This window comes from Coenobita brevimanus, chromosome 111 (assembly GCF_032717465.1).
Source record: "Coenobita brevimanus isolate Jiangsu-jjx chromosome 111, ASM3271746v2, whole genome shotgun sequence".
NCBI lineage: Eukaryota > Metazoa > Arthropoda > Malacostraca > Decapoda > Coenobitidae > Coenobita > Coenobita brevimanus.
Genome location: NC_137064.1, coordinates 32,623,070 through 32,767,248, shown reverse-complemented (window position 1 = coordinate 32,767,248; position 144,179 = coordinate 32,623,070). Strand labels below are relative to the sequence as shown.

The 144,179-nt window shown below is 40.8% G+C and overlaps 5 protein-coding genes across 6 annotated transcripts in view; 2 read left to right on the top strand and 3 right to left on the bottom strand.

Moving 5' to 3' along the window:
• Nucleotides 1-603, bottom strand: part of LOC145417862 (acetylcholine receptor subunit beta-like 2) — a 359,174-nt gene extending 358,571 nt beyond the window's left edge. Inside the window, exon 1 of the mRNA XM_080286481.1 lies at nucleotides 502-603. Coding sequence (XP_080142607.1) covers nucleotides 502-568 — 67 coding nt within the window. The 5' untranslated portion in view covers nucleotides 569-603. The remainder of the gene's footprint in view (nucleotides 1-501) is intronic.
• A 25,684-nt stretch (nucleotides 604-26,287) lies between these two features.
• On the bottom strand, nucleotides 26,288-105,146 carry LOC145417810 (uncharacterized). 2 transcript variants are annotated; one of them, XM_080286432.1, is made up of 16 exons: nucleotides 105,019-105,146; nucleotides 92,220-92,355; nucleotides 88,973-89,242; nucleotides 88,113-88,218; nucleotides 84,043-84,645; nucleotides 73,471-73,721; nucleotides 67,626-67,858; nucleotides 63,487-64,853; nucleotides 63,076-63,331; nucleotides 57,480-57,683; nucleotides 53,734-55,468; nucleotides 53,472-53,607; nucleotides 49,050-51,647; nucleotides 33,487-33,680; nucleotides 29,969-30,293; nucleotides 26,288-27,939 (listed from the first exon to the last, which is right to left on the bottom strand). In XM_080286432.1, exons 2-16 carry the CDS (start codon nucleotides 92,298-92,300, stop codon nucleotides 27,818-27,820), a joined length of 8,481 nt encoding a protein of 2,826 aa, XP_080142558.1. In that variant the 5' UTR covers nucleotides 92,301-92,355; nucleotides 105,019-105,146; the 3' UTR covers nucleotides 26,288-27,817. The 2 variants fall into 2 exon arrangements, with proteins under 2 accessions (XP_080142558.1, XP_080142559.1); XM_080286433.1 differs by having other exon boundaries at nucleotides 27,819-27,931; nucleotides 29,960-30,293.
• Nucleotides 105,147-114,351: 9,205 nt separating this feature from the next.
• Tcs6 (Threonyl-carbamoyl synthesis 6) lies at nucleotides 114,352-124,796 on the top strand. Its single transcript, XM_080286322.1, has 3 exons — nucleotides 114,352-114,508; nucleotides 118,119-118,247; nucleotides 124,589-124,796. The coding sequence occupies exons 1-3, from the start codon at nucleotides 114,414-114,416 to the stop codon at nucleotides 124,722-124,724; spliced, it is 360 nt and encodes a 119-aa protein (XP_080142448.1). The 5' UTR covers nucleotides 114,352-114,413; the 3' UTR covers nucleotides 124,725-124,796.
• A 378-nt stretch (nucleotides 124,797-125,174) lies between these two features.
• Nucleotides 125,175-125,676, top strand: PIG-P (phosphatidylinositol glycan anchor biosynthesis class P). The gene has a single exon (XM_080286321.1). The coding sequence runs from the start codon at nucleotides 125,185-125,187 to the stop codon at nucleotides 125,566-125,568; it is 384 nt and encodes a 127-aa protein (XP_080142447.1). The 5' UTR covers nucleotides 125,175-125,184; the 3' UTR covers nucleotides 125,569-125,676.
• A 1,705-nt stretch (nucleotides 125,677-127,381) lies between these two features.
• On the bottom strand, nucleotides 127,382-139,633 carry LOC145417861 (uncharacterized). Its single transcript, XM_080286480.1, has 10 exons — nucleotides 139,549-139,633; nucleotides 138,940-139,207; nucleotides 138,030-138,141; nucleotides 136,415-136,681; nucleotides 136,072-136,079; nucleotides 135,218-135,350; nucleotides 134,323-134,475; nucleotides 133,410-133,601; nucleotides 131,886-132,082; nucleotides 127,382-128,152 (listed from the first exon to the last, which is right to left on the bottom strand). The coding sequence occupies exons 1-10, from the start codon at nucleotides 139,631-139,633 to the stop codon at nucleotides 128,014-128,016; spliced, it is 1,554 nt and encodes a 517-aa protein (XP_080142606.1). The 3' UTR covers nucleotides 127,382-128,013.
• Between the last annotated feature and the right edge of the window lie 4,546 nt (nucleotides 139,634-144,179).

Genomic DNA, 144,179 nt, shown 5'->3' with positions numbered 1-144,179 from the left:
GATGTGGGGGAGAACGTCATGTTTCTATAATTCTGTTTGAGATTCCACTCAGTATCTCCGTAAGTTCTTTATTAATTTCAAACAGCATTCTAAAACACTACTAACTACTCCATCGCTGGTAACATCCATATCGGCTGCTACATTACACTCAGACAACAACAGGATCACCTGCAACGCACACTATTGCACGTTAAGCTAAGTGACCCCGCAGCACTAAACGCTTCAACTGCAGTATTGCCTTAAAGCTGCCCAGGATAGTCCCGGGTTATTGAAAAACATTTTACCGTAAGCTGATGCGCTATCCTGTATTTAAATGTCCAGCGGCTCGTGTGTGAATGAGCTACGCAACGTGGGATTTAAATCGCTCCCAATGTAAACAAACACGCTGGGAAATATAAAAGTCCACTGAGATCATTGAAGTCCACGATCCCTTTAAATTTCACGTGTATTCAACTGACTTTTGATTAAAATTACAAGTGGGAAAAATAAATAATGCCTTACCTGCAACCAAGAGCCCCAGCACGAAGCATATCTGAAAAACCAGCCTCTTCAACAGCCTCAGCTTCATGGTTGGATGGGGGATTGTGTGTAATTTTCACTAAGTCACTTCTCACACAAGTTATCCCACTATATTTCCACTCGCTTATCACTGGCCTTTTTTTTTTTTTTTCTTTTTTTTAGCTCCTCCCCTCCACTCGTCCCAGCCTCTCTCACCACCGCAACGCGCCCCCACCACCCACCACCTTGACCATAGCCAGGGGAACAACCAGGACCTGCCGGAGCTCTGCGCAACACCCCACTCTCCGCCGTGTCGCTGCAAACACTGAAGTCTGCCTTGTCTAACCGTGCTCTGCTCTCACATCTCCCTCCCTTCGCTCCACTCCCGCCCCCTCTCCCTCCCTTCTTACTCTCTCGCTGGCTCTCTCCCTCCTCTCTCTTTCATCCCACTCTCTCACAGACTCGCCGCACTCTCTCTCTCTCTCTCTCTCTCTCTCTCTCTCTCTCTCTCTCTCTCTCAATTTAATCCCTTGCGTTCGCTCTCCATACTCTATCAATTCATACGGTTTTTCCCTGATGTTTTGCCCAAGCACACTTCCTTATTTTTTCCCCTTTCCTTCACCTTCCTCTGCTAACCTAATAAAAGTCAAGAATGTGATTTACGTGCATGAGAAAGAGAATGCAAATAAATCCTGAACGGTCTTGAATCACGCTTACATCATGAAATACTAGATGTGAGTTATTTTCATTAAGGAAGATCGCTTTAAATCAAATTATTAAGCTGACTGAGCACACACACACACACACACACACACACACACACACACACACACACACACACATTACATTAGTCTTACAGTCGCTTATTAAAGTCAAAATATTCTAACCCGCATTCTTACCAACAAAGGCTGCTTAACACATCTTCTTCAGCAGTTTATTTTGCATATTATTTTGCTTATTTCTTCAGCGATTTATTTTCCTTATTATTTTGCTTATTTCTTCTGCGATTTATTTTGCATATTATTCAGCTTATTTCTGCAGCTATTTATATTGCTTTTTATTCTCCTATACTATTGAAGAAACTTTACTATGAGGGAATTTTCAGAAGCAACTTTTCAACTAAGATAACTCAAATTCCAGTCTATTATATTTTTTCCCCTCATTTTTCTTTCGGTACAGATATTTCCCATCATTATTGTTTTACTGATTTTTTTTTTTCTACCTGCATAAAATTATCTTTTTTTTTTTTCGAGGGGGGGGACAATTTGCGGGCTTCTGGCCTTTGGTTCCTTCTTCCTTAGTGAATAATATAATCGTTCACCTAAAATCCACCCAAATCTAACCTCGGACAACCTAACCTCATCGAAGCCTAACAATAACATAATCAAACCCAATCTAGGTGCATCTTAGCTCGTTTGAACAACCTAATTAGACTTCCGGGATCGAATTTCAGTAGGTCTCACTGTCAAAAACTGTCAAGATGCGTAACGAGAGACTGGAAATGAATCAGGGAAATGACATCAAGAAGAAACAGATCTCCGTCAAAACGCGCAAGAGGAAACTGGAAATTAATCAGGGAAATAATATCAAGAAGCCAATCTCCGTCAAAAAGCGTAAGAAGAAACGAGAAGTGAATCAGGAAAATAATAGAGAAACACGTCTCCGTCAAAACGCATCTGGAGAATCTGGAAATTTAACAATAAAATATCAACAAGAATCAAATTTGTCATAATGCGTAAGAAGGAACTGGAATTAAATCAGGAAAATAATATAAAAGAAGAAACACATCTCCGTCAAAACGCGTAAAAAGAAATTAGAAATATATCGGGAAACTAATGTCAACAAGAAACTAATCTCCGTCAAAATGCGTAAGAAGAAACGGGAAATTTATCGGGAAAATAATATCAACAGGAAAACAGTCACTGAATCAAGAGGGGAAAAAAAACGCTATAGGAATCAGTCAGGAAATGATACTCATAAAAAGATCCTTCTGATAATGCCTCAACACAAAAACAAGAATAAATCAGGAAAAGAACAAAAACAAAAGCAAGAACAAGAACAAGAACAAAAGCAAAAACAAAAGCAAAAAACAAGAGCATGAATTAAAAAAAAAACAAGATCAAACACACGAACAAGAACGTGAAAAGAAAAGAAAAAAAGTACAAATAGTAGCACAGTTTGCTATGATATACACACGAAGTAGTGGATAAACTCAACAGACCTGACTCTCAATCATATATACAGACAGATACATACAGTACATACAGTATGTACGTGTACATGCATGCATACATACATATACGGATGGACAACCAGACAGATAAACAGACAAATAGACAGACACATATATTTTAATAACCACAATATAATATACAACTAATAAAACATTACCGTACTAACATTAACAAGTAGGCTTCACCAAAAACGCATCACAGGATATTTGGTCAACTAAAACAAGCAGAAACAATATGAACCTGACGAAAGCAACGGGAAAGAGAAATAACATAAAATTTGGGAATAACATAAAACGAAAATAAACATGAGATTTGGGAAGGAGAATGTCATGAATTTGCTGAGAATGACAAGACGATGACGTGAATTTAACGTGTGTGAAGTGCTTACAGGAGACAGGAAGAGAGTGAAAAGAGGAGGATGAAGAGAAACTGAATGCGTGGTAATGAATGTGCATGCATAATAATAAGTGATAAATGGTGGGAGGAAGGGAGAAACTGAAAATAAGGTGGGGAGATAAAGTGTAAAAGTGTTAAGAGAGGAGGAGGAGGAGGAGGAGGAGGACAAAGTGGAGAGGTGTAAGAGTATGTAAGGGTATACGGGTGTGTCGTGGGAAGAAGTGTCGTTACTGAGTAGGAACATAAACACCTGGACGTCCTTTTGCCGATGCCACCCCTCACAGGATGCTACATCAACCAACAGATAGACAGACAATGATGAATGACGCATGGACCTAGATTCTTTAGCCCCTTCAGTGCCATGTCGCCGGTACGATTTATTTTTCCAGGTCACAGTCTTCCCCAAGAGCACGACTCGCAGCAATCTACAGTGTTACATCTACATCCCTAGTTCTGCTGCTGGGTGAACACTGAACAAGGAGGAAAAGGGAAGCAAATTGTATCCACCATTTTTTTTTTCTTTATTTTTCCCAGTTTCAGCATCTATTATAAGGGCACTCTGTAATTCAATCGGTAGTATTAGTATAAATTTTTAACTGTAATAGTGAAGTTGTATTTTCTTTTCTTTTTTCTTTATTTTCATTTTTATTTATTTAATTTTTCGGACACTTGTGACCTTCAGTGACGACGGGCAAAACGTAAGGTGTAACGCGGCCATAGAAATGATTGTGCGAAGATCAGCATTACCGTGTTCGCTCGGGGAATCTCAAATAACACACTATCTAACTCCCACCTAGGCTACCCCCTCCCACCTACTCCCTCCCCTTATCATTCATCAAAGCTGCATGTTGTTTCTCTCCCTTCTAGTGGTCAATTAAAGCGTGATGAAATGTTGCATAATCCTTGTTCACTCCTGCAGCATATATCAAAAGGTAATAAACTGTTGCAAAACCCTTGTCAGCTCTGTTAGTAATATACAGATAGACACACAGATAGATAGATAGACAGATGGACAGATAGATACATTATTACTTTCTTCCCTGTTGCTGTTGGTGATCTCAAGGTAATGCTATATATTATCCAGTCCTTGTCATTCCTCATTTATTTTTGTTTTCTCTTTTTTGTTGTCATTTTCTGTAACCCTCTGACAGGCATTTTCCACTAACTGATGTCAAATCGTCTGAGGCTAATCTGAAATACCTAGACCTACCTGAGTCAAAGGCACCGAAAGGATTAATCAAGATAGTGTTTAATCCCCTACCTACGATGATCAAACTTCCCCTACCTACGATCAAACTTCCCCTACCTACGATGATCAAACTTCCCCCACCTACGATCAAACTTCCCCTACCTACGATGATCAAACTTCCCCCACCTACGATGATCAAACTTCCCCACCTTCGATGATCAAACTTCCCTACCTTCGATGATCAATCTTCCCCTACCTACGATCAAACTTTCCCTACCTATGATGATCAAACTTCCCCTACCTACGATCAAACTTCCCCTACCTATGATGATCAAACTTCCCCTACCTACGATGATCAAACTTCCCCCACCTACGATCAAACTTCCCCTACCTACGATCAAACTTCCATACCTACGATGATCAAACTTCCCATACCTACGATGATCAAACTTCAGCTGAATCCAATCTTCCATCTTTTATCCCGAACAAGAGCGGTAAGAGAGTGGTCAGGCTTGAAGGGTTTAGGCATCTCTGAAGTTACCCCATTAAGGCCTGAAGTTCCGGCATTCCCTCTTGTCCTGGCTCAAATTTCAGCACGAGGAATTTCAGGCTCTTCCACCAAGCCATTTCAACTCATTCCTTACAATGATGTATTTTTTCTCTTATGGCCCCCAGATGACTTTAAGAAGCACCTGACGTAACGGAGAGGTTGGGAGAGAGAGAGAGAGAGAGAGAGAGAGAGAGAGAAGGACAGTCCATGAACACTTCAAGTATAATGATTCCGATTAATTATTTACATTTTTTTAAATCTATTTGTGTATGCATTTACTTGTTTTTATTCCTATTCTTCTTGCCACTAATGAACCAAAGAAAAGACACTGACCAAGAATTCTAGCAAGTACAATTTACCTAAGAGTCATTCACTCACTACATCATATCCCGTGAAAGAACAAACACAAGAACAACAACAAGAACTGCCTGCTTAAACAACTGCATAAAACCAAATCAAATACTTTTGTTTGCTGTTACATTAGTCAGTAAATCAAAATAAAACATAAGTGTACAAAAACATTACTATCAGTCACGTAGCGGTACATTTAAGTAGTCTGGCTTCCGCAGACAACACACACACACACACACACACAAACAGGGAATAAAATAGAACCATGCCATACGTACTCCACACATTACAATTAAAAGGCAAACGCAGAGGAGTGATGAGTTTTGTAAGAAGACCACTAAGGACACTGGAAGGAGACTACAGAACGACGCATCACGCCTGCTGGGACGCCTGACTGTGCTATGAGATGCAGAACCACCACTATGTTAGCCTAGTCACTGAGCCAATACCCACAGGACTGGTGATGCCCCGTAGTCACCCCTCCAAAACAAAGGATACAGTGATGCGTCTCCCAGCCCCATCACCACCACCACCACCACAGGCCTCAGTGTTGATACAGTGACAGCCTCGTTGGGTTACACTGAACACGCACACAGAACACCACAAAGACTCAACTGAACACACACACAGAACACCACAAAGACTCAACTGGACACACACACAGAACACCGCAAAGACTCGACTGTGCAAGAGTGTACAGTGAAATTACCACTGCACCTTTTTTACAATGCACCGCGACACCATTGTTCTGAATTAACTGTAAGGGAACATCCTGGGGACGCATCTGAAATACGGTACCATAAATATCTGTATCTATCTATTTATTTATTTATCTATCTATCTATCTATCTACCAATCTATAACCAGCCGCCTTAATCCCGTAAGGGGTGCTCTGAAACAAATCGCTCCATGTCGCCCCATCCCCTGTCGTTTCGATGCCCTCCTCTCAACTTACACCCCGCTCTCTCATACACCGCTCTACTCCATCCCTCCGCCTCATCCTCGGTCTCCCTCTCCCTCTCCCTACCTTCTATCTACTTTCTCTATTTCTAAGCATAAACAGATTGAAAGATCGTTAACTTATATTTCCTGTCACCTTCGCTTCATGATACGGTGTTGGTGGAGGGAAGGCTTAACTTAAAACTTTTAGAGAGAGAGAGGGGGGGGTAACTGGGTACGTATGCTATTAATAAAGACAAAAGTTCTCATTAGGGCAAGTATGAAATGAATTTTAAAGAGGAAAAAATGATGAAAATGGAACGTTGTGCGACTGCCTGTTCAAAGCGACACACACACACACACACACACACACACACACACACACACACACACACACACACACACACACACACACACGCACGCACGCAACGAAAGCACAAAAAAGGACACGTGAGTTGCCTACACACACACACACACACACACACACACACACACACACACGACAAATGAGACCAATGTTACATGAACTATTTAACTCTCTCTCTCTCTCTCTCTCTCTCTCTCTCTCTCTCTCTCTCACACACACACACACGACAAACGAAACCGATGTTACATGAACTGTTTAACACTCTCTCTCTCTCTCTCTCTCTCTCTCTCTCTCTCTCTCTCTCTCTCTCTCTCTCTCTCTCTCTCTCTCACCGCCTGTCTTAAAGGTGTGGGTCTCGTGCTCTAAGGGGGGGAGTGACCTTAGCCGCACCCCCCTAACCTAGGTCGGGTACACGGTGGTTCCTAATTAATACGGAAATAAGTACGGGATTACGTACATTAATACGAACATAAATACGGGATTACGTAGATTAATACGGAAAAATGTGGGATTACGTGGATTAATACGGGGAAGAAATGCAGGATTACGTGGATTAATCCAGAATTAAATGCGGAATTACGTAGATTAATAAGGAAATAAATACGGGAATAAGTGGATAAATAAGAAAATAAATACGGGATTACGTGGATTAAAAAGGAATAAATAAGGGATTACGTGGATTAATATGGAAAGTAATACAAGACTTGGATTAATATGGAAAAATACAGGATTAATACCGGGAATAAATACGGATTAATGTGTATTAAAATTGGGATTAAGTATGGGAAGGTGTGGATTAATGTTGAGGATACATACTCTGAAGGATGTGGATTAATACCGGGATTAAATACGGCAAGACGTGGATTAATACGGGGATTAAATACGGTTAGCTGTGGATTAATGTGGGGATTAAAAACGGCAAGACGTGGATTAATGAAGTGTTGAATACGATTAGATATGGAGTAATATAGGATTAAATACGAATACGGATTAAATCGGTGATAAATTAGGCTAGATGTGGGTTAATGCGATGCTAAATAGGTTAGGATGTGGATTAATACGGAGAAAAGTACCGTAAGATGTGGATTAATACGGGATTTTAAGACGGTACGATATGAAGCAATACGGTGTTATGTAGTAAAGGATGTGAATTAATAGGGTGCTATATACTAAAGGATATGAATTAATACGGTGTTAAATACTAAAGGATGTGATTTAATACAATACTAAATACGGATTGACGTAGATTAATACGGGGATTAAATACGCTACGATGTGGGGAGAGGGTGAAGAGAGGAGAGGGAGGGGTCAACATGCGGCCCAAACTTGCACATATATATTAGATCATGATGCTTATACTCTGATAAACAAACAAAAACCAGGAAGTCAACATAACTCTTAAAATAATCCTTGGCTTTAGTGAGTTTTCTTTTCGCTGTCTTAGAAGAATTCGCAATGCCTCTTCCCTCGCGATTTATTTAATACGCCATGATGTCACAAAATTGCAAGCTATGTACATATAAACACGAGAGGCCTACAATAGCACAATATTATGGTGTAGCTAAGTGCAATAATAATAATAATAACAATAATAATGATAATAACAACAACAATAATCATCAGCACATACGTAGAAGTGCTACCAAGTTTGTTATGGCAAAGACAATTCGGTAGAGAGAATGCAAGTGCGTTCGTCAACTAACACAAAATACGCCTCGTTTTTACATGAATATTCCACTGCCCAAGATGCGGGAGGAAGAGGTTAGGCAAAAGAAGAATGAGAGGGAAGAATGAGGCGCGAAGTGGAGGAAAAGGGGAAGTGGACAACAAAGGATGGTGTGGGAGAGAAATGTGGAGCAGCGACGCCGAAATGAGCTGACAAAGTGAGATTGTATTTTTCTTGACTGGTTCCAGGCTGCCACACAGGGAACAACCACAGACTTACAGAGAACGGAGGAAGTGGAGGAGAAACCACTGCAGACTCAAGCGAATGCTGGAAATTAAGAGAAATGTGCGCAGAGTTAAAGGGACGTGATGAAGTATAAGATAAATAAACGAAGGCATGGGACAACGGGGAAACTATGATAAAACAAGCACAGGCTGAAAGAGAATGGGAGAACTGGAGGAGGAACAAACACAGACTAGACTGGGGAACTGCAATAAAACAAGCCCAAACTTATAGAGAATGTGATAACTTTAGAAAAACAAACACAGACTTACCGAAAACTGGGGAACTTTGGAAAAAAAAAAAACAATTAAAGACCCACTGCCTTTCGCAATATCGTTCCACACAGAAAGAAAACGAGGAACGGGAGAAAAAGAAGAAAAAAGGGAATACTTAGAGAAAACTAAGAACTAGAGGAGAAAAAGGGACATACTTAAATAAAACGGGGCATGCAGAGGGAAACAAGTGAGCTCCCTGCTGCCTAAAATTCGCATCTTCAAAATAAAAGAGGAAATTTCGGGCAAAGTGCGTCATTTAGAGGAGGGGCGGTATATCTGGAAAAAGGAGGGAGAGGGGAGAGAAGAGGAAAGGAAAGAGGAGGGAGGGGAGAGGGAAAAGGAAACTGAGAAATACAAGAGGGAAAGGGAATAGCAGGGAGGGAAAAGGCAATAGGAGAAATGAAGGATGAAGGAAGTGGAAAGGAAAAGGAGAGCGCAATTTGAGTGTAGGGAAGGAAGGCGGGGAAAGGGAATGAAAATCGTGGTGAAGAAGAGTGAGGAAAAGGAAAGAAATGGAGGAAATGAAGACAGAGCCAAGTTTAAGGATCTATAATTAGAAAAAGGAGAAAAATGGAAATGAGGCGAAGAGATATGAGAGGAAAAGCGAAAGGGGGAAAATAATGAGGGGAAAAATACTAAAGGTACTATTTTACTAGGAGAGAGAATCGAAACGGAAGAGAGGCAAAAAAGGGAATAGGGGAAAAAATGAAAGTCTGTCTTTTTACACCCTTTCACCCTTTTTCCGTCCAACCCTTTAAAGGCCAGAGTAAACCCTAGTATTCAATCTTTCATACGGTATACATGATTCTCTCTCTCTCTCTCTCTCTCTCTCTTGAATTGGCTTTCGTTTTGCTCTGTGTTCTTTGGAAGGGAGAAGTATCGCAGGGTCTCTGTCTTGGGTAATTTACACACACACACACACACACACACACACACACACACACACACACACACACACACACACACACACACAAGGAAAAACAGTAACACTTCAACGCAGGGGAACAAAATCACCTTAAAAGGAACATTAGCAGGATAGTCAGGATCGTTATTTAACCATCTAACCATTTGCAGGGTGAGGAAGTTACTTATGTTTGCTACTCATCAGTAACAATAACAACAACAACAACAACAACAACAACTACTACTACTACTACTAATAATAATAATAATAATAATAATACAACTACTACAAATATTATTATTTTTAATACTTTGAATTTGACTAATACTGATACTACTACTACTACTACTACTACTACTACTACTACCGTACTACAACTATACTACTACTACTACTACTGCTGCTGCTGCTGCTCCTGATACCGCTGCTGCTACCGTACTACAAGTTTTATTATTACTACTTCTGCCACTACTACTACTACTACTACAACGAATTTGGCCATATATTTTCAGCAACACAACCACTCCATTTCCCACGCCAATAAATAGGCTACAAGAATAACGCGTCCATTTATCCCTGTAATATCAACTGTAATATCTGTTCTGTAATATCCTTTTAATTTATTCCAATGCCCATGAACCCAAATTACCCGCATTAGCATACTCAATGTGGCTTCTGGTGCTATTTTGCTTTTTATTTTTTATTTTTTTATTCTGACGCTGGCCTAATTCTAATCAAATCTCAGAATTTTTTGGTCACCCCGCCACTGAGCTGAAATTCCTGTGTGTGTGTGTGTGTGTGTGTGTGTGTGTGTGTGTGTGTGAAGCTCAAGTATTTTTAGATTTGCCTTTATGTTCATTATCTACGGTACCGACTCTGGTACTGTGTTTTATAAAGCTGAGAGAGAGAGAGAGAGAGAGAGAGAGAGAAGCAACAGTAAAACAACGAGAATAAGGAAAAGGAGGAGGAAAGCAAGAGACAACTGAGGCAGAAAAAGAGGATAAAAGAAGAAGAGGAGGGAGATGAAAGAGGAAGACGGGACGTTGTGTAGAAGAGAATGCAAAAGAGGGGAAGGAAAGCAGAAGATAAGTCAGGTAAAGAAGAGGGTAAACGAAGAGTAGGAGGAGGAGGAGGAGGAGGAGGAGGAGGAGGAGGAGGAGAGTTACAAGAGGAATGAGGTACGTAATGTTACTTAATAATTCATGCTTTTCCTTCCTAACCCACACACTCACCTCTGAATGTGTGGGGGAGTGGGGAGAGATGGGTGGGGGGATGAGAGGGGGGAGTGAGGGAGTGGATGGGAGGTAAAAGAGATGAAGGTTGAGGGACTGGGGTGAGGGAATGAAGGTGAGGGTGAGGGGGGGGGAAGAGACTGAAGGGATGAAGAGGGAGAAGTGAGGAGATGAGGGGGTGAAGGGTGAGAGGAGGGAGGAGAGAGGAGAAATAAGGGGAGAAATGGATGAAGTAACAGTGCCGGGGGTGATGGAGTGAGGGGAATGAGGGGGAAGGGATGAAACAGAAGAAACAAATGTAGTGTGGGTGGGGGACAAGGGGAAGAGGGGGGGGAAGTTGTTGCTGTCTTATTTACACATCTCTTCATTTCGGTGCACAGCCCACGTACCGTACCCAAGTTAGTTTTTGTTTTACCTCTCTCTCTCTCTCTCTCTCTCTCTCTCTCTCTCTCTCTCTCTCTCTCACACACACACACACACACACACACACACACACACACACACACACACAAACCTCGGAGGATGATTTATTTATTTATTTTAATCGCAAGCTAAAAAATAAAAAAATCACCTATAATTTTTGCCAAGGTAAGTGTCTGCGAGCGTCACAAAATCACCTGAAATTTGTCGGAATAAGAAGTTCGTATATCGTGGTCAAAGGGTTAAGACTCTCAATCAAGGCGAAGAAAAAGAAGCTAGAAGATTTGATTACACCTGGATCTTTGGGGATACTTGTTCATTCTGTATTTCATTTGGAGTTCTCTCTTGCATCCATTCCAGCCGCTTCTTCCATCAACTTTTTTTTTTTGCTTCCATATCCAATCATACTTTTCCATTCTTCTTGCTAGACTTTTATTTTTCCCACCTCTCCCATAATTTTATCCCCCATTGCTCTTTCTGTGTCCATATTTCACCATGCTGTCCATTTCTCGCTTACCGACTCTCATCTGAACTCCTTTCTTGCAACCACCTCACCCACTGCTTCCGTTTGCCCTTTTTTAATGTCTCAACTTCCATATTTCACTATTTTCTCGATTTCTTTGCTACCCGACTCCCTTCCAACATTAAGTACATTTTTCACCATTCACAACCATATACACTTTCCGCATCCACTTCACAAACCTTCAGAACCCCAATTTTCCAGTTTCTCACCACTAATTCCTCTTTGGTTCGTGTGTTTCTCTTGTTACATTGGCTCGTATTCTTGCTCGTTAAAGAAACTCCCTGGCACCTCTTCCTTAGCTATTTATTTTTTAGATACGGCTGGTGGTGGTATTGGAATAATTTAAATGGCAAAAACGAGGATAGTAAGGATAGTAAGGAGTAATAAGTAAAATAAATCGCCTAGGAAGAGGTGTTAGGGAGCTGCTTTAACCAACGAGAATACGAACATTTGTCTCAAGAATAGTAACCCTTGCACTACGAGAGGTCTCCCCTAAGCTCAGTAAGAACGCCTGGCTGTGGTAAAAACGAGAAACATTTAAGCATTAAGAGAAGAGGAAGGAGATACAGATAGACAGAAAAACACCGGCAATGTTTCTTTCAGACAGGGAGGGAGGAAGGGGAGGAAGGAGGCAGGGAAGGAGGAAGGGAGGTAAGGAGGGAGGGAGGGAGGGAGGGAGGGAGGGAAGGAGGAAGAAAGGGAGGGTGATTCATTTAAGTCTTGAGCCCGGAGTCGCGTGTTTGCAGTTCACTCCACCCAGATGCCCGCCCGCCCCACCACCGCTTCTTCATTCCGCCAGGCCTTTCCGCACCAAAAAGTAGTCCATGGATGCTGCGTTTAAAGCCACTTCTCTCTTTGCTCAAAAAATAAATTCCAACTGCTAAAGAAACCCTCCTTAATCTTTTGAGTGTTATCTGTTAAAATGAAGTCGTTTGAAATTAAATCACGGCGAAATTCCGAAACATAACCTATCGATCTCTCTTCTCTAAGTCAATAAACATCATCTTCACCGACTCACTTATCAACTCAACATTAACCCATTTGTGTCCAGGGTCCTTTAATACAGACAAAATTGGACATTTTCAAAAGTCTGTAAAAAAAGGACCTTAATTTGGACCACCGAGCTTCGTGAATATGAGCGGAGGACAGTAAGCAAAATACCCTTTCAGCAAAATCCCACACGCAGCAACCCTAGGCAGTACTAATTAGGTCAATCAGTGCCAACTCAAGCTACAACATAATTAGAACTCCATCCTATGTATGTACCAGCGGTTCCACTTCATTATGGCTACCCTATGTAACAGAAGTGACGCAGTATCCGACGCACATTCAGTATCTACAGCAGAAACACGCATTTTTCACGTAGTTTATAACAGTAAAAAAAAAAAAAAAAAAAAATAGGAAGAAGAAAAGGAGAAATCTAGTGTTTAAAAAATTCCAACACTTTTCTTCTAACCCAAAACACGAGGATGTATCCTAAAAAACTTCTGTGGCTTTTCTTCTCACCGAAAAGCATGAGGGTTTAAGAGGTTCTATTGTTATTTATTTATTTATTTATTCATTTTAGTCTCACATCTCTCAGGCACAGGTGGCGGCCACAAGAAGGACGGAACTGACAGCGGGAGCAACAAAACAGCCGGGAATTCTTTTCACACTGCTGAGTTTCATTTCCAGAATAGCTTTACGATAAATCATAAGTTTCTCTCTCTCTCTCTCTCTCTCTCTCTTGCATTCGTTGTTTTTCACCATCATTTTCATCCCTCATTCTCTCTCTCTCTCTCTCTCTCTCTCTCTCTCTCTCTCTCTCTCCTCCATTCGCCGCATCCTGGGAGAACAGCAATTGCCTGAAGCCCCGTCAGCATACAAAACCATCCTCTTTTTTTTACCAAACGAAACAATGTCGGGTTTTCAGAAGTGGACGCATATTTGAACTCATCGCCTTGCTAACAGTTTCTCCTTTAAAATAATAACATCAAGCATTAACCACAATAAATCACCATAATTTTACCACTGCTGTGAAACGGTTATAGATTTTTTTTTTTAAGTTATGGTAATGTATACCACCTCCATGCAGAAAAAAGATCGTCTGCATAATGAGAATAAACTTGAAAACCGTCGTGGAAAGGCAGACTCAAAATATACCAATGTTTTACCGCCTGATATATGAAAGGCCGTAAAGGTTTAATAATCACAGGAGCAAACACCACGAAGGAAAGGAACTGCAGACGAGGAGTTGATAAAGCACTTCGTCATTCCCTTACCCTAGCATCGTCCCTGCCTCCCTCTTGGCTTCCCTTCCTCATTCCTTTAACACTTTTCCATTATTTCATCACTTCTTACTTCTTCATCACTACCAGCTGTTCCTGTCTGCCTCCTATTGGCTTCCATTGCTATTCATTACTTCATCACTTCCATTTTGTTGTTCTTCATTCCATCATCACTTTTCCACAATTCATCATTTTTACATCACTTCTTCATCACCCCATCTCAACTTTCCCCTCGTCTGCTACCTTCCTGCTGGCTTCCATTGTTGTTTTTCATTCCCTTATCACTTTTTCATCATCACTTTCCCCTTGCATCCTGCCCACCTGACTGTCTCCCTATCCTCCCTTCCTCATCTTCATATCGTGGTCACTTCTTTATCACTGCCTTCCCCACGTTCCTGTCTGCCTGTTTGCTTCCTTCCTTTGCTCATCTGAATTCCCTGATCACTTCATCGATTTTTCATAACTTTTTTCACTACCTTCTCGCCGCTTCCTGCATGCCTGCCTCTCCGCTGGCTTCATCTGTTCTTCGTTCATTCATTACTTCTCCATCGCATCTCATTTCAGTACCATCACTACATTCATCGCTTCATCATTACCTTCCCCTCACCTTCTGCCTGCTGCCTTCCTTTTCTCTTCATTTCTTGATCACTTCATCATCCCCCCACCCGACTTCCTACCTGTCCTCATCATATTTCTTCACCATTTCATCCCCATCATCATCACCAGCTCTCCCCCTCTTCTGCTTGTTGCCTTCCCTTTCTATTCTTCACTTCTCACATTTCACTTTATCACTGCCTTCCCCCCCTACCCCGACTTCCTACCAGTCTTCTTGCTCTTCTTCATTCCTTCATCACATCATCAACACTTCATCACTACCTTCCTCTCACCTCCTGCCTGCCTTCCTGCCTCCCCTGCCCTGCTCTTCTTCATGCCTTTCTTCCCTCTGCACCGCCATTCACTTCACACTTTCCGGCCTGCCCACAAATCATTTTCTTCAGGGGTAGGTGGGGGGGAGGGGGGCAGGTCCGTGACGCACCGGGATATTTCAAAAGGAGCCTGGTTTTCACGCCACCATCAGAGAACAGAACACCACAGCACACTACACCACAACACGGCACACTACACCACACCGCAGCACAATTCACCACACCACAGCACACTTCACCACACCACTGCACACTACACCACACCACACCACACTACACCACACCATTGCACATTACACACTATAGCACACTACACTACACTACTCGTACACTGCACTGCAGTACAACACACCATTTTAAACCACACACACCATACTACGCCACACCACACCACACCACACCACACCACATCACCACATTAACGTACCATACACTATTAAACCACACACCACACCCCTGTAATTTTTTCACCATCATTCGTCTGTCGGTCAAGGAAACTCCCTAGCACCTTTTCCTAAGCGATTTATTTTAATTATTACAGCTTACTCTCCTTTTCTGTGTAACATAAATCCTACAAGCATCGCCATAATCTGCCTAAATAACGTACAAAAGGATATGAACCAGACGTATCCAAAAAATAAATCGCTTAGGAAGAGGTTTCGGGAACTTCCTTAACCGACGAGTGGCCTTACACGTCAGCAAAGGAGAGAATATTCATTCAGAGTATGGCGATATTGCATGAATTTGTTACACAGAAGACGACAGCAAGTGTAATAAACAAATTAAATCGCTTAGGAAAAGGTGTTAGGGAGCTTCCTTAACCGACGAGAATACCATCCTATTTCTGCCGGACGATAGAAGTTATTTACGTCACAAAGCATTACTAGAACAAAGGGAGAACTCAACTTTCCACTGCCTCTGCCGGCCAGTTCTTTGTTCACTGTTCCAGCGAGTAAGAACGTTCTCTCAGCTTTTTTTTTTTTTTTTAGACCACATTTTTTTCCTTTTTTTTCCCTCCCTCACGCTCCATTATTTCCTCGCACAAGGCCAAAGCTCAAACGCTCTCTCTCTCTCTCTCTCTCTCTCTCTCTCTCTCTCTCTCTCTCTCTCTCTATCCTGCAAGCCTTATTTATCTAAGCCACCCACACATCACAACAATAAATTTCCCTCTTCTCTTCATTTCCCCGTCATCACCTCAGACTCAGTTTATTTCGACACTTCATACATCAATAACAACAGCTAATAATAATAATAATAATAATTCATTCATTCATTCATTGCCAGACGCCATGTATCCCAGACGGGGTGGCCAAGGGCTTAGAGTTAATTGTTTTACGGGGAGGGGCACTAATCCTCCACCAACCCCACTTGACACGTGGGGATGCCAACAGCATCTGGTGTTCCCAGGCGGTCACCCATCCAAGTACTAACCATAATAATAATAATAATAATAATTTGAGTTATTATTGATGTTTTCGTTGGGTTTAGGAGATTTCGTAGTCCTACTTTTTTTTTTCGCATCTTAAATTTTAATGTCCTACAACATTCACCGATTATTACAGCCATTTAAACACTTGTCAGTTATTTCATCTCTTCAATCTTTTTATTTCTTTACCTATATACTTAAGGTGTGTAAAGGATGGAGTATTCGGTCCTGATACTTAAGGCTAGCTAGAGTGACTGGTTTTCCTTCCCCGAGTGGTATTATGTGAGCAATAAACCCATCCTCCCCCTCATGGGTCACATCTAGTTAGAGAGGCTTAACCCATTAAATTACCCAGGCATCCATTTGTTAGTACACTTATCACCCAGACAGTGGATGGTGGGTGTCCTTACCTACTGCTTCTTTCTCATTTTTTTAATATAAATGGTAAAAAAAAAAAAAAATGGAGACTGACTGATGGATGTGTAGTGAATCCTTGAATGACAGGCCTAGGGATGTTAGGCTTGTGAAAGAAAAGTTGGGAGGAAGGGTGGGACTTGAATGTATTAGTGATGTGTGATGAGTAGACAAATGGTCTGGGCACGTGGAGAGGAGGATAAGAGATGTGAACGTCGAGGGTAGAACTGAGAGAGAGGCAGACCGAAATAAAACTTGGGACGAAGTCAGAGTGTGACATGGATAAGAGACACGGGACTGAACCGAGAGCTTGTTAGAAATCGACCAAGACCGACGCTGCAGGCATGTTGGACCCTTTTATAAATGAATGAATGAATAAATATAAACGTGACCAAAGTATTTCATCATAATCCCAGGTCTCTGCGTTAATCCGCCATTTGAACGCTCTGTCAAAGCTTTCAACGCTTCTAACCTTTGACGTTTCTCGGCCGCGGTGTTGTTGGATTTTTACGTTCATCGGTGCAAGGTCCACAGAATTTTTCGGTATTCTAGCAAGGCTTCTCCAACAGTTACAATACATCCACCGTTTCGTTACTATTAGTCCTTTCGAGTTATGGTGACGAGAGAGAGAGAGAGAGAGAGAGAGAGAGAGAGAGAGAGAGAGAGACCAAATGGAAGAAAAAACAATGAGGAAAGAACGTATGATAGCGGACAGCGAATACATTGAGTCAATAGCTAAGCAGGGGTGTGCACGGATAAGACATGAAAAGTCTAGAGATCCTACCCCCTTGCCCTGTTACTATAGTTATATGGGGCTCTATCACACTGCTCTCTCTCTCTCTTTCTCTCTCTCTCTCATTATCTGGCAAACGGTGTAGTACTGTTTTCCCCTGCCCTCTCTCCCAAATTTGTTTATACACACCAATGAGATCGAAGTGGTTTGTTTTGTTTCTTCCTGGAATGTTTACCCATTTTTTTTTTTTTTTTGTCTTCACTGCGACAGCTGTCACGATACTCTTTAAAGACAAAATATAATACTGAAAGCAATCCAAAATATGAGAAGAAAAAAATCAAACAAAACATTTACAGTACATCCTTCGAGAATCGGGGGTTGCACTTCGTAACAGTAAAGCTTCAATCCGATGACGTATAAAATTATTCATGTCATCTACAGAGTTCTACACAGCTTAAGAGATTTGTCGAACTGATATGGTTCGATGAAGCTTTCGTCAAGCTCTCAAACACGAGGGTCTTCCCAGAGTTAATAAAACTGTAAATAATAAATTGGAACAACGCGTCATCGGACTGAAGGAAGACCTATGGCCGCACCCGCCCGTCTCAACTGTGAATACGGTAAAATGTCGTCCTTTCACCGTTCATGACAGTAAGGACGGTTTGAGGTGAATTATAAATATTGGGGAAGGGGGGGGCGTAGTCCGGGGGGGGGGGGCCGAAGCGCCCGTTAGGCTTTTGCGCCACGGTAGTGGTCTATCGCGCATGCGTAGTGCCATGTCGGGGAGCTGCAGCTATATAATTAACGCGATTAATAAGAATAAACCTATAGTCTATGCCTCTCACCAGGTGTGTTTGTATAATGCACAATAACACTCACCTATTTACATGAAGGCTAATGTAGAATCGGCAATTATTACAGCGATATAAAGATGAATTATATTGAAACGCGCACTTCCATGTTACCTCGCGGAACTCTCAAACAAAACTGCCTGAACCGTGCGCAGTGACGCGGTTTACCAACTCTCATGGGTAAGCTATAATCTTCCAAAATGGTTTAATGATCATTTACGTGACATTTTTACTGTCAAATACAACGATGTCATTTGTAAAAAAAAAAAAATGCATGCCCTCACTTGTGGGTCCATGGTTCCTTGCTACTCAAGATACTGAGTCCATCGCATATATTGGAAAGTTTCATAATGCGAGATTCCCTCGGACAGTACTTAGGCTACTAGTACAAAACTACAATTCACTGCTTTAAATAACACTTAATATGTGTTGCAAATTGCTTATCACACACACCCAAATTAGTATATTTATTTACGTCTAAAAATAACGAGTTTATTTCTAGACGAGTTATCAAACTTGGAGTTTCACCTATTACAGTACGGGCTATGGAATGATACTGTAAAATTCAACCCCTCGAGTTCAAAAAGTCCCCTAAACGGAATAAAATTGTCTGGTAGCAGCTAGAATACACAGCTGTACAAAGTGATATCTTCGAAATGACGGGGTCAAACGGGGAGGAGGTATTGGGAAGTACCAGTAGCTCATTATGTCATAAATACAATACTGTAATTAGATGGTAATACCGGAGATCCCTGCACCAAAAAAAAAAAAATAATAATAATAATAATAAATAAATAAACACAAATACCACTGATTTCTGCAATGAAGAGTAATAAAACTGATCACTGTAACAACAATACAGTAATAACACTGATCTGCAACAAAAACAGTAACACCACTGATCTCTGCAACAAAAATGAAATACAGTACCAATGCTAATTGCTACAAAAATAAAATACAGAGCCAATGCGGATCTCTGCAACAGATTTTAATCACAACCAAACACCACTGATCTCTGCAACAAAAATTATAGTAACTACAATAATACTGCTGACTTCTGCAACAATAACTATGGTGACCTCTGCAACAAAAATACAGTACATACACTTAAATGCAGAGCTCTGCAAAATATGGAATATTGTACCGGTAATGCGTGTTCGTCAACCATGTACATCGTCTTTACCTAGTGCTGTCATGACCATCAGCCATCAAAAGTGCCTGCTGGCATAACCATCAACCTGCAAAACCATCAACAGAATGGCAGTCGGCAAACCACCTGCTGGCAAAACATTCACCTAGCGTAACCCTTGACTGGCAAAATCATCAGCTGGCATAACCCTCACAAGTGATATGGTTCATTATTTCCCTATGTGATATAATTACCAAACAAAGTAAAGTAGTCCAGCAATTGATTTAAGTAGCTAAACCCCTTCAGTACATTGTCTATCTGTTCTCAATATCACTATAATATTTTATGCAGCTTATGGTGGATCTCATGCAGTGAAGGAATTAGTAAAGATTACATGTACAGGTACATCTAACATCAATTCAACTCTCTCCTCAGCTAGAAAATAATAATAAGAATAAGAATAACAATAATAATAATAATAATAATAATAATAATAATAATAATCTGGTACTGTAGCAACAAAACTATAATACAAAAGAGGCCATATGATCCTTCACATCCATTCCATCCCAATCAGGACAAAGCTGATCCATTAATATAACTTCAGGTAGTTCTACAATATCAATATTCACATCCATTAATTGAATATAGGTTCATTCCAGCTACCTGCAGTTTAGGTAGGTGCAGTTAGGTTCATTTAAATCCATTCATGTCAGTTAAGAGCCATTCAGGCTTGCTGTATTGTCTGATCAGATCCATTTAAATTATATTAGGTCCTTCCCATACAATCCAGTCCAGCCATTTTAATTCAGCCCCATTTTCATTCATCAAGAACATTACCATCACCCTGATCTTTTTCCATAAGAAAGGTGTGAGGCACAGTCTGGAAAACACAGAAGATACCAACATGGGACAACTATCAATAGCATGCCTAGTGAACTGAACCAGACTTCATCATCATCATCATCATCCAGACCACCTTTCCCACCCTAGGGCAGGGTGAGGAGTAGCAATGTCCAGACAGCCCAAATTTTTCCAGTCCAATGGGCAATGCTTCCATTCACTCATCATTCAAGCCCCAGGAATTCCGTCAAAAACATTCACCACATTCTGTAGCTTCACACAAATGTATCCGATAAAGCCAATCCAGATGCTGCCAAGTTAAAAGGGGTGCCAAATCCCTGATCATGCACTTCTTCTCACAACATTCATCCAGCCAGCTTGATCTCTTGTCAGTTCCCTAGCCTCACCGACTTACATCAACAAATCATTTAAGCTTTTAATTGGTTTCACCTCACATGCCTAACCATCTCCACATATATTTTGATATTTTTCTTTACAGATACTTTTCACATACATTTGCCAGTAAGTCCATACAAAAAAAAAAAAAAAAGCACCAAACCCTTATAATGTTCCTATGTACAGAATTCATCAGCCCACTCCTGTCAACTTCCTAGTCTCACCAACTCTCAGGCTTTCTTACACACACTCATTATCTCTTTTCACCTTCTTCTCCTATCATGTCTTCTCCCACCTTCAAACTCACCCATATAAACCATTTTTACCATTAAATCCACTGTGCATACATCCATTCTGTCCATACAACCATACCATCTAATCACTCTTCCAAACTAATATCACAGACTTCCTTACTCCACATCTGCTGATCACATCATCTTTATATCCACTCCACACACATTCCTCAATAATCCCATTTCCACTGTCCTTACTCTTGACTCCTCACACTCATGTCACACCAGTCTCACAGCCATTACATTAATTTGGGTACTACAATAACTTCACGCAATCCTCTACCTGTCTCCATGTCTAGATCTCTGTAAAGTATCAAGGTCTTACACTAGTCACCCTCCTTCCCTGTACCACTCTTCTTTCCAGTTTCTAGGCACACTGACCTCTTCTATTACAGCTCTGAGGTGCTTAAACTCCCTCATCAATTAATATCTCTTCATTCACCAGCACATTACATGAGTTACTTTCCCCCTCACTCACATATACAAAACTAGCCTATTCTGCAAAGCTGCTGTTCACAATTAGAAACACAGCATCATTTACATGCATAGTTTGAGATACTTCACCAATCACCATTCATTGCCATTCCCAACAGTCTGGCCATAAGCTTGAGATTTAATTTGTCATATCCCCATCCATGCTCAGCATCTCAACAGCACTCAACAGTTTTCCATCCACGCCTGTATATAGAATAACTTCTACTGTATAATTTTTCTCTTCATCTTGCCGTATGCATTTTCCAGATCCAGTACCTTCCAAGCATTCTAAGATGCTTTCTCCACGATTAGTCTTATGGTAATACTTGCTTTAATGGACCTGTTTATACTGGCCTTTGGATGTAACGGACCTCTTGACCCTACCGTATAATTTTGTTTTATACAGTGAAGCAACGTTCGGTATAGGGATCGCATCCAGTGACCTACGGGACAAATTTGTTAAATACAAAATCCAGGCCTAGTATTAAAACCTCTTCATTATTATCTGTTGAAATGAGGTTTGACATTAGTTCTGTATTGCTTATTGATCTATTATATACTATATCAAGGAACACATGCTAAAGCCATACAATACTGACTTACTTATGTCTTGTACATACTACATGGGATACTTACTGGACCATTTTTCATATACAGTATACTGACCCTAGGTCCGGCATGGCACATCCCTATTGAACGTCTTGCATAACAGACTATCGGATATCCTGTCCATCCTTTCTCCCAATTAGTCCGCCATAATGAGATTTCACTGTACTACAAACAGTTGATTCATCATCCTCTACCAACCAAACAGCCACTAAGTTCGTCACCCTTCGGTCATGCCAATAAATTTCTTACCCTTTTGGTGAACATTCTTTTATATACTTTCCCTTACAACACAAGCACACTTAGATCACAATTATATTTGTACTCACTTCAGTCACCTTCATACAAAGGCACAATCACAGCTTTTTTCCATTTTGCTGGTAATATTCCATCCTTCTTACATATTTTCAACAAACAATTCATTGCACTCTCCCCACTACACTTTTTAAACCATTACATACACTTCAAGCATCTGATACCTTCCCATTCTTCAACATCTTCCTAGCATTCCTTACTTCTGCCAGTGTCATTTTCAGGTACCACATCCCTACTCTGCAGACCACTAAATCCGATCATATATACTATTACCCATCTCATCATTCCTGTTGGATTTGTTACATTTCATTTATAAATGCTTCGACATGCTTGTACTGTACATGTCAGCTTTGGCCACCTAATGGCAGCTGTTCACACTGCTCAATCTCTAGTAGCCTCCCTATTTAGTTTCTTACCCCTGAGGTCACACTGTGATCTCGTCCCAGGTCTTTTACGGTCTGCCTTTCACAACCCTACCCTCAACATTCACATACCTCATTGCCCACACCAAACTGTCAACCTTCATCCTGTAAACATGCCCTATTCATCAAAATATTCTTTCCATCAGCTCCTTATTTCTCATCCATTTGAAGACATTCTTCCACTTTCACCCTCACATTTACACACATTTCCACCCCCATCCTACCTTTTTGCACCTCCTTTCAAAACAGGCTTCCTACTGTCAGAGTAATTTATTTTCATATTTGTTCTAAAATCATCATTTACCTTTTCCTTTTTCTCATTACTACTCTCAACGTGTTTCTCCTCCCAGTATACTGTATTCCCCTTTATTTTGTGTAAACCCCTTTCTTGCATCCAACCTAACCATTCCTTTTTCTTCCACTGCTCTTTAAACCTCCACCAGACCAAAGTTTTACTCTTCTTACTAGTCACTTGCCTCACACCACCAAACGCCTTTAACATTCCTAACCAAACACTACTTGTATGCATTCCCCAGGTTTTCAAAATCCATTTGTTTTCATCACTAATCTGCAGCTCCTAGGCATCTCTGTCTAGTTTATCTAAATACCTCTATCCTCTTCCTCATCTCCATCAAGGCACATTTGCAAGAATAATCACTGCCACCTTGAACATCGCAAACTTGACATACATAAATCCTGAGTTGCTATATTTATAATCTTTCACTCCTTTTACACCATTTATCAAGCAACTCTTCCATCCACATGTGCACAAACCATTACTTTACACATTACATCCTCCCACTCATCCATTTCATTCTCTTTCATCTTCATTTCCATGATGCCATTATGGCATACTGGGCATTCTTGTACAAATTTACTACTCCATCTCTCACATTCCACATAGCTGCACACACCTGCCTATTTTTCCTCCGCCCTGTCAAGGCACAGGACTCAGAGTCGTGGCTCTTCAAGTACTGATATACCTTCACCACATAAGAATGGAAAGTGTGGGATAACTAATCTCAACCACCCTCTCCCTTGATCCTGAAGCTCCCATGGATTGTGGAGGGAATATTCTTTCTACCCTAACCCAGGGACTGGTTAGAAATGTTACCACCCAAGTTGGTAAATTGTTTCCTAAGTTAAAGAAAACTGTTTGGTTTGTCTCTGTGGAGGGTTAGCTGAAGAAAGCACTATATCTAGTTAGTAGATGGCAAATGCTCCCAGATACTAAGCTCCTAAAAAAATACAGAATTCATTTTCATTTGGCTACATGATCCATGAACATGATCAGTTTTGTCCAGTATGTCCAATCCTTTTAATATACTTTGTAGACTTTTAAACTCAGTACTGCCCTGAAAGTAAACAGCCAACATAAATCCTAATACAATGGTTTAGAGCAGAGTTTCCCATGCTTTTTCTATCTGTCATCATTTTCCACATTTGTGTTGAGTCAGTGTAACTGGAATCTAGTCTTACAATTCCAAAATGAGAAAGACCTTCCGTGCTTTTATAATACGAATGAACATTCTGTAAAGCAACATACACATACAGTATAACTCCATTTCACATAAGGCAACTTGAAAAGGTTGGAGAAGAAGGCTCAGTCCCACAGACTTCCTCTTTTTTCTTTTTTACATACTGGTGTATTGATGAGACAATCCCTCTCCCCAGCACTATACAATACTTTTGAAAATGCACCTGTCTGATACGCACCACAAGAAAGTGAGAGGTTCTCCAAGAGAGAAAGGGATTTAATCCCCGAGCTAGGCAACAATGGCTATATAGCCCCGCTAGGTTACAAGAGCACGCTACCACTCCCGGCACGGAAGTCCCAGGCGAGGCTCGAACTTGCAATCCCCCAACTACGAGCTTGATGCTCTACCACTGACCCACCGTGTCCCCCTCCAAGAGAGAAAGAGAAAGAGAGAGAGAGAGAGAGAAAAAAAACGCATTAGTTGTGTTCTTGTTGGCTAAGGAGACACTCCTGCACGTCTTTACCAGTTTATTTCAAGATATGATGGGAGCAGGGTGGCTCAGTGGCAGAGCCCAACTCAAGACCAAAAGTTTGTGAGTTTGCACCCCGCCCTGGTAGCTACTCTGCTGGGAGAGCCAGCACTCTCCCATTACCTAGCGGGGCTATATGATTTATCAAGGGCAAGCTCTGGGAATTCATTTCCCCTTGGAAATAAAAAAAAAAAATCAAGACATGATCCATTTATATTATTATGTTATTTTTGCAATCTACAAAAGTGCTATATAACTTTAACTAATATAAACATAAAATGAGATGTAACAAGCAAAACCATAAGACCAAGACGTCAGAAAGCTACCTGAGCCAAGAAGCTTACACGGGAAGGTCTCCTTGGTCGTCACCCCATCTAACCATGAAAATTCGGGGTATGATGATCTTTGTTTTTCACTCATTATCCCTCAGGTTTATAATTTACTCACAGGTTGGAAACCCTGCCCTAGAGAATTAGGATTTTAATGCAAGTGTAGTTTTACTTGATACTGGCACTACAGAGATCTGCAGTTCATGGATCATTTGTTATGCAATTTCTCCACTTAAAAAAAAATAAATAAATAAAAAATAAAAATATAAATCACACACGAATATGGCAGTATTATTCACCGCATCAACCATACTTTTGACAGGTGAGCAAATGTTATCTTAATCCTTTCAGTTCAAGGACATATTTTTTTTTTTTTTGCTATATCCAGATGATTTTATTTAACCTTAGGACAGACTTCTCAAACTGGTGTGGCTGATGCAGCCTTCAATGACAATTTCTCTTCAAGAAATCATCCTTAAGCCGAATGATCATCATCTGGTGGTTGCCCAACTGATTAAATTGAAAAATATGTTACTTGAGCGAAAGAATTAGTCAAATGCACACACTTCCAGCAACTGTGTTCAGCATTAGGTGGTGGTTTTGCAGTAAAATTCAAATGGGTGAAAAACTCAGTTTGGCAAGCATTCTACAATCAAACCATCATTTTTTAGCGAAGTCAGAACTGGTGGGTGGGTATTGTCTGAAAACTTCACACCCTAGAAATGTACATTCTTAAATATCCAACTTCATTTTTTCCCATCTGAACTGTTGGCGCAAAATTACCTTCTAATGCTACAAGCCTCAGTTAAGTATATTAAAAAATGGGAAACTAAAACTTTCATTTTCAATTTGTTAACAATTATTTTCACTTACATTTTCAAAGAAAAGGTACAATATGAACATATACAGTAACTGAAGTCCTAAATAATAATCAGTTGGAAATAACCAATCAAGAACAATTCTCAGATAGAGAACTAAAAAACCTAAATACCTGTACCAAGAAAAACTATACAATATGCCTTCTTAAGTAATTCATATTCTTGACACAACAACCCCTTACATAATGTGGTCAAGTACATGTAAAGTTCACTCATGAAACACGTTTTCATAACCAAAGGTATACTATTGACACACAATATGAGACATTGAGTTTATTGCAATAAGACAACTACACAAGGTGTGTTGAGCTTGCTGCTAAGAGTGGTGTGGAGGGGGTACACTGTCCACCCTCCCTTGCTCTGGATCAGTATAAAAGCTGAGGGGTCTAAAAAGATTCCCATCCATTCAGTTGTGTGGGGCCAATTAAAATTAAAGGACTGTAATACAGGCGTGCCACGTGGGTGGTTTTGTGAGTGCAGTTTATTGGGAAGGCTGCAGCTTACTACTGTATTATCTTCCCACACCCACCACCTGCCACATCCACGTAAAGCAACATTGAAGCCTTCCCAGAGTTGCCCATACAGTGCGCTCTTCAACAGCGTAACAATAAGGGAACAATGTAAGTCATATACACTTGGTAAAATGCCACAAGATACAAGAATATATTATTACCACAACTGACTACCTGGAATAAACCATCAGGGGCAGTGACAGCTAACTACCAGGAGGGTCAGATGTGCTGTGCTTCACCCACTTGTGAGTAATAAGTTGAGTGGGAGCATTTCTGTCGCCATATGTCCCGTCTATTTAGCAATGGCCCCAGGTTCCTCAGCAGCAAGATTGCGCTGTGACCAGCAGACAAAACAGCGTTGCAAAGTTGCTACACCTATCCTGACTACTCAAATATTACTCTTGTGAGGCTGAAGAGGTCATCTCTAAACAATCCTCACTGTAGTCAGTACCACTTCCCATCTGCTGTGCAATGTATTTGTCACAGGAAACCAATACAGTAACTTTGTACTGGTACATGCCAGTACAGTATGTCACCTTCATATAATGTTCATTTGTAATCAGCAACGCTTTACATAACATCATATTAGGCATATTTTCCATGAGGGATATACAACTTCCTGTAAAAGCACATTTCTAATTCTACCATGTAGCAGCCCCAGAAATCATGTGGAGCTGGTATGTAAGAGAAACTTTATATATCTAGAAGAGAGACATGTGTGCATTACTGTTTAAATAATCTGCTTCAATTCCTTTGTCAAATAAACAACTAAAAAAAAAAGCACAGTGCTCATCCCAAGTCCCAAAGAGTTCTTAACTGACAAGATGAAAATCAACGAAGAGTAAAATGCACCGTTCATCTGCAAGTAACACTTCTAAAGAAACCATAGCATCACTTATGTCTATGTTTCTAGCACAGCACTCAAGCTTGTTCAAGTGAAGGAAAAAAGGAAGTTCACTCAAGAAATGATGCACTCTTTCTACGAAGGAATAACCCACATAATTAATATTTTCTACCACAATAAATCTTGCATAACCACTGGGGATATCTCAGATTTTGCAGCATGTAGTATTAACCAATTGTTTCCTTGTTATTGGTTCAAACCCATTCAGCATTATGGATCTTTACACACGCACACAATTCATTAAGCCGAATCTTCAGGCAAGAAGTTCACTTAGGCTGAACGTCCCCGGCACTTGAAGGGGCAGAAGACACCTTCTCTCCAGGTAGTTCCTCCTTGGGGGTCACCATCACCTCTGCTGGCTTCTCTTCTTTCTTCTCAGTCTTACCAGCTGTTAGTTAAAAATTAAATATCATCATCATCCAGACCTCTTTTCCCAATGAAAGATGGGGTGAAGTTGGGTCCAGGGAGAAAAAAAAATCAACTGAACAGCACTTATTCATTCATCATTAAAGCCCCCATTATAATACTGAAACTGATATAACAATATGGGAAAACAATCCTTGTACTACTTTATACGTGTACTGTATACTTACTCTTTAATAGAGTCAGTCCTCATTTAAAGCTCTTTCATTTAGTTACTACATTATTAAGCAGATGATGAATGAATTTATGAGTTTCACTTAAAGTTGCCTGAGTCATTAAAACTGCTTTAAAGTCCAAAAATTATCTGTTGTGCTTTTAACAATAAACATTAAAGTCAAAATGCATCCCTCATAGTTGTTTCATTTAAAAATGTATTTCAGCAGTACACACCCTAAGCTAAATGAAGACAGATGATTCTATAAGATTCTAACAGCTATCAAACACTATGAAAATTTAGGAGAGATACTGCACAATACCTGTTAAATATTGGCAATCTTGCAAATCTAAATTGGCCCATAAGCATTTTTTGTTTTCTTTTAATAACTACCTAGTCCATCTATCAGTCATGCTGATACTTCCCCCCACAGGAACTCCTCCACAGACATTAATCACAAAAGAAAAGTATCCACGTTGCGCTGTCTCAGAAAATACCTAGGCTGCTCTCTCTGCTCTATCTTCTTTCACTCCCAACTCTCTCCCCAATATATTGCTCATTTTTTCCCCTTCTATGGAACTGGAGATTCTCCTCTTGAAAACCCACCAAACTCTTTGTGCCACATTATCTTCCTGCACTCTCCTAGCTGCAGCCAAAAATGTGGATTTTCCACTATATGAATGACACCATTGTCTGAAATGAAAAGCATTCATGCAGGTTAAACTACCAAGTTGTACATGTTGACTAAAAATACAAAGCATAAGTTTTCAAAAATGTTGAACACTGTTTCAATAACTTTTTCCTACAAATGATACAATTCTTAAGACATCAAAGCTGCAGAATTACAGATGCCTGTCAATTATCCCTTTTGGAATTCTGAAACGCCTTGTAATTTTCATATACCCCATGAAGACCTACTGAAAAGTTGCTGAACATGATGGAGATGTAAAACTGGGGACATTCTTGTTCCTACAGGACTATTTATAATTGCTGCAGAGACATTCAATTCCTACCAAAGACAGGTAACCACTGTGCAATGAGATGTGTAATGCATGTTAAGAGAAGAAAATATGTTACTAAAAAGGCCATCACCAAAACATGCAGAGCACCCCATGAAAATGAATGCCTCCTCTTCCTCATAACTTAAGTCTTAGATGAGGCAGTAGGTGGATGGCTACCACTAACTCAGGGAGGCCCTTCAATTATGCGTAGCTACAAGCTTGGTATCATCATTCATAGACATGGGTTGATATTCACTCAGCTACATATGTATGGTGCCCAAGCTAAGAATCACATTTTTAAAGATACATTTCATATATTTCTGGTTCCCAACAATTTCCAGCAACTTCTATCAAATATTTGGTAGGTTCTGACACCTGGTTAACGTGGGAGGAGGCATGATAGACTGAAAGGAAGGTGGGTACGAAACAATATGGTATATAACTGAGAATATGAGATGTGAGAAAGTAAGCTATGGAACTGACAAGTCTAGATGGACAGATGAAGTATATTACATATGAAGAAGTATCTGGCAAGGGACTGGTACCCCCATTTAACTTAACAGATTACAGAATGCTTATTTAAAACGTGTATGCGAAGTGCATCGGTTAGGAAAAATACAAATAAACATGTGCACAAGGTTTGGTTTGAGATGTAGCCAAAAGTGCGAAAACTCATTAACAACGTGCAAGTTATTCTGAGGCCCATTTCACCAGGCATAGTATATCATAATTCTACTCTTGTGTTCTATTTCCTTGCCTCTGGCTCCTACCTCATCCACCTTTTTCAGTTGGGAATTAGAGCTGGGATGATGACACACATTACACTACACACTACTCACCATCTCTGCTGAAGAAAGCCTGTGTAGTACTAAGGGCATCTGCTCTGAGTTTGGCTTGCTGTGCAGAGCTTGGAGGATTTGATGAGCGCTGCTGTGTCTGTTGCTGCTGCTGCTGATTCTGTGACTGTCCCCGGTTGCTGCGATGGCTGCTGGTGCTGCTTGACCCCTGTGAGGCAGGCGGACGCTGAATTGGCCCAGGATTTGTGTAGCGAATATTAGTGGCCATGGGTGGGGCTGGGCCACTCAGACCACCCTGGTTTGCCATGGGAAGCTGACTCCGCAGGCCCATCGCCATACCTGACGACCTTAAACTTCCACTCATCATCTAGAGGTAAAGGTTTAGGATGTTAGTGATATATCAGCAGGAAAGGCAATCAATATGAATGAAATGTTATAACATTATAATGAAAAAAGTGAATTTATTTATCAACCCACGTACTGCAGCATTAGGAACTGTTTAAAAGAAAAAAAAAAATAAAGTATCTTATGGCATTTCATAGTAGGTTCAAATCTCCCACACTTTAGTAAATCAAAAAACAAAAATTACTGATTATACTTTCAATGCAAAATACTTTTAAAAATTATTAGGGTTTTTATGATGGTTGTGAAGCATGTGCAGGGGTATTGGGCAACTAAGTGAATGGTTCACGATCAAATGTGGGCATGTGACGAGGTTGTGTGGTGTCCCCATGGTTGTTCAATATATATATGGATGGGGTGATGAAAGAGGAAAAACATGAGTAATGGAGAGGGGGATGGCATTGATAATGAATGGTGATGGACACAATGTTTCAGATTTGTTGTATGCTGATGATGCAGTGCTGCTTGAAAATACTAAACAAGAACTTAGTAGACTAAGGCAGAGGTTTTGCTGATGCTTGTGAGTGTCGTGCCTTGAGAGGAAATGTAGCAAGTGATGGTAATCAAGAGAGAAGGTGACTCCCAGTGTGATGTTACAGTAAACGGAGAGAGACTAGAATTGGCGAGAGAGTTCATTTACCTGGGTACAGTGGTAGAAAAGAGAGAAAAATGTGCAAAAGAAGTGGAATGTAGAGTGAAACAAGGAAGGAAAGTAGCTGGTGCTATGAAGGCCTTGATAAGAAACAGAGGCTTGAGTGTTGCAGCGAAGCGAGGCGTACATGAAGGAGTGTTAGTGTCAACTTTAACATATGGGTGTGAGACTATGGTATGGAATGAAGATGAAAAACCAAGATAGAGAGCAACAGAGATGGGACTGCTGAGGAATGTATGTGGAGTACAAAGAGTGGATAGGATACAAAATAATGTGATTCGTAAAAGATGTGGCGTGAGGAAGTCTGCGGACACCAGAATCGAAGAAAGAGTACTGAGATTGTGTGGTCATGTGGAGAGAATGGATAACAACAGGGTGGTGAAAAAGGTGTATCTGAGCGAACTGAAGGAGGGAAGAGGCAAGGTAGGCCAAGGAGAAGGTGGAGGGATATGGTGGATGAGTGTGTGAGGAAGAGAGGTATGGAAGTCAGTGAGGCTAGGGGGCTGACAAGCTAAAGCTGGCTGGATGAATGTTGTGAGAAGTGCATGATCAGGGATTCTGCACCCCTTCTGTTCATGACAGCATTCGGACAAACTCTATCGGATATATTTAGGTGAAGCTACAGAATGTGGCGAAAGTTTTTTTGGCGTTATCAGATAGAGCCAGGATTCCTTGGGCTTGAATGATGAGTGAATGGAAGAGTGGCCCATTGGATTGGGCAAACTTGGGCTATCTGGATGTTGCTACTCCTCACTCTGTTGTACGGTGGGAAGGGAGATCCGGATGATGATGATGATGTTGATGATGATGATGACAATGATTATATTAAAGAGCATGTCAAGGTGCAGCTGTACCAATATTAAATGATGATTTACCACAGAAACCATGGTGTCATACGATGCAGATTTGGAGGGAAATGGTTCACACTAGGCTCAAAACAATCACTGGGAGATAACAAGATGAAAATTACAAATGATGTCCCTATGCTGCAGCGGTTATGAAAAATATGCTGGTTCCTATGTAGGGTAGGATGAAAAGAATTATGCATATTCAAGAGAGGGGTGGAATGTGACAATATGGCAATCAAGTATATGTGCTTAAACAGCATTGTATTATATAAATATGAGGCGTCTAGTGGCAGAGTGACGTATGCGTCAAAAATGACCGATGGTGAGTTATTCCCGCCAATATGTAGGTGCAGCCTTCTAGATCCTCCCTGTATAAAGCTACATACAAAAAGGACCCTTATGGCTGGCTGGCAGATGGGCAAGCATCATGTGTTTTAGGTCTTGAAAACCCACAGAGGAAGTCCTCTCCCACATGACAGAGGGACGTACGGGCCATGAGCGGCTAGCCACTGGGAGGCCGCGATTCAGTACTAGTCCCCAGCCTCAGCCAGTCCCCCACCAGTGTCCCCCTAAACTTCACATGTGGTTGATGGGCTGCACTGTCCTCTGCCCATTTTGAGTGCTCCGAGTGTTTTTAATTAAAAATTTACAATATAAAAATTAATAAAAAATCAAGAAATTGCATTATTAAAATAAAACTTTCACACTTTAATAATTTTTGTTTATTTTTATTTGGATCACATAATTATAACCCATGTTAATATTTTGTGTATGACCCCCAATGGTGGAGGGTGTTTGTGTGTTTGGTTTTGGTTTGTTATTTTTTCTAAACAATGGATTCATTAAATTGCATTTTTTGAGAGCATTACATTAATATAAAACAACATTAGTTTATTCTTTATACCTTTTATGTACACAATATTCAAATTCAAGCTTTAATTACTCGAAAATAACCCCCTGGTGCATACGTCACTCTGCCACTAGACGCCTCATATGTGTATCATTCTGTTTATAAAGTCTCCAACATATTGAGAATAGACATGAATAGGATTAGGATATAAATAGCATGACTGGCTTTGAGTGTGGGAAGTTGTGTGGAAATTCAAGACAACAACAAGTACGTCAAATTGATTCTGCGATGGCAAGGCGGCAAAAGAAAGTTAGAAATGAATGCATGAAGCACATATTGACAAGCACAGAACAAGAGTAGCAGCATTTTGTCAACTCTGCAACTGCTGGTCTTTACTTAATCCTACAGGCAATACGAGGGACCTGCAAATTCTGAATGGTTGAATAATGAGTGAATACACAGATGAGTAGTCCTTTCATTAAGCATTTTACACCAGCTTAATGCTTCCCAGTTCCTAATTCTTGATACCGTACTAGCCACCCTATTTATCAGACGGATATAAGGTTTGGATAACGATTACAGGTTAATTTAGGTTCACTTATCTACAAACATTTCTGAGTTTGCTTAAATACCCAATAAAATGAAGGGTGACTTAGGAGATTGGGTCTTCTCCCTAAATAATTTGACAAAGTAAGGCTTTCTGTACAGTATAAAGGATTAGCATAAAAGGTCAAACAAGTTACAGTACTGTACCTGGTTTCAGGTCCCTATGAAATTCACGTAATTGTATACTTGTTCCGAATCATACCTGTGAGGCATTTTGAGAGGGATATGAAGTATTTCTACTTGTATTCTGGTGTGCAAGACTGGGCTGGCTAGGCATCTTCCGGTTCTGGGCTTTTGGAGAAGAAATTTGCGGTACACTGGACCCTCCACCTCCACCATGGCTGTTGGTGCTGACGCTGCTGTTGCTGCTGCTATTTACTGTTGATGATATGCTGCCTGGAATAATTTGACTTCCTTAATAAACAGCTCAATGATATACTACATCAACTAAGCTTTCTACAAAACAACTAAGCTGTATTAGCATGACGAAAAATAGGTGTCTGATACTGCATCCAGCTGTTTACTAGTATTTCAATGCCACTATAACAGTGATCATGTACAATAATGTGAAAAATATATAATTAAACAGCACATAATATACCCAGATGAATACTTTTCCAAAAGCTGGGAATACCAATACATAAATAGCTAGCTGCACATGTAAAATATACATATCATCATTCTACTACCCAGTTTTCCAACATAATGAGGTGCACAGAACACCGAAACATGAATATGAATGGGCCTCAAAATCCATTCATTCAATCATTCATTCATCCATGTGCTTCCCAAAGAAATGTAATTCCTTATCCTTTAAACCCATGCACATCTTTTTTTTTTTTTTTTTTTTTCCTCCTGATAATTTTATTTGGTCTGGGAAGAATTTTTCGAACTGAAACGGTTACACTGTATACAGCCTTTACAAACCCTTTCATTACTAGGATGCTCTTCTTAACTGAATAAAATCATCGGGAAATAAGCAACGAAACATAAATTATTTTCATGGGTTGAAAGGGTTAATCTATTCCTTCACCACACTACTATACCATCAAATTCATTAAAATGAAATTCAGCATAAAGTGGTAATTTATGTATGTACTATTACAGCTGACTTTAAAGCAGCTGAATAATATAGTACCACATACGGTAAATAAAAGGAAAAATATATGAATCCTAAAATTTATGTTATTTACACTCCTAACTGGCCTGTTCCATTCACAATCTGTACACCTTGTCAATTTTCTTGATTTAATTACAAAACCAACTGAGGATCATTTGCACACAGCCACAAGTGTGTACATATAGTCAGATGAAGCAAAGATAACACTGATAACAAGAGTACTCAGACTGCATACCTAGGCCAATCCAGAACTATCTCTTTCATTTTTTTCAATGGCACTACTTTGACATATGACTTATATTCAATCACGTCTTCCTCTGATGGTTTGGAAAAATTACCCGGGTATTCCTTAACTGGTCTCTTTCTATCCAATAGTTTCTCCATAATGTTGCTAACAGACTGACATAAAAACCAAACAAAAAACTTGATCTCTGGCAGATGTAATTGCCACATTGTACTACGGAAATTCAGCAAGGCTATTACTATGACACTGTATTGCCACTCAATTACCAAACAGAGAAATTTCATAAATGAACTTTGAATTTTTTAAAGAGACTTAAAATCCATGTTTCCTAAGTCAGGCTTCACCCAAAATAAAACAAACCCTGAAGTACAGAATTCAAAATATAACGACACTACAACATTAAGGATTTTATACGTCCAGTTTGCTATATGAAAACACTTCCTGCACTACCTATTGTATCAGTGTTCATATAATGACGTTAACCTAGAGACTGTACTTGGTGTGTCAGGCTCTCATGGTTAAAGCTGGCTTTTCCAGATAATGGAATCAGTATCCCACCCCCCCTCAAATAATAATATATGAAGTGAGTTAACTTACATATAAATTTGATTCTCTCAGGTTGGGTTTCCCTCACTGTATTTGATCTACTGATCTGTTATTTTGTATATATTTTATTATTTCAGTGTACTGTATACACTTCTTTAACAGCAACCTGATGCCACACAGGGAAACAAAATTCTCTCAAACTACTACCAAGAATACTTCTGACAAAGTCAAATCTTTCTCAAACATTTCACCACTACCTATCCTATACAGATCATTAAAGTCATCTGGAAATGACCTCTAGGTAGGATATATTCTCCTTAACTTTGTAAATATGAAATGAAGCACTACGCTGACCCATTTTTCCGTCTCTCACTGATATCTTGCTTCCTCTCAAAACAAGAGGTCAGAGATAAAGTTTCCAGGCTGCTTTGATTTTACACATCCCTCCTGTCTTGATTAAATCACTCTATTTACCTGTCTCACTATGAACTGCCTGTTACCTTTTCCCATTAAATAATTGTCAATCACAGTAACTCTCTCAAACACGATCCAACTTCCTGCAATCTGCCAACATCCTTATTACTGTACCTACTAGAGCATTTCTCTTCTTCAAGTTCACCACCCCGGGTTACATATTACTAGTCTCTCCTCTATACTGTACAAGATTCATATATCAGATCACTGCTCACTTCATTTTTAACTTATATCAGTTATAATGATTCAAAAACTATTTTTTCTTCTAGCTACACATGGTCAAGAATGAATATCTAGCCAGAGTTAATCACATTCTGGACATCTACTGATGCTAATTACTACACTCTGCAAGCCATTTGACCTTTAAATTCACCTATACAGAACAGATTCAAAATATCTGTAAAGTCACTGAATTAAAACCAATGCTTATGCCTACGTGAACATACAGCTGTTAATACAGAAAGTGCAACAACATTTTATACATATCAAAAACTTCCTTGCTTAATCAAGGGATGGTTTTAAAGCATATCATTTTCATATTCTTTGTTCATTCATTATTGAAGGCTCCAACATGCTTATATGCGTCGGCCTTGATCATCTAATGGAAGCTCTCCATGCTGCTGGATCTCTGGCAGCTATTCAGTTCCTTATCCCTGAAGTCACACTCAATGACCTCGTCCAAGGTCTCTTCAGTCTATCTCTCGGACCCTACCCCTAACATTAACACTTCACACTTTCTGCACCCAATTATCAACCCCCATCTTCTCCACCTGCCCAAATCATCTCAATCTACCTCTCATCACAACACCATAACACTCCAGTCCCATCCTACCTCTCAACTCTTCCACCGTAAACCTAGCCCCACCAGGCTTCACACTCAAGGATGCACTGCGCATCCACCTAATCATTGTCATTTCTGTACATTTTAGTCTGCGAATATTATTTTCATATTCTTATTGCAGGATAATAATACTAAAGTATTCCTATTCTCTAAGTGTAAAAGTAAAGCTTTGACTGGAAAATGTCTCACAGCACCTAAGTATTGCTTCCAAATGACAGCAGACTAAGTACACTATATAATCTTCAAATATCACAGAAGCATTTTCTTCTATTCAGAAAGGTTGCTAATTTGGCACTGCACTGTCCTCTGAAATACAAAATCTAAACTAACTTTCTACTGTAGTACACTGTTAACCAAAAACCAAAATTAGTCATATTATGCCACCTAGCTTGTCCTGTACTGCCATCTTCCTTCATATCCAGTCCATACGTAAAATGCTATGACACTTCTTGTGATGACAACTACCCCGTCCCCCATATTCAAGCCGAGAATTTTCCAACAAAACTTGTCCAATCAACTGCTTCTCCTTCTTAAAGCTGATCTTTTTATCTTTTAACAATAATACCAACATCTGTCAGTGAGAACCATTTCATACTACATTGTGAATTTCATGAGAAACTTGATAGACAAATAGCTGTGTATCATGAGAGAAGCTTCAGATGACACACCATATGCATCTAATGTACAAATGAAACCACACACATTCTATGCAATTTGAAACTGCTTAGCTTAATAAGTTCAGGCCTTTCTTATTTTCCTGACATGCTCCACTTTACCTCAATCATTAAAGTTGTAATTTTGTACTGAAACAAATTTTATGAAATTGTTAACCAATATCAATTACATATCAATACAGAAATTGTTATACATCCAGCACAACTGGGAAGGGTGCAGAGAAAAGGATTATCAGCTGTACTATGTGAAATCCTGGTGGCATATGTAAAAATATGGCCAACAATGTATAAACTGCCACTACTATATATGATCTCTGGTTGTCATGCATGGGTTTTACATTAGAATGCAAATAATGTAAATGGTTTATTATTCATATATCTTACAGGGTACACAGCTTACTAGGATACTATGGAAATGACAGCTATTCTTTTTGTGCTGCTTTGTGCAATTTGCAGTGTCAATGATTTTAAGCACCGTACAAGTCACAACAGCAAGGTTCTGTTTACATCCTGACAGCAGTTTTTTTCTTTTCAATTTCATCCATTATATCACATGAGAAGGAAATTTGCATTATGGTGTTCTTTGGCTGCAATAAGCTCCTCAATACTTGCATGCATTTTGAGCAATCTTCATTTGGCCAAGCTTTGTTAAGCCCTAATATACTTTTATATATATTATGACCCCTGGTGATTCAGTAGGTAACTAAGGCACTCCAATCAGACTGGGCCTGCATAGGTTTATACCCAAAGGGTGGTTGGGGTTTATTGCTCATGTAATGCCACTCAGGGATGAGTGAGGCTGGTCACTCTCACCTTAAATATCAGGACCAACTTGCCAAGCCCCAGGCTCCTACACTCCTCATGGGGTAACATAAGATTGGATGACGGATGGATGAAAGTGTGTGTGTGTGTATCTATACACACACACAAACGTGGCATATCAGATGGAGGGGTAGAATAGGGATATCACTGGTGAGCAGTGTGTAAAGAATGATGAAGCAAGGGTTGTGGTGAACAGATGGGATATTAAAGATGCATGGAGAGAGCATTACAGCCAGTTGTTGAATGAGGGGTTTGACTGGGACTGGGGAGGTTTGGAGCCAGCAGATCCAGTGTTTGGCCCTTAGCCTTTGGTTGAAGCTGCTACTGAGAGCAGGGCAATATGCAGGATGCAGGTGGGGAAGGCAGCAGGTGTGTCTAGGTTGACTGCTGAAAGGCTGAAAGCCTCAGGAGATACATGAGTGATATTAGTCACTGACCTGATTAATAAAATCATATACGTGCATGTTGTCCCAGATGACTGGCTGAAGAGTGTAACTGTAAATGTGTACAAGAGGAAGGGAGATGCCCTGGAAAGAGGAAATTATAGGAGCATAAAGCTTTTAGACCAGACATTGAAGGTAATGGAGAGAGTTCTAGAAGGTATGATTACAGAAAGAGTGCATATTGATGAGATGCAGCCTGGGTTTATGCCATGCAAAGGGACCACTGATGCCATATTCAGTGTTTGACAGCTTCAGGAAAACATACAGGAAAGGAAAGGGAACTGTACTTTGTTTTTGTTGATTTGGAGAAGGCATTTGACTGAGTCCCTAGAGAGGTGGTGAGGTGGGCAATGAGAAAGCTTAGGATTGAGGAGTGGCTGGTTAAGGTCATCATGGCAATGTATGTGGGTGTTCACACCCAAGGAAGAGTGATTGGAGACTTGAGTGATGAGTTTTCCATGAATGTTGGTGTGCATCAGGGGTCAGTCTTGAGCCCTTTGTTGTTTATCATAGTACTTGAAGCCCTCTCATGTGACTTCAGAAATGGATTCCCATGGGAGATGTTGTATGCTGATGATTTGGTGTTGGTTGCAGTGAATGAAAGGAAGGCAGAGAAAAGATTTAGGAATTGGAGAGATGGTATGGGGCACAAAGGCTTAAGTATAAATGCAGATAAAACAAAAGTGATGGTATCTAGGGTTGGGGGCGGTACTGTCAAAGAGGTAGGAGAGTGGCCATGTGCGATTTGTCACAAGGGCATGGGAAGTAATTCCATCTTGTGCAGTGTTTGTGATAAATGGGTGCATAGATGTAGTGGTATTAGAGGTAGATTGCAAGATAATCCTGATTACATGTGTGCAGTGTGTCAGGGAGAGCATGTGGAGATTGCAAGGCATGAAACGATTGAACTTGTTGGTGAGTCTGAGTGTGTGGAAGAGACTTGTTATTTGGGAGACATGTTATATGCTGGAGGTGAGGCTGAAGCTAGCTCTGTGGCTAAAGTAAGGAGTGGTTGGAAGAAGTTCAGGGAGCTGTTGCCTCTCCTGACAATGAGAGGGCTCTCTCTCCGTGCTATGGGATCTTTTTATGCGGCATGTGTTAGGAGTGTACTGTTGTATGGTTAGGAATGTAATGCTGTATGGTAGTGAGACTTGGACAGTAAGGGAAAAGGATATTCATAGACTCAAACGTACAGAAATGGCAATCATTAAGTGGATGTGCAGTACGTCCTTGAGTGCATGGCCTGGGGGGGCTAGGTTTACGATGGAAGAGTTGGGAGGTAGAATGGGACAGAAGTGTATTGGTATTGTGATGAGAGGTAGGTTGAGCTAGTTTGGGGATGTGGAGATGATGGGGGATGATAACTGGGAGCACAAAGTGAGAAGTGTTAATGATGGGGAAGGGTAGTGAGAGGTAGACCTAGAATGAGGTCATTGAGTGTGACCTCAGGGTCAATGGACTACATAGGGAAGCTGCCAGAGATCAAGCAGCATGGACAGCCACCATTAGATGACCAAGACTGATGACTGCAAGCACGTTGGAGTCTTCAAACACAAAAACTGTGTGTGCGTGCGTGCGTCCATGCATGAGAGAGAGAGAGAGAGACAGAGACAGAGAGAGAGAGAGAGAGAGAGAGAGAGACAGACAGACAGACAGACAGAAAGACAGACAGACAGAGAGCAAATGCATTATTTAATCACATACTGTAAACTTGTCCATTATTTGAATTTTACTATAATTACTGTAATCTGTTCTGCCCAAGGACCTTATTTTTATTCTAAACAGTGCCAGACAATTTTGCTTAACAGACATCCTTGGTATGATACAATTATGTAGCTAAATTATTTCTACTGTATATCGTCAGTTAAACCGGAGTTTTATTCATCTTGAGAAACATCGGCAAACAATAGAAATATATCTTGTTAGCTATAGCTACATTTTAAAGAGATCATGGCATTTCTATGATAATGAAATTGAGTGGTTCAATTGTTATGCATTTCAAACTTATTAAAAATAATTACTAAATGATGGCTTACTTATGCACCAAAAATGCTGTGCTGGCCATGCAAAATAAAAGTTCTAGGAAGTATTCTATCAATTCCTAAAACCTTTGTCTGCTACATTAGGAAACCTCCAATCTGCTTAAATCTTAAATTTCCCCTTCACTATAAGTACAGGTTGTTCATCTACACTAAGTAATAGCTACTTGTGGACTTTCTATATTTTAATACCAACCACAACTTATCTTTCCCAGACTCATCCTCATTTCTTTATTTATTTCTAGTTCTCTCTATTTCATTTATACTATCATGCACACATCTCCAGGACTTTTAAAAGTCTTCACTTCCTCCAACTCCTCATTCTGTATTTCCATTCATGGTCTATATATTCAATTACTTTTGGTACCTTACACTTACATCATCATATTCTCTCTTCTGAACAGCAGAATCTTACTGTGAATAGTATTTACCTTCAATTTAACTGAAATGTTGCAATCTTATGAACAGTATATACTGCAGTCTGAACCTGAGATCACACACACACACACACACACACAGCAGAAATAATATTGGATACTTGTAGTGTACAATAATATGTTTAACTTCACACATTCACCCATTATTAAATCCTACAGCCACAGTCAACTCAAAAATTATCAACATTTCTAGGATTCCACACTAATCCCAAAACATTTAAAAGGCCCAAACCACCTAAACATTCTACCTATCTATCTATCTATTGCCAAACACCACAATCCCGTAAAGGGCGGCCACAAACGAATAGCTTCCATGTCACCCTGTCCCCCACCATTTCACTGTCCTCCCCCCCCCCCCCAAGCTCACACACCTTCTCTCTCATTTACCTCTCCACTCTATCCCTCCATCTCATCCTTGGCCTCCCCCTCCCTCTCCCCCCCTCCACCTCACTCACATACTCTTCTCATTAGTCTCACTCTCCATCCTCTCCACAAGGCCAAACCACCTCAGGTGTATTTCTCCTAACACTTTCTATCACATCCACATCCATACCACAATGCTTCTTCACTTTCTCATTTGTCAGTCTCTCTCTCCATGTAAGTCCACATGCTCCTCTCCAATAACTCATTTCCATTGCTCTCACTCGACTTGTCCTTCCAACTAGGTCCAAGTTTCACTTCTATATGTTAGCAATGGTATCACAATACTATCATGCAGCAACTTTTTTACATCCATGCTCGCTTCCCTATTTCTTATTGCTGCTTTCAAAGAACCAGCAACTCTCCTCCTTGTTGCACCCATTCAAGCACTTCATCCTCCAAACTTCCATCCTTATTCATCACACTACCCAAGTACTTAAATGCACTCACATTTTCAGTTTCCTCACCATCCAACCTCACTGCACATTCAGTGACTTCATTTCTCTCAAAGACCATAACTTACTCTTCCCTACACTCACCTTAGATTCCATTTCTTACACACTTGCAGTTACCCTTCGTCTTCACTTAACAATACATGACCATCTGCAAACAACAGTACAGGAAGTTTCCAACTGCCGCCCTCTCTCATTCGGGCCGCTCCGACATCCACTGCCCTAACTTGTACCTCTTTTATAATCCCATCCATATACAGATTGAACAACTCTAACATTCAAACCAGGAAAAACCAGCCAACAGTCCATCACTATAACCACAAAACAATAATGCTGCTCTGCACACCATCGAAATTCACAGATTTATTTTCAAGAACATATCTTCCAAATTCAAGTCGGTTTCAGCATTAAAACCTAAACATCTCTCAAATACACACAAAGTTTTACTTCTGAAAACTAGTATACAGTCCCTTATAAGCTACACTAGCATCATGATGTTAACAATGCTTTTGACACATGAGTGACATCGTCCTGATCAACATAATCCTAGATACAAACATACATGGTAATGGGGAGAGAGAGAAAAAAAAAAGGGGGGGGGGGCTAGCTAACTTCCTTTCAGGTAGAAGAGGCCAGTTCCTCAACTATATATATATATATATATATATAAACAATCCCTACCAGTTATTATCAAACAGTGATTGTCTCTCACCTTCCCTCTTGAACTTGCCTATTCTCCCTTCTTTTTAAAGGATCATCGTACAATGATGGACATCTTCCAAAACACTGCAACAAAAACTATGCAACAAACCAGCTCCAATATCTCATTTATTACAGTACAATGTTGGAAAATAGGGTTAAGATTATATGTCCTAAATTGGATCAAATGAACCATGCCAGAATGCTTAGTGACAAAGTGCTTCCTGTTTAGACTTCAAAACTCAGTCTGTATTTTGGTATTATGTTTTTAAACCTTATTAAGAAAACTGTAATAGCAAACCTCTAGGCACTAACCCCCTTCAATCCCACGAAGTATTACTTGTGAATAATCGAGCTACCAAGATTTTTTTTTTTTCCAGCTCAGGGGACAACTTCCAGTTTAAAGTCTCTCCAAATTGAATAAACTGTCTTGCAACAGTAAGAAAAAAACAATGCATCCTCAGGCTGAATGAGTCAATGAAGAATGTGGTATAGAACCTGATGTGTTGCTGCAGGAAAAATTAAATATTCTGAGGTGGTTCAGCTACATGGAGTGAATGTCAATAACTTAGTGGGTATGAAAACAGGGTTGTTGGAAGGGGGATGGGAGGGAAACTAAGAACCAGGTGAAGCAATGACATAAGGCAGTAGTTGCAACCCTATGCTCATCTGAATGATAACCCAGTGAACTGCAGGCTAAAGCTGCCCCCCTCCTACAGACAACTATTCTCCTTTCAGGGGTATAGGAAGTGAGTTGAGGGACATTTGAATAACCAGGCAGTTTCATTGCCAAGTTATACCAATGCCTTTACATGAAGGCATCCCTCTCCAGCACTTAATAAGGCAAGGTAGGAGTGCAACAAATGGTGGTGCCATTGCAATGATGTTATTATTAAGTAGAAAAAGATATTCCTGACAGTATCTAAACTAGTGATCCAAAGTCCTCATTATAAAGTTAGTTGTAAATCATAGGAAAATTGTCTATTAATGTTCTTCTGCTACTAATACAGCTAATACATCAGTTTCTCCCAAATTACAGTATCAGATGTATGGCAAAAGTTGTACTGCTTTGGAATACATCCTGACTTGCTGTCAGGATGTATGTATATATATATAAACAGCCAAGCTAACATAACTTTTGCTTGAAATTCAGTAAAAACACTTGCATACTAATGACTGAATAAGTTTATTTTATCATTAAATCAAAGACATCTCAATTAACTAGAAACAGCATGATGTATCAGAATAATCTGTCTATAAGCAGCCAGAATTCAGCTGTTATTTCGATCAATGCAGGCTTTCCTCTGGTGTACATATAATATTGCCATACCATCAATACCAGTCCTTTTAACAAATTTTCACTCCTATACTTCATCATCTTAACCAATTTCCAACTAATACATGGGGTGGTTATAAACTACAAAGAGGAAAAAGAAAGCAAGTACTGTAAAACAGAACTATCAATGGAGCTTTCACTGAACAAGGCCATATAATCTGCAATACACACCTACTCTACTAAAGCTCTGAATATTCTTAGCTAGTTAACACTTTAAAATCCTAGACCTAAAATTCAAAGATGAGTGGGTAAAATGAAGTGGAGATGGAGGATGTGGACATCAACCATTGAAAATTACAGCAGGTATATCAAGCCACAGCCGGTGACATAGCATGGTTACTCTCTCTATTTCAGTGATTTCTTAAAGTTTATTCTTGCCACCTACAGATGATCTTATTCAGTTAGGAGAACCCCCTACTTGTTAAAAGGTTAATGAGGACTATATCCAACCCCTCAGTTACAAAAATATCTCCTAAACTAAATAAAATAGTTTGAAAATAGCAAGAATAAAACACAAAATGTCATCAGCTCTTTAATCATACGCACTTACTGAAACTCATATCGACATTCACTCCTGAATTCAATTATTCATTTACTGGGATCATAATTTTTACAATTTTCTACTCTCACCGACAGCAAAAGCAAGAATAAAACACAAAATGTCATCAGCTCTTTAATCATACGCACTTACTGAAACTCATATCGACATTCACTCCTGAATTCAATTATTCATTTACTGGGATCATAATTTTTACAATTTTCTACTCTCACCGACAGCAAACACTCACAAACTTGATTATGTCAGCAATAATTCCTTTTACTTTTATGCAATATCCTAAATTGCCCCATGATTTTGCCTCATGAACAATCCTTTACAGTAAAACTAATAAAACTACAAAATAAAAAAAGTTTGCATGCAACTGCCAAAACACACTGTTTTGCTTGGTGCATTCCATTGACTGTTATGGCTATCTTAATTACTTCTTCATTTACTGGATTACTACACTTTCAAGAACATAATAATCCCAGGGTACAACAGGCAGAAACCTCATCCAAAGAGTGCTAAATATCCACTTTCTAGAGCTCAGAGGATATTATACCACTAGCAAAGCCAGTAAGATTATGAATGCACAAAACTTACAAAACTGTTTCTAGAGCAATTCAAGTACGGGTAAAAATTTTCAACCAGTAGTTCTTCCTTGTTCTCAGAATACATATAACATGTGGAAAGATGGAAATAATACTTCCATTCTAACTTTCTGCAAGCTGTAAAGGGGGGAAAAAAAAAAAAAAAAAAAAAAAAAAAAAAAGAGTGGCTAAACTTTCCCTGTACTGACAACTGGATGTGACAACTTCCTCATTCACCCCATCATTCACCAGTTGTGGCAAATGCACTCTTTCAGCAACTCCTACAAAAATGGCGAGACGAAATTGATCTGGGACTCCCTCAAGACCTTTCCTAAACAAATCAAGCAGTTTGCACTTTATCTCACCAATACAACAAAAGAAAACTGGGTAGAAAATGATGCATTTTCATAAATCATTGCAGTACAGTAACAACCTGAGAAAAAAATTATAATTTCCTGAAAATGCTTCTTCTCTTGGTCAAGTAAACCAATTATGCAATTCTGCAGGTTATAAACATGATGTGGTACGGCTGAATTTATTTATTTATTTATTTTCTAATGGGTGAATCTCCCGAGCTAGGACCAATGGACCACATAGCTCTGCTGGGCAAGGAAAGATCCTTGGAGAGACTGCTACCTCTCTCACCAGAAATACGCTACCCCAGTGCGGGCTTGAACTGCCAACCCTATGGCTGTCAAGCGTACACGCTACTACTGAACTACTCTGGCCCTGTGGAAAGGTTGAAACTATACTGAAAGATACTTGGAAACAACACCAATGATCTGTTTATGAAAAAATCCAATTACTTCTAAATGACATCTCAGATACTAGTGGGGGGTCCCACAGTACTTTCACAATGAAAAAATATCTAAATACAAGACTAATCATGAAGTGTTGGAAGTTAGTTTAAAAAACTGAATGGATGTATAACTGACCTCGCTGGACATAACAAGCTTCACAGTATTCCTATATTTATTTGGATCCAACCAATCCCATTTATTATAGGTAAACTGCATCAGAATGATAGAGTTTATGTGCAAACTGGGTAACAATACCTGAACATCTGTACAGAATCTCAGAAAAAAAAAAAATGTAAAAACGCTGCCAGCAACTGAGGTTCTTCTACTAATCATATACTGCATAGATCCTGGATGACAGTAGCCTAGTCTCAGGCTCTTATGGTCCACAAAGGGAAATATGGAAATGAATGTTAGTTATATATCTAAGGCAATAAAGCTCTTCAAGTATAAACTATGAGCAAATATTAAGTAGGGGTACCTGAGGAGGAGGAGGGGGAGGGGGGAGGAGGGGGAGGAGGAGGAGGAGGAGGGGGAGGGGAGGAGGAGGGGGAGGGGAGGAGGAGGAGGAGGAGGAGAAAGGAGGAAAAGGAAGGAGTAAGAGAAGGAAGGTGGAAGAGGAGGGAGGAAAAGGAAGAAGAGGAGGAGGGAGGGAGGAAGGGGGAAGAAAAAGAAGAGGAGGAGGAGGAGGAATGGGCAGAGGAAGGAGGAGGAAATGGGAAGAGGAAGGAGGAGGAAATGGGAAGAGGGAGGAGGAGGAGGAAGGAGGATGGAATAGAAACATGGGGGAGGGGGGGATGGAAGGATGAAATATGAAGCTTCAACCTTAAGCTGAATAATATGCTCCAAGTAAAGTACTTTGGCACTTTACTGTTTTTAAGAACAGATACGGTATCAATCTTTCAAACACAAGACCACCATCAGTTCTGATCCCTTGTCCTGCCTGAAGTAAGTTGGTAAGGTGTGTGTGTGTGTGTGTGTGTGTGTGTGTGTGTGTGTGTGTGTGTGTGTGTGTGTGTGTGTGTGTGTGTGTGTTCTAAAATATATATATATATATATATATATATATATATATATATACTGTATATATATAATTCCATCCTCTTCTGTCCTCCTTTCCTTCATTCTTTCCTTTTCCTTCTGCCTGTGGGGACTCTACACTGAGTGACAAGCCAAATGGTTTCCTGTACACCAAGAAACCATTTACTACACTGGGTGGTAACCATATAACCAAATTTTGGCACCTGGTGGTTTAGTGGGTAATTATTGCACTCCAGTTGAATTGAGCCAGTGAAGGTTTATATCCAAGGGGTGGTTGGAGTTGACTGCTCATGTAATGCCACTCAGGGATGAGTAAGGCTGGTCACTCTCATCTTAAATGCTGAGATCAACTGCCTAGCCCCGAGCTACTACACTCCTCATGGGGCAACGAACGATTGGATGATGGATGGATGGATGTATATCTATCTATCTATCTCTCTCTCTATATATACACACACACACACACACACACACACACACACACACACACACACACACACACACACACATGTATATAGGGTGAGAAGTGGTTGGAAGAAGTTCAGGGAGCTCTTGCCTCTCCTGACATTGAGAGGGCTCTCCCTACGTGCTAAGGGGTCTTTGTATGCAGCATGTGTTAGGAGTGTAATGCTGTATGGCAGTGAGACCTGGGCAGTGAAGGAGGAAGATATGCGCCGGCTCAGGCGTACAGAAATGACAATGATTAGGTGGATGTGCAGTGCGTCCCTGTATCCAAGGCCTGGAGGGGCTGGGTTTACAATGGAAGAGTTGAGAGGTAGGATGGGACTGGAGTGTATTGGTGTTGCGATGAGGAGAGGTAGATTGAGGTGGTTTGGACATGTGGAGAGGATGGGGGATGATAATTGGGTGAGGAGGGTGAGAAGTGTTAATATTGGGGGTGGGATTATGAGGGGTAGACCGAGAAAGACATGGGACGAGGTCATTAAGTGTGACCTTAGGGTTAAGGGACTGAACAGGGAGGCTGCAATGGATCGTGCAGCGTGGAGAGCCGCCATTAGGTGACCAAGGCCGACACATGCAAGCATGTTGGAGCCTTTAAAAACGAAAAACGAAAAAAAAACGAAAAACAAACCCCAAGAATAATACCTGAAGAATACTTTTTGGTGCAGGTAAGGGTTACTGTTGCTCATTTGAGATAAGTAATATAAATTACAAAAGTATGCTTTTCTGTTCCAATTTCTGTATCCTACTTTCTCCACATATTAAGTGGAAAACAGAGTTAGGATGATGACTTTAGTAATGATAATCTACACATGCCATGCCATTAATTATGGGTGCATTAACCCTTCCTGCCAGAGAACATAATTACAATTTTATTGCTGATGCTACCATCCATCCATGCTTCCATCCAATCCTACGTTGCCTCATGAGGAGCACAGAAGCCTGGGGCTAGACAAGTCGGCCCTGACATTTAAGATGAAAACAATAATTATTCAGTTTATGGAACGCCATAAATGCAGTTGCTGCTGTTGCTGCTTAACCCTAGTCTATCTGGTTGGGCAGACCCATCAACACCAGGTAAGCAACTACTTCTGACCGACCATTCTACACATACAAAATAGTATATACACTGTGTACTGATTCAGCAACCCCTTGTGGTAGACATCACCACATAAATGTCCTTCCTACGGTGAGGTGTACATAATTTTGAGGCCTGGCTCCTGGATGGACTTCACAGCTGCTCCAACCAAGGTGAACAGCTCCACCAGCACAACACCGTAACAGTGAAATGGGTACCAGTACATCTAACCCCTCCGGTTTGAAAAGATTCCCTTAAACTGAATGAAATTATTTGGAGGTAGCAGTTAAAATGAAAAATCTGTCATCTGACTGAAGGGGTTAAGTAATCTTCAACACTCCATTCCTAATTCTTATCTAGATGAGAGGATCAGGCAGGATACAGAAATTATTAAAAAGCACACAAATACACGAACTATCATATGGCATGCCAAAGGAAAAAAAAAAGCCACAAAATTAATCACCAATTCTTCCAGCCAATGAAATCCTTATTCTACATCCTAAGCAAAACATTTGCATTATATTTTCTTGGCATATGCCTTTCATGTATTGCTAATTTCTAGGAATGCTTTAAAATTTTTATTAAATGTTTTTGCCTTGTGTTGAAAGCACTAATAGGTCCCACATAAGCTGAACAAGTTGCCAGCTTATACACAACTACTGCTGTGATATTACACCACCAGTACTGTAAGTAATTACAAAATAGCACTTACTAGATGGAGGAAAAAAACTGGATGAAAAGGAGTTCTGAGCTGCTCCTGGAGACTTGAGCTGCTGACGAGATGTGTCCTGCATGGTTGCTGCTCCAGGCTGCAGAGATTTGAGAAAGCTGGGAGGGAGTGTTGGTGCACCACGGAATGGCTGTGCTCCCAGCTGTTGTAAATTCATGCTTGATCCAAATCCTTGCATTCCAACTCCAGCAGGTCCAGGCTGGGACTGGTTACCAAACCCCTGTAGTCCAAAAGCTGCAGGTGGGGTCTGTAATGGTGGCTGTGCCTGCTGCTGCACTGCCGCTGCCTGTAACGGTGACCCTGATGCAGTGTAGAACCCAGGGGCCTGTTGGGGGCCTGCCGGGCCTGTTGGGGGTGCTGTGGGAGGAGCACCAGGAGCACCTGCACCATTGTTAGAGTAGAATGAACTTGGAGGCTGGATTGCTTGAATTACAGAATTCTGAACACCAGGTCTCTGAACCAACTGAGATCCCAACAGACCCATGGGCTGGCTGGGGTCATATATGTACAACTGCGAGGGTTGGGGACCACTTTGCAAAGCAGTTCCCAGACCACTCTGCTGGAATGGTGTACCAGCCTTGGATCCAATGGTGCCGAAGTTCTGTTGTGAACTGCCAAATGTCTGTGTTGATGGTTTCACTGCTGATGACATCAAAGAGTTTGAAGCAGTAGATATAAGCACAGTGCTCTGATTCTGTGGCTGACTCTGTCCAAACCCTGTAACTCCAGTTGGCTGCAGTCTGTACTGGGAGAGGTTATTATTATACAAATCTGGAGCGGTTAATGGTGGGGGGGTCTGCAAAAACATTGACTGCTGTCCAAAGGCATTACTACCAAGACCTTGTCCTAAGCCATAAGGAGGATACTGGGAAAACTGGGATGCTCCTCTTTGTCCAAGGACCGGTGTTCCATCCAAGAAAGGCTGATAAAGTCCCGTCTGTGGATTTGAATTGAAGACCATGGGAGGTGATGGTATTGCCCCTCCAATGCCTCCAAATGCTGCTGTCCCTCCAAGAGTCTGGTACATGCTGCTATTAGATGGTCCTGATGAACCAGAAACCAGAGGAGGAGACAAAGACCCAGAAGTGATCCCCAATGAAGATCCAGCAGGCCCAGGAGATACAGAGTTACTAGCAGTCTGCTGCTGTGGCTTCACTTTGCATACATTACCAGACCTACTCACTTCAGCCTTGGCCAATGATGCAGCAGCAGATGACGTGTATGCAACAGCTGCTGAAGTGTAAACCATGCTGCTACCCATTCCTGGTCCCTGCTGTAATGGTGATCCTCCCTGGTACCCACCAACATCTTGTGTATGGTCCTCACAAGTGCCAACAGCATTGGCATCCTTTGGAGTGAAGGATGATTCAAGAGCTGGGGAGGGATCAAGTCCTGCCACACTGTCAACTGCAGAGAAGCTAGCAGATGAAAATGCTACTGAACTGCTGACATCCTCTGCATGTTCTGGAACTGGTGCCATAGTCTCCCATACTTTCTTAACAGAGGCTATCTTCAAGTTAAGGTCATCTGTTGATGGAGATATGGGACTTGGCATGCTGCTCGAAGTCATGACTAATGACCTGGGAAGGCTTATTCCCTTGGTACTCACTGAGCCTGACACTTCTGCTAACTCAGAATCAAATGTAAAATCTAATTTCATGTCTGAAGCACTTTCTTCAACTTTTGAGAAATTCAGAGGCAGCTCAATGGGTTCAGGCTTGTCATTCTTTTTATCCTTTTCTTCTTTTATAGCCATAGTAGTTTCTGGTGAAACACTCTTTCGGTCCCTATTCTCACGCTGTCTCTGTGGCTTTGGAGCTTCACCAAATTTGGCATTATACTCAGCACCGACAGTGGCATTTACTGAGCCTGCTGCCTTGAAATTTGTATTTTCAAATATAATAGTTTGAGATGGTACTGATGTTCCATCTAGAGTGCTTTTATCCACTTTTGGGAAAGTGGCTGGATCATCACTTGGGCTTGAGCGCTGGCTGCTTCCAGCAGAGTTGGGCTGATCACTGATTTCTACACCACTATCATGGTTATCAAATGATGTTGGCTTTACTCCTGACTGACTTGTTCCATCTCCTGCTGCTGGTGCCTGGGATGGAGAATTTGCTCTTAAAGCAGGCAAGGGCTTATCCCATGCATTTTTAGGTGGTGGTGGTATTGCTGCTGAGTCTTTCACAGGGAACAGAGTATTAGTGGGAGATTCAACAGGACTACATGACCCAGTAGACTTCATGGCATTAATCCTGTTGTTTTCACGTTGCTTTGCTAATCTAGGTGGAAGCTTACACTGCCGGGACCTTTCAAACCCTCCAGCTTTATTGCCTCTGCTTTTCTTCTCTTTGGGCTGTTTCTTAGCCGTAGGGGCAGGTGCTGGGCCTGAGGTCGTTGCCACTGCAGTAGTTGTGGGTTCACTAGCCACAGGGGCAGCAGTGACAGGCTCTTGCGTTTGGGTTTTCAACTTCTCTTTCCCAGATTTGCGTCTGGTTACTTCTTGGAAGCCATCATTTGAATCCATGAGGTCTCCAATTAGTTCAGACACTTGTGGCTGATCATCTACAATCACCACACCTGCAACAGAGAATTGATTAATTAAAAAAAGAGTACATCCCACAATACAACCCATCATAAAAGAAATCCAGTATAAAAGGGTACTACTATTCACACACATGCATGCACACATGCGCATGCATGCACACACGCACACGCACACACACACGCACACACACACACACACACATACACAAAGTTATGAGCAGATATTTACATATTTGCACATATGGGTGTGGATGATGCCACATTAACGAGGAAAAACATGCAAGTGGAAAATTAAGCATCAACAGGCTAAGGCCTTCCTACAATTAGTAAAATAAAAATAAAAATAGCTACTACCGGTACTTAACCATCCAGGTCCAAGTTTAATTCACATAAACAGTAAGTGCAATCAATGTAAAATGTAAAACTTGGCTTATTGCTTTAGCACACGCACAATGATGTACAGCATTTTGTATCGTTATGCAAAGCCAACTACACACTATCACACAATTAGTTATATCCTACAGTTCATTTAACCCCAGATATTAGTGGCATGCTACTTATATTCAACACAAAAATCTGTAAAACCAAACACCTAGGATCAGCTTGGTGAAACAAAAGGCTCCCAATTTTTCTCCTTATCCTATGCTAAAGCAATCGCCTCTTTTTCGGCAACATTCATCATTCAATTCATTAAGAATTGGCTGACATGGATTGCTGTGGAAAAGGCAACAGGAAACTACTTACTAGCATAATTATTCAAGTCGATGCCCTCCAATGGGTTGGCTTTCTCTTGCTTGGGTTTACTTTTGTTGACTTCAGAGAGAGCCTGGTGAACCATGGTAGGGTCTAAGTTTATTTCATGTAGCTGATTTACAGTAGTTTCAGTTTTTGTGCCCTTTCCACCTGTAGGTCCATTCTTACTTTTTTCATTTTTATGCGGAGCCTTCTTCTCACCAAACCTCTGCTGGCTAGTATTTTGGGGAACACTCTGACTCTCGGCTTTAGAGTCCTTGCCAAGAGAATTGCGTCCCTGAGCTAAACCCCCACCTGATGAGGGAGCCCAGCCACCAACACTGCTCTTCCTATCCGCCTTGCTTCCTTTGCGATGATCCACTTTGGTAATGGTTGATGCAGACTTCTCCTTGTTCTCCTTCCGGGCCTCAGGGTCGCTGCTCTCTGAAGCTGTCTCCCAATCAGCTTCCTCAGTAGTTTCTGGTGTGCCTTCTTTTACGCTTGGTTTTATTGCTACAGATGATGATGGTGCAGTCATTCCCCCAGGTCCAGGGCCACTTGGTGCCAATGAGGGTCCTCTCCCTTTCTTTGGACCCAAACTGCCTGCACTACTGTTGACTCCAGGTCCACCCCCTCTCTGACGCTCAAATTGTCGCTTCTGAAACCTGGGTGGCATTCTGTCAAACCTGCTCTGCTGCTGCTGCTGCTGTTGTTGTTGCTGAGGTTGTTGCTGTGGCTGCTGCTGTTGTTGCTGCTGCGGTTGCTGTTGCAACTGTTGCTGTTTGCGACCAGCAGTGTCTAAAGCATTAACTTCAATGCTGGTGCACTTCCCCTCCTCTGAAGGTCCAGCTTTGTTCCCAACACCAGTACCAGCACCAGCACCACCACCACCAACACCACCACCACCAGCACTACCACCACCAACACCTGCACCACCACCACCACCACCACCACCACCACCACCTGCACCACCACCACCACTACCACCACTGTGTGTTGGTTTTCCCCTGCCCCCTGCATGGGTCTGCAGTGTTGAGGCTCCTGCTCCTCCACCACCCCTGGGGCCTCCCCGCCTGGCCTCCCCACGCCCCCGGCCGCCACCTCGACCAAACTGGGAGCGCTCACCATCACCGCTCTCCTCCCGGCTGTTGGGTAGAGATGAGCCACTGCAGACGTTACTGCTCCCTACAGCACTGCTACTCCCTGCTGTTGCTACTGCTGTACTGCTCCAATCTCCATCGCAGCTGCTACTCCAATCATCCTACAAATTAACATTTAACTAAGTAATGTTAAAGGACAGTTATATATCCATTTATCATGACACTCCATTATACATCATTACAGGCATACCATTATAAAAGTTCACAACTACCTATACATATATTACCTTGCGGTCTCTATGAGGACGTCCATGGTAATCATCATAATAATAGTAATCATCATCTCGATAGCCCCTATTTTGGAACCTTGGAGGTGGACCTCTGCTTCGACGACTGTAATCTCCTCCTCCTCTACCTCCCCCTCTTCCTCCACGATACAGAGGGTAAGTACCACCCCTAGTGTTACTATTTCTCCCTCCACTTCTATTGGAATCATAGCGATTTCCTCGACTGCCCCGCCCAGATGAAAGAGATTTGTTGCCCCCGCCCCGCTCCGTATTCTTGTTCTCAACCACCTCGCTACTCCCCTCAGATGTCTCTCCTCCAGCGGTTGCTGTTTGAGAAGACCCTGGTGCGTGGGTGGTGGTTGTAGTGGTGGGTGTTTCGGATGTTGTTACGGCCAGCTGCTGTTGCGGTTGTTGTTGTTGTTGTTGTTGTTGTTGCTGAACACTTTGCTGTTGAGGTTGCTGTGTTTGGTGTTGCTGCTGCTGCTGTTTTTGCTGTTCCAGCTCTTGATGGTGCTGAAGCTGTTGTTGTTGTAGTGGCTGAATGAGATGCTGCATTAAGGGCTGTGGCTGAGCAGCTGGAACTGGGGCCACCGAGTCCTTTGGGGTGGTTAATTTCGTTGCTGGTGCCTCTGCCAGCAAGGAACTTGTTGTGGCTGCAACTATATTGCTGGTGGTGCTGCTGGTGGTGCTGCTGCTGCTGGTGGAGGTGGTGGTGCTGCTGCTGGTGATACTGCTGCAGCCCTGGCTGGTTGATGATGCTGCGGCCACCACGCTGCTCTCGCTGTGGCTTGGAGTTGCTTGTTTGGCCACGCCCCAAACGTTGGACTCCCCGGCCTTGGTCAAGCTGCTGCCGGCATTGCTGGCCACCACTGTTACCGTGCCGCTGGAATCGGGGCGGGAGCGTTCTGCGTTTTTTGAACGGCTCGCCCATACATTATCCCTCTGCTCCTTTGGGTGAGGAACCTCTTTCACTTCTACCTTTCGTATTAGCTCTCCCTGAGTAGCTTTCTTGAGGGTTGTCATATTCTTTCTAATTTCTTTTTCCTTATCAGAAGCTTCTAACCTCTCTCGTGTAATTGGTGCTGGAGCATGAGTAGCACGACTGCTCTCTTTAAGCAAATCACGTTGACTAACTTCACTGTCCTCTTTGACAGTTTCATCTTTGACTTCCTTTTCTGTTCCCTTATTAGGTTTTTCATCTCTTGCTTCTGTTTTCTTTGGAGCTTCCTGGAAACTTGACTCACGAGAAAATTCCTCGGCTCTTCCTTCTGTACGATAATAATCATCATATTCGTAAGTAGCATCTGCCCACGAAGTTATTTCCAGCTTCTTTTCTCTGGGAAGAATACTAGATGATGATCTATCAAAAGAGTCTTTGCTTGTGCGAGACTCACGACTCGACCTACTATCTCTACTATCAGGCCGCTGTGGGCGTTCTCTCAACTCTTCACGCAATTCCATCTGTTTTTCAGCTGCCTCAACTTCCTTGTCCCACTCCTTATGTGTCATTCGCAGTTCTCCCTCATAATCACAGTCTTTTAGTAGAGGTTCAGGTTCATACTGTCGACCCCAAGATTCCAATTTCCCTTCACTTCTTCTATCCACAAACAGTTCTCTTTCCTGTCTTTCACTGCGATCATCGAAACTCTTTCTGTTGTCCAATCTGCGGTTCTTGAGGCCATCCCTTTCGAAGTCCCTCCCTCTGTTTTCCCAGTCTTCTCCATTCATGGCTCTCCTACAAAAAAGCAAATTATTTCAATTTCTACACCAACATTTAATCATGACTAAGCACTATAACCATACAGTACTGATCTACAAGTAATACAAAATTATATATAACACTTATACATCTATAACCTGGCACTTTACCCTGCATGGAATATATAGTACTTAAGATTATATGACTGAAAGTTAGGAAAATAATATACCAAAGCTCCTTTTCACTCTCACACAGGCATTACTTCTCATGGAAAATCTTACTGCCTCCCCCTTACTTCTAACAGCCTCCCTCTTACATCACCTCCAACAGCCTACCTCCTGGTGCACTACTACTAGTTGCACTCCAATAACCTTCCTTCTCCTATCCTCTTTTCTGTACTTTTCTTACATACACTTGTTAGATCCCAAGTGCAAGCAGTTGTTTCCACAACAGATACTCTCACTGTGTGCCAACAGGCTTCCTGTGCCCTGAACTTCTTATGTACTCCTACTACACTTCCAGTAAGCTCAATTCCTACTAAATATGTCAAGGAATTTCAGTTACCTCATCATCCAGTTTCTCCAATGCCATAAAGACAGCAAACAACTTTATGCTCACCAAATGTTTCTTACCTATCAAAGTTTGGGTAAATATCTAATCAAATTCTCTCCTTTCTACAACTTCCTGCTCTTGTCAATCATATTTAGCACTCTCTTATTACCATCCATACACCTTTCCTGATAAGTTCAAAATACTGCTCCCTCTAACATTCTTCTTTATTTCTCTTACCTTCATAACTGTCCTCCTCCACTCTTCTGGTACAATTCATTTCCCACACCACATATCCTGTAATTTTTTCAATCCATATTTGGTATTATTTATGCTAAGCCATCCACTTTGCTGCCATTCATCACTTATACACGATTACAGCAACGCCTGACTCTCCTTTTCAACCTACTGTTTCCTGTAATCTTATCCTACTTCCATCCACTTCTACATTCCCAGTACTTATAACACCTTTTCTGCTTTCAGGTAGTAGTAGTAGCTGTAGTTGAGGCCATACGCTCATATGAACATGAACCAGGCAGACTGCATTCTCAAGTTGCTCCCCCTCCTGAAGGCCATCAACCCTTTCTCAGGAGAAAGGCAGTAAACTTAGGACCATTTATGTAAATGGAACTGAAGACACCCAATTCTATTGCAGTCATCTCGCACTGCTGTCCTCCTCCAGCACCAAGCTTTCTGGTACTGATAAGGTATACAAGTAATTCCTGCACCTTTCAACAATCTTTTCATTTTTCTCAATCAATCTTTTCATTATCCTCAATTACTTCCCCACTTACATATACAGTAAAACCTCTACAATTCGGCATCCTTCAAGTCGGAAACCTCTACAACTCGGGAAGGCTCCAAAATATTCATTTAAAAAATCAAAATTCAAAAATTCCCAAAAATGCACACGTGAGAGGAAGAGAGTCAACAAAAATCCCCCCAACTCGGTAAGATGCCGAGTTGAACAGTAATGTTTAAGTGTTTAGTGTTTAGTTCCCCAGTATAGTACAAGTCATAAATACAATACAGTATGGCCTTTATAGTGTTAATTGTGCTTTACATAGTGTACAGCGTCAAGTATAGTACAGTAAAGGTGTGCCCAAAAGTGATCTTGAACCCCTCTAACACCTCCAAAAACTACCAAAAGTCCTCCTCCATGCCTGGAATACACCCTACAACTGCATGGAATCATGGTAAGGCAGCTTTTACTGTTTATTGTAAAAACTTTTAATTTTTTCCATTTTTTCCTTGTTTGTGTATGTGTGTGCTGAGGGGGAACTTAAAGTTCATCCCTACAACTCGGCAAATAGGCTAACTCGGCAAGGCTTGCACATGTATTATGCCGAGCTGTAGAGGTTTTACTGTATAATTATTCTTATCAGTACACCAACGGTAAACATATCTCTATCCTCCTTGATCTTTTAATACAACAAACCATTTCCAGATGCTAAATTTCTAATCAATAAACATTTACTGGAAAATTTCAGCCACATACCGTCTATCAAAATCAAAATCACGCTGCTCATGAGCAGAGCGTTCACGCTCTTCAAATTTTTCATGATATGACGTTCGAGCCCAGCTTTCACGGTCCCGGTCTCGGTCCCGGTCCCTATCCCGGTCTCTGTCTCGGTCCCGGTCCCGGTCCCGGTCTCTGTCTCGATCCCGATAATTTCCCTGGGATCCACGCCCTCTGTACCTCCTGTGGAGAAAACTGCAACTATAAACAGATACCATTAACATTCCTTCAGGGTTATTTGTAGTGGTATTAGGGGTAGACTACAAGATAATGCTGAATTCAAATGTGCAGTGTGTCGAGGAGAGCAGGTAGAGATTGTCAGGCATGAAAGGATTGAGCTTGCTGGTGAGTCTCTTGAAGGTGTGGAAGAGTTTTGTCATTTGGGAGACACGTTATGTGCTGGAGGTGGGGCTGGAGCTAGCTCTGTGGCTAGAGTGAGGAGTGGTTGGAAGAAGTTCAGGGAGCTGCTGCCTCTCCTGACACTGAGAGGGCTCTCCCTCCGTGCGAAGGGATCTTTGTATGCAGCATGTGTTGGGAGTGTAATGCTGTATGGTAGTGAGACTTGAGCAGCACAGAAAGAGGATACAGTATTCGCAGGATCAAACATACAGAAATGACAATGATTAGGTGGATGTGTAGTGCATCCCTGAGTGTGAGGCCTGGGGGGACTAGGTTTGTGATGAAAGTGTTGAAGGGTAGGATGGGATTGGAGTGTATTGGTGTTGTGATGAGGAGAAGTAGACTGACATAGTTTGGGCATGCAGAGAAGGTGGGAGATGATAATTGGGTGCAGAAAATGACAAGTGTTAATGTTAGGGGCAGGGCTGCAAAAGGCAGACCGAAAAAGACCTGGGATGAGGTCACTGCGTGTGACCTCAGGGATAAGGGACTGAATGGGGAAGTTACCAGAGATCGAGCAGCATGGAAAGCCGCCACCAAGTGACCAAGGCCAACGCATACAAGCATGTTGGAGCCTCCAATAAAGAATAAAACGAATAAATGATTCCACTTCACACAAATTTTATATGTTTAGTATATAAACTTTAACAGTGTACTGTGGTTCACGATCGGTGTAGGCGTGCAACAAGGTTGTGTGATGTCTCCATGGTTGTTCAATATATATATATGGATGAGGTGATGACAGAAGTAAGAACATGAGTAATGGAGAGAGGGATGGCACTTGTAATGAATGGTGATGGATGGAATATCTCAAACTTGTTGCATGCTGATGACGCAGTACTACTTGCAAGTACCGGACAAGAACTGGGTAGGTTAGTGCAGAGTTTTCCGGAGGTCTGTGAGCTTCGTGCCTTAAGAGTAAATGTACAAAAGAGTAAAGTGATGGTTACTGAGAGAGAAGGTGACTCCCAGTTCAATGTTACAGTGAATGGAGAGAGACTGGAAGTGGTGAGAGGAGTTAAAAATACCTGGGTACAGTGAAAGAGGAAAATGTGCAAAAGAAGTTGAAAGCAGAGTGACACAAGAAAGAAAAGTAGCTGGTGCAATGAAGGCCTTGACAAGAAACAGAGGCTTGAGTGATGCAGCTGCACGAGGCTTACATGAAGGAGTGTTAGTGCCAACTTTAACACATGGATGTGAGACTATGGTGTGGCATGAAAATGAAAAGTCAAGAGTAAGAGTAGTGGAGATGGGATTCCTGAGCAATGCATGTGGAGAACAGATGGTGGACAGGATATGAAATAATGTGATTCGGGAAAGATGTGGAGTGAGGAAGTTGATGGGCACCAGAATCGAAGAGAGTGTACTGAGATGGTAGCGTCATGTGGAGAGAATGGATAACAACAGAGAGGAGAAAAAGGTATATCTGAGCGAATTTGAAGTAGGGAGGAGGTGAGGCAGTCCAAGGAGAAGGTGGAGAGAGAGGGTGGATGAGTGTGTGAGGAAGAGAAGTTTGGAAGTCAGTGAGGCTATGGAACTGACAAGAGATCGAGCTGGCTGGATGAATGTTGTGAGAAGAAGTGTATGATCAAGGATTTGGCACCCCTTTTTAACATGGCAGCGTCTGGACTGACTCAATCAGATACGTTTATGTGAAGCTACAGAACATGGTGAATGTTTTTAGCATATCCGATACAGCCAGGATTTTGGGGGCTTGAATGATGAGTGAATGGAGGCGTGGCCCACAGGACTGGGCAAATTTGGGATGTCTGGACATTGTTACTCCTCACCCTGCCCTTGGGTGGGAAAGGAGTTCTGGATGATGATGATGATGATGATGATGATGTATTATACTGTGGTTCAAGTTAATGTGGGAAAGGAAAAGTTGTTTTGGTGTGGTTATGACAGGTATGGGTGGTGTGGGAGTGTTACTGGAAAAGAAATGGGTGCATGATGTTCCACAGGTGGAGATGCAAGCCAAGGATGATGCTTCTGAACGTTTGAGTTGGAAGGAGCACTGCAGTTATTTCAGTTTATGCACCTCACGGTTGAACAAGTGAAGAGATAAAGGATGAGTTCTGGGATGAGCATGTGGATGATGTGGCTACAGTGAATAAAAAGTACATGACAAATAAGATGACCTGAATAATCACATCAGAAGGCGGCACTAGGGGATTTCATGAAATCCAAACTGGAAGAGGTATGCCATCAGAAAGTGGAAAAAGGATTCTAGAATTTGGGACTCCTTCAGACACACTAGTGCATACACACTTGTGCAGAGGGACAGCTGAATCATAACCTTCAAGTCATGAGGGAAGAAAACCCAAATAGAATATGTTCTTGTTAGGAGGGTGGACAGAAAGCTAGTTAGGGATGTGGAAACTAAACCTGGTAAGGAATTAGATTATCAGCACTAACTCTTAGTCTGTAATCTCAAGCAAAGGAAATCTTGAGTGATGAGGGAAGGTGTATAATTTAAAAATTGAGACAGAGGAAATTTTCCAAGCTCAAGTTGCAAGGGAGCGGGGGGAGTAATACTGACGTGTGCTGAGGTCTCAAGACGAGTCTTACTAAAGGCGACAGATGTAGTCTGTAGCTAGATGAAGGGAATCCCCACACACACAACAAGTGACTTGGTAGTCTTAAGAGTATAGAAAGAAATAACTAACCATGCCAATGACCCTGATGGGAGAGTTACAGTGCTTAAGATGGCAAAACAAATGGTGGTCAGAGATGATGCAAAATTTTGGCCACTGAATGTCATGAACACTACAGCCATGTGCTTTGCTGCAAATCTTACATTCCTTTCTGGATTTAAAAAACAAGAAAAGACACAACGCAATTAGGCATGTGACCAATCAACTATTTATCGATACATTCAGATAAACAGGGTACGGCACTCACTAGCAACTGATACTAAGCTTCAGCTTGCCGATGGCGGGTCAATCAACCAAGTGACCCAATCACAAATGTTTGTTTTCAAATAGTTATACATTTCTATTTTTCATTTAGTTCTGTGCATCTTTAATATATTCAGCATAAGAAATTATAAAAAATATACAATATGACTTTCACCATATCTATTACATAACATGACTGCACTTTTTAGTTTCATTCATTAATTCATTATCTAATCCTACGTTTCCCCATGAGGAGCATAGGAGCCCAGGGCCAGGCAAGTTGGTCCTGACATTTAAGATGAGAGTGACTGGCCTCACTCATCCCTAAGTGGCATTACGTGACCAATAAACCCCAACCACCCCTTGGATATAAAGCTTCACTGGCTCAATCCGAATGGAGCTCTGTAATTACCCACTAAACCACCAGGTGCCAAAATTTGGTTATATGGTTACCACCCAGCAAAGCAAATGGTTTCCTGGTGTTCTGGAAACCATTTGGCTTGTCACTCAGTGTAGTCACCCACAGGCAGAAGGACGAGGAAAGAATGAGGGAAACAAAGACAGAAAAGGGAGTGTAAAGTCACCCGAAGGCAGAAGGACGAGGAAAGAATGAGGGAAACAGAGACAGAAAAGGGAGTGTAAAGTCACCCGAAGGCAGAAGGACGAGGAAAGAATGAGGGAAACAGAGACAGAAAAGGGAGTGTAAAGTCACCCGAAGGCAGAAGGACGAGGAAAGAATGAAGGAAAGACAGAAGAGGATGGAAGGACAGAAAGATGGAGGAGAGGAAAGGGCAGACACCTGAGAGCAACACTACATCGAGTGAGTGAATGGTGATCGCCCCCACCTACCACAAAACACCCAGTACAACAATGAATTATTATCGTATATCTGGCGGATATCACAGTCATTTGGCATCACCCAAGTACATTTATTCTGAAAACAATGATAAAACTTCCAACTGTAATTGTACAATGGCAAAATCACAGCCTTCTTTTTCTCCACTGGCGCTACTACACTCATGCAAGTTTTCCAGCATAACTCCAACAAAGATTTCATTCTACTCTCCACTATATGTAGGTGATTTCCATCCCATTAATCTGAACAGACTGAAAAACATCCTCTTCAGATTTTCAGAAATACTGTTACAGGCCATTCTCTGGAATCCTGATACAGTATATTCATGTTTCTTTCCTTAATCAGTACAACATGCAATAGCTACAGTAGTAATTTTTATTTCATAGCATCATTATCTGCCTGAAAATTTTCCTACCTTAAGATGGTTCTGTTATTACTGTTCGTCATGGCACCATTAATAACTAATATGCCTTTTTGACGCTGGATTCCAAACACTGTTTAGCAGTCCTGACAGTAAGCCTCTCAGTACGATGACATCTTATTCAAAGCAGAGATGAGAGTTTCAATAGCCTGAAAGATATGAATGGATGTAGACTCATTTCACTAAGAACTTTTAGATAGGTATCTCATTTTTCTTCTGCATCTAGGTGGGGGTGCTCACCATCCACTCACTCAATGTAGTGCTGCTTTGGGTGTCTGCCCTTTCCTGTCTTCCATCCTTCCTCTTCAGTCTTTCTTACCTTCATTCTGTCTTCTTTCTTCTGCCTACGGGTGACTTTACACTCCTTCTTCTCTCTTTCTTTCCTTCATTCTTTCATCTTCCTTCTGCCTATGGGTGACTCTACACTGAGTGACAAGCCAAATGGTTTCAACCAAATTATGGCACCTGGTGGTTTAGTGGGTAGGTTCATATCCAAGGGATGGTTGGGGTTTATTGCTCACATAAAATGCCACTCAGGGATGAGCGAGGCTGATCACTCTCATCTTAAATGTCAGGACCAACTTGCCTAGCCCCAGGTTCCTACGCTCTTTATGGGGCGACATAGGATTGGAAATGGATGGATGGATCTCTTTTCTACCCATCCCATTTAGGGAACTGAAGTATGTTATGATATGACCACTTCAGCATGCACATGGATTTAACTACTTCAGATCTCCTCAGCTTTCTTTTAAAGTTCAAGTTTGAAAAATGTATCAAGTAAATTTCTTGATATATGGGTTTCATAAAAAGAAAAAAAAAAAATAATAATAATAACCACCAGTAACCATTATTCACATAAACTGCAGGTTCATCATAAGTCAATATTGTTAAATTTTAACTGGAAAATAAATGAACCTCACATACAACTATCATTTTGAAAGCATACAGGTCCTTTCCTATTAACAATATAAGCAAGCTATTTACATTCCATACACTTACCCATCTCGCTCAGACCTCTCGTAGAAGTCATCTCGTCCTCGAGAATCAACTCTTTCTGGGCGTTCTGGTTTGTCCATCCTTTCTGACCTCTCCAAACGATCTGAACGATCAAATCTGTAGTCCTTCTGGTCTGTTCGTTCAATCCTCTCCTCCCTATCGTCTCTGTGTCGCTCAGCAGAAGGCAAGCTTGCAGGTCGCTCGTCAACTTCACCTGAGGTGTCACTATCAGTTCTCATGCGTCTCTCCTTTCCAGCAGCTGAAAGAAAAACATGTTTTTAGTTCAAAACATTATCAAGTTTACTTCCAGTTATGAAACAAGTTAAATAAAAAAATTTAATGCCATACATTTGATATGACATCACTAAAAACTATACAATACAGCTGTAACTAATATCCAATTACTGTACAAACCTTCATTTTCTCTTCCCAGGAATCTGTTTGCAGAACTGTTGAATCTGGGTTCAAATGTTGGTGGAGGCTGAGCATTTGGACCCCGAAAGGACTGTGCTCCACGCAACATCTCTTGTTGCTGCTGTTGCTGCTGCTTCTGGAACCTTGGAGGTAATTTGCTCTTGAACTGGGAAGAAAAGACTGGTTGCTGGTCACGAGGAAGACCATCTCTTCGATCATAGGGACGATCAAACTGGTCTCGTGGGTGATCCCGATAGTTATCTCTAAAGTTATCCCTTCTATCTGGGAACTGACGAAAGTCACGTCCACCTTCTCGGTTTGGAGGTTTTTCGTCTCTGGATTCACTATTGCTTCGAGAGCAGCCACCAGATTCAGCATCCTCCCTATCTCTTTCTTCTGTAAAGTCTGGTCGTGTTTCCCAAGGATCTCTATGCTTCTTGCCACTATGCTTAGCCTGTTCAAATCTCTTTTTTTCTTCAAATCTTTTTTCCTCTTCTTCATGACGTTGTCGAGCACGCTCAAGAGCAACCTGGACTTCTTCTCCAGGGGTACGCCTCTCACGCCATGTATCCTCCTCATCTCTTGGGTGAGGTATTGGAGAGTGAGCAGGCCCATGTGCTGGGTGTGAGGTAGTGTGTGTGGGAGGATGTGAAGGATTAAGTGCAGGAGAATGTGAAGGCCCAAGTCCAGGACTATGAGAGGTGCCATGAGGGCCAAGTGAGGAACCATGGGAGGAGCCATGAGAGGGACCAAGTGAAGAGTTATGTGGCGTTAGATGCACTGAACCATGCTGTGATGGGCCACCTCTCATTCCTGATCCTTGAGAATTTCCATATTCCCTAGAGGGGCCTCTTTGGAAATCATAGCTTCCTCTTTGTTGCTGCTGCTGTTGTGGTGGTGGTGGTGGTGGTGGTTGAGGCTGTGACTGCTGCTGCTGCTGTGATTGCTGCTGCTGTGGTTGCTGTGGCTGCTGCTGCTGCTGCTGCTGTTGCTGTGGTGGTGGCTGCTGCTGCTGAGGCTGCTGCGACTGTTGCTGTTGCTGCGGCTGCTGCTGTGGCTGCTGCTGCCATCTGCCAGGTGAGTATCTACGGTTATCATTACCACGGCGATCTTCTCCACCACTCTGTCTGATATCTCGGGGCATCTGATGACCTCTTTCCCTCATGACAGGATCTCTCTCCTGATCACGTTCCCTTGAACTTGGCAGCTCATCCCGTTCACGACGTTCCTCAGTTTCTCGACCACTGTCACGGACTCTGTCCTTCTCCCATCTGTCTCTTCGATCCGATTTCCAATCCATATTTCGCTGCTTATTACTGCCATCCTCTTCTGTGGCTCCTTCATCTTCACTGAAGTTCAACTTTTGGCTAAAATAATATGAAAAAGACATTACAATGTGTAATTCTGAATATTTTATCTGATTATAGTTATTATGTACACTATACATATATATTCATTCATTCATTGCCAGACGCCATGTATCCCAAACGGGGTGGCCAAGGGCTTAGAGTTAATTGTTTTACAGGGAGGGGCACTAATCCTCCACCAACCCCACTTGACACATAGGGAGAATATATATATGTATATATATATATATATATATATATATATATATATATATATATATATATATAATATATATATATATATATATATATATATATATATATATATATATATACTATATATATATGTATATATATATATATATATATATATATATATATATGTATGTATATATATATATATGTATATATATATATATATATATATATATATATATATATATATATATATATATATATGTATATATATGTATATATATGTATATATATATATATATATATATATATATATATATATATATATATATATATATACGTATATATATATATATATATATATATATATATATATATATATATATATATATGTATATATATATATATATATATATATATATATATATATATACCAGTATATATATATATATATATATATATATATATATATATACATCGGTATATATATATATATATATATATATATATATATATATATATATATATATATATATATATATATGTATATATGTATATATATATATATATATATATATATATATATATATATACATATACTGGTATATATATCATTCATTCATCATCATCCGGACCTCCTTTCCCACCCTAGGGCAGGGAGAGCAGCAGCAACGTCCGGACAGCCTAAGTCTGCCCAATTCAACGGGCCACAATTCCATTCGCTCAACATTCAAGCCCCCAGAAACCTAGCTTTATCTAATAAGCCAAAAACATTCATCACATTCTGTAGCTCCACATACACGTGTCCGATAGTCAATCCGGATGTTGTCACATTAAAAAGGGGTCGCAAACCCCCGATCATGCACTTCTTCTCACAACATTCATCCAGCCAGCTCAATCTCTTGTCAGTCTCCTAGCCTCACCAACTTCCATACCTCCCTTCCTCACACACTCAGCCACCATATCCCTTCATCTTCTCCTTCACTTACCTCGCCTCCTCCCTCCTTCAAATTCCCTCAGATACACCTTTTTCACCACTCTATTGTTATCCAGTCTCCCCATATGACCATACCATCCCAGTACCTCTCTTTGATTTCGGTATCCACAGACTTCCTTACTCCACATCTTTCATGAATTTTCGTATCCTATCCACTCTCTGTACTCCATGTACATTCCTCAGCAGTCCCACCTCCACTGCTCTAACTCTTGACTTTTCATTTTCATGCCACACCACAGAACATCCATACGTTAAAGCTGGCACTAACACTCCTTCGTGCAGCTGCAACACTGAAGCCTCTGTTTCTTATCAAGGTCTTCATAGCACCAGCTACATTTCTTCCTTGTGTAACTCAACTTTCCATTTCTTTTGTACATTTTTCTCTCTTTTATATCACCGAACACAGGTATTTGAACCCTTCTCATCAATTCCAGTCTCTCTCCATTCCCTATAACATCACACTGGGAGTCACCTGCTCTCTATAACCATGACTTTTCTCTACATTTACTCTCAAGACATGAGGCTCACAGACATCAGCAAAACTCTGCACTAGTCTACCAATTTCTTTTCTGGTATTTGCAAGTACTACTGCATTATCAGCATACAACAAATTTGGGATATTCCATCCATCACCATTCGTTACAAGCACCATCCTCTCTCCATTACGCATGTTTTTACTTCTCTCATCACCCCATCCACATATATATTGAACAACCATGGGGACATCACACAACCCTGTCGCATGTCCACACTGATCGTGAACCATTCACTTAGATGCCCATTTACCTTTACACATGCCTCACTACCATCATAAAAACTCTTGACGGCACCTAGCAGCTTACCATCTACACCATACATGCGCAAAACCTTCCACAATCCTCCTCTGTCCACTTTGTTGGATGCTTTATCTTGACCCATGAATGCCATAAACACTTTATTGTCCTCCTCACAAGCCTTCTCCACCGTGTGTGTGTGTGTGTGTGTGTGTGTGTGTGTGTGTGTGTGTGTGTGTGTGTGTGTGTGTGTGTGTGTGTGTGTAATTCACCGGGTCGGTCAGGATCACTTGATGGTCGTGATCGTCAGCATTTTACCCTCCCGGAAGGGAGCTGAGAGCTCATATAGTCCGATCTAAGGGCAAGGCTGTGACCTTCACACACCCACACACCCGTCCCCTTGCTCAAGGGGGACAGTAACCACCCACTTCTTCAGTGAAACTTTTCGCAACCTGAGCGAGGCGCGAACTCCCGTCTACCAGATGGCAAGCGAGAACGTTACCACTGCGCCAGTGAGTGGTGTGTGTGTGTGTGTGTGTGTGTGTGTGTGTGTGTGTGTGTGTGTGTGTGTGTTTGTTTTGGCAAAATTTCAATCACCCTTCCATTTCTTCATCTAGGTATTTCATACACCGCCTTACCAGGATGGTATGAGGATTACAGTCAATGCATATCAACTAACTACCGAAATCTTTCCAGTTATCACAAAATGCTAGCCTAGATATGTCATAAAACAGAACCTTATTTTTATTTTTTTTAAGGTATATGAAACATGTGATTAAAAAAAAAGGATACAAAGTGGGAAAGTAAGCAATAAAATATGAAACATACTTGTAGTCAACTTCTCCAGCACTAGTTGCCCAGCCCTCAGACAAGCCAGGCTCATCTTCAAATCCCTCAAGAGCCTCCTTTTTAATGATAGGTGGGGGGACAACAATATCATCTTCATTGGCTCCAGGCGCTGGGCCACTTCCTCGGTAGCGCTGCTGCTCTCGTCCATATGGAGGTCGTGGGTGGCCAGGGTAGTTAGGGGGGAAACCTCCGGGGAAATTTCCACGTGGCATCTGTTAAAGGGTACCCAAATGAAAACCTGCATTTTCCTACGACCAACTCTGCAGCTGAAAGCAGTATCTGAACACAAATAATGTACCAAGTTAACAGCATTTCTTATGGAAAGCTGAATCTACCACAATATTATCATCACCATCATCCAGACCTCCTGTCCCACCCTAGGGCAGAGTGAGGAGTAGCAACGTCCACACAGCCCATGTGTGCCCAATCAAATGGGCCACGCCTCCATTCACTCATCATTCAAGCCCAAGGAATCCTGGCTCTAACAGATACGTCAAAAACATACACCATGTTCTGTAGCTTCACATAAATGTATCCGAGAGTCAATCCGGATGTTGTCAGTTAGTGATGCAAATTAGTCCCCCCCCCCCCAGGACAAATATATGATTATACTTATACCATTATCTATGCCAAATGTTCATAGTTTTTGGGTCAGACATTAGTCAAACATTCTGACAGTCATGGAAAGAGTAAAGTTACAATAAATATTTCTCCTGTAACCTGTTTGAACTGTCCACCAGTACAGTTGGCACAACTGTAGATAACATTATTTACATCAGTAAATGTTTACACTTTATTGATTCATTTTTTCATTATTATCCTTTTATATCTTTGATTAGGGAAAAAGAAATGACAGTATGTAGAAGCCTGTTGCATAACCTGTATATTATTAAACAGGTTACTAAAAATAATTTGGTTGCATCATGTACAGATAAGTATATCAGTGCGTCAAATGGTTCTATTACACATAAGCTGTGAATTTTCGTAAAAACTTTTAAAAGAAATATTATTGCCTATAAAAAAAAATAAAAAAGTTTTTCTATTTATTACAATATATATATATATATATATATATATATATATATATAAAACACATTTTTCTTTTGCTTTGCATAGCTGTCACATTAAAAAGGGGTGCCAAATTCATCATGCACTTCTCCTCACAATATTCATCCAGCAGCTCAATCTCGTCAGTTCCCTAGCCCCACCGACGTCCAACCCTCTCCTCCTCACGCATTCATCCACCATCTCCCCACCTTCTCCTTGGCCTAACTCGCCTCCTCCCTCCTTCAAATTCGCTCAGATATACCTTTTTCACCACTCCATTGTAATCCATTCTCTCCACATGACCATACCATCTCAGTACTCTCTCTCTTCAATTTTCATGTCCACAGACTTCCTCACTCCACATCTTTCATGGATCACTTTATTTCGTATCCTATCCACTCTCTGTATTCCACATACATTCTTCAGCAGTCCCATCACCACTGCTCTCACTCTTGACTTTTCATTTTCATGCCACACCATAGTCTCACACCCATACCGGTATGTTAAGAATGGCACTAACATTCCTTCATGTATGCCTCATGTAGCTGCAACACTCAAGCCTCTGTTTTTTATCAAGGCCTTCATTGCACCAGCTACCTTCCTTCCTTGAGTCACTCTACTTTCCACTTCTTTAGCACATTCCCCTTTCTTTTCTATCACTGTACTCTGGTATTTGAACTCTCTCACCAATTCCAGTATCTCCATTCATGGTAACATCGCACTGGAAGTCACCTTCTCACTCAATAACCATCATTTTACTCTTTTCTACATTTACTCTCAAGGTAAGACGCTCACAGACATTAGCAAAACTCTGCACTAGTCTGCCAAGTTCTTGTCTGGTATTTGCAAGTAGTACTGCATCATCAGCATAAAACAAATTTGAGATATTCCATCCATCACCATTCAGTACCAACACCAAACCCCTCCGCATTACCCATGTTATTACTTCTCTCATCACCCCATCCATCTATATACTGAATAACCATGGGGACACCACACAACCTTGTCGCACGCCCACACCGATTGTGAGCCATTCACTTAGATGCCCATTAACCCTTACACATGCTTCACTACCAACATAAAAACTCTTGACGGCACCTAACAGCTTACCATCTACACCAAACTTTCCAGAATCCTTCTCTGTCCACTTTGTTGTATGCTTTTTCCAGATCCATGAATGCTATAAACACCGTATGGTCCTTCTCACAAGCCTTCTCCGGTATCTGTCTCACCACAAATATTTGGGCCACACATCCTCTGCCACTCCTACAGCCACCCTGTTCATCACTCACAAGGACTTCTGATATCTCTCTTACTTTCTCTATAATGATTCTTCCATATACCTGTCCTACCACACTCAAACTTATGCCACGATAATTCTTCCACTTACTTCGCTCACCACTGTTTTTGTACAGGGGTACAATCACAGCCTTTTTCCACTCCGTTGGCACAATTTCACTCGTCCATGCCTTTTACATAACTACAACAAGCACTTCATTCTGCTCTCACCACTACACTTAATCATCTCTGCATACACCTCATCAACCCCAGCTGCATTCCCATTTTTCAGCCACTTCACAGCACTCTTCAACTGAGCGAGTGTCACATCTCCTGGAAATGCATTCCTTCTCTGCACACCCCCAAACCCAATCATGTTTACAGCCGTTCTGCTCTCTCTACTCCCATTCATCAGGCTTTCAAAATATTCTTTCCATCTGCTCCTTACTTAATCCCCATGGGTTAATCTACTAATCTACCACCTACATCCTTCACACCAGCACATTTCTTTCTGCTTTCACTTCTACATATCTGCACCTCTTTCTAGAATAACTTCCTATTTTCAAAGTAGTTTGCATTCATTTTTCTTCCTAGATAATCATTTACCTCCTTTTTCCCCTTCACTAGTCTCTTTACGTGCTTCTTCCTCTCAATATATCCAGTTCTTATTTCAACTGAAAACCTGTCCAGTAACCACTCTAGCCACTTCTTCCCCTTTTCCTCCACTGCTCTCTTAATCTCTTCATTCCACCATGCCATACCTTTCTTCTTTGTTGTTACTCTTGCCACACCACACACAGCTATAGCATTTCTAACTAAGCAATCACTATATGCATTCCACAGGCTGTCCAAATCCATTTCACTGCAATTCACTGATTCTAACTCCTCCCCTACTTTGGTCCTGTATTCATCTGTCATTTCTCTGATCCTCAGCTTCACGACTTTCAGTCTTTCTCCCTGACTGCTCCTTTCTCTCCTAGTCTGCCTCACTCCTCTCAACATGATCTTTCACACCACCATCATATAATCTGACAGACCTCCACATCGTCCTCGAACGGCCCTCGTATCAGCAACTATTCCCAGCATCTATTCCCAGCATTGACCTCTCTACGAGCACATGATCAATCAGGCTCCTTTCAACAAGATCCCCGTTCCCTCTATACCATGAACAGTATACCTACATGCACCTTTGTGTTTGAAATACAATTTACAAATGCGCAACCACCTTTCCTGACACATAGTCTTCAGTCGCTTCCCATTACCATTTTCTCTTGGTACTCTATTACAGTTTATTATGTTATCCTCAGGACCAGTGCCTACTCTTCCGTTCATATCAACCATTACTGGTGTGATCACTTTATAGCTCCTTGGCATTTCTCCCACTGCTTCATTAAGTTCATCCCAAAACCTGTTTTTCTCTCTCTCACTCCTGTCTTCACACGATGCGTAAGTTACAATCACCGCCACTTTCACCTTCTCAAACTTGAACTTGACATATATACACCTCAAGCTGACACATTTGAAGTCTCTCATTCCACTATGCCACAACTCAATCATCAACAAAGCAACTCCTTCCTCGCATCTTCCTTGCCCATTCACGCCCAATCTTACACATTTCACATCCTCCCACTCCTCCATTTCACACCCTTTCATCTTTGTTTCACACGGTGCCATCACGACATATCTCGCACTCAAACACATTCACCACTTCCACCCTCTAGCTATCCTCATTCACATCTCTCACATTCCACAAGGGCATGCGAATCTGCTCATTTGGTTGGGGCCCTGGGCAGGTATTTGACCCTCCGAGGTTCTCCAAAACAACTGCCATGATTAACCCATGGATTGCGCAATTACCTTTTCTTATTCCACTCCGTGTTGTGCAAAAAAATTAAGAAAAAGTTTTTTTCTTTTTAGTTTTGGTTTATTATAAACTTTAAGATAAACATCCAGGGCATCATCTAGTGAAAAATAATAATAATAATAATAATAATAATAATCTCCCTCTCTCTGTCTTTGCGTAGGGCCATGTGTAGGTTTACGTGGGAGTAGTTTAAAAAATGAAAAAAATAAAAAATAAATAAAATATTATAAACTTGAATCTGAGATGGTATGGTCATGTGGAGAGAATGGATAACAACAGAGTGGTGAAAAAGGTATATCTGAGCGAGTTCGAAGGAGGGAGGAGGCGAGGTAGGCCAAGGAGAAGGTGGAGAGATATGGTGGATGAATGTGTGAGGTAGAGAGGTTAGGAAGTCGGTGAGGCTAGGGAACTGACAGGAGATCGGGCTGGCTGGATGAATGTTGTGAGGAGATGTGCTTGATCAGGGGGTTTTGGTACCCCCTTTTAACATGGTAGCGTCTGGATTGACTCTATCGGATACGAGTATGTGAAGCTACAGAATGTGGTGAATGTTTTTGGCGCATCCGATAGAGCCAGGATTCCGGGGGCTTGAATGATGAGTGAATGGAAGTGTGGCCCATTGGACTGGGCAAATTTGGGCTGTCTGGACAATGCTACTCCTCACCCTGCCCTAGGGTGGGAAAGGAAGTCCAGATGATGATGATGATGATGATATAAACTTGAAGATAAACATCTAGGGCATCATCTGGTGAAAAGATAAAAATCTCTCACTCTTTGTCTTTGCATAGCACCATGTGTAAGTTTGCACAGGGGTGCAGTAGTTAACAGTGATGCACAGCCAGCACAGCCCGAGCTGTGGCTCGCAACATGACACTACCCAGCCTCAGCTGAGGCTTGCAATCCACAGGTAAAGTGATTTTAGATAAAGGAATCTGGGGGACACTTAACCTGGCCAGAAACCCTAGTTATATGATTATCACCCAGTGTAGTAAATGGTTTCCGGGGTACAGCAAACCATTTGGCTTGTCACTCAGCGTAGAGACCATAATGAATCCCTACACAGAGTGAGTGGATATTGGTGCCCCCATCCACCACAACAACAATAATAATAATAATAATAATAAGTGTAGGCTTAACCCCCCGAATGCAGTGGCATGACTTTTTGGTTATTCCTGCAACCATGAGGTGATGACTCAGCATATCAGATACCCCTATGCTGAATAGCTATTATCAGCTTAAGATACCAGAAGCAAGAATAAAATACTGTACAGTAGGTAACAAGAATAAAATGCTGCTAATATGCTTTCACAATGAAAGAGTTATATATCTCTCAATGCACAGAAATTTTCATTGCTAACAGATGACAGCCATCTGATAAATACATACATCTATCTACCTATCTATCTATACCCCGACACCCTAATCCTGCAAAGGGTGGCCGCAGACAAAACGCCTCCAAGTCACTCTGTCACCAACCATTTGACTGCCCTCCCCCCAACTCACTCCCCCCTCCCTCATATACCTCTCAACTCCATCTCTCCACCTCATAAATACATGTATATATCAATAATCAGGCTCAGCATAAAGCAGCACTCCAAAACACAATAATGTCAAAAAATTTTGTAAGTTACTTACATATGAGCTCACTCCTCTAAACTGATGCAACTGAGGGCCATGGGGTGGAGTCGGTCCCATGGGGCCAATGGGTCCTCCTGGCACCAATGGTGGTCCTCCAGGAGGAGTTCCCCGAGGTCCCAGACCACCAGAACGATTTGGTGGGTGTATCTCACCATTGAAAGTGCTTGTGGTTTGGGGGCTAGGCAAGCGCTCATCCTGTGGCAACTGTGCCCCAACACGACCTCCACCCTTGATCCAGCTGCCCTCGGCTGCAAGTGATTAGAAATGTAAAAACCCAGGATAATAACATGCCAAAATTTTTAGGAAACACGCTTCACCTTCTAATTAACCCATCACGTCCAGTTGTTTTCACCACCCAAACCACCAGCAGGTGTTTTTCTTAAAAACCACCATTATTTAAACCATAATTTCTCAGCTAAACCTATAATATAAAATTATAGTATAATATGCTCTTATAATATGATGCAATAATCATAATAACAATACAATAACAATAATGCAAAACACTAGATCATGTATACATGTCACCTGGATGTCCCCAGGTCGTCATGTATAAATGCCACCCAGATGAGAGGGGTTAAGCTAGCAAAATATATATATATATATATATATATATATATATATATATATATATATATATATATATATATATATATATATATATATATATATATATATATATATATATATATATATATATAAATATATATATATATATATATATAGTAAAACCTTGATATAACGGACTTCAGTAGACTGGAATTCACTTGTATCGGACTTGAGGAGCTACCGGACTAAATTCCTATATACTGTATTGGAAAAAGTCTGATAAAGCCAGAAGCAGTCCTGACCACTTCAGCCATGTTCACCATAGTAAGGTAAATAAAAGACATGTTTATCAGTGTACAGCACAGTATTATTATATATATTATACCATTTGATTATTGTAGCGAAGGTATAATACAGTATATACGGTACGGCAGTGGCAGTGAAAACAGTTTAAAAACCGTTGGTGGGATCCAGACTAATGTCTGATATATCGGAAAAAGTCCGGGTTAGCAGGGGGAAGTCCGGATGTCGCTTTTATCGGAATAGCTTTGGCCCCAATTAGTCCGTTATAGTGAGGTCTTACAGTATATATATATATATATATATATATATATATATATATATATACACAGTAATCCCCGTACTATCCAGACGCCCACTTTCTGGACACCCCACTTACCAAACATTGTGGGCCTGGACCTTCAGAACCAAAAAAAAAAAAAAAAAAAAAAAAAAAAAAAAAAAAAAAACCGAATTTTTCCCACCAGTAATTCTGAAACTGCTGCGCGGTGCCGAACAGCTGTTTACACCATGGCCCATTCACCCTTTCCTTTCTCCCCCCTCCCCTGTCCGGGTTGCCATTTGGTATTTTTCATTACCAAATGTGGGCTAATTTGGTAATGAAAAATTCGATTGGTAATGAATCAGAATAATGCATTACCTAACGGATTTTTCACATGTATGAGGATACACAGGATGGAGATGGTGGATTGTCTGCTCTCTCTGATTAATCTGCTAGCCTACATAGCATGAAAATATTCAACATGCTGTTAATTATAAGGAGAGTGATTACACGTATTTCCACTTGTATATATAATTAGTGAAGAATAAATGCCAACTTTATGAATTTGGTAATGAAAAGTTAAATTTGGTAATGAAAACTGAGGAGTTTGGTAATGTGGCCATTGCAATCTGGCAACTTTGTCTCCCTGTCACCAACACTGTCCAACAGTTACTGCCTAACTTCAATCGCAAGTACTGTAGATGCTTATCGCAATGGAAGCCACGTGTGCTCGTTTTTTGTGAATAAACAGTGAATAAACTGCAATACCTCGCCACTAAACCATACGGGAATTTACAGTGTTGTGCAGTGTTAAGAAATTAGAATTTAGAGTGCAAAGGATTAACTGTCGAGTGCAAATTGGCAGTTGATACTGGCGGTTGAAACTGGCATGGTAAAGTTAAGAACAATGTGCAGTGTTAAACAATTATAACTCACAGTGCAAAGAATTAAGTGCAGCACAACACTGGATTACTGTCTGTGCTTCAAGAGCATTTTCACCACTGCCAAAGCCTTAGAGAAGGCAGCCACAGATGTGCTGTAAGTACCCTGGCTGAGGTACGGTCACTTCTAATTCATCATTCTTTGGTTCCTTTTCATTCATTTCATGCTTTATGTCCATTACTAGTGTGAACAGCGTCTTAAATAGGTTTAAATAGGTGCTATGCATGTCCGGTAGAGAATTATTTAGGTGGCTTGCAAAGTTAGGCTGGGTTAGAGTCCTTAAGTACCACACCAAGAGCCAGAGGCCCACATTCCGAATGGGACCACATTCCGGATGGGACCACTTTCCAGACATGCCTTAGGCTCTATTATGTCAGATAGTAGAGGGATTACTGTATACATATATATATATATATATATATATATATATATATATATATATATTCATCCATCCATCATCCAATCCTACATTGCCCCATGAGGAGCATAGAAGCCCAGGGCTAGGCAGTTGGTCCTGACATTTAAGATGAGAGTGACCAGCCTCACTCATCCCTGAGTGACATTACATGAGCAATCAACCCCAACCACCCCTCAGATATAAACCTTCACCGGCTCAATCCGATTGGGGCGCAATAATTACCCACTAAACCACCAGGCGCCAAAATTTGGTTATATGGTTACCACCCAGCATAGTAAATGGTTTCCTGGTGCACAGGAAACCATTTGGCTTGTCACTCAATGTAGAGTCACCCACAGGCTGAAGGAATATATATATATACAGTACACCCTCATTTTCGACGGGGGTTAGGTACCTAAGATACCCGTCGATACCTAAAACCGTCGATACCGATTTTCGTCTGGTCAGGTACCCTTTGTTTATATATTTTAGTATCCCTTCAATCACTCGTATGTAATATGCAGTTTAGTTTTAGTGTTTCTTAGAAATAAATTAGTTAGGCAATTGAAAAACTGAGTATCATAATAAAACTACTTATATTAAGTAAAGAGTTATGGAAAAAATAGCATAATCTCTGATGTTAATGCATAGTGGTCGTACACTGGACCTCAACTTGTAAGGGCTGCTGTATCATCACTTCTCTCTCCACTTATACCTCACTCCATCTAAAAATAAAAGGTGAAACCAGCAGTTGTAGCCATCCATACGTTTACATAACCGAGTGTGTAAAAAAAAAAAAAAAAAAAAAAAAAAAAAAACGAAAGCAGCAGTGGTGGTCATTCATACGTTCTAATAACTGAGAGTGTGAGGCAAGTGTTACGTTAGATCAGCTGTTCGCACCGATCTTCACAACACACGCGTGGTGCTGCTAGCTCATACCAGAGAGACCACGCTCTCCTATTTACTTTCATTCTCAAGAGCTTCCTTTCATTCTTGATATTCCATTTCTCCCAGACCTAAATTTTCACGACTGTATGGCAGTTTGTGCTATCAAAGATGAATCTTAGCCTAGCTTTCACTAGGATCTACTTTTAGGAAAATTCAACTCTCCTTAATCTCGTATATTTCATATTTAATCTCTGCTTAACTTTTGCAAGAAATATCCTTTATTGACAAAAAATCCAACTCGTCTTTAACATTATAACAAATGATACAGGAGCATGGGATTTATCATATGTCCTGCTGCATTACCACACAACAGCACAGACACACGATCTTTTGCTGCTTTAAAGCCTGGCGCACTTTTCTCCTCCTTCGAAATGTACGTTCTTTTAGGCATTTTCTTCCACCACAGGCCTGTTTCGTCCGCATTAAACACTTGTTCAGGCCTGTACCCTTTCTCCCTTATAAGTTCAGCAAAGTCACGTGGGTACGATTCTCCTGCTATCTGATCTGCTGAAGCTGCTTCACCAGTCATCCTAATGTTATGTAGGCCATACCTTTTCTTAAAATTCTCGAACCAGCCCTTGCTAGCTGCAAATTTCTTTTGCCTAGAAGCACCAACATTACTAGGCCTATCACCATCGTCATTACTTTCATCACCATCATCACTATTTTCACCTGCCTCACTTTCATCACCATTATCTTCACCAACACCACTGCTTTCACCAGCAAATCGAGCATAGAGTTGTTTTGCTTTGTTTCTGATGAACTGGGAGTCTAGCGGCACGTGTCGACGGTTTAAGTCCTCAATCCAAATATTCAGTGCCTTTTCCATTTTCACCAAGGCATCATCTCTCACATGCATCGTTACTTTAGCCGATCCTGGTGTGCACGAAGCCAGAACATCTTTAATGTCTTTTTCTCTCCGTTTTATGCCACAAACACTGGACTCATTCATGCCATACTCGCGACCAACCGCTGCATAGCTCATTCCACTTCTAAGTTTTTGTAATATTTCGTTCTTTACTTCCAAGGTAAGTACTTTCCTTGCTCTCTTAGCTGCCTTATTTCCAGTTGGAGTGTTACAAGGGCGCTTCGGAGCCATGATGATCACGAAAGCACGATAGATGTGGCCGAACACGATATGAGAACAGACAAACGTGTACTGATGCTGTTGTTTGTTGGGTCGGCGGGAACATGCCGCGAGCAGCCAGAGACACCTGGCGGGATGGCGCGCAAACTTGCTAGGAGGTGCCAATACAATTCTTTATTTTCTTATTCTTTTAATAATAATAATTTAACTCCCAGCAGAAAAAAAAAAAACGTCGATAATCAAATTCGTCAATAAAAAAAACGTTGATAATGAGGGTGTACTGTATGTATATATATATATATATATATATATATATATATATATACATCGTTTCATTTTTAATGGCTCCAACATGCTTGCATGCGTCGGCCTTGGTCACCTAATGGCAGCTCTCTATGCTGCACGATCCATTGCAGCCTCCCTGCAATGTATACACCCACTGCAACTTGACTTAGGGCATACACACAGAATTGCTATGGGAGAGTTGTCCGTCTTTGCTTTGTTTCCACCTCTGCCATGTGAATTTTGGGGGCAAGAAGTAACTGGCAACTCCTCTGGTGTTGGCAGGAGGTGGTGAGACACTCAGCACGCAACTCCTCTGGTGTTGGCAGGAGGTGGTAAGACACTCAGCACGTTAAGTGCTTGCCCAGAAGCGAGAGTGGGAGTATATGTTCCCGTTCCTCCGAGCTTTGCACCTCCCTCTTTTTTCGTAAGCATCACTTTTGCCCTGTTATTTTCCTAGAGTCAAGTTGTCATGCCTGGAAAGTACTGCTGAAAGATGAGAGGGTCCATATCATAGCATGGAGGCAGGATACTGTCCCTATCAACATGATTTGTAAACATACTGGATGTGCAAAGTTGACTGTCATGAAGAAATTTGCTGCAGCGCGTAGTCTGCCACCTGATGTCGTACCAGAGCACATGCATGGTGATGGAAAGAAAAGGACGACTTCCAGAGGTACAGATATGCTTCTGAAGAGGGAAGTAATCAAGAATCCTCAAGTGACAGCAGCAGAATTGAAGAGAATGCATCCCCAGCTGTTACAAGACATCTTAATTCGAACTATCCAACACCGCTTGCAGAAGGAGCTGGGTTTGCCAAGCCACACCTCAGCCAAGACCCCGCTTCTCACTGACCGCATGAAGAAGCAGCGCATTCAGTTTGCCAAGAAGTATGCACACTGGACATTGGATGGGTGGAGAAAAAGTTATGTTTTCCGATAAAAGCACATTTCAAGTGTTCCAGGTGCGTTCTGCCAAGGTTCGTCACCCTGCCTCCCGTGGTCGATATGACCCTGCTTACACAGTGCCGACTGTTAAGCACCCACAATCTGTAATGGTATGGGGGTGCTTCTCAAGTGAAATGAGAAAGGGAGACCTCTGCTTTCTTCCTAAATATGGTACTTGATGATGAATGGTGGCTGGTACATTCAAGTTCTGAAAGATCATTGTTAAACTTTTTTGCTATTCATGAGTGCGACTTTTTCATGCACGATTCAGCTCCATGTCACAAACCAAGAACGGTGACAAAATGGCTTCAGGATAATCGGACCGAGGTCCTCGACTGGCCTGGCAACAGTCCGGATCTAAATCCATAGAAAACTGCTGGGCAAAGATGAAGAAAATCATGGCAGAGAAGAAGACACCCAATCTGGACAACCTCAAGACTGAACTGACAAATGTTTAGTACCAAGAAATGTCCTTAGATTACTTTAGAGATCTAAATGATTCCATGCCAAAATGCATCCAACTGGTCCTGAAAAACAAGGGAAACATGATTTTATATTAACAAATGGCATTTCATCAACAAACACTGTGATATATTATGACTTCTGTGTTTTTTAATACCTTGTGGGGGGAGGTCCTAAGTCAATTTGCGTAGCTGTATAGATAGATAGATATTATACACTACATTTTTACAGGGTGTCCTGTGAGTTAAGTCCAAAACTTTGGAAATGATAGATGAGTGAACTCTAAGCAAAAAATGTTAAGTGAACACGTGGCCAAATCTCAACCGTTACGGAGCTACAATTACTGATGAACTTATGGGGCGAAAACAGTCTCCTTCATAATTCCCCCATAAGGTCATTATTAATTGTAGCTCCATAATGGTTGAGATTTGGACACATGCTCATATTAACATTTTTTACACAGAATTCATTAACACGTTACCCGCGTATCGGCAATATGAGTTCTCTCCCAGGCCGTGCTTCATTTCAGAACTCTCTCCCAGCAGTCTGCATGGAGCTATCACAGCAAGAGGATTTATGTCACTTTACTGAGTACCAATGAGGGATATGCCTTCATAAAAGTAGTGCGTCACTGGTGGCCCAACACGTGGTATCCTGACATTTTCTTCTCATATTGCATGATGCACCACCGGTGGATCACTAAGGTAGTGTACTACTTTGGCCCAGGTAGCACAGTCTCCGCTCACCCTTACCTGGCGCTTCCATTCTCTTTGGTTTGTTACCATCTCATTCTCAGTCGTGAAGTTCCAGGTGGCACTTAGCTATTTAGGTGGTTGAAGGAAATCCAAGCAAAGGTCCAACACTACCTTTTTTAATTATCATCTTGTTTCTTGTTCATTTTTCCTCCTTCTAATCTCTTCACTGGCCTTCTAAAAGTTTTTGCATCGCTGAAGACATTGTTTCTTGCAACCAAGCATAATGATAGGTGGGTATGTTGAATGCCATAATGGTAATCATCAGTATCCAGCCAGGGATAATTACAAGTATTGATTATAATTAATCATTTATAATTATAAAAAAAATTCTAATAACCAGAAACATCCAGCACTTTTTTTTTTTTTTTTTTTTTTGTAACAAAGTAAATGCAGAACTGTTCAAAACAAGAGTGGTTACTCCATTTTTTCTTCCCGTAAAAAATCACAAATATTTATCATTAGTAAATTTACTACTACTTTTTTTCAAGAAAAGTGTATTTGCATCTCATGGCCCCAGTTCTGAAACACAGGGTTATTTTTCAATGTTTTTGTGCAATTAATAATATTTTTTGACATCTAAATGAAATGTAATAGTCACTACTGGAAGTCTGATATATATTCTCTAACTAAATAGGCATTTCTCTAATCTTATATCATTATCTTATTCAACACGTCTTCGACTGTAGAAGCAGCAACAAAAAATCTGCCCAGCCAATATTTGTGAAGGTGAAGTACATGAAATAGTGAAAACAAATAATTATTTATTATTGCACCATCAGCGTATCAACACGCTAGGAAAAAAGACATCAAATGGTACACCAGTGGCTCAGCACGCCGCTAACATGTTAATCTATCATTCCCCAAAGTTTTGGACTAAATTCCCAGGACACCCTGTATATCATCACCATCATCATCCGGACCTCCTTTCCCATCCTAGGGCAGGGTGAGTTGTCGCAATGTCCAGAGAGCCCAAGTTTGCCAAATCCAATTGGCTACACTTCCATTCACTCAACATTCAAGCCCCCAGAATCCTGGCTCTATCTTATATGCCAGAAACATTCACCACATTCTGCGCCTTCACATAAACGTATCTGACAGCGCCTTCACATAAACGTATCTGACAGAGTCAATCCAGACGTTGTCACATTAAAACAGGGTGCCAAATCCCTGATCGTCTACTTCTCACAACATTCATCCAGCCAGCTTGATGTCGTCAGTTCCCTAGCCTCATCGACTTCCATACCTCTCTTCCTCACACACTCATCCACCTTATCTCTCCATCTTCTTGGACTACCTCACCTCCACACTCCTTCACATTCGTTCAGATATACCTTTTTCACCATTTTACTGTCATCCGTTCTCTCCACATGACCAAACCATCTCAGTACACTCTCTTCGATTCTGGTGTCCACAGACTTCCTCACTCCACATCTTTCACGAATCACATTATTTTGTATCCTATCCACTCTCTGTACTCCACTTACATTCCTGAGCAGTCCCATTTCCACTGCTCTCACTCTTGACTTTTCAATTTCATGCCACACCACAGTCTCACATCCATATGTTAAAGTTGGCACTAACACTCCTCCGTGTATGCCTCGTGCAGCTGCAACGCTCAAGCCTCTGCTTCTTATCAAGGCCTTCATTGCACCAGCTACTTTCCTTCCTTGTGTCACTCTACTTTCCACCTCTTTTGCATATTTTCCTCTCTTCTAACACTGTTCCCAAGTATTTGAACTCTCTCACCAATGCCAGTCTCTCTCCACTCACTGTAACATCACACTGGGAATCATCATCTTTCTCAAAAACCATTCATTACAAACACTATCTCTCTCTCCATTACTCATGCTTTTACATCACCCCATCCATACATATATTGAACAACAATGAGGACATCACACAACCTTGAGGCACGCCCACACAGATCATGAACCATTCTCTTAGATGCCCATTAACACCATACACGTTTCACTATCATAAAAACTCTTCACGGCTCCTAGCAGCTTACCATCCTCACCGTACATACGCAAAACCTTCTACAATCCTTCTCTATCTACTTTGTCGTATGTTTTTTTCTAGACCCATGAATGCTATAAACACCATAGTCCTCACAAGCCTCTTACACTATCTGTCTCAGTACAAACATTTGATCTACACATCCTCTGCAACTCCTAAAGCCACCCTGTTCATCACTCACTAGGACTTCTGATATCTCTCTTACTTTCTCTATAATAATTCTTCCATATACCTTTCCTATGACACTCAATAAACTTATGCCATGGTAATTCTTCCACTCACTTCACTCACTTTTATTTTTGTAAAGTGGTACAACCACAGCCTTTTTCCACTCTGCTGGCACAGTTTCACTCATCCATACCTTCTTACGTACCTCCAACAAGCACTTCATTCTGCTCTCTTGACTACACATAATCATCTCTACATACACCTCATCAACCCCAGTTGCTTTCCCATATTTCAGTCGCTTCACAGCACTCTTCACCTGTGCAAGGGTCATGTTTCCTGGCACTGCATTCCTTCTCTGCACACCCCCAAACCCAGTCATGTTTACAGTGGCTCTGCTCTCTCTATTGCCATTCATCAGGCTTTCAAAATATTCTTTCTATCTGGTCCTTACTTCATCCCCATGGGTTAATAATCCACCACCTGCATCCTTCACACCTTCACATTTCTTTCTGTTTTCACTTCTGCATTTCCACACCTCTTTCCAGGATAACTTTCTATTTTCAGTGTAGTTTGCATTCATTTTTCTTCCTAGATCATCATTTTCCTCCTCCTTTTTCCTCTTCGCTAGTCTCTTTACGTGCTTCTTCCTCTCACTATATTCAGTTCATATTTCAATTGAACCCCTGTCCTGTAACCAGTCTAGCCACTACTTCTTTTCCTCCACTGCTCTCTTAACCTCTTCATCCTACCATGCTGTACCCTTCTTCTTTGTTGTTACTCTTGCCACACCAAACACCGCTTTAGCATTTCTAACTAAGCAATCCCTATATGCATTTCACAGGCTATCCAGATCAATTTCATTCCAACTTACTGATTCTAACTCTTCCCCTGCTTTGGTCTTGTATTCATCTGCCGTTTCTTTGATCCTCAGCTTTTCAACTTTCGGTCTTTCTCCCTGACTGCTCTCTCTCCTGGTCCACCTCACTCCTCTCAGATTGATCTTGCATACCACAATCTTATGAACTGACAGACCTCCACATCATCCACTCACGGTCCTCATATATGTATATATATCATCATCTAATTCTGTGTTCCCCCATGAGAAGCATAGGAGCCCAGGGCTAGGCAAGTTGGTCCTGACATGTAAGATGAAAGTGACCAGCCAAACTCAACCCTGAATGGCATTATATGAGCAACAAACCCAAACCACCCCTTGGATATAAACCTGCACAGGCTCAATCCAGTTGGGGCACCTTAATTACCAACTAAACCACCAAGCATCATAACTTGGTTATATGATTACCACCCAGCATAGTAAATGGTTTCCTGATGTACAGGAAACCATTTGGCTTGTTATATTCATATACATAGAGATATAGATAGATAAATAAATAGATAGATCATTAAGGGACAAAATAAATAGATATTCACCGTGCTGTACAAGTTGCACCTACTTTGTGGCCTGAGGCTTGGCCCAGGACCATATTGAGGAGAAGACTCGGCTTGCGAGTTGCCACCACCAAGCTTGGGGAACTCCCGATGAAAAAACTGCGACTGTTGGACTGAGGAGGACTGTGGGGGCCCACCATCCAGTGGGTGTGGTGCACCTGGGGAGCCACCAGAAAGGGGCACACTTCCTGCTGCACTGCTCCACGGTTTGTTGCTGTTTGGGTTGCTTCCATTGCTTAGGCTTGCAGTGGGAGCCTGGGAACTGCTGTTGTTGGTGGTATTTGAGTTGTTTGTGGGAGCTGGGGAGGGAGTGAGACTGGGAGTGATCAAGTTGCTCCCACTGGCTGACTTGCTGAGTAAGGGATTGGTGTTGCTGCTGCTCATCAAGCTGATCGTACTGGTTGTGGGAGTACTGGTCGTGGAAGGTGAAGCTATGCTGTTTGCAATCGGGTTGTTGTTGATGCTTTTGTTTTTGTTGTTTATGGTGGTATTGGCGTTGTTGTTGCTGTTGTTGTTGGGCATGGTGGTGTTGCTGTTGGTAATAACTGTAGGGTTGTTCAGATTTATGCTGCTGTTCCCACCATCGAGCACTGGGCCTCCACCAATTACTGGAAAATACAAGCACACATTATATACCAGGCATTCAGCTGATATTAAAATAATTACTATCACCTTTCTGGTTCAGTTCTGAAAGGAAAATTATTGATATACAGTCATCTGCTTAACTGCTGGTAGATGATTCAGTACTGCTGGGATGTGAAAAACGAAAAATTTAACCCCTCTCAGGCTGATTCTTTGTAAGGTAGAGTACCTCCCCTAGGTCATTGTTTTATAACCAATATAAATTGTACCTTACATGAAGCTTGCAGCTTGGCCCATGCAGACCTTCTTTGTGTCTTATATGAGGTCTGCAACTCAGTGAGGGTTAAAGGCTGGTAGACTAACTTTAGAATTAGCTACATGGAAAAAATTATCTAAAAGTGTAGCTACTGCATATTGGAAAACACAGAGTAGCGTATTTGAAAGACATCAAGATGGACCAAGACGTAAGACACTGGAACAGAGAATGTGACAGTAATACACTAGAAAGCACTCAGAGAGAAAGCATACCTCTGCCAATGCCAGATTCGCATCCGGATCCGCCCCAAAATTTAATCAAGTCTTATAAATGGCCCATGGCCCACCCTTCAACAAAATTTCACTGAGAACTTATACTGTGCGGGTTACATAGCATCAGGATCTGGATCCACCCAAAAATTTAACCAATTCTTTCTTGGCCCATGGCCCACCCTTCCACAAAATTTAATAGAAATTCATTGTGAACTTTTGGAGATATTGTGTGGACAAAGAAACAGACTGACAAACATTGTTGAATAAATAATCTCCTCCAACTTCGTTGGCGGAGGCAATTACTTTAATGGTATACAAAACAAGGATAATGGCATACACGATAAACTGAATGACAGGGATGGAAGCTTGGTCACTGGGGCATTACATAATAAAAAAGGGGCTGAAACTAAGAGCAAAAAAGGAAAAGTTACATGAGCTCTTTTTTGTGGTTTACTCTTGTTACTTCTTGCTATATATATGTACAGTACAATACTGATTCTACAAAGTGGTTTGAGACCACAACCTTTTTTTTCATTTTTTTCAGAAAAGTAAAAATAATACCCTCAATATTTAGAGTAAGAAATGCTATCCTTAACATCCACATGGTCTAAGTTTGACACTGTTGCTGAATCTGCCTACAGCAGCACATGACAAATGGCCTACTGCGGTTTTGCAGCATTAATTCAAATCAAAGTACAGTATGTCTTGCACGAAAACTGGAGGAAGAAAATAAGGAAACTGTCCTAATATCTATATGACAACTCCGTGCAGTACCAAAAACAGAAAATAATAATACAGTACTAATAACACTAATAATCATCATCTCAGTACAATCTCTTCAGTTCTGGCGTCCACGACTTCCTCACTCCACATTTTTCACAAACCACGTTATTTTGCATCCTATCCACTCTCTGTACTCCACATACATTCCTCAGCAGTCCCATCTCCACTGCTTTCACTCTTGACTTTTCATTTTCATGCCACACCACACCACAGTCTCACATCCATAGGTTAAAGTTGGTACTAACACTCCTTCATGTAAGCCTTGCACAGCTGCAACACTCATGCCTCTGTTTCTTATGAAGGCCTTTATAGCACCTGCTACTTTCCTTCCCTGTGTCACTCTATTTTCCACTTCTTCTGCACATTTTCCTCTCTTTTCTATCATTGTACCAGGGTATTTGAACTCTCTCACCATTTCCAGTCTCTCTCCGTTCAGTGTAACATCATACTGGGAGTCGCCAATCTTGATTACCATCATTACTCTTTTCTACACTTACTCTCAAGGACGACGCTCACAGACATCAGCAGAACTCCGCATTTGAACTCTTGAATACTGTATAATATATGACTGAAATTTGTAATACTGAACTGTACTGAAATAAGATTATATTTCATCACTTGCTTTCGGAATGCATTCTCCCACTACCTAGGCAATTCTTAAGTTAACCAACTCAATTCTTATGATAAACAACTCTCCATCTCAGAGAATTATTGTCAAATTATTACAATCACATTTTCCCACTGTAATTAACTCTGGGATGGTTTGTAAGTGTTTGGTAACATTACTGATTAAGATAAAAGCATAAAATTAATTATTTTATACAATTCAGAAGTTTTATGAACACGATGCCTGACTTAAGGGTTTGAGTGGACAGTTGTTATAAGTATTATGAAGGTACATTTGTTTTTCTTATATGTCTGATTTTTTTATATGTTTTGTTACTTTATATGAGCAATAACATCCCAAAGTTTTAGTAAATTTGGTCAATTATTTTTACAGAAAAAAAAAAATACTGTATATGCGTTAAAAAAAAAAAAGAGAGAGAGAGAGAGACGCAAGAAATGGGAAACCAAGGGAAGTGTGTTCATCTGATCTCTATGATATTTGGTAGTTTTACTAATAAAACGCTCATTAATGAATTGCCCTAAAAAATTTTTAATATTCTTAACCACTGCTTAACAAAAAAAAAATTCCCAAAATGTCTATGTATTTATCCCAAATTTTACCCCCTTTTGGCCATGTTCAAAAAATCATTACAGTCATGTTTGTCAGTCGTAAAAATACCCCCGCTAATACAAATACACCAGTCCTGTATGAGACAGCCCTAGCATGTATTCAATATGGACGGTGGGTGTTAGCGCCGAAGTGGTGACATGTGAGGTGTATGGTATGTAGGAGGACTGCTGGGCCTTCTTGATAGCAGGCTGTGAAGCCTATGCCCAGAGTCGGGAGAGAGAGAAAAAAAAAAAAAAGTCTGAAAAATATGCACAAAATGTTGCCCTTTCATTTCTCTTTTTGTAGTTATTTTGCTTTTTGTCTTATGTTCAAAACTAATGGAGTTATATCACTCCAAAGGACAATAAGTTTAGTTCCGAGATATCACTCGTTTTCTGTTGACTTGCAGTGTCTGTATGATTAGAAACAACTTAGGTACTTTTTTTTTATTTTGTGAGTTAGGATTAGGGATGGTTATGAAGAGCTAGAGCGTGCTGGAGAAGACAAAGTTGGAGAAAAAGACGTAGAAAGGTTGGGGGTTGGCAGGTGAGAGGGGAGGTGGCATGGTGGAGAAAGAACTGCCGCATCCAACACGTTTTTCTCCCATCGAAATGGCATCAAATTCTTCTCTGCTGCTTTCTGACATTGTAGTAGCTTCTTAGATGGTTGCCCCATCTTCAAAATGTGTGCAAAAACAATGAGAAATGGCTAAAATTAGTGCCGACTAAGAACAGGTTATCTTTGATATTTATTAAACTTAAAATTGCAAAAAGGTTCACTTACTGGGTGGTATATGTTTCAAGGCACCACATTTATGCACTCATGTGTGTCTGCGGAAGTTGCTCATATTCACAACCATCATACCCAAAGGTGCTGATACTTTTTTGGGAGGGTGTACATGCAGCACTAGCTAATTAAAACATTTAGTAAGCATAATAATCATAAAAATATATATACTGTATATACCTGGAGGTTGAGAATTTGGAGTGGAGCTTGCGCTGCCTCCATGACTGCTGTTGGTCGATACTTGGCCGGCCACATCCACACTCGTAGGTGCCCCTGCCCCGGGTCCCTGATATTATTAAGAAAAATATAAAAAATAATGTACAGATATTACTATCTCAGCACAGTTAGGTCAGCATTATATATATTTTAGGGGGAGCACACAAGTCTGCTATATACTATATAAATTGTCAATTTATTTTCCATTAACCCGTGGATTGTGCAAGTACCCTTTTTTATCCCACCCTGTAGTGTTCAAAAAATGAAAAAATAAAAAAAAAATAGTTTTTGTTTATTATAAACTTGAAGATAAACATCCAGGGCATCATCTGGTGAATATGAAAAAACTCTCTCCCTCCATCTTTGCTCAGCGCCATGCGGAAGTTTGTGTAGGGATGTAGTGAAGAAAAAAAAAAAAAAAAAAAATTGTGTACTATAAACTTGAAGATATACATCCAGGGCATCATCTGGTGAAAAAGAAAAAAAATCTCTCTCTGTCTTTGCATAGCGCCATGTGTAAGTCTGCGTAGGAGTGGAGTAGTTAGCGGTAATGCACAGCCACTGGAAGGTTAGCAGAGCCTGAGCTGTGGCTCACAACACAACGCTACCCAGCCTGAGCTCTGGCTCGCAATCTACAGGTTAATATCTGCACTACTAATTTATCAATTTCTCCCTGATATGGCTGCGATATTATGGAACACGTCAAGACAGACAATTGAGGAATTACTGCATAAACAACAAAGTTTACTTGCACATGAACACAACTGTCACTATTTCATTACTAATGCAAATCCTGGGAGACTAATTTGTACATCCTGTCTCACCTTGGGAGTGAGATCTAGAGGTGGCGTTGGTGTGGGTGTCACTTCCTGAGGAGTAGAGGACCCATCGGGGGTCATCTCCTCCGCCTTGCTGCCCCATCCTTGACCACCAGCAGGTACCAGGTTCACGTTAGGGTCGTTACCACTGTTTTCAGCCTTCAGACTTGGCAAATTAGCAGGTGGGGGAACGCGCCGCACAGACGCCACTTTACCCAGGCTTTGCATGCCATGTTTCTGAATTACAGTTTTCTGAGTTGTTTCGATAGATTTACCCTGCACAGCAAGAGAAAAATAAGAATAAATACATATCTCTTATGTAACAGCAAAAAGGTATGCTACAGGATGAAAAAGCAGTAACAGAGGACATGCCAAAAGAAAGTTCTGATATTAACCGATAATAGGTAAGACACATATACCGTAAAGATGAAGCTAAAGATAACTCCTGGACACAAAATACAATGCATGGTAGAAATAATCAACTCCAGCCCTATCCCTGTAAAAGGGCATATATTTAACAAGCTCTACAAGAAACTACTAAAAGCAATGACCAACAGTTGCTTTTCGACTGTCCTAACTCCCAATTAAAGAAACAAAAGACAAAATTATTCTCATGGAGTTGAGAGGTATATGAGAGGGAAGGGGGGTAAAAGTTTGAGGGAGGGCAGCAAAATGGCAGGGGACAAGGTGACAAGGTGGCAGTATGTTTGTGGCCACCCCTTACAGAATTAAGGTGTCTGGCTAAAGACAGACACGGAAAGGTCTTCACAACACCAACCACTCAACTTTACTGAACCAATCTAATTTCCACTTTCTTCCCCTATTTACCCCTATAATCCGCTTCCTTTGCACATTAACCTATCATTATACTACGAATATCTTCCAACAATTAGTCTCCTCAACAATCACCTTTGCTGAGAGATCTTACTAATATTTACTCTCAGACTTCAACAATCACACAACTCAGAGAATTGATTATCTACAGATACTGATCTGAAACATTTTATCCCTTAACATTCATAAATACATTCCCCTTTCCATAACCATATTTTGTTTCTTTACAAGTTTCTCACTCACACTGATACTAAACCTTTCATTAAAATATCCATCTACACTAACTCATGCTAAATCATAACACCAACAGCTCACACCAGTTTACATTGACACCAAACACACAAAACACCTTCCGCAATCCCTACCTCTGCACCTGTCGTATGCTTCAGCCAGATCCTTAAATACCTTAAACTCTTGAAGATTTCTCCTTACCAATTTTTCATACTGTCCATCTAACACAATATATTTGGGCGCCACAATCGTAACACTTTGGTGACCATCCTATTCATAACTCGCAAAGGAGTTACTGGTATCTTACAGATCAACTGTACATCATCATTATTCTTCTATGCACCTTTTCCACAACAGATTATTTCAAAACACTGTCTGCATTTACTTCAATACTCTAGTGCAGTGGTTTCCAACCTTTTCTAATTCTCACCCCCCCCCTCACTGAATGACAGGTTCCCTGTGACCCCCTTCCTCAAATACTGCATTTTACTAGCATAGTGGGCACACGTCAATAAATATCAAAGATTCTTAATCTCTTAAATTGCTTATATATTCAGATAACCAGATTTATTATTCATATCTGAAATATTTTCTGCATATTTAGAAATTACTGAATTCCACCATAATTCATAGTTTTCAAATATAATTACCCTCTTTATCAAGCCTTCGCGCCCCCCCAGGCAGCCCTTCGTACCCCCCTAAGGGGATGCCCCCCACAGGTTGGAAACCACTGCTTTAATGTAAAGGCAAAATTACAGCCATCTACTCACTCCACTCATTCAGCTTTTCTGGCATATCAGCAGTTCAGTGCACTCCCTTTACTACATTCAATCATTTCTGCTTGGTGCCCACCAAGAGCTGATGCCTTCAATTTATAAACCTCTTAACATTATTTACATTTACCACTGTCACACACCATTACACCTTCCTTCCTTCCTTCATGCACCATCAAATCTCATTATCACAGCTTTGCTCTCAGTAAGTTCATTCATCAGTTGCTTGCAATATTTTTCCTTCTGTCCCTTAATTTCTCTTACATCATTTACAGTTTCTGACTCTTCTCCACATTCATTCTACAATGTCCAATAACCATGTTAAACAGTTTCCTAGTTTCAGTGTTTACATTATTTTATTCCAAAATCTAAATTTACAGTTGCCTTTTCATTAAAAACCTTTGAACAGTTTCTTAATAAAGCCTACTGCACTTCACAGTGCCTTTCATCCGAACTCTTCTTGCAACCACCCAAATTTTTCTTTTTCTTCTACCAGTCTACCAACTTTCATCACTTACCACATTTCAGTTTCTCATTACAGGCAGAAAACACCCTTCCAAGACCATACACAACTTTAGCATCAGCAACCCAATATTTCTTGTATGCACCCCACAAAGTTCTTAAACCTACCTCCTCTCAATTCACTGACCATAACTCCTGCACTATATTCCATTCACATCCTACTGCCACAGCTTAATTTCCCCATGTTATTTTCCATACTACAGACACAAGTCACAGAAATCTCCACATCATTCTCTCTCAACAATTATTTGTAACGCTCACAAGTACTGTATCCTTTTCTCTACAAGCACACAAATGATTAGGCTTCTTTCACCATTATCTCTAATTTCACTTTATCGTGTGCTGTATACAATACTGAAGTATTCGTCAGTATTTTGAAATATAAAATACTGCATGAAATATAAGCAATGTAGTTTGCAGGTTGAAGCAAAACAAAGTGGAATACAGTAAATTCTCAATTATCCAGCATAGTTCAACCAAGCCCAATGCTGGATATTGCACAGTGCCCCCCATGGGCTCAGTATTTGGCACTGAGCCGGATATTGCATTATTATCCATCTCTACTATCCTAAAAACTTTCCCATGAGTAGAAAGACAAATATTAAGCATAAAGTACAATAATGATAAAATGCAGTACTGTACAGTAATACAACGCCAGTTGGTTACCGTTTACAAGCCGGCTGATACACCTCGATGTCAGAGATTGCACAGAGCCACCAGTTACGTCCCGTTTCAGTACCAGATATTGCATAATTTTGCCAAACAGTGCATTATTAGAGCAGAGCCAGCAGCACATGATATTGTGTTGGGCCGGATGTTGTGACAATGGATATCTAAGAGTTTACTTATGAAAGTACCCCTGTATATATTAGTTTCACACCAGCCTAACTTACCTTAAATATATTATTTATATTTAGCGACTGGAACTTCTTTGATTTCTCCCCCTTTGCTTGAGACCCAGACGACGCTGACATGCTGATCACAGGCGCTCATTTAGATGCTGAGGAACCTGTGGAACGAACCACTAAGCTGAAAAGAAGGAGAAAGTACAGGCTCAACACATTACACATGCCACACTGCCAGATGATTCTCTTAGACTTCTAGACAATGATGCATGTCATAAGCACTACCCTAACTCTCACCAATTATCCTAACCAAGCTTTCCACAGCAGTACAGCTTGCAACATTTGAACCTGGGATAGCATCACTGTGCAGCAAAGGTCTGGCATTTGGTACTCAACAACCTTGATAGATATAGACAGATAGATAGATATTTGTCTGTGGCAATAACATAAACCAACAGGACTGCCCAATATTAACTGCCATGACCAGCCAAACGTGATGCAAGTGTGTCCAGTAATTGTAGCAAGACCTCGGCCTCATCCTGACAATGTCACACATTCAAATATCACCAACAGGAGTGTTTGTGTGCCTGGAAAAATGCCAAATGTCACCAATATTTTAATTATTCAGATTATAGGATGGGACTGGAGTGTATTGGTGTTGTGATGAGGAGAGGTAGATTGAGATGGTTTGGACATGTGGAGAGGATGGGGGATAATAATTGGGTGAGGAAGGTGAGATGTGTTAATATTGGGGGTGGGGTTACGAGGAGTAGACCGAGAAAGACATGGGATGAGGTCATTAAGTGTGACCTCAGGGTTAATGGACTGAACAGGGGGGCTGCAATGGATCGTGCAGCATGGAGAGCCGCCGTTAGGTGACCAAGGCCAACGCATGCAAGCATGTTGGAGCCTTTAAAAACGAAACGAAACGAAACGATGGAAAAAAAAAAAATTCACATGTCGGGCAATAATTTAATGTCCTTTTTCATGCATCTTACTTATTGTAAAAATACATAAATATTCTATTTCTTCTCTTTAAAACAGTATTGTGTCAATGCAGCATGAACAAAAGTAATTATAAAAAAATTATTCCACAGCAGTTGCAGCCTGGTTTATGCATGCATAGAAATATATATGTATATCTTTATCCAATAACAGAAATTAGTTATAATTTATACTAACAAATTAAACTCCCTGTGAGTAAGAAAAAACTTAATTCATTTCAAGAAAGCGTGTTGATACTTATATGCTGCCTCAGGCAAAACAAGTTCTCCTAGGAAACAGAAACAGCCGTCTGTCTTCACTGACTGATCTACTCCATCACCATGCTTGCTTCGTACGTCTGGCAGCGGTAAGCTTCGGTATGCCCTAACATTTTAGAGTCTAATAAATATTAAACTATGGATAGACCATATGTGCCATTTTTTGTACAAGTCAGATTAAATACATATGTCAATATTCATACGCATTTTTTACTTCTTACAGTCCACAAACAGTCTTTTTGACAAATATTGTACTTATCTTCTTAGGGAAGAATATACAAATATATTATTTTATCGGCGATATTTTGGGTGAAATAGCATACGGTAAGTAGGAGTGATTTACATTTTTTAAAGCAATGTCGTGCTCCCTCTGTGTCAACAAGTGGGTTGGTGGAGGGTTAGTGCCCCTCCCTGTAAAACAAATAACTCAAAGTCAAATGGCCACCCCTTACGGCATTAAGATGTCTGGCAATAGGTCTGCTTAACCAATATCGTAATTATCGATCAGAAAATTTACACTGAAATTTAACTAAGATCCCCTTAGCCCGCAGAAACAAAAACGAGACATAGTTTCTGGCGGTGTCTGGCAGATTTTCCTCTTCACGCGAACACTCCTATTACATCCAAGGAGAATGTGAGATTCACAAACAGGGTAAAAAGAAAAAGTAAATCTCATGTACGAGAAACTGAAACTTTCCCATGAAATGGACTCCGTGGTTCTGGCTATTTACGGGTTAACCCTTGCCATGCTGATTCTTGCTACCAGCACCACCAGATGATTTCATTTAGCTTTGATTAGACTTGCAAAACTGGAGTGGTTACATACTGTATAGTCTACATTAACCCCTTCAGTACTTTTGACTTTTACTATGGTATATTATGAGAAAAAAAAAACAACAGGGGGGGCTCCAATTTTCATATTTTTTTCGGCTATTTCCACAGCATGCCTGTGTAACTACCATTACATTCTAGTAACAACCTATAAGTATCCAAGTTGTTGAGTTAGAAATTATAAGCTAAGTTAACCCTTTCATGCATGGTCGTAAGTTTCTAAATGGGGTGTTTCATTCATAATGCTCTCCTGGCTAAAGGAAGCCTGACTGGTGGTTGGTCAACTTTTAATTCAAAATCTATTTTCGTAGGTATTTTTTATTATAGTTTACATCATTGCCCATCTTCAGGAAGTAATTTTTGTACCTTGAATCACGTTGGGTCTGGTTAGTACTTGGATGGGTGACCGCCTGGGAACACCAGATGCTGTTGGCATCCCTACGTGTCAAGTGGGGTTGGTGGAGGATTAGTGCCCCTCCCTGTAAAACAATTAACTCTAAGCCCTTGACCACCCCGTTTGGGATACATGGCGTCTGGCAATGTATGTGAATCAAGTCACAGAGTATGAAGGGGAAGTGAAGAGTAGTGACTGTGGTCCACAGGCTGCAGTGTCGCAGTGGAGTGAGCCTCAAGGTCTGACTGGGCTTTGTTAACTTGGCTGAGGCACTTAACCACCATTTCACATTTTGTTTGGCAATTTTTTTTAAAGAAAACAACTCCTAAAGTAAAGATGGATTAATAGCCACACTGATCTTATAGTGAGTTTCATCACTACAGCACATCATACCATTTTGAGCTATACATATTATTAATGTAGCCTCGAAAATTACTTCTTAAACTAGAAAGCACTGAGAGAGTACATAACTCTGCCAGTGCCATTAAAAAGGATCCAGATCCGCATCCATGGCGATAGGATCTGTATCCAGATCTGCCCCCAAATTTAAACAATTCTTTCTCGGCCCACAGCTCACCCTTCCATGAAATTTCATTGAAATTCATTGAGAACTTTTGGAGATATTGTGTGGGATACTCCAGATCCGGATCCGCCCCCAAATTTGATCACTTCTTCCTTGGCCAATGGCCCATCCCTCCACAAAGTTTCATTGAAATTCATTAAGAACTCTTGGAGATATCGTCTGGACAAACAGGCAGACCGACAAACATAACCTCCTCCAACTTTGCTGGCGAAGGTAAAAAATTGCAACATTATTGTTACTGATATCATATAAAAGTATCTCAAATTTTTTTAACAAACTGGAACTAAATATTTACTTATACATGTATGCTTCAAAAACAAAAACTTCCCCCTTTAGGTGATCACAATTACTGATGCTGACACATTCTAATATGCTGGACATTTATTTGGTTAAAATAGGTAGAACCCATTCCCAGCTGTGGTTGGTATGTACTTGATGAAAAGTCTACTGAATATATCAGGTAAGGTATACGGACTGTGGCAACAAGAATACCTGAGCTGAAAAACTCCATACCATATGAAATTCATCGACAGATTAGATCTCACGAGGGAGGACAAGGACCAGTGCTCCTCAGAGGGTCAGTGATGGCTAGATTTTAACCTCATCGTGAACCAGAGCACATCAGAAGAACAAGAGATGTTTTAAGTATTGTAGGGCATCAGTGCATCAGGTATAAGCTTTGAGAAATGGAGGCACCTGTATTCAGTTTCCATGGACTAAAAGAAAAAGATGACAGAATTAACAGACTGTGTGCCAAGTGTTGTAAAGGTATGTGAGGTAGGAAGGAAACTAAAATGCTGGAGAGAAATTTTATTAAATAAGTTGGATCTGTGCACACAGGAAAGAAAATGGGTGAATGATGTGCGGGAGAGGTGGAGTTGTGCTAGCAACGAGTGACATTTCTCTATAACTCTTTCCTTGTCCACAAATGGTCTTCTGACAGAGAGGTAAGTGTAATGAGAAGAGGCTAGTTTAAAGCAAGCAGGGAGAGGAAGCTGGAAGCTTAAACAATTTCTTTGCATATATTTCTGACAGCAGACTACGGTAAAAATCTACATGCCATCAACATGTCACCTTTCTCTCACACATTTACCATATTGAGTCATCAATCAACACCTTATCTTCAATCATTCAATGAGTGATGTACAGGATGATACAACAGCTGGCAACATGGAGGTGATTTGGTCATGACCACCCCCTTGAAGTCTGACATCTGCCTACACACAGTGGCATTTTTTATCTACTTTCATCATTCAGTAGTATGCAATAATGGTATACCAAACTGTTTTCACTGAATGGACTGGGACTGAGTTCATTCCAAAACAAACCTTTCTCAGCAAACAGGAAATTCTAAACTTTTGGGGGAAAACGATGAAACCTACTCACATTCTTGTAGACGCAGCATGGGCAAACTGGCCTACTGCAGTTATCATTATATTCTTAACACTGCATTTTTATGCTACAGGTTGGAATTTTTTATTTATTTACTTTGAAGGGGGAGGTCAACTAGAGGAATAAATTTCTTTGAGATTGCTCTGGTGTTCTGCCCCACTGACACCACAGGCAACCCAACAACAGCAACTACTAATACATTTTGAAACATCACAGGTTTCAATGATACCAAGGTTAGGTTTGCATGATGTCAGGTTTAAGGATGGTACAGTAAGGTTAGGTCTAGAAGATGCCTGCATTACACCTGCAGTACTTACAACACCTACTGTACATCATTCTCTGTTACAAACTGCTGTTTGGGTAAAACTCGTAATTTCTTTTAAAATTTGGTTTTTCCTGAAGAAATGAACATTCAGTTACAATGCACATGTGTGCACACACACACACACACACACACACACACACACACACACACACACACACACACACACACACACATGGAATCTCTAATTGGATACTAAAAGAATGCAGAGAACAAGTGGTGGATAAGATTCCCTCTTTAACTGAGTGTTCTCATGAAGAAGGGAAGGTGCCTGGGGAATGGAAGAGGGCCAGTGTGGTACCAATTTACAAGGCAGGTAATAGGGAAAAAAAACCTGTATTATATACCAGTGTCCCTGGCCAGCATGGTCACAAAATTGTGCAGGAGAATCCTGAAAAACAGATGGATAAAATACTTGTATCTGGAGATGGACATGTTGGCAGGAAGACAATGTGGATTCAGAACTGGGAGGTCATGTGTCTCTAATTAGCTGAGCCTCTACTCAAGGGTGATTAACAAGCTACAGGAGAGAGAGAGTTGGGTGGGCTGTGTGTATTTAGGTTTGGAGAGAGTCTTTGACAAGGTACCCCATATGCGACTAATGTGGAAATTGGAGTACATAGGAGGACTGAGGGGGAACCTCTTGGAGTGGATGAGAGACTTCATGAGAGACAGACAGATGAGGACAGTAATAAAGGACAGGGTATCAGGGTGGAGGAAGTAACAATCAGGGTCACGCTGGGCTCGGTGCTAGTGCCCATAATGTTCCTGATTTACATAAACAATATGGTGGATGGAATGAATAGTTCTGCAAGTCTGTTTGCAGATGATGCAAAGATCATGAGGAGAGTAGAAACTGAAGAGGACTGTAAAATCCTGCAGGAAGATCAGGATAGGAGTCATGATTACAGCCAAATTGGGAAATGAAATTTAGAGCAAAAAAATGTAGAATAGCAAAATGGGCTAAAGTATCAAGAGGCCATCACTGAATTATTTGATAAGTAATAAACCACGCACAAAAGCAGGAGGAGCAAAGGACCTGAGAGTGTTGGTCCAGGATGATTTGTCACCCGAAACACATTAACAAGATTGTTTGAGACACATGTAAATGCTTGACAAACATGCGAATGACACTTCAATACACAGACAAGATGATGACAAAACTGATAGTGGCTATGATTCGACCCAGACTCGAACATGCATCAGTGGTTTGGTCCCCGCGTAAAAAGAAAGATATAAACAAGATCGAGAAAATAAAAAGAACAGCAACCAAGCTGGTCCCTGGCCTGACAGATCTATCTTACATGGAAAGACTAGAAAAGCAGAGTCTGCCTTCCTCTGAAGAAAGAAGAGAGAGGGGCAACATGATTCACGTGCTCTAGGCTGTGATGGGAATAGACAAAACTGACAGAAAAGATCGGTTTGTATGGGATCAGAGAGTAACAAGAGAGCATGGAATGAAACTGAAAAAGTCAAGTTGCCTGATGGATATCAAGAAACACAGTAGGTACCCACAGTACGTGAGTATATGGGCGGCAGAGGACGGCGCGTACTAGGAATTCGCGTACTCTGAATACATAAACTTATGGGAAAAATTACATATGGGTGGCACCCCCCTTCATGGGCAACCCTTGAGACTCCTTTCACGCCTACATATTGTACTGTACAGGGAAACTCTCTAAGATAAAGTAAACCAACAAGATTATGGCTTTACTAAGTCAACAAGGATATGGCTTAACTAAACCAACAAGAATATGGCTGCTCACCTTAACCCAAGAGGACAACAGGCAAGTTGTGTCCTGCACCAATCAGTTTCAGGACAATTCGGCATCAATTCGCCGTCACAACAATCACAAGACAATTCGCCATCATTAATGAAGACAGCTATGGGTGGCGCTAGAAAAATTCAAAGGCGACTACAGCGAGGAAGAAACAATTAAACCACCAGTTTTGGAGAGTGGAGATTTGGCTATGAGCCATTTCCTGGGGAAGATCAAGAGGATGCTGCAATGTCTGAGGTGTCAGAAATAGACTTTGAAGGGCTTATGAACGAAGTGAGTGCATTAGCTAAAGGAAGTGTCGAAAGTGTTGATGACGGAGTGGTAAGGAAGGTGGTATGTTGAGTGTGCAGGAGAGAATTCGCCGTCAAGTCAATTCGCTGTCAGACAATTCCCCATCAAAACATGGATGATTCCCCGTCAGGACAATTCACACCCTGGACAATTCCCTGTCATTCTATAAATACAGTATACTTATTATTAATTAATCAATACTTTAATAACCATCAAAATCTATGTTCAATTGCATAGGCTTTGGATATTATTTATTAGTTGCATCTTTAGTCAATACTGACTAAAGGTGCAACTAATAAATAATATCCAAAGCCTACACTATTGAACAATGACTTTAATGGATCCTCCTGAAATATAGTTATTAAAGTATTGATTAATTAATAATAAGTACAGTATACTGACGGGGAATCATCCATGTTTTGACAGGGAATTGTCTGACGGGGAATTGACTTGACGACGAATTGTCTCGGAACCCTAGCATGCAACTCCTGCACCACTCGACACACCACCTTCCTCACTACTCTGGTCACCAGCACTTTCAACACTTTCACTAGCTAATGCACTCACTTCATTCATTAACCCTTCAAAGTCTATTTCTGACACCTCAGACACTGCATCATCCTCTTGATCCTCCCCAAAGACAAGTATCCACTCTCCATCACTGACGGTTGGCGTTTCTTGGGGTAGCAATGTCGCTTATTCAGGGTAATCCTGGATTTGGGCCACTCCTCACTGCCCGTCTTGCCTACAACGAGGTCAATTCGCGCACCAATCAAAAATACACCAAAATTTAAAAAAAATAGGTCCTCGCGTACAATGAGGATCGCGTACTCTGAAGTTGCGTACTGTGGGTACCTACTGTAAAGTTTTCCAAACAGATGCACTGAGCTGTGGAATAGCCTGAACAAAGAAATCATCCAGTCTAAAAACTTAAAGGAATTCAAAGCAAAGTCTGACTTGCTGAGACAGGGAAACGGGACCCCACAAGCATGTTGGTAGCTCATTTCCTGCATATATAGCTATGACAACTAGGTAAATCAGCTATGTAAACAGACAAACACACACAAACTCAATCCTCCATACTGATTTCCCCTTGTGGCTTTGCATTCACACACACACACAAACAAAATCCTCCATACTGATTTCCCCCTGTGGCTTTGTATTTACACATACAGTAAATGGCAGAAAAAAAAAAAAAAAAAAGTGCTTGCAAGAAACACCCAGTCACACCCATTTTTTTAAATGTGAAAATATAAGAGCTCCTATTCCTAACATACAATTTTGTACCAGTACTTCTTTAATACAGTAAAACCTCGATATAACAGACTTCAATAGACCAGAATTCGCTTTTATCGGACTCGAGGAGCTACCAGACTAAATTCCTATACAGTATATCGGAAAAAGTCCGATAAAGCCAGAAGCAGTCCAGACTGCCTGACCACTTCAGTTATGTTCACCACAATAAGATAAATAAAAGACATGTTTATCAGTGTACAGTACAGTATTATTATAATTATCAGTGAAGTTATAACACAGTACAGTACCACAATGGTAGTCAAAACTGTTTAAAAACCGTCCAAGCAATCCGGACTAATGTCTGATACTGTATATAGGAAAAAGTCCGGGTTAGTAGGGGGAAGTCCACATGTCACTTTTATCGGAATTTCGCATTTTTTGGAATGGTTTGGTCCCCAATTAGTCCGTTATAGTGAGGTCTTACTGTACTGTATAACCAGATTACCAAAGTAAAACGCTTACAAGATCCAGAAACGTGATATTCTGAAGTTCCTGAATATAAAACCTCACAGCTAATTTTTACATGCACATCAAGACAGAGGACCTATATCTAAACAGGAAACATTCACTGGCTTTAAATTTGATAAAATATTAATTCTGTAGAAATGTAATGTTAAATTAATTACGGTATACTATGACGAAACTTTAACCGTGTCATAAATCATAAATTCAACATCTGTGAATGGGAGATCCCTTCCACTATCGGAAAAAACTTTAGCACAGTACCGGTACTAGACTTTATATGATATTTCCTACAGTTTCTTCAAGCGCTGCTGCATGTTGCCATTAGTTATTTTCTTTTATTTTCAATATACTGTATCCCAATGATTTCAAAATGCACAACGAATGAAAATATTGTAAGCACTCAAGGAAGAAATTTACAAATCACCTCCACTGAGCTCATCCTGAATTTCCAGGTCCAGCAATAAGACAAATATATATACCGGTACCAACCTAACCTACACTTGGGGTAGGTGAGACAAAAAAAACTGTCAGCAAACATATAGTGAGTGGATGGGATGCAGAAGCATGGAGGAAGGTGAGAAACGGAGGAAAGCTATATGCAGGGAGGAAGAGAGAGGTGAAACGATTAGTAAGAGAGAGTAAGAAGAGTGGATGAGGAATTTGCAAGGAATCTGAGTGTAAAGTGGAGGGAATGTAAGAATATGTTCTGGAAAGAGGTAAAGAGAGTTAGACAGGGTGTCAAACAAGTTAGTTGGGGAGTGAAAACTACAAATGGTAGATTGCTAGTGGAGAAGGAAGAAAAAGTGAGCAGTTGGGGAGAACATTTTCAGGAATTATTAAACATACAGAATGAAAGTGATGAAAGGATTAGTGACTGGGGAGTGGCTTGGAGAAGGAGGGAGGAAATAGTGGAAGCAATGAACAAAGTCAAAATGGGGAGAGCCCCAGGAATAGATGGAGTGTATGGTCAAATGCTGAAGCATGGGGGAGAGATAGTAGTAGAATGGATGTGGAAGAAGTGCAGATTGGCCTGGGAGGAAGACATAGTCCAGACATACCGTAATTATTCCTCTGTACAAAGGAAAAGTTTCCCGTAAGCCAGCAAACCATTTACAACACTGGGTGGTAACCATATAACCAAACCATATGTGCTCCCTACGTGTCAACAAGTGGGTTGGTGGAGGGTTAGTGCCCCTCTCCATAAAACAAATAACTCAAGTCAAATGGCCACCCCTTACAAAATTAATTACGTCTGGCAGTAGATAGTTGATAGACAGACAAAGGAAAAGGGGAATAAGAAGTGTGTGGTAATCATCTGGGCATTTGTCTTCTCAGTGTAATAGGAAAAGTGTATGGCAGGATACCTATTGCCAGAGTTAGGGAAATAACAGGAATTAGTTGGTGAAGAACAGGGAGGTTGTAGGAAGGGAAGAGGTTGTGTAGATGAGAAATTCATTCTTATGTCTTGAGTGGAAATGTTTCAAGAGAAGGGAAAGAAGTTGTATGCAGCCTTCATGGATTTGACTGTGTGGAGACAAGGAATGTGGAAAATATTAAGAATACACTCAAACCTCGACTTAAGGGATTTCGGATTTAAGGGACTCCTTATTCTACCTGACAAACAGACAAGACCATTCAAAAATGATACATAATGTCTAGGTTATATACATTTAATATGTTTCTTTATACGGTACCCATAAAATAATATTCATAATCATATAAATAAGTAAGAAAAGTGAAACAATCACTGCATTTCATAATTTTTGTCTTTATATGTGGTAAAACAATGAACATTTTCAAGTAAGGGACATTTTCAATTAAGGGACAAGTTGATTCCACATTTAGTCCTTTAAATCGAGGTTTGAGTGTGTATGAATTAATGGGGTAAGTAGCTGAATGCCATGAAGATTAAGTATGAGGGGGCTAAGGCTGCAGTATGTGTGGACAGTGAACTGAATGAATTTTTCTATCTGAATGTTGAATTAAAAAAAGGATGTGTCATGTCTCCACGGGTGTTCAATCTGTATATGGATGGGGTTATAAGAGATACAACGTAGGACAGGGGATGTTGGAGCATCCCTAATGAGTGAGGGCAGCATTTGGACACTCCCTGTACTGCTGTTTGCAGATGATACTGTACTGTTAAGAGAAGACAAAGGGGAACTGTAAGGCTTGGTGTATGAGTTTGGAAGTGTAAAAAATGGAATCTAAAGGTGACTGTAGGGAACAGTAAAGTTATGGTCTCAAAAAGAAATGAAGTCACTGGTTGCACAGTTAAGGTTGGATGATATGGAAATGAAAAATGTGAGTGTATTTAAGGACCTGGGTACTGTGATGAGTAAGGATGGAAGTTTGGATGGTGAAGTGCTTGAAAGGGTACATGGAAGAATGGCTGCTGGTTCTTTGAAAGCAGTGATAAAAAACAGGTAAGTGAGCATGGAAGTAAAGTTATTGCATAAGAGTATTGTGACACAAGCTCCAACGTATGGAGGTGAAGCTTGGACCTTGTTAGAGGGACACAAGTCAAGAGTGAGAGCAGTGGAAATAAGTTACTGAGACAACCTTGTGGAGACATGGAGAAACAGACTGACAAATGAGGAAATGAAGTGTTGTGATGTGGATGTGACAGAAAGCATTAGGAGAAATACACTGAGGTAGTTTGGCCATGGGGATAGGATGGAGAGCAAGAAACTAACGAGGAGAGTGTATGTGAGTGAGGTGGAGGGGGGGTGGAGGGGGGGAGAAGGGGGGGAGAGGGAGGGGGAGGCCAAGGATGAGTAGAAGGGATGGGGTGGCGAGATATATGAGAGGGGGTGTGAGTTGGGAGCAAGGCAGTGAAATGGCAGGGGACCAGGTGACACAAAGGCAATTTGTTTGTGGCCACCCCTTATGGGATTGAGGCATTTGGCAATAGACTGACTGATAGAAACTAATAATAAGAAAATTAAAAATTGGTGGAACAATTAAACCTGGCATTTATGCAGTACTTAAGCATTAAAATGAATTCACAAGTCCTATTTAGTACAGTACATCTTATACCATACTGGTACTTTAATTTACCCCAAGAAAAATAATGTTTCTATTACAGTACCTGTATATTTTTCTAGAAATACTGGATACATATACTCCATTTTTATCCATTACCTTGATTAAACTGCATAAATAAAGGTAAAAATACTTTTTAACCACGCGTACCTTCTCAGCATGACTATGTAACCAAAACTGACGGACAATAACTAAAATCAAAATTCACTTAAAAGTTTTGTTGCCAAAACATTCCATGCTCTAAAAACAAAACAAAGCAACTACATCTTGACAGATGCTTGCACCGGCTCAAATTCACTTAATTTGTCCACTGAACTGCAAATCATTAACTTTTAGATGTATGGAAACATTTTAAAAATCAATAAACAATCACACTGACAAGCTGGATGCCACACAAATGGTGAAAAATCTCATTAAAAGTACCTTTGGCAAATCATCCATTAACATTTAACTCACTTCATTAAAACATTTAAAAATTTAATAAACTAAAGGCCTGAGAGGTGATAACCACGAATGAACACAATTCCACCATATATAAACTGATGTTGGGTAACGTTACACTTCTTGGTGGGCAAAACAAAAACCACAATAGACCGACCCTCAAAGACTCACCAAACAACTTCAAATCACGTCAGACTACGTTTTACTGTCCCTGCATATTTCCTATCGTATGTTTCCTCTACACCGACAACCACACTAAGCAGGCCTAATCACACCACAACTACACCGTCATGGCCCTGGCTTTCTTCTTTGAAAATGCACTTTCATTAACTGTTTCAGATATATTCTGGGGGCATACATAACCAGGCTCAAAATTCTCGAGTCACATCTGCACCCTCACCAAGGAGGCTGGAAGCCTCAACATAAGAAGATGAAGAACCCGGTAGGATAGACGGAAGTGACCTGCAGCACCAAGTGGAGAATCTCATCCCCTGGTCTGCCTACAGCGTCACTCCCACTCTCCCCTTCACTTCTTCCTTACCAGACACTTTCCTTCCATGAGCTTCGTTGTTCTACTACACTGCTACTCACTGTCCCCCAGCTACCACTGTATCTAAGAGGCCCGAGTGGAAAGGAAGGTCAGCAACATATACAGGCACAAATATGAGCCCACCCAAATCCTCTAGGTCGTCTGCTATCATTATTATTAATTATCGGAAACAAACAACTCCAATCGCAACTTACCTGGGCTCGTTCCAATGACGGATGACTGAAAAATTAACCCTATCCTAATAATAGAGGTAAAGGGACGGATGGCGACAGAATTTCACGATATTTTCACTAACACTACGCTCCTCCGAGCGACTGTCAAAATGGCGAACTGTACCAAGCTTCTCGGGATCGATATGATGACGTCACACTCCCAGAATGCGCTGCGCCGTGGAGCCAGACGGAGAGAGAGAGATAGAGGTGTCTACCACTTTAGTCCACTTATTTCACTCCGATTTACATTAAATAAAAGTCGAGATCTGTTGGTGTATAGCGGCTTTAAAACAAAGAATTATCATAACTGTAACTCTTAAAATAAAGAAGAACATAAACCATTCTGTTCATACAGAAAATTCTAAACATTTGTTGAAAACCTGAATAATTCCGTCTGCTCTCCTCTAGTTGGCGGCCTGTTTAAAACACAGGACAAGATCTCAGCTGATAAACAAAACAAAAATAAACATTATTTCTCATCATTATGTAAAACAAACTTATCTTTAAACAATTTATCTGTCTTTCGTTTCGGATAATCAACATATATGAGCTAAATACAGGTTTTATTCGTATAAAAATGAGTACGTGCGTATTTTGACATACTTAGGTATGATGAAATCGATACCATCCTTGACGTGATCATCTGTCTACAAAGCATTGTTTATATCTTGGCCTATCTATCTATCTATCTATCTATTGCCAGACGCCTCAATCCCGTTTGGGGTGGCCACAAACAAATCGCCTCCAAGTCGCCCTGTCCCCCGCCATTTCACTGCCCTGCTCCCAACCACCGCCGGATTAAGGGGGGGGGCCAAGGGGCCCGGGCCTTGGGCCACCCACCAAGAGGGGGCCTCCCACCAGAGCGGCAGGAAGTTGAGCACAGGCACCCACCTGTGCGGAGAAAGGTATCCCTAATATTCAAAACTGTATCTCTGTTTTTTAGTTCCTAAAAAGAGACAGGCCAGAGAAAGGGATGGGGGATGGAGTTATCCCCGTACCCTGAAGATTGGGTCTATGAATGTGCGTGGATGTAGTACGATTGAGGCTAAAAGGGAGGAGATTGGGAGAATGTTTGTGAGAAGAAAGTTGGATGTGTTAGCTTTGAGTGAAACGAAGATGAAAGGGAAGGGGGAATCTATGTTTGGAAGTGTGAATGGAAGATTGTCAGGTGTTGATAGAGGAAGGGCAAGAGAAGGTGTGGCCTTGTTAGTGAGTCCGGAAGTACAGCAGTGTGTGATTGAATGGAAGGAGGTGTCATCGAGACTGATGTGGGTGAAAGCGAAATTTGAACGTGAGTTGTGGGTGTTTGTGAGTGCATATGGGCCTGGTAGTGAAAGGGATGAACAAGAGAGGGAGTCTTTCTGGAATGATGTTGATGAGTGTCTGCAGAGTTTTGGAGCTAATGTGAATGTGGTAATGATGGGAGATCTGAATGCTAGAGTGGGAAATGTAGCAGTTGAAGGCGTAGTTGGTATGCATGGTGTGCCTGGAAGAAATGAAAATGGGGAACGAATGATAGCGATGTGTGTTGAGCGAGAGATGGTGATTGGGAATACGCTGTTTGAGAAGAAAGATATTTATAAGTATACATGGGTGAGACAGGAGGGTGGAAGGGTTGTTGATAGAGCTTTGATGGACTATGTGGTTGTGTCTAGGAATGTAATAGGAAGATTGTTGGATGTGAGAGTTCTAAGAGGGGAGGGTGGAGGTATGTCTGACAACTACCTGGTGGAGGGAAAGTTAAGAGTAGGTAAGAGATGGGTGAGAGCTAGGAGGGTTAGGTGTGGCAGGGAGGTTTTGAAAGTGAGTGAGTTGGATAAAAGAGAGAAAAAGATAGAATATCAGGAGAAATTGAAAGATGAGTGGAATGCAGTGAAAGATCGGGAAAATGGCAGCGTAGAGGAGGAATGGCAGTTGTTTAAGAGTGCTGTGGTGGGGCATGCAGAAGAGGTGTGTGGTGTGAGACGTGTGGGTGGTGGTGTAAGAAAGGGAAGTGAATGGTGGTGCGAGGAAGTAAGTATGGCTGTGGCCGAGAAGAGACGTGCATATGAAGTGTGGCTGCGGAGGAAGGATGAGATGTCATATGAAAGGTATAAGGAAAAGAGGAATAGAGCGAGAAGGGCTGTGCGTGATGCTAAAGTGGCAGCAGATGAGAGGTGGGGTAGGCGGCTGACAGAGAATTTTCAACAGAATAAGAAAATGTTTTGGAAGGAGGTGAAAAGGGTGCGAAAGGGAGAGTCTGGGAAGGAAGAACGAGTAAAAGCAGAGGATGGAAGGATGTTAATTGAGATGGATGCAGTAAGGAAGAGATGGGCAGAGTATTTTGAAAGATTATTAAATGTAGAGGAGGAAAGGGTGGCTGAGATTGTGGCGGATGGAAGGGTGCAAGGAATGAATGTGTTGGGAGAGTTGAATGATTCTTTGATCACGAAGGAGGAAGTGGAGAAGGCAGTAAAGGAGATGAAAACAGGGAAAGCTGCAGGTATGGATGGGTGTGCTGTGGAATGCCTGAAGGGTGGTGGAGTGACTATTGTTGACTGGTTAGTAAGATTGTTGAATGTGTGCTTTGAGAAAGGTATGGTGCCAATTGACTGGGCAAGTGCTTGTGTGGTCCCGTTGTATAAAGGCAAGGGTGATAAGTATAAATGTACTAGCTTTAGGGGTATAAGTCTGTTGAGTGTTGTAGGTAAGGTGTATGGTAGAGTGTTAATTATGAGAGTTAGAGAGGGTACAGAGGGAGTGATTAGTGATGAGCAGTGTGGCTTTAGGAGAGGGAGTGGATGCGTTGATCAGGTGTTTGCTGTGAGACAAGTGTGTGAAAAGTATTTAGCGAAAGGCAAGGATGTGTTTTGGGCATTTATGGATTTAGAGAAAGCGTATGATAGAATTGATAGGGAGGCTTTGTGGACTGTTTTAAGATTGTATGGACTTGATGGTAGGTTACTAAAAGGGGTGAAAAGTTTTTATGTAAATAGTAGAGCATGTGTAAGAGTGGGAAATGCTGTGAGTGATTGGTGTCCCGTGAGAGTGGGGCTGCGACAGGGATGTGTGATGTCGCCTTGGTTGTTTAATATTTACATGGATGGTGTTGTAAGGGAGGTGAATGCAAGAGTTTTAGGTGGTCTGAGTCTGGTAAATGATGATGGTGGAGATTGGAATCTGAAGCAGCTGCTGTTTGCAGATGATACTGCACTGGTGACTGATTCAGAGGAGAGATTGAGACAGTTGGTAGAGGAGTTTGGAAGGGTGTGTGAAAGGAGGAATTTGAAAGTAAATGAGAATAAGAGTAAAGTGATGAAGTGTACGAGGTTGATAGATGGTAGGGGGATGAATATAGTTTTGAATGGTGAGTTGCTTGAGGAGGTAGATTGTTTTAAATATCTAGGGTCACATGTTGCTGTGGATGGAAGAATAGATGCAGAAGTGAAGTTTAGAATAAATGAAGTAGGAAAGGTGCTGGGAGGAATGAAAAAAGTGTTTAAATGTCGTTCGCTTAGAATGGATGTAAAGAGAAGGCTGTATGAGGGTGTTGTGGTACCGACTGCATTATATGGGGCTGAAACATGGAATATGGGTGTAGCAGAGAGGAAAAGTTTGAATGTAATGGAGATGAGGTGTCTGAGGAGTATGTGTGGAGTGACGCGTATGGATCGGGTGCGAAATGATGAAGTGCGAAGGAGAACTGGAGTTGTTCAGGAGATGGCTGGTAGAGTTGAGCAGAGGGTGTTGCGATGGTTTGGGCATATGGAGAGAATGGATAATGAGCGATTGGTGAAAAAGATAACTAGATCTGATGTGAGAGGTGTAAGGCTGAGAGGAAGACCACGAATAGGATGGATGGACAGTGTGAAGAGAGCGCTGGATGTGAGAGGGATGTCTGTTGAGCAAGGAAGAGTGGCTGTGCGTGACAGAAATAAATGGAGAGAAATTGTGAATAAATAAGTGATGACGCAGCCCTGAGGGGATATTCTCCCGCATTTGGTCTGATCAGCTAGTCAGGTCAGGTGCGGGTAAGGGGATGGGTATGTTATGATGTGGCAGGGGTAAACCAGTTCTGCTGTCGGGCCCTGCTGCGGATGTCACTAATTGCATTGCGCAGTTGACTCTTGTGCGGTGTGGTGCGGTGAGGATCTGTCCGTTCTCCCCTTTGGGGCTAAGATGTGAATGAATGTGTTTGAATGGATGAGTAAATGGAGAGTGTGTCGTCCTGTCTCGGCTACCTCCCTTTCCTTGGGGGAAGCAGCCTAGGTATATAGATAGATAGATAGTATCTGGAACATTAAGCATATTCTATGAAAAATATTGGATGAATAGTCCCCGTTCAGTATTTCCTAACTAAAAGTGTCCTATTTATATATTAGGATTTAGGTTACCAGTCTGTGGTGTATGCCATTGGGGGGAGTTGGAAAGGGGGCCTCCCTTCCAAGCGGGCCCCGGGCCTCCCACATGCTTAATCCAGCCGTGCTCCCAACTCACACACCCCTCTCTCATATACCTCTCCACCCGATCCCTCCATCTCATCTTCGGCCTCCCCCTCCCTCTTCCCCCCTCCACCTCACTCACATACACTCTCTTCGTCAGTCTTTCACCCTCCATCCTCTCCACATGGCCAAACCACCTCAGTGTGTTCCTCATAACGCTTCCTATCACATCCACATCCACACCACAACGCTCCTTTATATCCTCATTCGTCAGCCTGTCTCTCCATGTGACTCCACAGGCTCCTCTTAAATAACTCATTTCCACTGCTCTCACTCTTGACTTGTGTCCTTCCAACAATGTCCAAGCTTCACTTCCATACGTTAGAGTTGGTATCACAATACTGTCATGTAGTAACTTTTTCACTTCCATGCTCACTTCCCTGTTTCTTATCGCTGCTTTATCTACCCAAGTACTTAAGCGTACTCACGTTTTCCAATTCCTCACCATCCAACCTCTCTGTACATTCAATGACTTCACCTCTCTCAAAGACCATCACTTTACTCTTCCCTACATTCACCTTTAGATTCCGTTTCTTACACACTCTCCCAAACTCATCCACCAAGCCTTGCAGCTCCCCTTCGTCTTCACTCAACAACACAGTATCATTTGCAAACAACAGTACAGGAAGTTTCCAAACACTACCCTCTCTCACCAGGGCCACTCCAACATCCACTACCCTACCTTGTACCTTTTTTATTACCCCATCCATGTACAGATTGAACAACCATGGAGACATGACACATCCCTGTTTCAACCCAACTTTCACAGAGAAAAATTCACTTAGTTCACCATCCACACGCACTGCAGCCTTCGCACCATCGTACATACTTTTCACAGCATTCAACAACTTCCCATCTACTCCATATATTCTTAACACTTTCCACAATCCTTGTCTATCCACCCTGTCATAAGCTTTCCCCAAATCCATGAAAGCCTCATACAACTTCTTTCCCTTCTCTAGAAATTTTTCCACTAAAGATCTAAGAATGAATATCTGATCTACACAACCTCTTCCCTTCCTAAAGCCTCCCTGTTCTTCTCCAATTAATTTCTCTGTTCTTTCTCTAACTCTGTCAGTAAGTATCCTACCATACACTTTTCCTATTATACTAAGAAGACAAAAGCCCTTATGATTACCACACACTTCTTTTTCCCCTTTTCCTTTGTACAAGGGAATAATTATACCTGACTTCCAATCCTCCGGGACTCTACTTTCCTCCCAGGCCAATCTGCACATCTTCCACATCCATTCTACTACTATCTCTCCCCCCATGCTTCAGCATTTCACCACACACTCCATCAATTCCTGGGGCATTCCCCGATTTAACTTTCTTCATTGCTTCCACAACTTTTATCCTACTGATTTCTTCCTGTCTTCTCATCTCCCTCCTCCCAGCCATTCCCCAGCCACTTATACTCGCATTACTTCCATCCTCCATGTTCAACAATTCCTTAAAGTGTTCTCTCCATCTGCTTACTTTTTCTCCCTTCTCCACTAGTAATCAACCATTTTTATCTTTCACTCCCCTGCTAACTTCACTTCCACCCTGTCTTACTCTTTTCACCTCTTTCCAGAACATTTTCTTACAGTCCCTCCACTTTACACTCAAATTCCTTCCAAATTCCTCATCCACTCTCTTCTTACTCTCTCTTACTAATCTTTTCACCTCTCTCTCTCTCTTTCTACATATAACTCTCTCTTCCGCCTCTCAACTTCTTCCACGCCCCTATTTCTCATCCATTCATTGTATGCTTTCTTCTTTTGTGCCACAACCTGTCTCACCTCTTCAGTCCACCACGCTGTTCCTTGCACCCCCTTGGTGAACGTTGATTATACCTGTGATTAAATCTTGCCGAGAGTTGCTGGTATGCACAAGTGACTTAAAATATAAATAAAAAGCCTTTTCTTTGAAGTAGAAATCGATTCCTCTTCCATATGAGAATAAGCTGCTTCCCAAAACAAACCGTGCACTGATGCTCTAAATTTTCAAGAACGTTAAAGAAACTCTGTTTGATTTATACTGAACAGCAGCTATTCTACATTACTTCAACTCTGGTAATTGCACACACACTCACTATGCATGTATACAAACTTATATAAATAAATGAATATAATTTATTTATATTTACACACACACACACACACACACACACACACACACACACACACACACACACCGCTCGCTGGTGCAGTGGTAACGTTCCCGCTTGCCAACTGGTGGACGGGAGTTCGCGCCTCGCTCAGGTTGCGAAAAGTTTCACTGACGAAGTGGGTGGTTACTGTCCCCCTCGAGCAAGGGGACGGGTGTGTGCGTGTGTGAAGGTCACAGCCTTGCCCTTAGATCGGACTATATGAGCTCTCAGCTCCCTTCCGGGAGGGTAAAAGCTGACCATCACGACCATCAAGTGATCCTGACCGACCCGGTGAATTACACACACACACACACACACACACACATATATATATATATATATATATATATATATATATATATATATATGTGTGTGTGAGAGAGAGAGAAGAAACTCATTACCATTCACAATACAGGACACCCTACGACGTCGATCTTCACAGGATTATTCCCTCCTTGATCCACCATTTGACCAGCCCATCCCTCTACCCCTCTCCACTCACCCCACCCTTTTACTAATCCCTACACTAAACTTCCAAGAGAAATCTGTGACTTTTGTCTTCCCACGTAAACGCCGCTCCTCGTACGATGCCTATATTCACAGGGTATACTTATCTCCTTACGCTCCCACCACCGCCCACCCATCGCATCTTAACTCATCCCACCCACCCCTTTCCACTCACCTCACTTTTTCTTCCCGACTTTTGACTTACATCCTCTCGGCCTACCCGCAACACCCATCTACACAGGGTATACTTCATCCGGCATACTCCTCCATCCTTCTTTCTGCCAGTCCCTCCCACTCCTGTCCACCCATCCCACCCAGTGCAACTTTGAAGTGGTGAATATAATGAAACTCCCTCAACTACGTTTATTTTTCACACTTATCCCCCCTATCACCCCAACACCTATTACCACACCACCCTATCCCATCCATTCGTCCCTCTCCCCTCCAACACCCAGTCCTGAATCAATGTCAAAGACCGCAGCAGTGGCAGAAGTGATTTTTTTCTTTTTAACGAGAAAACGCCGCATGTATGTAGAGTTCTAGAGACCGCTCCATACTTGAACTGTTTCTCGATCTTCCAAGCACGTTCGCTGCAATTCTTCCTATTACCTGCTCATTATTGCTCTCACCGTATACTTGTGGGTGTTCCTATGGTGGATGAACGTGCTTGTTGACTATTAATGAAATTGAATGGAGGTCGCAATAATAAAACAGTTAACATTGCTTACGGTATGAAAAGGCTAATGGAAACTAGTTTTGGCGGCGACATTTTACCCTGAAGGAAAAGGGATGGGAAACCACTTCTAAGCTGAGCAAAATCACCTTATAGTACCAAGAATGAGACAGCTTAGGTTCATCACATTCTGAAGGAGTTAGAAATAATCTCTTTTCAGTATACATGTCCACCAAAGTGAAGTTGCACATTCTGATTTTTTCTCGCAACTGACACTTCCCAAGTCATCCTGTCTTTCTTTTCCTTCCTCATTATGGTATGTATAGTACATCCTTAAGCAGCCATTTTCCCTTTTCTGGTTTCTTTAATCCCAGTGCAGGATTGCTCCATTATTTCTGCGTCCAACGTTAGTTTTCGTATGCCTACTTCGTGCACAGGGCAATATACACCATGACTGACACGAACAAGCAGCATGACCTGCCCAAGGTGTAGAAAGCCGGAGCTGGGTGCAATGTACCCACTGACAAGACTTTGACGGCAAACTGTGACAAGTCAGACCTTGGTATATAGAATTAGGACTACGTAAGTATCACTCTCACCCAGACTTTTACAGTACCAACCTATTTGTGCTCCCTCACCACTGCACCTCACGGACTCCCGCCCAACTTTTCCCTTAAAACTAGGCCATCCTTAACAACCACTTAATCCTTCCTTCTGACAAGTAATCAGACGAAATGAATGGTAAATTGTGCTCGCTTTGCGGGGATGGTATTAACATTAGTCCATCCGACTCCCGACTCCCTTCCATCCCCACACCCTATTAGGGGCTGTTAATGCCTGTTGTCATTCCAAATGATTCCAGAACGAAAAAATAAAAAAAAATTACATGAGAAATCAAGAGGAGCGCAAACCGAGGTGTACGCAAACAATATTTACTTGTTGGAATCCCTAGTCCTATAAAAAAAAAAAAAAAATCCTTATGGCATGAAATAACATAACATTCATAAAAATCTATCTATCTATCTATATACCTAGGCTGCTTCCCGCTGCTTCCCCCAAGGAAAGGGAGGTAAAATAATACTCAAAAGAGAAATTAATCAAAGGGATCTGACAACATTAATTTTCTTACCTAAAACAGCATATTAAGGATATATTGCCATTCAATATGCCAGTTTATCTAATTAAGTTTGTTGTATTTATGTGCATAGTTGGCACGAAGAAAAAAAAAAGAACAATTGTATATAAGACTCTCTTCTGGCTATAGATAGATACATAAATAGATTATTTACAAATGGCGGGGATGTCAACAATAATGGCTGCCGGAAATATGAAGTGACATTAGCATTGCGCATTGTGGGAAAACACTAACCAAAAAGTACCGTTACCAGAATTCACCGTACATATAGTACAGCAGATGATTAAAGTTCTGTGAGGTTTTCAAGAGGATGAGTCCCCATTACAAAAATGAAGCGAAATATATTTAACTGATATTAACGAAATCGGTCGTTAGCCGTATCGAGTGCAGGACGATTGTTGACATTTGGAAAGCTGGAAAGTTGCTATGTTTAGGCCTCATTAATTGATGGAGGGTAATGATATCGATTTAAATACAATGGACTCTGACGATGATACTAATGTGATACAGGAAGAGGAACCTCGTCTTCACGTAGCTGTGGCGTATCCTTTTATGTCAAAGCGTAATTTTGGACCTACACTTTTATCCCTTTAACAGGTATTGTTTTATGTTGGAAGTTAACATACTGTTAGTTTTATGGTTATATTACTGTTTAGCATACCAGTGGTTTTGTGGTTGTAGCTGTTACCATTTTGAGATAGCTAATTTAGGAAAACTCCAATTCATACCGAAAAGCTTATAGAGTGTTTCATCACACTTTAAATTCATTTACAACTTCTAAATTTTGTGGAAATATGTAATGTGATATTTACAGAGCTGAAATATGTAATGTAATAGGTACTAAGGGTAGGAATGACAAATGATGCATTCTCAGTTTACCAGTAGGTCATGTTAGGCATGGTTTGCTTGTACGAGTAAAATTGTTGAGACTCCATAATTAGGAACTTCAGAGTTATCATATACTGTACTGTATTATTTTAGTTTTGGACATGTTGGGAATTTTAGCTTTTAATCCTCCTTGATCTTTAGATTTTATTTGGAATATTTTAAACCTCAGAGCACGCAGTTGCAAATGAATAATATCGTCATAAATGAATTTACAAATTTTTTCCATGCTTCAGTACCATACTTTGTGTCAGGAGATCTTTCAGGTGCCGTGAGAGAACTCCTGTGCGTTCATATGTTCGTTACTAGTCGCCAGTAGGCATGCACTAGTGCTTGACATGCACAATACCCGATTTTTTTTTTGGGGGGGTGGGGGCAGTTGATTGGTGCTTTTGTTTACATCTCCTTTTGTCATAATTGGCGGTCACTGCTCCTGAGTTTGAATTTCATTATCAGGATGTCATCTCTGTGCTCTGGCTGTGAGTGTGATTAGTTCTCAATAGTTACAAAATTTCATAGCTAGAGATTATGCAAACATATCTGAAGCTGTTAAGTTTTTAAAACATCATAGTGTTCTGGCAGCTCAGGTGATCTGTAAAAACTGTGAAACTGCGTTGCTTCAGAGATGATAAGCATACCGGTATCTGGTTTTGTGGCCATAGCACCCCCACTCCAAAAACAAAAAAGAGAAAAAAGTGCAGTTACCAAGTGTCTCGTTTTAAGGGCAGTTTCCATGATGGGGGTTTGTTAGGTTAGGTCTGATTCGGTTCGGTTCAGGTGGGTTAGGTTAGGTTAGGGATTTAGGCTCCATGTGTAAACTACTGTATGTTTATCCAATGTTTTTTTTATGTGTTTTGAATGATTTTGACCATCATTTCTATTGGAAATTTTTTGTTTTTGTAATTTTCCCCAGGCAAAAGCCCCTAGATGGGGATGGGGGAAAATCACAAAAACTAGTGATTTGCAGTAGTAATGAAGGTCAAAATTGGTCAGACTACATTAGAAACTGCCTGAAAAAACGATGTTTGCATGTCGAAATCCTGAGATGTTCAATACTAAAAATTTACCATCTTTTTAACTTACCAGGTATTACTTTAATAAACAGGTTATATTTTGTAAAGGAAATAATTTTATCATAAAAGAATTGGTGTTCCACAATTGGTAAATTTCTTGTCTCAGATAACCCTAGAATTCCTTTTCATGGAATAGCTCTCACATTCTGCTACCCCTTTCCTGTTTAAATAGTTGGCAAATATGCTGTATCAGACAACATATCTTCAGAAGATGAAATTAAAAATAATTAGAAACTAGAGAAACCGCCAGTTCCTGGTAGGAATGAAGCTGAAAATATGTCCGATAGACAATGAAACCATCAGAAAAACAGAATTCGTCTTGGCCTGACATCACATCTGAACGAAATTAAATTAACCAAACCAAAAATTAGCTGTCCAACCTAGCCTAGCCTAACCTAAAGAAATTGGTGGTGTTTGAAAGCCTAATAATACCCAGTAGTTATTGCAAATGAATATAAGGAAATATCCATTGAAATGTACTGTATATGAAACTATGTTTTGGTATGGCATCATGTTGGTCACAGGTTGTGTGTACATGCTGCCATGTTGGTTAGATTATGTCTGTGTATGCCATTTTGTTGGTATGCACAGTGTGAGGTGATTATAATGGATGGAGATTTTGAGGGGTATTGCCCCTCCAATTAAGACCTACTTTGGGGGTTTTGCTCTCAGACCCCCCAGCCATTGCAACCATCTCACTGTATCTCTCCCTAGTAGTGTACAGTATAGCCTAGGCTACATAAAATTCCTTCACCATGTTTACCAACATGTTGATGTGCCAGAATGTCTGTCCTCATGTACCGGTACTGGTGTTTCAGTAGAATGTGCTGCAGTTAATATTCTTTTGCAACATTAATCTATCTATCTATCTATATATATATATAAAATGTTTGTAGATGGTGAGATGTATAAACTGCCAAATGGAAATATTATACCATGGTTTTCCAAAGTGTCAAGTTGACCCCCATGATCTTTTTCTCACTTCATTTCCTGCATTCTTTCTGGGAACCTGGTAGCCTAACCTGTTTATCTATTGATCCATAGCCAGTTGCCTTAATCCTGGATGTGGTGGCCACAAATGAATCACCTCCATGTCACCCTGCCCTCTGTCATCAGGCTGCTCTCTCTCCAGCCATTGCCCTTCCCACCAGTCATATACCTTTCTGCCTTATCCTTGGTCTCTGCTGTCCCATTCCTCCTCCACCTCACCAAGGCACTTGAACTGAACTTGGCCCGTGAGAGTTTACATCTGAGGGGTGGCTGGAATTAATTGCTCACATAATACCACTCTTACTTTTAATGTCTAGATTCATAGTATAGCTCCAGTCCATTAGATTATAATAGCCTAGCCTCAGGCCTTCATACACCCCAGGCCTTGGGGTCTGAAAAGGGTAATATTGATTAGCTGGTAACATTCCTTTTACTTCCATATCATCTGTGCCAAGAATGAATATTGTACTAAGCTTCAGGTGGCAGAAGTTCATGCATCTCAATTTTCCATTCTTTTAGCGAGCCAAATTTAACATAAGCTAAATTCAAAGCCGGTACTGTGTGGCATCAGTTAGCCAGTGTCACGTGCTGAGATTACGTGGTGCTGTCCCAGCCCTTATTCAGATAACTAACCTAACCTAACCTAATATTTTGTGACATGTCTACCTAGTATAATTAATATGCTTCCCTGTGCCCTAGCATAGTGTTTAGTAAAACAGCAGCACGTGACGGTTCCACCTAGTGAGGTTTGGTGGTGAACTCATATGAACGTAGTAATTAGGTAGAAATGTAAAAAAAATATTTAGTTAGGTTAGGTGACCGAATAATAAGGGGCCAAAACGGTACCATGATACCTCAGCATGGTCTTAATTTCAGCACATGATGCCACTACCAACCCAAAGGTTAGGGCCCGTTTTCAACACATTTGGTGATATCAGTTGTATGGAAAATATTGCTTCAAGGAAAACTTCCATATAAAAATGTGACTTTTTTTTTTTTTTTTTTTGCAGTATAAATAATTCATCTTTGACACTAAAAAACAAGGCTCTTTGATTTAGTTGCTTCGTATTGATTCCAGCAGGTACTTGTGAAGGGAAACTAGGGAAGAGTAAAGTATAATGATTGTGTATATGACGTGTACAGTATAAATATTTATACAAACTCCTTCTGTATATGTGTTGCATATCCTTAACTTAGCACAAAGTAAGCTTGAGGTGCCTTTTAACTCCAGTCGAGAAGCTGAAATTGTACGAAACACCCTGCAAGTAGATCCTGAGCCCAAGAGGAGTGGGTCCTCCAAGACTTTCAGAGTTAAAGACAATTTTCTACACATGTAAGTACAGTACAACAATGTAGTAGATGTGATATTTCGTTTTCTTTTATCCTTTTTTTTTTTTTTTTTTTTATCCACCCTTTTTTTCTTATTTAACATTATTTTGAGATGCTTGCATTACTTGGTGGTATTGGCTGTATTGATGAGTTTGCCAGTAGGAACTTTACAGAAGACATAGTACTACAGTCACAGCGATAGGGACTTATTATAATGATTGAGCTTTTGAAAGTATCTGTACTGTATTATTAACTGTGGGGGGAGTGAGGGTAAGTACCTGGATGAGAAGTATTAAAAGTAAATAATACTAAATGTTGATGAAGGATGCCTTGAAAGAAATGACAGTTGGAAAGGGATACTATGACCATATTAATGCTTCCAGCCCTTGATGTCTCTCCTCAGCTTATAAAGCCATCTGACAGTTGCAGGAATAAAGTAAGAAGACATTACAAAGCAGGCTTTGCATAAATTGTGCCAAATTCTTTGTGAAATGTTGATGAAGGATGCCTTGAAAGAAATGACAGTTGGAAAGGGATACTATGACCATATTAATGCTTCCAGCCCTTCATGTCTCTCCTCAGCTTATAAAGCCATCTGACAGTTGCAGGAATAAAGTAAGAAGACATTACAAAGCAGGCTTTGCATAAATTGTGCCAAATTCTTTGTGTCCAGGGAGGTCCTTCCTGTGCTGAATATATTCATGTAGTAGTTGCTAGGAAAAATAAATTGTGCTAATCAGGTTAACTGTTGTTATTCTTCACTTCCTTGTATCCTTCCCAGTAGAGGTGGTGACTGGTACTGTGCCCATAGGGATTTAAAATGCAAGGAGTACAGAAATACTTCTTTTACAATAAGTTTTAGAATTACATGTATTCCATGGTTGATGGGAGCGTCCATCATCCACTCACTCATTGTAGTGGTACTGGATTTCAGAGTGACTCTACACAGAGTGACAAGCCAAATGATATCCTGTAAACCAGGAAATCATTTAATATGCTGGGTGGTAACCTTATAACCAACCAACACGTGTTCCCTACTTGTCAGCAAGTAAGTTGGCAGAGGGATAGTGCCCCTCCTTGGAAAATAGCTAATGAAAAATACAAACAAGAAACTTTGGACCAGGACAGACAAACAGGTGACGACTAAGGACCAAACAAAGGACATGGTTTGGATTCCAACATGGACTGTAAGGGGTGTATGTGATGAGAGATATTGTCCAGGTATTTGAAGGTGCTAAAGTGGACATAGGCTGTGTGGATTAACTGAGACTAAATGGTGGGTTGAGAGTGTGAGATAGTGGGAGTATGGATGGGGTATATGTGCGGACTGGAGTAGGTGAGAATGAGAAGGCAAAGGAGGGTGTATGTATTGTTGTGTGCAAGAGATGAAAGGAGAATATAAGAGAGTATGGATCAGTTGGTTCAAGGTTGCATGGGTAAGATTGATTGTGGAAATACAAATGTGAACGATTGTTTGTGAGTATGCGCCAAAGCAAAATCATGCAAGCAGAGTGAAAGAAGAGTTCTGGGCAAATGGGGAGGCATGCATGGAAAAGTTTGAGAGGAATGAGAGTGTTATTGATTGGAGGTATGAATAAAAATGTAGGGAATGTGAGGGTGGATGGAGTAGTTGGTGAGTGGGATGTTCCTGCAGAAGTGGATAAGAATGACAGTGCTGTAGTGGACATTAGTGTGGGGAGGGGGTTGGTGATACCCAATACCCTCTGGAGGCACAAAATGATCCACAGGTGTATGTGGCGAATGATGAGGAGGGTGGGTGGTGAACTGAATGAATAGAAGGCAATGATTGATCATGTGTGTGTGGATGACAGAATGAGAAGATCTGTAATGGATGCAAGAGCATACAGAGGCTGGGGGAGTGGACTTTCTGACCACCACTTGGTGGTGGTGAAGGTCAAGGTTCAAGTGCAGTGGAGCAATAGGAGGGAAGGACAGGAGGAGGTAGTCCATACAAGGAGGGTTGAAAGGTTGCAAGAGTATGGAGAAAAGGCAGAAGATAAGAGAGAAGTGGAGAAGCAGTTGGGTAAATGTGATTTTGAACAAATCGGAGAGATGGAAAATGTAGATATTCACAAAAGAGATCTGTGCAGCATGTGAGGTGGAGTGTGGGGTGAAAAGAACTCAAAAGGGGGTGCAAGGAATAGCATGGTGGAATGAAGAGGTGAGACAAGCTGTGGCACAAAAGAAGAAAGCATATAGTGAGTGGACAGGAAACAGAAGCATGGAGGAAGTTGAGAGACGTAAGAGAGAGTTATATGTAGAGAGAAAGGGAGAGGTGAAAAGATTAGTGAGAGAGAGTAAGAAGAGAGTGGATGAGGAATTTGGAAAGAGTTTGAGTGTAAAGTAGTTAAAGGGAGTTAGAAAGGATGATAATGAAGTTAGTAGAGGAGTGAAAGATAAAAATTGTAGATTGATAGTGGAAGAAGGAGAGAAAGTGAGCAGATGGAGAGAACACCTTAAGGAACTGTTAAACATAGAGAATGAAAGTAATTAAAGTATAGGTGGCTGGGGGATGGCTGGAAGAAGGAGGGAGGTGAGAAGGGAGGAAGAAATCAGTATGATGGAAGTAGTGGAAGCAATGAAGAAAGTCAAAATGGAGAAAGCCCCAGGAATTGATGGAGTGTGAGGTGAAATGCAGAAGCATGGGGGAGAGATATGTAGTAGAAGAATGGATAATTATGGAAGATGTGTAGATTGGCGTGGGAGGAAGGTAGAGTCCCAGAGGATGGGAAGTCAGGTACTATTATTCTCCTGTACAAAGAAAAAGGGGAAGTAGAAGAATGTGGTAATCATAGGGGTATTTGTCTTCTCAGTGTAATAGGAAAAGTATATGGTTAGGAAAATAACAGAGGAATTAGTTGGAGAAGAACAGGGAGGTTTTAGGAAGGGAAAAGGTTGTGTTGATCAGATATTCATCCTTAGGTCTTTAGTGGAAAAGTTTCTAGAGAAGGAAAAGAAGTTGTATGTGGCCTTCATAGATTTGGAGAAAGCATATGACAGAGCAGATAAACAAGGAATGTGGAAAATGTTAAGAATATATGGAGTAAATGAGAAGTTGTTGAATGCTGTGAAAAGTATGTATGAGGTTGCTAAGGCTGCAGTGTGTGTGAATAGTGCACTGAGTGAATTTTTCTATCTGAATGTTGGATTGAAACAGGGACGTGTCATGTCTACGATTGTTCAGTCTGTACAGTATATGGATGGGGCTATAAAAGAGTTACAAGGTAGGGCAGTTGATGTTGGAGCAGCCCTAATCAGAGAGGGCAGCGTTTTGAAACTTCCTGCACTGTTGTTTGCAGATGAAGCTGTATTGTTAAATGAAGACAAAGGGGAACTCCAAGGATTGGTGAATGAGTCTGGGAGAGTGTGTAAGAAACAGAATCTAAAGGTGATTGTAGGGGAGAGTAAAATCGTGGTCTTCCAGAGAAATGAAGTCACTGAATGTACAGTGAGATTGTACGATGAGGAAATGGAAAATGTGAGTGCATTTAAGTACCTACTTGGGTAGTGTGATGAGTAAGGATGGAAGTTTGGAGGATGAAATGCTTGAAAGGGTGCAACACGGAAGAAAGGCTGCTGGTTCTTTGAAAGCAGTGATAAGAATAGGGATGTGAGCATGGAAGTAAAAAAGTCGCTGCATGATAGTATTGTGATATAAATTCTGACGTATGGAAGTGAAGCTTGGACCATGCTGAAAGGACACAAGTCAAGATTGAGAGCAGTTTGAAATGAGTTATTTGAGAGGAACATGTGGAGTTACATGGAGACACAGACTGACAAATAAGGAAGTGAAAGAGCATTGTGGTGTGGGTGTGGATGTGATAGAAAGCATTAAGAGAAATACATTGAGTTGGTTTTGCCATGTGGAGATGATGGAGAGAGAGAGACTAATGAGGAGAGTGTATGTGAGTGAAGTGGAGAGGGGGGGAGAGGGAGGGTGAGGCCAAGGATGAGATGGAGGGATGGAGTGGAGAGGTGTATGAGAGGGGGGGGGGTGAGGTGGGGGAGGGCAGTGAAATGGCGGGAGACAGGGTGACATGGAGGCGATTTGTTTGTGGCCATCCCTTATGGGATTAAGGCGTCTGGCAGTAGATAGATAGAGATAGATGTACTCCACCTGTTACCACCTGAAAAATGAACATGAGATTACCCATCTATCTATCTATCTATTGCCAGACGCCTCAATCCCATTTGGGGTGGCCACAAACAAATCGCCTCCAAGTCACCCTGTCCCCCGCCATTTCACTGCCCTGCTCCCAACTTACACCCCTCTCTCTCATATACCTCTCCACCCCATCCCTCCATCTCATCCTCGGCCTCCCCCTCCCTCTTCCCCCCTCCACCTCACTCACATACATTCTCTTCGTCAGTCTTTCACCCTCCATCCTCTCCACATGGCCAAACCACCTCAGTGTGTTCCTCATAATGTTTCCTATCACATCCACATCAACGCTTCTTTATATCCTCATTCGTCAGCCTGTCTCTCCATGTAACTCCACAGGCTCCTCTTAAATAACTCATTTCCACCGCTCTCACTCTTGACTTGTGTCCTTCCAACAACGTCCAAGCTTCACTTCTGTACGTTAGAGTTGGTATCACAATACTGTCATGTAGTAACTTTTTCACTTCCATGCTCACTTCCCTGTTTCTTATCACTGCTTTCAAAGAACCAGCAACCTTTCTTCCCTGCTGTACCCTTTCAGCACTTCACCCTCCAAACCTCCATCCTTACTCATCACACTACCCAAGTACTTAAATGTACTCACATTTTCCAATTCCTCACCATCCAACCTCGCTGTACATTCACTGACTTCACCTCTCTCAAAGACCATCACTTTACTCTTCCCTACATTCACCTTTAGATTCCGTTTCTTACACACTCTTTCAAACTCATCCACCAAGCCTTGCAACTCCCCTTCGTCTTCACTCAACAACACAGTATCATCTGCAAACAACAGCACAGGGAGCTTCCAAACACCACCCCCTCCCACCAGGGCCACTCCAACAACCACCACCCTACCCTGTACCTCTTTTATAACCCCATCCATGTACAGATTGAACAACCATGGAGACATGACACATCCCTGTTTCAACCCAACTTTCAAAGAGAAAAATTCTCTTAGTTCACCTTCTACACACACTGCAGCCTTCGCACCATCGTACATACTCTTCACAGCATTCAACAACTTCCCATCTACTCCACATTTTCTTAACACTTTCCACAATCCTTGTCTATCCACCCTGTCATATGCTTTCTCCAAATCCATGAAAGCCGCATACAACTTCTTTCCCTTCTCTAGAAACTTTTCTCCTATAATTAAAAGGCCAATTAATGACAAACCTTATCATGAAACTGGTTATTGTTTGCATGCACCACATTCTATATTTCATTTTCAGTCATTGCTTGGGCTACAGTATGATGACCACCCTCTTTTATCATCAGTTCTTAAAGGAAAGGGAAGCCATACCTCACTATGCTGGCAAAGGATAGGTTGGCAGGGGGACTGATATTTATTATTGGCAAATCTGACAAGTACACATTATTCTGAGAAGTGAAAGGGGATTGGAATTCTGGCTGCTGAGCAGTTGGTGGATGCTGTTAATTGAGGCAAGTGAATCCAAGAATATCATTCATGAAGATATACCTGCACTGTATGTTGGTGATCATTATATGCCCAGTAGGGCTGATGATGCAGAGAGGTAAAAAAATAGGATTTGGAGCAAGTTAAGAAAATTACTGTAATTAAGGTTTCAGAATAGGTAAAAAAAAAAAAAATGGTGATATGAATGGAGATGTAGAGAAATAGTTCATGTATAAGAGGGAGATGCATGATGAGCTGGGATACAATTCTAGGTATGAATAAGTGTGGGACTACTGTATATGAGTTTGGTGATTTACTGCACTTGATTATGATTGCACATGACAAGGGATTTGCCATTTTTTAACTAAGCAGCCATCAGAATCACATTATCCCACAGGTGTTCGTGAAGTAATTGAACCTAAAAAGAATACAGTGAGAGGTGATTTACTTGTAAACTGGAGCCAAGAATTTTGAAGTCTTGATTGATGAGTAAATGGATGTCTGGCCTATTTCATGAGACACTGATTATAGTTTTATTTAAATGCTTTCCAGCTATTTATTTCTGAATCCTACCCATGCTCTTTTTCAGTGGTAGACTGGTAGATTCATGATGAGATTCAAGAACTATATTTATACATCACCGTATTCATGGACACAATATTGACTTCATCTTCTCCGTGTTGAGTGTTGACTAATGTACAACATTTCTCCCATTTGTATATAACCTCATTACAATTTGCAGTGAGATCCGTGCACCAGATGTACGACAGCTGAGGACAGCAGTGAACTCCTTCATGGATCTCTTACATTTGGTAACAAAGACAGTTGACCAGTTTGGCCCTCCAACCCACCAGTCAAAGAAAGTGTGTGTTCAGTGATGCGTTTTGTTTTTAAATGACATACTGACCATACAAAGCTCTGTGCTTTTAAGGTTTTTGAGGCTGTTAAGATGTATAATAATTTATGACTGGTGGAAGTGATAACCTATAGATCATTATGACAATCTAAGCAATTAGTTATTAACAGTGAGAAATGTGCAGTGTATGCAGGTTACTATTATTAGAAAGTGGTTCTGGAAAATATCAGTTGTATCATTGTTTTTAATGTTGCCCCCAAGCTGTATTTTTTAGCAGTTTCTCAAGAGACCATCACTGTTAAAAAAAGAAGAAGAAAACTTGTGGAACATAGCTACAGTACCATCTACATACCATAACATTTTGTACCCACAGTAGTGAACAGAAGAGGACTGTTGTACTAAAGAAAAATGGTTGAAAGGAAGAGCATATAAGGAATTTCAGAATATATACTCAGTATAGGATTTTAAGCATATGAGTGAAAATGGGGGAGCACACTCCTGCTCCTTCTCCAGGGCGCTCTTACTATGGATTTGTGTTGTATTTGCTGGGATGGGCTGGTATTGTCACCTATTTGGTGTGGGCTCTGGTGCCTCACAGCTACTTGGCTAGTATGGGACTCACATATGTGCCACAACCATATTGGGCCTTGGCATTCCCTAGTGTTGTCATCATGCTTTTGGTGATGTTTGTCTTCTTTATTTACCCTGCCATCAACTTCATGCTAGCACCGCCACCTCATGACATACGAACCCTTACCGACAGCAAGGCGCTCAAGAGGGAAGACTATCCAGGTGCTAATGATTATGGTGTTCCCCCTGTGTATGATATCCATATCTCTGAAGTTTGTAGAGTGTTGTATCGTTAGTAAAAATGTTTAAATACCACACACAAAGTCTGTGCAGTTACCATAGATGATGAATTACATGTATGTTACCGTATGCACTTTTTGTAAGAAATTGTATTTAATGTAAAGAATCAAACTCTTGGTTACAAAATGTGCTGTATTATTATATACCTTACATTTATTGCTTTGTCTTGCAGATCAGTGTAGTACTTATCATCATCATCATCATCATCATCATCATTATCATCATCATCATCAGCAGCAGCAGGTGCATCTCAACCTCTTTCCCATCCAAGGATGGGATGAAGGAGTGTCCAGAGAGCAGAAAAAAACAGACAGAGGGAGAACTATTCAACAGTGTGCCCAGTTAAATAGGCCATACTCTCATTCACTCACCATTCAACCCCCTGCGGATTCCAGACTCTGCACCACAGGCATGACTTTCCACACTTACACGTTTCACTTTCCATTTCGGGTAGTCACTCCAAGACTATTACATCAGTGGGTAAAAACGGGCACCAAACCCGTCATACATTCATCTGTACATTATTCTTCCAAACAGCTTGATCACTTGTCACTTCTCTAGCCTTATCAGCCTGTATACCTCACTTTGTCACACACTCACTTGCTGTACTGTATGTGCCCTCCTTCTTGGCATACCATGCCTGCTCCCACCTTCAGACTCAGTCAGATACACTCTTTTCACCACTTCTGTTTACACTCATTCTCTTTATATGAGCTTATTTTTGAACTAGCCTGCAAAGCTCTTTTTCCACATTGACAAGTAACACAGAGTTGCATACATCAGACTTGAGATACTCCACCCATCACCATTCATTATCAACCTCCTCTTTCTTAATAGCTCGAGTTTTTGTGCCACATAACCCCATCCATTTATCGTATACACTGAACAGCCATGGGGACTTCACATAGCTGTGTCTCACTTCAATGCTGACATTAAACCACTCATTAAACCACTCACAGGCTTCACTACTATTGTAAGAACTCTTAACTTGTCTAATTAATTTAATGAATAATGAAAACATAGTGTGGTACACACTTTCAGCTCAGTAACAGATTCTTCATGGATTCTAAATCTGCTGTAAATAGGCATCATATCAGTACCAGTCAGAACATAATACCAATTGATGAAATGTTACTCAAAGGGTAAGACATGTGTTGCGAATGCTTCTTAGTGGACTGAATAGTTGCCTGGCATTTGCTAAATTAATCTTCAGCATCTTGATTTGTAACAGATATCTCCTTAACTGGGGGGGGGGGGGAAGGTGATCCACAAGAAATTTTTCACATAGTGTATTTGTCTTCATACAGAAGAAGCTCAGTAATAAAATATATGATACTTCCATACTCTGAGGTTCCAAACTAATGCTAATATAATAGTATGTGTTATCTATGAACAGACTTAAGTGAAACTCCTTACTTGCACACTTCAGTCTGTCAGTCATATACTGCCTCTGAGAAATCCCTGATAGTTAGATTTGAATAGACATCTGTGGGAAATTAAAAAATACTCTCACTCCAGCGTAATGCTGCCATTGAGTGGACATTGGCTGCTGCATTGATTTATTGATGATACAGTACTCAGTAACCATGCACATTCTTTGGTCTCCTGATCTAAATTTTAGATTTTACCCTGTGGGGTCATCATGGTGGAAAATATATAAAAACAAGCCTCACATGCCTGATTAGCTGTAATAAAAACATTATTAAGGAGACTGCAGCCAACCCAGAGTATTCGTTGCACTACATTCACTAATATGAAGCACCAGGTTCAGTTATGTTTAAGCACTGAAGAAGAACACTTTCAGTATCTGAGTTTTTTTCTGTCCTGTACTGCAATTTTGAATAAACTATATTGAAGTGGAGGAAGTAAGGACCAAATTCCAATTATATCTGTTCATTAATAACAAAACTGTTGACATTATTTTTGGGCCACTGAGTAGTAAATCACCTTCCAGCCCTTATCAGGTCTTTTAAATTGTTTTTTAACCCTTATGATGCTTGTGTCTTCCTGAGCAGCTGAATAAAAAAAATGTAACTATCCAGAAGAAAAGCTGTAAAATAGTATACTATCTAGCACAGAATTTCATATACTTATAACATGTATTCATATATATAATCAATGAAATCAGTGAGATCAAGCAGTGTGTACTGCTTATAAATTTTAGTACAATAAAGAAACATCTAAACTTGGTTAGAATTTGCCAGTAATTATAATGTCATCTGTAAATATGAAAATGTGTTCAATAAATATTACAGTATTGAGCTGGTGATGCTAGTCCTGTCATATCTTGATGTGTATGCCCATGATAAATAACAGTTAAAAAATGGTACAGATATCAGTATAAAATGTTTACAGTTTACCAGCAATATACATGTTTTCACCATGTTGCTTAATTACATAAATATTTACACAAGTACGTATTTGATGGAGCTGACAGAAATTCAAGTATTCTCCAGGATTGTGGGTGTTTGGCATTCACTAAAAGTCTGGTCACAGTCCTCACCCCTCCGACCAGCCTTGATGGCTTCAAGGTTATCATCTGGCTTTGTTGAGGACAAGGACACTCCTGCCAGGTTACTGCTGCTGGCACAAAGGAATGGATATGGTTAATGGAAGTAGCATGGTTGTGAAACTGTGGTGCTTACAGCTGAGGCATTCAGGAGTGAAAGGATACAAGTGACATTATGTCATAGAGTAAGATTTCAATATCAAAGTACTGATAGAGGAAAAGGTCATCTATATCCAGCTCTTATTTTTGGCTCTTGTTTGCCATCACTTCTGAGCTCCTCATGTTAGAAGAGAAACTAAATGGAATACTGTACACATAACCAAGTACTGTACATAAAGTTGAGTATTTTATTTCACATGCATAAGGTGCTGTAACTGCATCCCACTGTCTTTAATTATTTATAATAATTGTTTTAGCCCCTTCACACTGATAACATTTTCAACTTGCAATCAGGCTATCACCAGTCAGTTTTGTGCAACTCAGAGAGGGCCTCAAGTAGTCAGGAAACTATTAATTCTACATATAATATTCCGACTTCAAAAGAACTTGTATGCTGAATAAAATTTTTACTGTGATAACGAAAAAAAATAGTGTTTGTGGGGTGAAGAAATTAACCCATTCAGTCCAGTGGTGTCTTTTCCATTTAATTCTTGCTGCCTCCAAATTATGTTATTCATCTTAGGGGAGACTTTTGGAGTTGGTAGAGTAAGGTATAGTCTTCTTTAACCTCTTTGCTACTAGGGAGCTCTCCTAACCAGGAACAGATCATGTGGTGACAGCAAAAATAAAGTAACTTACATGCCAGTGGTTCAATGCACAGTATGGCCCTGTAGGAGGTGAGTATTTGCCTGTGGGTGATGGGTCTTCTTGGACAGATAGACTGGGGTTTCTGTACTACTACTATGTCTTCGGAGTGAAAGGGTTAACTAGAAATCTTACATGAACTGTGTTGTTGGGATGACCATGAGAGTGCTGTCAACTAATGCCATAACTTGTCTTTCGTTCAGAGGGGGCTATAATAAGAAGACCTTAAAACACTCTTATCCTCACTTCAGCAGTATTCCTGCATTTCATCTCTATCTATCTATAGCAAGATGCCATAATCCTGTAAGGGGTGGCCGTTTGTCTTTGAGTATGTTGTTTTACAGGGAGGGACACTAACCCTCTGCCAACCCACTTGTTGATAAGTAGGGAACGTGTGGTTTGGTTATATGGTTACCACCCAGAGTTGTAAATGGTTACCTGGTTCACAGGACACTATTTGGCTTGTCACTCAATGTAAAGCTTCCTGACAAGGAAAGAAGAGTAATAAAAAGTGACAGGAAAAATGGGAGAAATAGGAAGAGAGGAGAAAAGACGCAGAAAAAAATGATAATATGAAAAAAGAAGTTGGCAGTGCAATATCAGCTGAGTGGATAATGGTTCCTACCACCTACGAATCTGTATATATTCTTCAACTCTATCCTGCCACAGTACAGTATTTATATTCCACATTCATCCATCCACTTTACTACGATATAAGCAATAAATGTTTTCCATCCATCCATCCATCATCCAATCCTATGTTGCCCCATGAGGAGTGTAGGAGGCCAGGGCCAGGCAAGTTGGTCCTGACAAGATGAGAGTGACCAGCCTCTCTCATCCCTGAGTGGCATTACATAAGCAATAAACCCCAACCACCCCTTGGATATAAACTTTCACTGGCTAAATCCGATTGGAGTGCCATAATAACCCACTAAACCAGCAGGTACCATAATTTGGCTATATGGCTACCACCCAGCATAGTAAATGGTTTCTGGTGTACAGGAAACCATTTGGCTTGTCACTCAATGTAGAGTCACCCACAGGCAAATGGAAGAGGAAAGAATGAAGGAAAGAAAAACAGAATAGGGAGTGTAAAGTCACCCGTAGGCAGAAGGATGAGGAAAGAATGAAAACAAGAAAGACAGAAGAGGATGGAAAGGAAAGAAGGATGGAGGATAGGAAAGGGCAGACACCTGAGAACAGCTCTACATTGAGTGAGTGGATGGTGAGTGCCCCCACCTACCACACTTTCATTCCATTTATTGTTTTCTTTAGCATATGAGAATACAAGTGTGTTTCCCAGGCATACACCAGTACCACACTACCTTTTCATTACCACACTTTTTAACCCCTTCAGTTCAGTGATATATATTATTGCTACCACCAGATGATTTTATCCAGCATTAGAGAGGTTTCTCAAACCAGAGGAATCAGATATAGGTTTCATGAACCTTCTTCATATGAGAGACCTTTCCTCAGATGAATAAAGTTGTCTAAAGGTAACAAGAACAATATTTAAGAAACATTATTGGACTGCAGTTAATTTTATCCATAAGGTCATCATCCAATCCTATATAGCCCCAGCAGGAGCAAAGAGGCCTAGGACTAAGATATTAAGTCTGGATATTTAAGATGAGAATAACTATATCTTTTTACTCTTCCTTGGCCTAAAATAGCCATCTCTCCATCTTGAGTGCAGAGCTGAAGCAGCAGATTAACGCACAAATATGGCGCTAGTCACAAAGAGTGCAGTGGAATGGATGTAGAGCTGTGGTATTGTCCATTTCTGCCACCAAGCTACATGAAATAAGCAGCAAAAGGACAAAACTCTGGGGTCAAGTTAGAGTAAAAACGGAATGATCGTTTCCCCCACGAGTGTTGTTATTTGAGCTGCAAACCCCAACCATCCATCTGTCCGTACTATCCAATTGGCATCCAGTTTTATTCACATTCCATTTCTCACAGCAGAGGCACACACCTTTAGGTCTAGCAAATGTTGTTAAAGCTACTCCCACCGAAGCACCTTCATGCACGCTTTTTTTACTTACTCAGTTGTGCCTTGTTATATATGCTAGAGGTATTTATGCATGGAACCAATGCAGTATGCTTTGCTACATTACTACTGGTACAACAGACCCTTGCTATAGTGCACCAACTGGGAAAAGCCTGATCTGGTAAAGCTGATGGGCTGTTATATTCGATGGTCCTGCCCTGCAGTGAGATTTCAAGCATATGTACGAAAATAAAAGAATACAATAACATATTCTAGAACTAAAAATGTAAAGTATACTCATTTTACACTACCCTGGCCCATAATTTTACCATTTTGCAGCTTATTTCACATCCTTGTCATAGCACTTCTTCATGACTAGTACAGTATTATCATAGCCTGTTGTTACAACTTTGCAGTCATGATGGGGCGAGGTCAATTTCAGGCCAGGTTGGAGTCAAAAGGTTAGGAAACACATGTATTGCTACCCACTGCACCCCATTTAATGGACATTGTTCATGATAGCCAACAAAAGTTCGGTGACCATCGTAGTGTCTGTTAAATCTGATATCTGTTATACCAAGTTCAATATAGTGAAGGTCTACTGTCTAATGGAAGGAAGGAAAGCTGCTTTACTATTGGGCACTGTTTCAAAGAAGAGAAAATAATGTAAACTGGGTGTTCCACGTGAAGAGTTTATAGTACTTTAGGTGTAAGAAGGGTCTCCTCTTAGATTAATAAAAATATTTGGGTGTAGCATGATAATTTACTCAATTTAGGAAAGATCTTTTAAGGTGACAGGTTTAGAAATACTTGCCATTAATGCCTTTCCAACATTGATGTCAAAACATTTTATTTCTGCTATTGCCAAACAATTTTGCAATTTCATATAATTTTGGGGAGATGTGTCAGAGTGAATGAGTTGAGAAGTACATAATATATGATCACAAAACTAGAAAAAAATAAATAAATACAAAGAAGAAGAAAGATAAATCATGTTAATTTCAAACCTTAGAATCTGTAGTGCCAGGCGTGGCATAAAGGACAGCTGATGAGAGTGAGCATTGAGGCGGCATAAGGCCCTCTGTAGACAGAGTGGATGTCCTCCATTCAGGCCTTGGCTAAGTTCAACCAGGAGAGGCACTGTGTTTTTTCTTAATGCATCTTGTAACCCTTCATTGTTTCCATTGCCCAGGAGTGATGCAACCTGAAATGTTTGTGTGAAGCCTCTCATTACCAATAACCCCCTCACTGACATGTCTGTTTTTGCCACCAACCCCCAGACAATTTTACTAGTTTTTGGAAAGACATCTAGTGATGGAGGGCAGTGGAGCAAAACCCATTAACCCTTTCATAACAAAATAGCTATCCCAAGCAATTTTACCTCATCTGATAGTAGCAAAAATAAATTATAAACTGTCATCATAGTGAAGTTAACTGTGACAGTATGGCTCAGTACTTGTATGGATATACCAGAGCATTGTAAAACTGAACTGTGAAAGAAAGCAAAATATAATGTTTTCATTAAATACAGCAAGAGATAAAATTTTCCTGTAAAGCTAATGTATTCAGCATCATAATATTGAACTGCAGTGTTTAGTTTAGCAGGATCTTGCAGTAATTCAGTTCCCATAATGTGGCAACCTCATTCACATCGGCAGCTTTGTGAGATGCCTCACATTTATGTTCATGTGTTAAATTATTCAGTCTTACATTATTTAACCTTTTTCTGGTCTGATATGGGAACTTTGTAACTGCTGTCAGAAAATAACATGCAGCTGTATAACAAAGTGTTCCTCATCTGCACATACTTTTTTTACTACAGTATTTTTCTCCCTACGTGTCAACAAGTGGGTTGGTGGAGGGTTAGTGCCCCTCCCTGTAAAACAAATAACTCAAAGTCAATGGCCACCCTTCATGGGATTATGGCGTCTGGCAATTGATTGATTGATTGATTTTTCTTTATACAGTAAATGCACATCACACTATCAGCCAGATAAAGTTGATCTGACAATTGTCAAGTTAAAAAAGCAGTGCCAGATCCTTGTCAAGTGCTCCTCTATTCATAGTTCATCCAACCAGTCAGTTCCCTATTACCCTGACCAGCCTCTGTACCTCGTTTTTGTATACTTTACACTCATTTACAATAAACTGTACCGTACTGTATATCCACCTTATTCTCAGCTGGTTGCAATGCCTGCTTTCATGTTCAAAATCACTCACCTGTATCTTTTTTCACTACCCATTCTACATCCATTTCATCCACTTGATCATACCTTTTGAGCATATTCTCATCAACCCTACTGTCAACAGTTTTCCATACGGTACTAAGCATCTTTGTGAACCACAGTTTATTGTATTTAGAGATGAATTAAGTACCTGTTTCTACCAACTCATGCTCTGTATATTTTTGTTACCATGTACTGTAGTGTAACAATTGTAGCTAAATAAGGAAGCATGCTTCTTGCAGTTTTTGTTAATGGATGACTACCAAATTAATCTAAACTGGACAGCACTGGTATTGAATAACTCACTTTGGCAGCAACCCTGTCTCCCTGTGATGCTTGTTCTATGCTATGGCCATTCAGGTCTCTGTACCAAGCATTCATAGATGACGTGGTGTGGCGGCGGTCTCGTTGTTCCAGTCCCCCATCTTCATCTTTTGTGCTGCCCTTGCCAGTATCCAGTACAGCAGCCACAGTGGTCTTGGCTGATATATCATTTTTCTGTTTAAAGAAAAAATGCTGAGATGTGCTTAGTTATACAGTACCTGTGCAAGTGTCCTGTGACTTGTGCATTCCAAACTGCTGTGTAGCACTGTAATTCATAATTATACAGTATTCACTAGTTAGTTTTTCATACAGTTTCAGATTCAGGCTTTTGCAGATTACATGGACACCTCCTCAAAGAATCTCATTTAACATCTTTCTCGGTCTGCTTCTGGGCACTCTTCCCTACGCACTCACATCTGTGAGGATAACTAGCTGATAAGGGTCACAGGTGTGAATGTAAAAGGAGTGCCCAGAAGGCATACCAAGGAAGGTTATGGCTGAGGTTGTGCATGAAGACCTCTGTATGCAATATTTTGCAAAAAGCTAACATGGAGACCTCTGAGTTAGGGGATTGAGCAGCAAGGTCTGAGCAAGGAAAGACTCAAAATTGTGGTGCATAAAGACCTGCAATTGATTGAATAGAACCTACAACATGCTGTGCAGCCAGTGCCCAATTTTTGTGAAGTTTTTGGAACACTTTCTATGATATTCTACAGTTACATGTTCAATTTACAGTACAGTATGTCTCATCGACAGATGGCTTTCTGAAGATGGTTTCCTCACTGTCACCACACCCATATCCCATAAAGCTGCCATCCTTAGGTGCCACATCTGAATGAAAAATATTGTAGGAATAAATAATGGAATGGGATGAAAAATACTAAGTGATTCTTACCTCTGAATGCAGATGATCAGGTCCAAAAGGATGAATTTCAGACTTGTTATAGTCTTCTAGAACTTCTCTGATCAGTGGCAGCAGTGTATCAAGAGATGGAGCTGGAAGTGATCCAAGTGCTCGTTCTTCAACTACACCATCAGCCAAATCCTCCTGCAAAGTACAGAGATGTTTGAAAATCCACATTAGAATGTAATGCACATTATGGTAGCATAGTAAATACTTACAGGTTATATGGATTGTACAGTAGCCTACCAATTTATCTCTGTGCAGTTTCACTCATGTATTCCTAGGTGCTAACCAAGGCAAGGAATAAGAAACAGACTACTGTATCTTACTTCACAGTAACTTAATGATAAATCACCATGGCTTTTAAGTGGAAACAGATGTTTATTCTTTAACAGCATAATAATGAAACAGACATTCAACAAAACTTGAAGAGAACCAGCACTGTAAAGTAAATGCCATCTTGTGAGGTAAGAAGTTGCTTGCATCAAACAGAAAATAACAACCTATGGAATGACTTTAGAAAGATAACATCATTTTATTTTAAAGGCTGGTGGGACATCAAGATTTTATCCCTGCTACCGTCAAATGATTCATTTTAGATGAGGAATGCATATATGGGTAGTCATGGTTTATCATCATAATAACCAGTCTTTATCCATTCACCCATCCAGTCATCATTCAATCCCTTCACATCCCTTATTTGTAAGTGTTGGGGCACAGGACTAGGCTACTAAATCCAGAGATTCCAGGAGAGAATGACAGGTCCCTCACCCCAGAGTGGCTTCATGTGAACATCCCACCTTCCCTTTGGCTTTATTGGCCACGTCTTGCTTTTAATGCACTATGATTCCTGCATTAAAGTACTGTATAAATTTAAAATGTTTACCTGATTGGCTCGACGTATTCTGTATGGACTTGGGTCTTGCAGGAAGCTCATGATGGAGGAGATCATCTTCAATCTAGTCTTTATGAAGTTTCCAATACCCATTGGTTTCTCATCTTGGCCCCCTTGATCAATTCTCAGCTAAAAACAGTAAGATAATTTACATCTGATTATACAGGGTACAGTAGCCAGGCAGCTCTGCTTCCCAGTTATACAGACATCTCACAGCTCCCTTTCTGTTCCCTGAAAGGGAGATAGTGGACTGGCAGCAAGGGCTACTTCAGCCTGCAGTCCATGGGGTTAGCATTTTGGATGAGGCTGAGGCTACAACAACTGTACTAAAGTTCTGCTACTGCATAGTGATGTTTTATAGTGACAGGGTTAATGAGGGCCACATATAATCCATCCAGCCCAAAAACCTAGGTTAAATAAAAGTGGCTGAGGATAGCTAATGCAATATTTGAAAAAAAAATAAAAATAAATAAAGGTCATAATTGAAGAGGTTACTGATAATTTAACTAAAAGATTGTTTAACTGTTCCAAGTTCTTCAGTCAACCCATATACTTCATGCCATTGTAGTAGTACTATAGACAGTATGTTAGTCCAATGTTTTACCTGAATTATTGCCAATTTCATTACACTTTTACTCCAGCAGCAGTCAACTGTTGTCATACAACTAGTTATTTATGCTTTTCATGAGCAAAAGCATGTGTGAATAACTGTCCCATTTATTTGCTAAAACATAGGCAACATGTACTGTTCTATGCTCTGTGATGTTGGTAAAGTGTTTGAAACTTTCTCAAAAGTTCATTAAAAACTGACACAGAAAGTAGTCACACAAATAAAAGCACTGTACAGTTCTTTCTTTGTGTACTATTTATTCATAAATGGTACATAAACTGAATAGACATGTACCAAAATTGCTGCTTTCCTTGAGCTCCATATAAGTATTATGCCTTTTTATATTACTGTATGAATGTACATATGTATCTGGCATCTCTGTAGCTACAGTGTTTATATTGTATGTGGATTCGAAGGGCAAAACTTGCATGTTGCAAGGAATAAAATATGAAGACAGATGTAACTTCTGTCACTGATCAGTGCACTAGTACATGTACATATAACATCTCCATGCAGCATGTAAGCCAGACCAACTGTTATGCACCAACATTCAGAACCAATATACGAGCAGTACATACCATTCTCCTGATCCCCAATTTTTGAGGCAGCCTGATAAAGAAATCTTCCAGGAAAGAGAATGACCTGGCTTGAGGACCTTCATTTTCCAGCTCATCTTGTGTCTTCTCATCAGTCTTAGCAGTGTCTTGCCGATCAATGTCTGCCACAGGTTCCTCACCAAAATAAGAGGTAAAGTAATGCTCTTCCTTCACCATACTGTCATTTCCCGGCAGCCCTTCACTGGAGGCCACAGAACGTTTTCGTCGCCCATTGTTTTGTAGTACGTCCTACACACAAATTATACAGTAGTAAAGGATTAACCCCCTCAGCACAATATCTATTTGCACTTGCTTCTAGTTAGCACCTGATAATTATGTTTATCTTATAAAAAATCTTTTGTAGTACTGTAACTGGTTAATGGAGCTTGTTTTCAAACTCCTTACTATGAAATCTTCACTACGCTACCATCATCTGTGGTTAGCAAGGCAAGGAAATTGAAAGATGTCATTTGGTTGATCATGTTAACACTGCATTCACCTCAGGACTGTACTGCAATATACTGAATAATATACTGGTACAGGTACTGCTGATCATCATCACCATCATCATTTAATCCAGTGTTGCCCCATGAAAAGAGTAGGAGCCCAGGGCTAGGCAATTTGCTCCTGAAATTTAAGATGAAAGTGACCAGCCTCACTCCTCCTTGAGTGGCATTACATGAACAGTAAACCCCAACCATCTCTTGGACATAAACCTGCACTGGCTTAATCCGAGTGGAGCACCCTAATTACCAACTAAACCACCAGGTGCCATAATTTGGTTATATGAGTACCACCCAGCATAGTAAATGGTTTCCTGATGTACACGGAACCATTTGGCTTGTTACTCAGTGTAAAGTCACCCATAGACAGAAGAAAGAGGAAAGAGGAATGAAGGAAAGAAGGACAAGAGGAAGGAAGGAAAGAATGAAGGAAACCAGGACAAGAGGAAGGAAGGAAAGAAGGACAAGAGAAAGGAAGGAAAGAAGGACAAGAGAAAGGAAGGAAAGAAGGACAAGAGGACAGAAAGAAAAGAAGGAAGGAAGAGAGGAAAGGACAGGGACACGAGAGTAGCACTACATCAAGTGAGTGAATGGTGAGTGCCCAGTACTGCTGTTAAAGGTAATTATTGGATATTATACAAATGATAACAGGTTTTGTACTCTTAAAAATGCAAATTCAGTACTGACTATTATACAAAGTGAAAAAACAAGCCATGGAGTAGTTTACAGCGTAGAAACAATCAGTATGCTGCATTATACAGTATGTGATGATATTCATTATCACAAAGATAGTTGGAAAATAATTACTGCATCCAAAGTAAAATATTCATTCATTCATTCATTCACTGCCAGACGCCATGTATCCCAGACGGGGTGGCCAAGGGCTTAGAGTTAATTGTTTTACAGGGAAGGGCACTAATCCTCCACCAACCCCACTTGACATGTAGGGATGCCAACAGCATCTGGTGTTCCCAGGCAGTCACCCATCCAAGTACTAACCAGACCCAATGTTGCTTATAATACAGGTAATTTATATTAATGAAAAAATTTGTTCTTATCCTGTGAAAGCCAGGTGTACAGGAGGGTGAACTTACTTGAATGAGGTTAAGGAAGTAGAGAAAACCAAGCAGAGCCAATGCAGACAGAGCTGGTGAGGAGTCTGCGGTATCTGAGGCCAGGGTTCCAGTTCCATATGTTGCTGCAGCACTGCTTGTGTCAGGGAAATCACAGTAAGAAATGAGAGTTACAGCACTGACCATAGCTTAAACGTTAATAACAAAAAATTATGAATGAGTGTGCAGTGTTGCTTAGCAGCAGATTATCCATATAGTGTATGCTGTAGTTCTTTTTTTTTTTTTTTGCATGTGATAACATTTGTATTTTTCCTTGTCTCCCTCCTTGGTTGCACCATGAGGAAGAAGGAACATATGTATTTTTCCTTCTGTCTCCCTCCTTGGCTGCACCCTGAGGAAGAAGGCATGTTGTCATTTTATGACAACACTCCAGCATTTCAAATGGTCATGGGAGGATTCATCCAACACTCGGAGAGATTACATTTTTGCTCTGAGGTACCATGTTTATAATATAACTATTGTATCGGCTTTGAAATGGGGATGGGGAGGGATCATAGATGGGGAGTGCGGTATCCCATATTAAAATATGGCATGATGTCCATGGGTTGTGATGTGTGTGAGGGCAGGGTGGCCAAGAGGAGGGAGGGTCCTCCTTTATGACATTTGAATAGGATTGGCTTATGTCCCTAATTTGTGATATGTCTAAGAGCAGGGTGGCCAAGGGGAAGGGGAGGACCGGGAAGGACCTAAAACCATGAACGAATCTTGAATTTGGTTTTCTGTTATCTTGTGTTTGTTTATTCATGGAGAGAACAATTGCAGGCCTTTGGTTCCTTCTTCCTTGCATAAATGAAAAAAAAAAAAAGCTGGGTCCCCTTTCATGATAATGGAATAGGATTGAACTGTGCCCATACACAAGTGAATGACTCACATGTAAGGGTCATGGGTATAATCTGTGGTGCTGCTGCCGTAGATATCGTAGTAGCCTGGGCTGGATCCATACTGTTGAACCAGCATGTAGTCTGAGGCCACATGCTGCCCACCACCACCACCACCATGCTGCTGCTGCTGGATGCTGTTGCCGTTTATGGCATACCCTCCATTGTTGTTGTTGTTCCCACTATATCCCCAACTGTTGCTGTTACCTCCATAGCTAGGGTTTTGATTTGAGTACCCATTGAACTGCCTTCCCCCTGCAGCTGCATATAGGACATATCATTAACAGTGTAAAAGATTATGATGATTTTATCCAGTGTACTAGCTAGAGACCTCTTGGATTAATAGGATTTAGAGTATGGTTTCAGTACTTTGAAGTAATCATATTTTTTTACAACACTTTCTCATCAAACTTTTCATTTAACTAAGTACACTTTCCAAGTATGAATTGCCTTGATTGCATTTATTGTGGTCTGTGGACAAGTGATACCTTTTGGTGAAGATTGAAAATATTAACGTGAAAGAAATACCATACTGATTAAAGATAAAAGGTTCATTACCATCAAAGTGACCTGCAATTAATGGAAAGCTGTAGATGATTCACCTGTGCTGATCTGTGCTGCAGCCAGTACTGTCCCACCTGCAACCACTCCACCCACCATACCCACAACACGTGTGACACCCCACATCTGCAACAAAAAACACAAAATTTAATACTTCCATTGCTCATGCAGAACTTTGCTTTATCATTCAGGCTAACAGCAGTGGGGAGGGATGTCATCCCGTGGTGGCATAGAATCTCTGCTTCCCAGTTACATTGTACAGATGTCCCTCATTTTCTTCCCTGTCCTCTGAAATGAGAATGATGGACTGCACAAGAAGGACAGCTTTGGTGCAGTCCACCAGGTTCACATTCAGATGAACAACAGCAACAACAAAGAAAACATTCAGGCTTACATCTGGCAGTTTTGCTCAGCTGAGAGAAATCCTATTGTTCTTCCATCTTATTTTGGTTGATATTTTCCTCCTTTTTTGCAGCTTATTTCCTGTAGCTCAATGGCAAAATAAGACTACTCAGTAGCAATACACCCTTTCCATAGCACTTCTTCATGACAAGCACCATATCCCAGTATTAACTTCTTGCAACACCTCCCTTCAAGATAGGTAGCTGGCAATTTCAGACCATGAATGCACAGAGTAATAGTAGTCAAAGATTTAAAAACTACCCTTAGTAACCCCATTGGTGGTAGATGGTCTCGACCATCATCCACTCACTTGACGTACTGCTGCCTACTTTTCCTTCACCTTTATCATTCTTTTTCTGTGTCTGCTCTCCTCTTTTCCTATTTCTCCCTTCTACCCTGCCACTTTTTATTCCTCTTCTTCCCTTTTCAGGTGGCTTTACATTGAGTGACAATCCTAATTGTTTCCTGTAAGCCGGGAATCCATTTGCATCGCTGGGTGGTAACCGTACAACCAACCCATACGTGTTCCCTACGTGTCAATAAGTGGGATGGCGGAGGGTAAGTGCCCCTCTCTATAAAACAACTAAATCAAAGTCAAACAGCCACCCATTACGGAAATATGGCGTCTGGCTATAAATAGATAAACCTACTGCTGTTTTTGGTGCATTTAGGAATTTCTTAGGCTAATTCCTGATATTTTTGTTCCGATGAGTGATGTTCCAGCAGTCAAAGCTTGAATTTAATCACACACACACACACACACACACACACACACACACTGCTCGCTGGCTCAGTGGTAACGTTCTCGCTTGCCATCTGGTAGACGGGAGTTCGAGCCTCGCTCAGGTTGCGTAAAGTTTCACTGACGAAGTGAGTGGTTACTGTCCCCCTTGAGCAAGGGGACGGGTGTGTGCGTGTGTGAAGGTCACAGCCTTGCCCTTAGATCGGACTATATGAGCTCTCAGCTCCCTTCCAGGAGGGTAAAAGCTGACTATCACGGTCATCAAGTGATCCTGACCGACCCGGTGAATTACACACACACAAGTACAGTAGTCAATCACGAGAGTGTTATGGAAGAGTTCAAAAATGACACAGAGACAATTAGGCAAGTTAGCAGTCTTATTGACCAGAGCAGTGATATTGAGGAGAAGATAACACAAGTAAATGAAGCTGTGCAAAGCTACAAAAATGATGTAGAAACCATGTATGCAGAAATGGTGAAAGTAAAGAAAGACTTAGAAACAAGGGTGGAGGAAAAAAGCATTAAAAAGGAGGTGAAAAGAATAATCCAAAACAATCCAAAGTTAGTCAGAGATTCAGTAGAGATAAACAAATCAATAGTAATCACTGGTATAGAAGAGGATGAAGTTAAAAACAAGATCACAAGAGACAAAAAGGAGATGGCAAATGTAATGAGCTTACTGAAAGAAGTATCAGAGGAAATCTGTAGTAAAGACATAGAGGAACACAAAAGGTTAGGGAAATACGAGAAAAGCAAGACAAGACCTCTAAAGGTGACTTTCCAGAGTGTAAACACTGTGGAAGAGATACTAAAAAATGCAAAGAATCTTAAGGAAAAAGAGGAGTTCAAAAATGTATGGATAAAAAGATGCCTAACACAAGAGGAAATGGAATTACTGAAAGAGAAAAGGGAGGAAGCAAAAACAAAAAATGAGGGAAGATCAGAAGAGGACAAGAAGAAATTTTTTTACAAAGTAATAGGATTGCAGGTACGAAAGTGGTACACAAACAGGATGGAAGAAAAAGGAGGAAGGTAGTAGAACCATGTCAGGACAAGTATATAAACAAGATGATAAAGTTGATGTACTCAAATGTGGATGGAATGGTATCTAAATTACTAGAGATGAATGATTATGTCAGAGAATATGAACCACAAATAATATGCCTAACTGAAACAAAATTAATACCAAGGATATCAAATGACATACTAAACTTAGAGGAATACAATATATGGAGAAGAGACAGATATTTAAAAAAAGGAGGAGGAATTATAATATTAACTAAGAAAAATCTAAAAGTCAAGGAAATAAAACTAGATATACCATCACAAGTAGAACTGATTGCAGTAGAGATCGACACATCTGAAGGCAAAGTAATTGTAGCCAATTTGTACATGCCACCCAGATCAAACACATGGGAAAGAGATGAATATGAGGACCTGGCAGAGAGTACAATTCAGAGTGTAAGATCATTGCTACATAAAATGGAAGAGAAATCGGAAAGAATTATACTAACTGGGGACTTCAATACAAATATAAATTGGAATACTCTAGATATAAATAGCCAAGAAAGCTGTTGGGACCAAAAGCTCCGGGATCTCGTACAAGAGTTTTTCTTAACGCAACATGTGAGGGAAACCACCAGAAAAAGAGGACTTGATGTACCTTCAGTGCTAGATCTAATATTTACAAGGCAAGAAAATGATATTGACAGTTTAATATATCACCCTCCACTTGGCAAAAGCGATCATGCAGTACTAAACTATAACTTCAGGATAGCATATGACATAGTAAACAGCAATGATAGTTACAAAAAGAGCCTAAACTATAAAAAGGGAAATTATCAAGACCTAAAGAAGTATTTCTTAGAAGCTGATTGGGAAAATGAGCTTAGAGGACAAGATTTAAATGCTGTATATAAAAAATTTTGTGAATTTTATGAAATAGGAGTCCAGAAGTACATCCCACAGCACAAAGAAGCAGATAAGAAAATACAGAAATGGTTCAATACAGAATGTAAAAAATCAAAAGAAAGAAGAGATTTGTTGTGGAATAGATACAGAAGACACAATAGTGAAAGGGCGTACAATAATTACAAACAGGCAAGAAACGACTATACAAGAATAAGGAGGGAAGCCCAAAAACAGTTTGAGGAGGATATAATAAATAAAAGTAGTGATCAACCAAAGCTGTTTTACAGCTATATCAGAAGCAAAACTAAAGTAAAAGATATAATACAATCCATTACGGACGAGGGAATCACTTATACACAAGAGAAAGATATCTGTGAAGTACTAAATAAGAATTTCCAATTAGTTTTTACAGAAGAAAAAAATTTTGAGAGGGACTATGTGGAACACGCATGTCCACACATACTACCAGATATACAAATAGCAGAAAAAGTAATACAGGAGGAGTTAAGTAGATTAGACAGAGGAAAAGCAAGTGGTCCTGATGAAATTTCATGTTGGGTATTACGAGAATGTGCAAAGGAGTTATGTAAACCATTATTTTTAATTTTCAAGAAATCCTTGAGTCAAGGTAAACTACCAGATATTTGGAAAAAAGCAAATATTGTCCCCTTATTCAAGAAAGGAAATAGACAAAATCCACTCAACTACCGACCAGTATCACTGACCAGTGTTGTAAGCAAGGTATTAGAAAAACTTATAAGAAAAGCTTGGGTAAATCATCTAGAACACAGTATGATAACAGAAAGACAGTTTGGTTTCAGAAAAGGAAAATCATGTGTTACTAATCTGTTGAGCAACTATGACAGAGTAACGAACACAATACAGGAAAGGGAAGGATGGGTGGACAGTATCTATTTAGATTTCAAGAAAGCTTTTGACACAGTACCACACCAAAGACTTTTATGGACACTGTACCATCGAGGAGGAATTCGAGGCAAACTGTTTTGTTGGATGCAAGACTTTCTCATAAAAAGAGAAATGAGGACAGTACTAAGAGGAAACTACTCATCATGGAAAGAAGTGACTAGTGGAGTACCACAGCGTTCAGTGCTGGCACCAATCATGTTTTTAGTGTATATAAATGATATAAACAGTAACACTGGAAATGAGAGCTATCTGAATATGTTTGCAGATGATGCAAAAATACAAAGGAGAATTACTAACACAGACTCTTGTAAAGAGCTACAAGAAGAATTAAATAAACTTCATGAATGGAGTAGTACATGGCAAATGTAATTCAATGTGGACGAGTGTCATGTAATCAAGTTTGGTAAAAGCGGAAAAAGACCTGACTGGGATTATAAGTTAGGAAATAAAACCCTATATACATCAGAAAGAGAGGAAGACCTAGGTGTGATTATCAATAACAGACTGTCTCCGGCTGACCACATCAGCGAGAAGGTACGGAACGTGTATACACTGCTTGCAAATATGAGAATAGCATTCACATACATAAATGAAGACATGCTAAGAAGGATAATAACATCATTCATTAGACCAACCCTGGAATATGCATCAGTAGTCTGGAGTCCTCATCTCAAAAAGCACATAGACAAG

What these genes read in the sequence shown, in the direction of transcription:
- LOC145417861 (XM_080286480.1), bottom strand. Translation starts at nt 139,633, where the DNA reads ATGTGGGGTGTCACACGTGTTGTGGGTATGGTGGGTGGAGTGGTTGCA. An exon ending in TATACCCATGACCCTTACAT is followed by an intron (nt 138,142 to 138,939) that starts GTGAGTCATTCA and finishes TGACACAAGCAG; the next exon opens with TGCTGCAGCAACATATGGAA. An exon ending in GAGACAGGGTTGCTGCCAAA is followed by an intron (nt 132,083 to 133,409) that starts GTGAGTTATTCA and finishes CAAACATTTCAG; the next exon opens with GTTGCATCACTCCTGGGCAA.
- PIG-P (XM_080286321.1), top strand. Translation starts at nt 125,185, where the DNA reads ATGGGGGAGCACACTCCTGCTCCTTCTCCAGGGCGCTCTTACTATGGA.
- Tcs6 (XM_080286322.1), top strand. Translation starts at nt 114,414, where the DNA reads ATGGAGGGTAATGATATCGATTTAAATACAATGGACTCTGACGATGAT. An exon ending in CGTCTTCACGTAGCTGTGGC is followed by an intron (nt 114,509 to 118,118) that starts GTATCCTTTTAT and finishes CTTAGCACAAAG; the next exon opens with TAAGCTTGAGGTGCCTTTTA. An exon ending in AAAGACAATTTTCTACACAT is followed by an intron (nt 118,248 to 124,588) that starts GTAAGTACAGTA and finishes TACAATTTGCAG; the next exon opens with TGAGATCCGTGCACCAGATG.
- LOC145417810 (XM_080286432.1), bottom strand. Translation starts at nt 92,300, where the DNA reads ATGTCAGCGTCGTCTGGGTCTCAAGCAAAGGGGGAGAAATCAAAGAAG. An exon ending in CTCTAGATCTCACTCCCAAG is followed by an intron (nt 88,219 to 88,972) that starts GTGAGACAGGAT and finishes TAATAATATCAG; the next exon opens with GGACCCGGGGCAGGGGCACC. An exon ending in CCTCTCAAAATGCCTCACAG is followed by an intron (nt 30,294 to 33,486) that starts GTATGATTCGGA and finishes CTTTACCTCTAG; the next exon opens with ATGATGAGTGGAAGTTTAAG.